This window comes from Pseudorasbora parva, chromosome 11 (genome assembly GCF_024679245.1).
Source record: "Pseudorasbora parva isolate DD20220531a chromosome 11, ASM2467924v1, whole genome shotgun sequence".
Lineage (NCBI taxonomy): Eukaryota > Metazoa > Chordata > Actinopteri > Cypriniformes > Gobionidae > Pseudorasbora > Pseudorasbora parva.
The window spans coordinates 24,110,190-24,254,368 of NC_090182.1; the positions used below are offsets into that span (position 1 = coordinate 24,110,190).

The 144,179-nt window shown below is 37.9% G+C and overlaps 2 protein-coding genes and 1 long non-coding RNA gene across 4 annotated transcripts; 2 read left to right on the forward strand and 1 right to left on the reverse strand.

Moving 5' to 3' along the window:
- Positions 1-2,855: 2,855 nt before the first annotated feature.
- Positions 2,856-5,699, forward strand: LOC137092288 (uncharacterized). The gene is made up of 3 exons (XR_010908206.1): positions 2,856-2,951; positions 3,407-3,461; positions 4,863-5,699. It is a non-coding gene; the product is annotated as an uncharacterized lncRNA (long non-coding RNA).
- Positions 5,700-10,601: 4,902 nt separating this feature from the next.
- glrbb (glycine receptor, beta b) lies at positions 10,602-39,754 on the reverse strand. The gene is made up of 10 exons (XM_067457463.1): positions 39,395-39,754; positions 37,144-37,286; positions 36,733-36,839; positions 32,755-32,822; positions 25,921-26,147; positions 21,074-21,156; positions 20,272-20,412; positions 19,971-20,123; positions 16,416-16,702; positions 10,602-12,259 (listed from the first exon to the last, which is right to left on the reverse strand). The coding sequence occupies exons 1-10, from the start codon at positions 39,395-39,397 to the stop codon at positions 11,963-11,965; spliced, it is 1,509 nt and encodes a 502-aa protein (XP_067313564.1). The 5' UTR covers positions 39,398-39,754; the 3' UTR covers positions 10,602-11,962.
- Positions 39,755-47,005: 7,251 nt separating this feature from the next.
- pdgfc (platelet derived growth factor c) lies at positions 47,006-116,328 on the forward strand. Of its 2 annotated transcripts, XM_067457466.1 has the most exons (7): positions 47,006-47,533; positions 47,637-47,703; positions 84,719-84,914; positions 99,521-99,701; positions 111,918-112,125; positions 112,218-112,438; positions 113,067-116,328. In XM_067457466.1, exons 1-7 carry the CDS (start codon positions 47,531-47,533, stop codon positions 113,178-113,180), a joined length of 990 nt encoding a protein of 329 aa, XP_067313567.1. In that variant the 5' UTR covers positions 47,006-47,530; the 3' UTR covers positions 113,181-116,328. The 2 variants fall into 2 exon arrangements, with proteins under 2 accessions (XP_067313567.1, XP_067313566.1); XM_067457465.1 differs by having other exon boundaries at positions 47,006-47,703.
- Positions 116,329-144,179: the final 27,851 nt, after the last annotated feature.

Sequence of the window (144,179 nt, forward strand, 5' to 3'; positions counted from 1 at the left end):
AGCCCATGCGGGGCCCATAGCGGCTGTGCCCGTTTGGGCCCCGTTTGGGTTTAGTGTGGACAACCCACCGTGGGCTTGCCCACAGAAAACCCACACGGGCCCCCAGTGGGTTAGCCCATGCGGGGCCCATAGCGGCTGTGCCCGTTTGGGCCCCGTTTGGGTTTAATGTGGGCAACCCACCGTGGGTTTGCCCACAGAAAACCCACACGGGCCCCCAGTGGGTTAGCCCATGCGGGGCCCATAGCGGCTGTGCCCGTTTGGGCCCCGTTTGGGTTTAGTGTGGACAACCCACCGTGGGCTTGCCCACAGAAAACCCACACGGGCCCCCAGTGGGTTAGCCCATGCGGGGCCCATAGCGGATTTGCCCATTTGGGCCCCAACGAGGAATTAGTGTGGGCAACCCACTGTGGGCCTGCCCACAGAAAACCCAAACAGGCCTTGTGTGGGTTAACCCTTTTGGGCCCCCAAAAACCCTTTTGTGGGCTTGTTTGCAGAAAAAACACCACAGGACACAGCTATTCGGCTGTGTGCATTTATTAAAAAGCTTCCAACAGGATATGCACAGACAATTTGGAGAGAAGGTGCCCAAAATAAAAAAGGGCATCCAAATAAAATTTTAAAATTAATAAACCTTAACTAAAAGACATTTTTGAATATGGAAAGAAGAAGAAAAAAAATGAAAACACAATGTCTTAATGAGTCATTCACTGAATCATTTAATGGTGCCTTAGAATGAGTTGAAACAATATTTTAAATTGTTCTCTGATATCTACATATAGGGTATGTGACTTAATTAATGGTTAAAATTGTCCAGATACGGTCTTACAGGGTTACTTCACCGATTAGCATATGGCTTTGTATTAGTAGAAACCCTGGAGTACATTCGAATGATCGTGCTCCTGCTGCGTTTGTGCAGTGACACTCTCTCAGCGGCTAAATCACATTTACTGAACAGACACGTTCAGTTTTTAATTGTAGTGTCTGTTAACTGAACTGATTTTATGAATATGAACGTGGTGGGAAAGTGATCCAGTGATTCGGTAGCGGTGGCTTTGGGAGTGGCCTCATAGGGCAGCGAAGCATTCTGGGAATTGTTGTCTTTCATCCCGTGAAATAAAATAAATTTTCAGTCTTTTCTCAGTCTAAAAAGCACCAAATTCAAAAATAATTTCACATTTCTACTACATTAATGACCCAGTTTAAATACAGATTCATCTTCCCAGCGCTGAAGTAAACCTTTAAGTCCCTCCTGCGCTCTTTCTTTCTTTCTTTCTTTCTTTCTTTCTTTCTTTCTTTCTTTCTTTCTTTCTTTCTTTCTTTCTTTCTTTCTTTCTTTCTTTCTTTCTTTCTTTATTAAGATCCCCATTAGCTCCTGGCATGCCAGTTGCTATTCTTCCTGGGGTCTCCTCAAATTCATCACATACAGTATATATTTTGTACACACATATCTATACATGACATACACACACACGCTCACACACACACACACTGACTTGAAAGCTCTATGCACCCTGATATACATAATACATATAAGAAAAAAATAAATAAATACACATATACATACATAAACAGCTCATAAAAAACAAAAACAAAACCAACCCAATAAATCAAACACTCTAACCATAACATTATTATTATTAGTAAACATTATCATTCTCACTATTATTACTATTATATCATTGCCATTACCACTATTCTTATTAGTATCACCATCCTTATCATTAACATAGCAACAATAATCATCACAGAAATAAAATCCTAAACCATCACTCATGCTCCTTATTGTGTAAAAAGGAAAATCTTTAACTTTTTTTGAAATAGCTTTTTATTATTTTCAAACAACAAAAATACGGGCAATGCATTCCATGCAACCATGGCTCGATAGACAGCAGTACGCTGCATTTGATTAGTTCTGCAAATAGGCAGCAAACTTCTTGTGTTAATGCTTTGTTGTGTTCCATAATTATGAGTATCTATAAAAAAATTCATTTTGTAATAAATTATTTCAGGAATTTTGGTTGTAATGACATTTCTAACGAATGTTAGTAAATAATACTTAAGTCTTCCTTTAACAGTTAACCAGGCCAATTCATTATGCATTATCATAACATTGGTTTTGTATGGGCAGCCCAGAACTATTCGTGCTGCTTTATTCTGAGCGATCTGTAATCTGTATAAATTAGTTTCGTTTGTGTTTGACCAAACAACAGATGCATAATCCAACTGGGAAAGTACTAATGACTGAGCAAGTTGTTTGGTCAACCATTGTGGAATACATTTCCTACAGTGTCTGATCATACCCATACTCCGACCCATGCTCTGCAACACTTGATTTATGTGACTTCCCCATGTCATCTTTGAATCTACTATAACACCTAATAATTTAATTACCTCAACTTGTGGAACTACAGTCGCTTCCAATGTCAAATGTAATTTAGATGTTGTTTTTAACATATATTGTGATCCTAGTAACGTACATTTTGTTTTTTCAGGATTCATTTTTAATTTATTTTCTTGAATCCAATTTTTTTTACTGCACTTAAGATCTAAAAAAACCCCACTATGATTTGCATTGTTTTAACAACGCGATCCCTTAAAAATAAAAATAAAACAAATCGTACTTTCAAAAGCCTTTTATTTTTTTTATTGAATATCGATGTTTGGCCTTAAATTACCAGTTCCAGTTGGTGGTAAAAATCTGGCTGGCTATATAATAATATAAAACAAACAATCTATCAACCTAGTTAATTTTGAATGCTGCATATAATGAATAAAATCATAGGCTTTTAATTTATTTGTGAAGCTCAGCGGTACAGAGCTCTGCGTCATATTTTGTTTGGAACTATTTTTTGCGGAAGAATCATCACTGCGCCATGCGCACGTGAGAGTGACTCACCGCCAACGGTCAAATTGGATCTGCCTTCTTCTGACGGATTTCTCCTGACTCTGAGGTGAGTTTTAATTGTAAATTGTATTATATTTGGTATTTAACAGTAACGTTACCTATTTTCCACAGTGTGTGTTCGTCTGGGATTGTATTTTAGTATGTTTTTGTTAATCCAGATCATTAGTTATGTTTTGTTTAACGTTGCTTAGCTTAAACTCGATTTAGTTTAAATAAATAGGCTAAATATTGGTTAGTCCTTTTCACCCGTTTTCCCTATTCTGTATGTTATACATCGGTTTGCCACCACAGTAAACTGCTCAAGTCTGATGAAAAAGTTCGTTATAAATAACTTATCATAATGGCTTTGCTCGTAGCACATGCCCTAGCAAGTGCAGAGGAGAAAGACAGTTAGAAATATACGAAGCTGGGACATATCACGATTTTTGTTTGTGGACTATTAAAATGTCTCCACGATTTGCTTTTGAAGAAATATCTAATACAGCATTCTATCAATTTTAGTTCTGGCGCCTCCCTCTCAACATTGTCCAAGGACGTTTTCACCACATATATCTCGGTAAGTTATACTCCGGGACACTGCAATTCACAAATGTTCATTATTTACATGTGCTTTAACCTCTTAACATATGCCACTATTTTTCTATATTCATAAATCTGGTCTTATTTTAAATGTAACACTTTTAAATTTATATAACCCATGAGTCATAATAACTCAAACTATATGGGAACAAAACAAGGTCAAATTTACATGTAAGTGACAAGTAAGTTGAAATTCACTTAGGTAAAATGTATGAGACTTTAATGTTAAAGGCGACTAAAAAAACCTAAGTTGGTCAGGTGTGTGCGTAAACTAGCAGGCACGCGGGAGTCATGGAAACGTGAGCACCAGTAGTATTCACCAAAGCTGCATACTGCGTACATGATGTACATGATACATCTAAGCTGTATGTCGATGTCCTGACACACACACACACGACAAGATGGAAGAGAACGCGCTGTATGTCAGTGTCCTGACACACACACACACACACACACACACACACACACACACGAAAGAAAAGAACGCGCTTTATGTCGATGTCCTGACACACACACACGCTACAAGACAGAGGAGATCGTATGTCGATGTCCTGTCTGCATCAGATCCCTAAGTTAGTTGCGCCAGTCTCGTGCACTCAGAGTTCTCTGTCGCTCTTGAACAAACCACAGAAACACAGGGAATGGAATGCTGTCAAAATGTCAGTTTTGTTGAGTAGGATTCTTAAAATAGTTAAATAACGTCTTAAATGAACGTGAGAAAATGAGATGCGCGTGACTGCGCCTTAGATCCGCATCATGTTCGGCGGTGGCCGATTTTAAAGGGACAGCTACACTGATGAACAAAGAAATAACGGGAAAGTAAAAATATGATTAATCTACATTTTACATTTACGCATTTGGCAGACGCTTTTATCCAAAGCGACTTACATTGCATTCAAGGTACACGTTTTACATTTTTGTCAATTCTTGCTTTCCCTGGGAACCGAACCCATGACCTTGGCATTGTTAGCGCCATGCTCTACTCATTGAGCTACAGGAAAGCCATCTATATTTAATGTATTATTTATGCAGTTAAGAAAGCTGTTTGATAACTATTAAATTTCTGTATATGTCTAACAGGGAAGCCAAGTATTTTTTTAAAAAATTTTTTAAACCTAATAAATGTTGAAATTGGGAAGCTTTCATTTATGCTGTAATGTAATGTCATTAATCTTTCATAGAGACATTGGTGTCAGTTATACTGGCCTTCATTCATAAAAAGATGCCATTACAACACATTTAAAATATGCAATATTAAAAACTCCACAAATATTAAAGTTAAGTTTATTATTTTCTAATCTAAAAAGATACATAGAATTCCTTATTTTGTTCAAATGAGGGATTTTTTTAAAATTTCTTGTACCCCCGCTCCTTTCAGCCAAGTCCACCTGATGCAGAAGTTGAGAGTGAGATCAAGGTGTGGCTGCGGAATTCAAGAGACCGAGCGGGTGGACGAAAGGTGCGCCACCACCGTCTGCTGACTAGCCGAGAGACCTCGGGGGAAGAGTGAGCTTTGCCAATGAATAGTTTAGTTTTCAAACTATGGGTCCGGGGACCCCCAGGGGGCCGCAAAGGCGTGACATGTGATCCGTGGAAAAGTATAGAGAAAAAACATTTGAAAAATAAGATTTAAAGGTCCCGTTCTTCGCGTGTTTTGAAGCTTTGATTATGTTTACAGTGCAGTGTACAATATAACATAAGTTCATGTTTCGCATGTAAAAAAACACAGTATTTTTTCACACAATTTACTTATCTGTACAGCGCTGTTTCCTCTGTCCTAAAAACAGCCTGATGATTTCCTTGTTCTATGAAGTCCCTTCTTCAGAAACACGTAGCGAGTTCTGATTGGGCCAGCGGAGGGTTAGTCAGCAAACGGTTCTAGTGATGTCATTACATCCCTGCACTTCCTGGTGTAGTCCAAACCGCCCATTCGCTGTAGGCTTTGAAAGGGAACTTCTGTTAAATAAAATATCTTGCTTGGCATTGAACTTTGAGCTTTATAAGTTTACAGGTATTATTTATGCTCCAACAGCAACAATACACACTAACTAAAGTTTGAAAGATGGAATCGCGAAGAAAGGGACCTTTAAATAAAAAAATGATTGCAAATAAAGTAAATAAATGAGATTCAAATATATGTGGAAAAGCCTCTATGAATTGTATAATAATAAAATAAATAAATTATAAATAAATGAGAATAAAATATATGTGGAAAAACCTGTGAATATTAAAGTAATAATAAAATAAATTAATGATTGTAAATAAATGAGATTAATATTCACAGAGTTTTTCCACGTATATATTTTAATCTCATTTATTTACAATCATTTATTTAATTATTATTTAATATTCACAGAGGTTTTTCCACATATATTTTAAAGTAATAATAATTAAATAAATAAATGATTGTAAATAAATGAGATTAAAATATATGAAGAAAAACCTCTGTGAATATTAATCTCATTTATTTAAAATCATTAATTTATTTTATTATCACTTTAATATTCACAGGTTTTTCCACATATATTTTAAAGTAATAATAATTAAATAATTAAATGATTGTAAATAAATGAGATTAAAATATATGTGAAAAAAACCTCTGTGAATATTAAAATAATAAAATACATAAATGGCTGACTGTAAATAAAACAAATAAATGAAATTAAATATGTGGAAAACCTAAAGTAAATCTGAATATTAAAATAATAATAATACAATTAATAAATAAATTAGCTTAAAAAACCTGCAAGTTTAATTAAATTTAATTAAAAACATTAAATTGAATAAATAAATTTGATAAAAATACATGATTACTTTTATTATTATTCTATTAAATTAATGATGAATGTAAATGAATAAAAATTGGACTTAAATATACAAATAAATTATGCAATTAACAGTATATTCTTATAATGAGTTGAATCATAATAATAAAGTAACTTGATATAAACTAATGTTAGATATATAATAGTAATAGTAAATTTTTAGTGTATTAATGGGGTGTTACGTTGTAAAAGAAAGATGTCTTAACACTCAGGATGGGGGTCCCTCGCACGAGTATGTTCATATTTGGGGGTCCATGGCAAGTTTGAAAAGCACATTTTCAGCTGAGATCAAAGACACAATACATAAACAACACATAATTTTGTTGTTGTTTATTTGTATTATTTTTATATTTGTATATAACGTTCCCTGTCAGAGTGTTACATTTGCTGTATTGACATGAATTGAACTTTTTCTAATGATTTTATGAGCTATTTTTGTATTTAATAAATCCATTGATTTGAAATCCCTTTGACTACTGTACATTTTTGACAATACAGACATTAGTAATATGGTTTATGCATCCATTTCAGGTGTATAATATAAGTATATATAGTGAAACAGTTTTATTGTTATAGCTAATATAGTGCCAGCCCTGTGTGGGCCTAGTGAGGGCTTCCTGTGGGGCTAAGTGAGGGCTGCCCGCGCAGGACCAGCGCTTAATAGTGCGGGCCTAGTGAGGGCTTTCTGGGGGCTAAGTGAGGGCTGCCCGCGCAGGGCCAGTGCTAAGGGGCCAACGTTTTGCCAATAAGCAAATTCTCTGGGGCCCTGCACGGGCAGCCTCCTGGGGGCCCTTAGGCTAGCCCTAAGTGGGCCCTTAAAGGACCAGTGCAGGCTTGTTTGCAGGGTAGCCCACAGTCAGCTCACTGTGGGCCCACATAGGCCAGCCCACACTTTGTGCTGTCCCACTGGGGCCAACATGGGCCCCACAAGTGCCTCGCATTTCGCGCCCATGTGGGGCCCACAGTGGGCTGCCCGTGATGGCTCCATATGGGCCAGCCCACAGTCAACCCACACTTTGGGCTGCCCCACTGGGGCCCCACAATGTGGGCCCCACACGTGCCCCGCATTTCATGCCCATGTGGGGCCCAAAGTGGGCTGCCCGTAATGGCCCCATATGGGCCAGCCCACAGTCAACCCACACTTTGGGCTGCCCCACTGGGGCCCCACAATGTGGGCCCCACACGTGCCCCGCATTTCACGCCGGTATCTGGGCCCACAGTGGGCTGCCCGCAGTGGCCCCATGTGGGCCCCAAAGGAGCATGTTTGCTGGGTAGTTGCACAGAGAGCGGTTGCAACCACAGTAATTATTCAAATGACTGTGGAGGAGGATGCTCAGAGGAAAGAAATAGGTTACATATCAAGTAATTTGCCAGATAACTGAGAACTTCAGAAGTAAGATCTGTGAACAGTTTTTCAACACTCTCAATCACACATTCACTTGGTATTGCATATAGTTTTCTGAGCTTTACTTCACGACTGAAGTCTCTTTAGTGAGTTACTTCATAAGTTGAACCCCTAGGGGGCTCTATAGTGCATCTTAACATTTGGAAGTCTAAGGCTTTAATAAACACTAAGTTGGACTAAAGTAGGCTACATAAAACACACAATGGCTAATCAAAAACAGGTTCATATGAAGGAGAGAACTGGGTGAGATGACTTCCTCCAGCAGTCTGAATCTAATGTGACTGCTTTAAAGGTTTCAAAAGCAGACCTGGCTCCTGACACAGTCGACCCTGTGAGACAAGGAAATATATCAGCGAAATCACGCAGTAGCTGTCTCGGTGTCTGTTGCCATAGCAACTAACTAACCATTCGACACATGCTCTGCAACTCTTTGTATACCACAAAGATAACATGTGGGGGAAATTTGGGTTTAAAACAATTTCTTCCTACCCTTCCCTTTTTATATGCTCCAGGTTTCTTAGATTTATTGGCATTTCCTATTTGTTGTGTGAATGTGGCAGGGAGGGGTGGGGGGTATTCTCCATTTACCACGCTTCATTACATTCAAAACAGATTTCATGTTCCAACTAGTGCAAAGACACCCGTAGGTCAGTCTGCCAGCATATTTCACAGCATAATGAATACTGGTTCTTGGATGATGGAACAGGTCAACCCATGACACCTAGAAAACTGTGTATTGTGTGTATTCAGTCTAAAGTACATGCTAGGTCAGTAACACACATTACAAGAGATCACTTCCAAACAGCCCATATATAGAACAAATAAGAAAAATATATATATATATATCCTCAAGCAATCCTAGGTGTATATGAATGATTTTCTTCTTTCAGACTAATACAATTGGAGTTATATTAAAAAATGGCTCCTCCAAGTCCAAAAAAGGGCATCCATCAATCATAAAAGTAATCCATATGGCTCTGGGGGGACAGAATAATCTCTGACCTGATGCATGATGTATAGATGGACGTATAAGTGCAGAAGATCACAAAACACCGGTCACAAATGAAAAGTATTTAACAAGAATTTTTAAATAAAAATTTCAACAGGTTACCCAGCCATATTTGTTTGAATCGCAAGAGCTGTCAAAGTTTATGGCATCCTATACGTCATATATTGCATCATCTCTTTTGGAGCAAGTTGACTTGCGTAGGCTGTCTGCCAGAAGCTAGTTATTTTAGTTTATAAAGTTTTACATATGAAGTCTTCCAATGCAAAAGCTCGTAAAGTCACCTATAGGTAAAAAAATAGAAAACAATACTGAGTGAACACTCTCCGCACACTGTGTACATTCATCAGATACTTCAAACCCACTAAATCCCAGCCTCAGCCCGTTTAGAAGTACCGGTACTTTGGTAGAAACCTATACAACAGAGTCTGACAAAAAAAAACATATTTTAAAGAAAACAGTCAGATGGACTTATAAGCTTTTGCATCTGAAGTCTATAGATATTTTTCTTACAAAAACCCATTGCTTTGCTTCAAAGGGCCTTTATTAATTGTCTATGAGTTCTTGTATGGGTTTCTTTTATGATGGATAGATGCATTTTTTTGGACTATGCATCAGGACTGACATTCACTGCCATTATAAATCTTGTAATAGCAATTACATATTTTAATTGTATTTTTTTTTTTTTTACTGATTGTGTTTGTCTGAAAGATAGTCATTTTGATTTGAGGAGGACTAAATTATCATTTTTGGGTGAACTAACTCTAATATTATCTACTATTCATTTTTTTTTAATCAGACACACATAATGTTGATTGAACTATCTAATGTAGTAGTAAATGTATAATTTATAATCAATAATTTGGGCGATCATTTGTGTTTGGCCAAAACATGGAGAATTATGACGATGTGTACATTCAATTGCCCTTCATATTTAAATGATAATACATTCATGCATTTGATTTTATGTTTGCTGAGGCACCATTAGTTGTTTTGTTCAATTGAACATGTTCAAACTTCTCAGAAATTTTTGTGAGCAGAGCAGAAAAGCCTCTACGATTGTTTAGGACAGTACTCGACTATTCCGTGATCTGTTTGCACTACTGCCATCTGGAAGATGCTACAGAGCTCTAAAGACTCGCACTTCCAGATTCAGAAACTGTTTCTATCCAACAGCCTTCTTTGAACTGAATTCCCTCTCCCCTGCCTCTATTTTTCCACAGCTACTTTGACAGTTTTGAAAGGATGTGTAATACCATTGCAATAACATGAACAAGACACTTTAATTTCTATAATAAGGATCTCATTGTTTTCTTACATAATATTGATATTTTTTGTGTATTTATGTGTGTGTGTGTGTGTGTGTGTGTGTGTGTGTGTGTGTGTGTGTGTGTGTGTGTGTGTGTGTGTGTGTGTGTGTGTGTGTGTGTGTGTGTGTGTAATGTGGATTGTACAGGTTTTTAATTTAATTTAATTTAATTAATTTTTTTATGAGAGATATCAAATTTCATTGTGTCTCATGCAAGGACAATAAAGGTCCTAAACCTAAAAAACAGTGAACTTCAGAACCACCAGTTTTGAAAACATGTTCAAGTTTTGTTTTACAGTTGCTTATTAAACCCTTTGTAACGGTGGATGGCAATAACCTTCAACAAATACTTCATGTACTTGCTGAGGACAGTGACTTGTAAGCATTTACATGCTCTAACAAAACAACCTATAGGAAATTTAGGATTTTTTTTTAGGGTTTTATTATGTATATTCTTAAAAATCAGTATAGATATAGTTTTTTTTTTTTTTAATTCTATAATTTGACTTTTGAAGATATAATGAGCTTGAGAGAAGAATTAGCAGGAAAAAGAGGTCATGAGTCATAGGTCATGAGGTCAGCTGAGCCATTTGGCCATTTATTGATGGATGATTCACAAGCACAGGAGATGTTTTTTTGTTGTTGTTTTTTTTAATACAGTCATGGTCAAAATTATTGGCACCCCTGGTAAATATGATCAAAGATGGCAGTAAAAATAAATCTGCATTGTTTATCCTTTTGAGCTATCATTCAAAAAGTTCACAAAAACCTAACCTTTCACTGAAGTAAAAGAAAATCGGGGGGAAATGACATTATGAAATACATGTTTTTCTCTATAAAACACATTGGCCACAATTACTGGAACCTCTAGAATATTTTATGAGTAAAATATCTCTGAAGTATATTACCATTAATATTTAATTTTTTTTAGCACACCAAGGTGACTATGAGCATTAAATTGTCCAACCATGATATCTTGTTTCACAAGAGTATAAATATGAGGAAACACAAAGGCCAAAATCCTCTTAAACATTAATCTCAATGAGTAAAGGTCTGATGTGCAGAAAACGATTGTTGAACTTCACAAAATGGAAAGTGGCTGAAGGAAAATAGCTAAAGCATTAACAATTCCCATTTCCACCATCAGCGAAAAAAATAAGAAAGACTTGTGTCTATATTGCATGTGAGGAGGAGAGTTTGAGTGGACAAAGACTCTTCAAGGATCGTAGGTGGAGAATTCTAACAATCCCTATAAATCACCACAAGTTGTTTGGTAGGGTTTCAAGAAAAATCTTCCTTGCACATCCAGAAACACACTCCAGCATATTCAGTTGTCAGACATGACTTGGACCTGATCTGTGGTCAGATTTGGCATGGATAAAAAGTACCTGATGTCCATGGTTAAAAATACCACTGGATCTTTAATGTTGTGGGCCTATTTGTTTTGCTGGAGGTCCTGGATATCTTGTTCAGATACAGTCATTTTGGCCATGACTGTATATATACACTTGTTTGTCATTTCTGGAATGCTTATAATAGGAACATCATCAAAGACAGTTCTTATGGCAGTGTTATTCAGTACAAATGTCTCAGCATCATTTAACAGCTGATCTAGGTCAAAAATTATATTAAATATTTGAAATATAATATATTAATATCCATTTATTCCATTTCCACATGCAGGATAACAATTTCTATCTTTTTTGCATAAATTAAATATAGTCTGAAAATCAAACGTTTCAAGCAATGCCTTCGCTCTTTCTATTAGAAAATGTTGCTTTTATTTAACAATACTGTTTTATCCCATCATTTCGCTCTTTACTACACAACAGTGGCATGACAGCCCCGTTTGCTCTCTGAGGTAAAAATTTATATTGATCAAGACGATACGAAGAAGAGAAAAGTTCACTGAAAAGGTTAAACTTTACACAAATCACAAATACACGGACCAGTAAATGACATTAAAGAAAAGGAAGGAGAAGGGGAAGAGGGCACGGGCATATAGATCTACGCGTTTCGCTGCCGAGGGGATGACAGGTTTAGGAGGTGGCGGCTTCTTGTTGTTTTTGGCTTGCGATTTACCCAAAGCAGCGCTGACTTCAATGGGTTTACCATAGCAGTCAAAGTTTGAGAGTTCAAAGTCCCGTGGCAGAGAGCCTACGATGCTGAAGTCATTGGAGCGCAAATCTGACTTGGAGGTGCATACCTTTTTGCACCTTGTCTCTGTCACCTGAGAGAGATAAAGAGGGAGAGAGTGAAAAAAAAAAGATGAATAAAGAAACAACATGTCAGATCTCGGCAACATCTGGTATGGTTTTTCCTGAAACGTTAAAGGGATAGTTCACCCCTAAATGAAATTCTGTCCCCATTTCCATTCATTTCATCCCTCTTATGTTGTTCCAAACCTGTATGACTTACTTTCTTCAATGAAAAACAAAAGGAGCTATCTATAATAATGTTCAAGCTGCTCTCTTCTCTCTTCTATACAATGAAAGCAACTGGTGACCAACAACACAACTTCCCATCCACTTTCATTGTGAAACAGCTTGGACTTTCTGTTAAATATATCTAGTTTTGTGTTTCACTGACAAAAGAAGATCATACTGGTTTGCAATTACATTTGCCCAAAATAATATTTGTAAAATATGTTGTAATTATTTAGATAATGTAAGTTTAATTGATTTTGCAAAAATGTATTATTTTGTATATATTTTGCAAGAATACCTGTTACATGACAAAAACAAAAAAACAATTATATTTATTTATTTGTTGGCTTGTTATTGATCAGCAATTCTGAAATGTGAAGCATAGTCTAGAAAAGTAAATCGCAGAACATTAAAGTGCCCCTATCATGCTATTTTAAAGGTTCCTAATTTTGTTCTGAGGGTCTCCTGTAATAGATTGAAATGCAAACAAGAACAAAGTATATTGTTAAATGTATTTGCATGCATCCAAGGGGCAGCCATGGCCTAATGTTAGAGTCACACTGTTAACACAAATGTTGCGAGTTCGATTATCAATACCAGCGGGAAATAATTCCCTTGAGCAAGGTACCTAACTAGTGGCTATCACGTCACTTACACACTTTAATTTTCTCATAATATGCATTGCAAATCACCTCATTTCTCAAAGAGTCTGAACACGGTCGAAGATTCAGTCCCTCTAAACCCCTCCTTTCCACAAGACTACTCTGCTCTGATTGGTCAGACCTGTAGGTCAAACAGTCTGTTGTGATTGGTCTTCCACGTGGAGCATGTGTCACAAATGAAACTGCAATTACCATATCGGAATAAGGTAATTTGGCTGAATATGGCTTTTATACACACAGTGATACGAACAGTAACAATGATGTATCAATTCCAGTGAATCCACTATAGCATAGCTACGGGTGGACCTGGGCTCATCCAGGCTCACAGCTTGCCAATCCTGTCAGATTCATGGAAATGCATTTTTCTTAATAATACTATTTTCAAACTTTTAACAATTCTTCAATAATTATTTTAAATGTGATTTATTTTGTCATGCCATAGAACTCTATTCTAATATAAATGCAAAACATATGCTAATTTGTCTCTTCAGTACGTTACGCCAGTAGTAATGTTATGTTCTTCTTCGCTCAAGTATCTGGATTCGATTCCAACAAGCAGCAGTTTTTTTTTTTTGTTATAAAAACAAAACTACCATTTATGACACATTTAAGAAAGAAACACGTCTCTACAAAGATGACAGGACGCCATTACACTTTTGTCATTGAAAGTGAAACCCACCCATCATCCACTTTCTGCCTACGACACTGACAAGAGCTGATATTGGAATTGCTAATGAGTCGTTTCAACAGTTCAGAGCCTATTCTTTCTTTTAGGAAGCAATAACTTTATCTGTCGTGCACTTTGATCTTTACAACTTTGCAGACCTTTTACATTCACAAACGGCTATATTACACACTGCATGAAAGGTAATATTTGAAAAAGCATAATGGGGTGCTAATCTTGATAACAGGACATTTTGACTGAACTATCCCTTTAATTTCACACTCAGGTATTTTCATTTGTATAATTAGGAAATGAACAAATGATAGCTGGCAGGCGGATCATTTATGCATTATGATATTCATTCAGGCATCAGGCATGGACAAATCAAACCAAATCTGATTAAATGTTTCCCTCAGAATTGTGTCCTTCATGTAGAGGCACATATACTCTCTGTCTCTTTCTTTTAGCGTTTTCCTTTCTCTTGACACTCTGGGGTGCTGGGAGAGGGAGAGTTCGAGGACAGGCAATTATTTTGGGCTCTTCCTAAAGCCCTAACTGGGCAGAGGCAGTGCAGCATGGCCCTTCCATGCAGGAACAACAGGGGAAGAAAAGAAGTGGTGAGAAGAAACACCTACCTTGCATGGAAATAGAACAAGACAAGCATTAAGAACTGATGTGACATTGCACTGTCTCTCTCTCTCTCTCTCTCTCTCTCTCTCTCTCTCTCTCTCTCTCTCTCTCTCTCTCTCTCTCTCTCTCTCTCTCTCTCTCTCTCTCTCTCTCTCTCTCTCTCTGACTAACAAAGCAGAGGGATGTCTGGATAAGTGATGTCTGATGGTCTAATGCCAACTTGTCTGTTGTATTAGTTCTGGGTGTGTGGAAAGGGGCAGAAGCCATGCAGTGCTGGACCGCACTACTTCCCACTGGGCACACAGCACTAAAACCCTCAAACAGCTTGATATATTTTCTAGTGCACAGATTTAGGAAACTGTCTGTCATATACAGTATTGGATCTTTCATATCCTTCTAATAAATATTGTCTGCTCAAAAGCTTTCAGCATGTCTGAACAGCCATTAGATGGCTGGAGAATCAGTGGCAGAAAACAAGCCTTGGGACGCTTCCAAACAGCTCTAATTCAGAGCAATGAATGGGGTTTTCTTGGAGGTCAGTTACTTACAGGGGTTGTGCAAAGAGCATGTGGGTTAATTTTGGGTCAGATGTTCTTTTTGTAGCTGTCGAGGTCCAGTCTAGGAGTAAATGTGTGACAGTGGTTGCAAACACACTGCATCCTTAAGCCTCCCTCTGGGGCCAATTTAAAGCTTATAATAGACTTCAGCAGACCACATTATTCAGCCTATTTCTCCTGTCTGTCAGGCAACCCTTGCCTTCAAGCTTCTCTTCCAACTGTTGCTATAAAATGTCTGTTTTCTGAAGAACATGAAGTACTGTGATTATCCCACCTACACTTTTGCATGCAGACCTGACATTTTAGATTATATAACTACAGGGACAGCAATGCAGCGGAAGACAATAAAAGCAGAATTTAAACAATGAATCTCTTTAAACGGGTAAAATTACCCATTTAAACACAATGTGTGCTGCTTGACCTGTCTCTATTGTATACTGCCATGGAATAAAACATACTTAGAATGAATACAGATTTGTCAAGTTTGTACTTCAGAATCTAAAATATAGTAAATTAAATAAATAATGAATTAACAGAATATTATATTGTGTATAATTATTAGTTTATATATTAATGTTAATTACTACTACACTACTGTTGAAAAGTTCCAGGTCGTTTTTACTGTTTTATGTTTTTGAATTTTAAATAATTTTTTTATTTGTTTTCTATTTGAATATATTTTAAAATGTAGCATTCCTATAATGGCAAAACATTAAAGTATTCAGTGTCACATGAGCCTTCAGAAATCATTCTAATATGCTGTTTTGGTGCTCAATCATCATTTCTTAATATGATCAAAGTTCAAAATGGTTATGCTGCTTATTAAAAAAAAAAAAAAAAAAAAAAAATCATGTCTCCAATTGAAAATATTCTCGTGACTAATCACATCTAAATGTTTCAGTTGGCGAAATTGAATTTCTGTGAATTGATGCAATTTAACTTTACAGAAATTCAAATTGGCAAACTGAAAATTTTGATGTGATTAGTCACTAGAAAATGTTCAATTGGGGCCTGCATTTTTTTTTTACATTTTTACATTGTAATGCTAGATTATTTCATGAACAGAAAGTTCACAAGAACAGCATTGATTTAAAATAGTAACATTATACTGTCACTTTTGTTTGATTTAAGGCGAAATATAAGTGCTGGTATAAGTAACTCTTGGACAGTAGTGTATATTAAATATATAATTATATACACGCTTTAAGTATTTTTAAATGTATATATAAAAAATGCAATACATTTAAAAGAAGGTAACACAAAATGCAACATCACCATGTCCATGACACAATTATGGTATTAGATGGTAAATCAATGGCACGTTAAGATTATGGATGTACAAAAAAGGGATTTTGCCGTGTCCAAATACTATAGTGGTGCTTTATAGTAGTATTATGAATTGTGACATCATACAGTATAATCATTTTGGTTAAATAGTGTTTCTGACCTGTAGCGTACTGACGTGTATAGGGGTGCTTCCCATGCCATTGACAGTGTTCTTGGCAGGGGTCTTTCCCTCTGCTTTCTCTTTGGTGGCAATCTTTGCTCTCTCCGCCTCCAGTCGTTTAGGGCTGTTAAGCATCACCTGAACCACAGCATATTCGACCAGAGAGGCAAAGCCAAAGAGCAGGCAGGCAATCAGCCAGATGTCAATCGCCTTTACATAGGAGACTTTGGGCAGTTCAGAAGCCAGAGATGTGCACTCAGAAGAGAGCGAGAGCACTGACAGTATCCCTGCAGACAAAGACAGTGGTCATTAGATCAAATTAGGGGAGAGATGAGCTTACACATTGATCTGAAGTTGTTACCAAAGATAACATATAGCAGACTGCATAACATAATATTAATGCATCTGTAGCATTAGAATAGTGGTTAATATATGCCATCCATATATTATAAATTCTTTGTAACTTATGTTCATCCAGATATTACATTAGAGTTTAAAATATAAGATGCTTTAATGTTTTTGAAAGCCTCTTATGCTTACTTAGGCTGCATTATTTGAATAAAAAAATACAGTAAAACAGTGTAATATTTTTGTGGAGACCATTATGCATTTTGTTAGCCATGGTTCATATTCCTAAAGGGTTAGTTCACCAAAAAATTTAAATTCTGTCAATAATTACTTACCCTAATGTCGTTCGACACCTGTAAGACCTCCGTTCATCTTCGGAACACAAATGAAGATATTTGTGTTGAAATTCGATGGCTCAGAAAGGCTTTCATTGACACCAATGTCATTTCCTCTCTCAAGACCCATAAAGGCACTAAAGACGTCGTTACAAAGTCCATCTCACTACAGCGGCTCTACAATCATTTTATAAAGTGACGAGAGTAGTTTTTGTGCGCAAAAAAACAACAACTAAATATCGACTTATATAGTGATGGACCGATTTCAAAACAAAGATTCAAACAGTTATGAATCAGCATATCGATTCATGATTCGGATCACCAATGTCAAGTGATTTCAACGTGATTTCAACCTTCACGTGAGGTTTGAAACTTTGTTTTGAAATCTGCCCATCACTATATAAGTTGTTATTTCGTTTTTTTGCGCACAAAAACTATTCTCGTCACTTTATAAAATGATTGTAGAGTCACTGTAGTGAGATAGGCTTTGTAACGACGTCTTTAGTGTCTTTTATGGGTCTTGAGAAAGGGAAATGACATTGGTGTCAATGGAGGCCTTTCTGTGCTATCGAATTTCAACTAAAATATCTTAATTTTTGTTCTGCAGATAAATGGAGGTCTAACGGGTTTCAAACGACATTAGGTTAAGTAATTAATGACATAATTTTCATTTTTGGGTGAACTAACCCTTTAAATGAATAGAAAGTTAATAAAGTACAGCATTTATTTGAAACATAAATCATTTGTAACATTAAATGTCTTTATTGTTAATGTAATTTGATCAACTTAACACATCTTTGATGAAAATATTACTGAAAATAAATTGTCAATTATATACCTATACATATACAATGATGCTTAGAGAATTTTATCCATTTTATTAAAGATGCATTTATATATTTCAAAATATTTTCTTTTATGAACAAGCTCATATGGCTCACATTCTTCTCCCTTATGTGTTTGTTTCTTATTAAACATTTTATTTGTATGAATATTAATAATTTATAAATATTTAAATCTCATTGGTGATTATCATTTTTTATTCAAATGTAAACTCTTTCCCCGCCAGTTTTTATTTTAAGTTGCCAGTTAGCATTTTTGATCATTTTCACAAATATTTCATGGCCCCCAGAATATTTTGTTGTAAGAATATCTGAACATACCAAAGCATCTGCTTTTAATTAAAACAAAACAAATATTCTAGATTCATGCATTCATTTTTAATCAACACTTTAAAGTTTTTAACTTTAAATTTAAAGGGGTCATGAATTGAGAAATCAACTTTTCATTCAGCCTTTGATACATAAAAGTTCATTGAGATATAAGAATATCCTGTAAGTTTCGGAGCTGAAAATTTCATTGTTAGTCAAAGAAAAGATTTAGTGATACCAGGCCCAGCAAACGCTCAATCTTAGAATGTGCTAACCTGCAACATCAGAGTGTGGTGAAACAGCCTCAACAGAACAAGAAGAATGCCTGATTCTGTAGCCCCGCCCACCAACTCGTGAAAGAAATTTAACATAAAGGCTACAACATACTCCGCAAGAACAGAGAAAAGTTCTCGCAGCTTGTTCTCGACACATCGTCTATGCAAAACTTTTTTCTTGCGGGTGTCCGAGAACTATTGTGTGATTGGTCATACATTTAAAGTGGAGCGTGGTTAATGCGAAGAAACGCAGATGATCGGCAGCTGATTTTCTTGTGATTATGGAACTAGGGAATGTACTGGCCAGAAAAAAACTTTGTTCTTGTTTTTGCCACCTTGAGAAGTGATGCAAGGTGATGCACAGTTTGCGTCTATCCACCAATCGGACGGGTCAAGTAATAAAAAATAACATTCCAATCAATCGCGACTAGATGAGAGTTTGGATGAGAGTTTGCTTGATAAAGTCATTTTGCAAGCCCTGTGGGTAAATCATTCCGGTTGCCATTTTCCCACGCGCCTTCAAAACAGTTCCTCATGTGTACTCATGGGGGACTCGGAACTCATTATAATATGCAAAGCTTATCCAATCATAGCCGTGGGCGTTTACTTCCAAGACTATAGATTGCCAGAAAATGCCATCAATGGCGGGGAAAAAGTTAAATCGTTCAGTTTATTCTGCAGATTTCCCCACAAAGTTTGTATAAGAAGATTCCATATAACCCTGTGTATAACCGAAATAACACACACACATTCAGACCAAACACTCACAAACAGCATTAAATGACTGACCTGAAATGGTATCAGACCACGGACAGTGGCATTTTTAGATGATCACGTAATCACGTTGATGAAATACTGCGACAAGGACAACAGTGTGGACAGAATGATGGTGGTAATGGTATCACCAATGAAATCGCAAAAAAAAAATCTAACTGTAACCAAATCACAGCATAAGATTTGCAGACATTTTGTAGTGTCCATCCATGAAACAGAACAGGATAAGCATGTTCCATGAAAACAGTATGCATTTATATTGGAAAACACACGAAACTGTCACATTTCACGGCACCTCATGTAATCTTCATCGCATCTCAGATAATCTTCTTTCACTGACCTGTGCGGTTCCAAAAGCGAAAAATGCCTGTATGCTACAGCTGATGTGGATGGAAATATCCTGGACATGCATTACATTTCCTTGGAGGTGCCTTTAGGTAAGCAATTGATGAAAATAACCTAGTGCTGTAGGGGATAAAAACGATCACCCTAAACATCCTGTACTGATGTGACATGAGCAGCAATGAAAAGATTCATTGGTGGATTTATATTGCTGAAAACGGGGAATGAAAAATGCAAAGGATGGGGTTTTTTATGGGGGGTACAGGACTCGACAGAGACATGAGATGAGGTGGTGATGTATGTGGCTGGACTGATGATTGGAAAAAGTACCCAGAGGCACACGGGCAGCGCTAGCGTCAGGGTTGATCCAAAAGGAGAGCCAGGAGAGGACGACGATGAGCAGTGTGGGTGCGTACACACCCATCATGTAGAAGCCCACCTGCCTCCTCAGAGTAAAAATAACCTCCACACACGTGTAGTAGCCTATAATACAACAGTTCAAAAGGTTGCTTTAAATGGAGAAACATGTACATTTACTGTGGAATCACTACTAATGGCTCCTTCTTCAACTAGACCAGAGAGAGCTTATGCACACATTTAGTGCCATTCATGAAAAATGAAAAGCTTTTACCTGTCCCTGCGTAGAACTTGGTGCAGTTGCCATATTCAATGTCCTCTTGTTTAATATCGAATTGAGGCAGAGCAATCTCTTCCATCTGTACGGGGTCACCAGACTGCCACATGAACTGCAGGTCATCTGTAGTATAGCCAACTACACACACACACACACACACACACACACACACACACACACACACACACACACACACACACACACAAACACACACACACACACACACACACACACACACACACACACACACACACACACACACACACACACACACACACACACACACACACACACACACACACACACACACACACACACACACATTGAAATAAAAAATAACACTACAAATCACAATAATATCTTATAGCTTAAAGAGACTTAAATATACTTTTCTATGACTTTTGTGTCCTCAAGATTACGAGATAAGGATTTTTTTTAACATTATATAGGCACACTTTCTAGCCAATTAAATATTATTAATGAAACATATAATGATTTTTTTAATGAAATATAAGATAGACAGTTGTTCCTTATGGCTGAATTGTTTAACACCTACGTAAATGTTTTTTTTTCCATTGCTACATTAAATGCAATATACACTATAGATAATTTACATTTCCCATGTCTTTCTAATACATAACTGATTTTCTTGACTTTTTTAAGTTGTCCAAAAATATATATTCCTTCATATTTTTTCATGTTTTCAAGTTGTTTCATGACTGTGGGAACCCAGAACTTTTGTTATTTTTTACTATTATTTTCTTCTAAATACTTAATTATGTTATTTATGTTCACATACAGCTCTCAAGTTGCATTTTGCATCGCTGGGTGTCCATGGGGAAGAGAGTCAAGTCCAGTGGACAAGAGAGGGTCACGGACAACCTGAAAAGAGAGACAATACATTTTAGACAATGAATCATACAGCAGCTTGGTCAGTTTGAATCAGGGTAGTCATTTGGAATGAGGCATTTTATTCATCATTTTTTTTTTTTTTTATGATCAACTGTATGGGGACACCTAAACATCATACCCATTTGAGGTTTTTAAATGTTTAATTTCATAACCATGACAGTAAAATAAAAAAATACCCGAGTCCGCACTAAAAAATGACTGCATCTAAAATGCTGAAACATTCACTTATAGCAACCTTGCAAAGATTTTTTGTGAAGACTATTTTATCACCAGATTGCATAATTTGAAAGTCAATCCAAATTTAACCAATTTCATAGATGTCACAAACATTAAATGTCTTTCCCAACAGTAGAATGAATTCTTCATGCAGTTCCCTTTTTGTGCAAAGCATTCACACCAAGGCATATTTATTTAAAACACCATTAACACATGAAAGCTTTTTGGTTTTCTCTCATAATCTGACAAGCACAGTCTCAGATGCAGCAAAGAGCTACTTTTTTCACCAGAAGGGCCACACAGCACTTGAGTGCAAGGCAAGCAACTGAAGCACTGTGCCAAGATATTTTTTGTAAAGGCCTGGGAGAGGTTACAGAGAATGAACGCTTCCTTCTAAGATCTGTTTTTGTTTAAGATGTATCTTTATGGTGTGTTATACAAATTATCTGAGAGGAAGAGGGAAAAAGAGGGACAAGGGTTAAGATGTAAGATGGGGTCAGACGGGAAAAGACAGAGGCACAAACAAAGATGCGAAATAAAGATTCCCCTTGAAAATAAACATTGTATCAATCATATTATCCTGTTCCAAACAATATTTAGTTGCAAAAAAAAAAAATGTAATTGCTATGAATTAAGTAGGAAAAAGCAGTTTTGTAGGAAGGTGACTTTATCCAATATTCAACAAAGTGAACATGTTGAGTAAATCATATCAAATATATTATTCTGACATAAAGAAATATATATGTGAATTGGCATATGTTTGGTATTTAATTATTCTATATGTACTTGTTTTATATAATTTGGGGTTTATATACACTTTAGTGCCAAACGTAATAGGACGCCCCCTTTAAATCACTGAATTCAGGTGTTCCAATCACTTCCATGGTCACAGGTGTATACAATCAAGTACCCGGCATGCAGACTGCTTCTACAAACATTTGTGAAAGAATGGATTGCTCTCAGGAGCTCAGTGTATTCAAGTGTGGTACTGTGATAGGTTGACACCTGTCCATTTGTGAAATTTCCTCACTACTAAATACTCCACTGTCAACTGGAAGTGGTATTATATTATGATAATTGGGAACAACAGCAATTCATCCACGAAGTGGTAGGCCATGCAAAATCACAGAGCTTCCTGTTCAAATTTGACTACACACCATGTCAGAAACCAAGGTCCATAAAGACACTGGTGAGCAAGTTTGGAGTGGAGGAACTTGACTGGCCCGCACAGAGTCCTGAACTCAACCCCATTGAACACCTTTTGATGAATTAGAGGGGAGATTGTGAGCCAGGCCTTCTCATCCAACATCAGTGCCATGTAAGTATGCTAAAAAAAAAAAACACATAAACACACTCCTAAACATTGTGGAAAGCCTTCCCAGAAGAGTTGAAGCTGTTATAGCTGCAAAGGGTGAGCCAACTCCATATTAAACCGTGCGGATTAAGAATGAGAGGTCATTAAACTTCATGTGCATGTAAAGACAGGCGTCCCAAAACTTGTGGCAATATAGTGTATATTGTTGGTGTCACATATTTGCTTTATATATTTTTAATATGACATGTATAGTCAATGGTATAAATAAATAAATAAATAAATAAATAAATGTAAATAAACAAATAAATCTTTGCACAAATGACATGTAAGTTAGCCTGACAAGCCAGACCCACATCAAGATGAAGTTGGGTCTGGGAACATGGGCTTAATCCGGGGGGGCGGGATTGTGTGCCTCTGCACACAATAGGATAGTGCTACAAGCAACCAGAGCAATGAAGAAGGTGAAGCGAAGCTAGTTGACAGATATCCTTTTTTCAAAAATTAAAATTCGGTCATTAATTACTCACCCTCATGTCGTTTGATACCTGTAAGCCCTCCTTTTTTATCTTCGGAACACAAATGAAGATATTTTTGTAGTATTCCGATGGCTCAAGAAGGCCTCCATTGACACCAATGTCATTGTCAGAACCATGTCAGAATAGCTTTTGTCCACAAAAAAAAACTAAACAAATAACGATTTATATAGTGATGGGCCGATTTCAAAACAAAGCTTCCTAAAGCATCGGAGCTTAATGAATAAGCACATCCGTGTCACACCGTCAAACTGCTGAAATCACGTGACATTGGCGATCAGAATTATGAATCAATACACTGATTCATAATGGTTCGAAGCTTTGTTTTGAAATCGGCCCGTCACTATATAAGTCATTATTTAGGTTTTTTTTGCACACAAAAACTATTCTCGTCGTTTCATAAAATGATTGTAGAGCCACTGTCGTGAGATGGGCTTTGTAATTACGTCTTTTGTGCCTTTTATGGGTCTTGAGAGAGGAAATGACATTGATGTCAATGAAAGCCTTTCTGAACCATCGGATTTCAACACAAATATCTTCATTTGTGTTCCGAAGATGAACTGAGGTGAAGAATGACTTCAGTGCAATTATTTGTTCTTTTCTCAAAGAAAAGCTTAATTTATCGGCCAAAGCCGTTTCGAAAGACCACTGTTCGCCAGCTTCTTTGTTTTCAAATAGTACGCGGAACTGTCACAACTCTGCCATCATTATGTTAAGCTCGCCCACTGACTCTACAGTATACACAATGTGATTGGCCTGACCAGAGTTTGTTTTTTCCAGCTCGCACGCCAACGGAAAGTTGCTAGACGAATCTGGCTGCAAATTAGATTTGCTGCCACTAGGGTGCGTCTAGATTCCTAGGCTACATGTAAGCTTGTTTCGAAACCAAAAAAACATTATCCAGTATATTGGAGGTTTGGAACAAAGAGGTTATGGGAGCAAAGGGATAAGAAGGGCTATAAGGTGTGTCAGTTTCATTGAGAAAAAGAGATAAAAAAGACATTAAAAAGTCATGTAAATATAGGGAGGAAGTTGAAGGTCGATGGACGAATAAAGGCAGAATTAGTTTCAGGGAGGTATAATATGAAATAAACACTCTTGTTTCTTTTTGAAAGACTCTCATTAAAACAGTAATCCCTTGCCACACACATACCCAGAGACAGGGCAAGGCATCCTGGGCCAATGCCAAAAGTGAGAAAGGGCTCACTGAAGACCACCCAGCTCAAGCTGTGATATGGGTGGCATGGAAAAACACTATGGAAATACATTCGCCTCAGACATAACAGGACAAAAAGTGATGCTCTTAGAAACACTTCACGTCCAGACTGAAATGGCTCTATGCCAGTGTTTAGATTTTATCTTTACCCTAAACTGGACCATGTCCAATGCGAAACAACCTGTGTAATTGTTTACCTTTATAAATAACTGTTTGTTTAATTCTGTTTTCTATAAAATCTGTTTTTAATAAGCTTTACTAAAACTTATAATAATAACACTTTTTGAATAACACACGGTGGGCAGATCTACAGCAGGTGTGGTCACTGACTAGAAGATACTGAGAGCTTCATTCACTCAGCAAGATCTGCAGATAAAGCCATGGAAAGATAATGACAAGAGGTGTCCACCACTACTAAAGGACTGAACTTTCACAAGGGATCAAATAGCAGGAGCTGTAATTTAGTTGTCAGTGCTGAGGTAAAATTCTAGGGTCAACAGATGTATCGAATCTCCAATTTCCAGATCACTTTAAGTCCCCTGTGGTTTATTAAAGGCATTAAGAAGAGCTCATAGGAGGGTTCAGTCACTATGCTCCCTGTTATTCAAGCATGTACTTTATGATACTTTGAGTTTTGTTGTATCGATACTCAAATTTGTATGGAAGCCTGACAGAAATAGGTGTGTGTATAGGTGTAAGGTACAGTATATATAGGTGATTTTTACTTATCATTGATTTCTCATAATTGTTCATTCATTACAATATGTATCCCACAATGTGACTTTACGTACAATAACATTCTAAAGTTTTTTATTAAAATATTTTGAATAATCATTAAATTGATCAAATATATATATATATATATATATATATATATATATATATATATATATATATATATATATATATGCTGTTCTTTTTCTAGTAATACAAAAAATGAAAAGGAAAATGTATCAAGGGTTCCACATAAATATTAGGCAACATATTAGCATGGATTCCATAGGATCATGTGACTGAAGACTTTATTCATTATCATTTATTTATCATATAAGTATTTTTTTATCAAATAAATGCAGCCTTTGTGAGCATAAGATACTTCTTTCCAAAACATTGCTAAATCCAACCTCAAACTTTTGTGACTTATTTCTCAGTGAGACATTGCATCTTATTTTAAACTGTATCTCACAATTTTATATATTATGGCTCGGAAACAGGCTTCCATGAATTTATGGACCTGGCTGACGCATTAATTTCAACACCTTCCGATTAAACTCCTGTCTGGTAATTTGTTCCACTTTAAAAGGCCTTGACATCTGATAAACTCCCGTGTTTGCTTTGTTTTGATTGCTGTGGTAAATAATGCGAGTAGGTGTTACCAGCATTTAGACCTCATTTGTCAACATCCACAAAGACAGAGGTTGGGTGATTTGCAGGAAGAGACCATGAAAGTTCACCTCATGCTGATGAGTACGTCTCCGTTTCGGAAGATAAAGAGCAGGATGTTCTCCTGAGTGACGTCGTGAAAGTTAGCACTCTTTTCGTTGGCAAAGAAAAGATCGGGTTTCCAGAGGCATTTGAACATCTTCGGGTCAACGGTCAGCGAGTCCGACTTGAAGTCCTGAGGAAGTCGGAGCCTGGGGTCGTTCCAGCGCTGTCTCAAGAAGATGTTGACACGATAGTCCTGTAAAATACAGGCCCAAATATCCATTAAAGGGTTAGTTCACCCCAAAATTAAATTTATGTCATTAATGATTCACCCTAATGTCGTTCCACACCTGTAAGACCTCCGTTCATTTTCGGAACACAGTTTAAGATATTTTGTGTTTAGACCAAGAGATGTCTGTTCCCCCATTGAATTTATGCACTAGGTATCACAATACTCAATATAATATTGAACCGTTCAGTACAGCATTCACGGTTCAATACACGCTGGTGAATAATTTCCGGTTAATTATTTCCATTTCTCTCTGTTTGAAATATTTCTCTCAGTTTATTGCGTGCGTCTGTGAGATGCGAGCAGGTCTTTAACTGACAGCAGCGCAGCCTAGTGAACAGTCAACACGCTGTCCTTAAAGGCACAGTTCACCTCTAAAATGATTTTAATAATAAAAAAAACAAAACAAAAAACACCTTTAATACAGTATTATTATTCATTCAATGTCATACTTAAATGCTACTTTACAGCTCTGAGCTGCCACTGTAAATCTTTATATATATATTTATTTTATATTATACAATACACTGGGAATATGTTTTTTAAGTAAAGTTTTAAGTTTAAGTAAGGTTTTTCAAGGCTTTTAAGTGAAATAAAGAAAGACTATTGCAATAAAATCATTTTCTCCTTAACCCTTTTCTGTTCCTGTCGCCTAAGAATAAAATAGCAAAAAAAACGAACCGAACCGAAAAACCGTGGTTAAAAACCGAGGTATGTATTGAACCGTGGACTAACTGTATTGTTGCATCCCTAGTAGGGTTGTGCCGATAGACGATAGTATCGTGTATCGACGATAGGCAGAGAGATCGCCGAAAGCTGAAGCTGTTGGCGATTTCAAGGCGATATTTGGCTCGTTCCCCATGAATATAATAAATAAATAAAAATTATTATTAAATTAAAATATTATGATCATAGTTATTATTATTATTATTATCATCATCATTACATTAATTGTACTTATTCTGCTTAGCCTTACTATTCACATCAACATCAAAGCGCGTGGTGTTGCACTCACAGGCTACGTGCCGCATATATACTGCAAGTGCAACACCACACGCTTTTAAAATGTAAAAATGAGTTACTCTTCAGTGAAAAAAATGTTTTTTTAAAGACGAAAAAACTACATAGTTTCAGAATTTAATTGCAAGGTGATCAACCTAGCCCTATATTCACAAATTCACATAAGCCACGGCGAAAACGGCATCATCATCATCAGGCTAAAGCATTTTTTTTTTCATAAATGTACATTTATTTTATACTTATAATAACACAATAACAAATTGCTATATTATAATTATAGGCTATAGCCTATACATTTGAACAGAGCAATCAGTCAAAAAGTAAAAGCAGCTTTATTTCAAACGACTTAACGACGGAACAACAATGAACAAAAAATATTGCACTGGCCGTTAAGCTAAGATTTCTTGTTAAAGTGCAGTGAAATACTTAAATGTCAGCAGACAATGTATTTTCTAATAATGTGTTTTAGCCCTTGCCCGCTGTATGGGCTACAGAAATAAATAGTTTATTAAAATAGACAGGCTGTGACACCAGGTTGACGGTAGCCTAAAAATAATAAATAACGAAATAGGCTTTAATAAATAAAAAAACACAATGAAAGAACTCAAATAAAACGGCAAAACAATTAAATCACCTCAAATGTATCGAATGAACTTATTGCTAAAACAAACACAAGGCCAGAAACAATTAAGACAACAATTATTGTTATGCAATTCAGGTATCTATTCCCAAAAATGTTTTGTATAAAGAAAACCAGCTGGTTTGAGAAGGTTGCGGTGGGGAGTGTTGCCCGCTGCACTGAACACGCGTTCCGATGGAGCCCGTTTCACACATACTCCGTCTGCAGTGCGTGTGCGGTGCGTATTTTTTTCCGTATCCATGTTAACGGATGACAGCTGTCACACTGCACGCGGGTGCTGTCCGTCAGTTTGTTCCAGGAGCGGTGCGTCTGCAGCAGTGCACGGATCGTTTTCGTACCGAGGCTATTTTTTGCTGCGCTGCGTTGCTGCATTAAAACGACAGAACATTGTTCGCATTAAAATAAACAGGTAGGCTATTGACGCGAAAATCTAGTAATTTAACCACAGATGCGTATAACTTAAAATATAGGCCTACTCTTGTTTCAAAGTCAACACATGGCTTTTTTTCTCAAGTTAAGCAAGGAAACGAGACTGCAGGATTTCCTTTAAAAGGTTTAAAAACGAAAGAAAAGACGAGAGTCGGCTGTTTTTGAATAGCCTATTGTAAGTTTCTAATTTAAAATGTTTGTGATTTAGGCTATAACCTATGTTTAAATGTTTTGCCACTTGTGTGAGCTAAATCTAAATATGAATAAATTAATTGAATAAAATGCTGTTTATGTAGGCTAGTGACGAGCCATGTTCAGTAAAAACTTTTGGATTTTAAATAAAAAATAATGAATAAATGCTGTGTTTGTGGTATGCAACAGCGGACCAGTTGCACACGGATTGCTTCACGGATGAACCTAAATAATACAAACACAACACATCTGGTTAACTAGAAGAGCATCATTTCGATTGTTAAATAAGAGGCGATCTGGCGCTCGTTGCCGCTGTTTTCAGTGCTGCAGATTTCTCTCGTGGCTCGTGCATGTGCAGAGCACTTTAATCTAACTTTTGTATTCGTTCCGGTAAAATCACGAAACAAAATGCACAAAAACTGTCCCTGCTCTTCATGTACAATCAATGATGATATTCGGTTTTAATGAGAAAAAAATTCGAGGATTTAAAGTGTGCAAATCTATGCCTTTATTCACGTGAAAAATCTGGACACTAACGCTATATTGTGTTTAGATGCATCCCCTTATAATACGCCATAAAGTGTGTATCATATGCACACAAAAAACTGCGTAGCCTACCATTTGTAAGCCAAAGCTCATTTTGACGTATACATTCCACGAGATTGCACACTCGTACTATACGCATTTTCGTGAGACTGTCCCACCCACTTTTTAAAACAAAGTTATGCCACTGAATGCTCCGCCCCGACGCGATAAGATCGCGTATCGGCGATCTCACAGGCTGACGAGATGACGATTGGAAAATTAGGCATATCGCCCAACACTAATCCCTAGTATGCACACTATACTGTCTTTTTCCAGAAAGGTAATAAAAGCATCATCAAAGTAGTTCATATGTGACATCAGTTAGTTAGTATCTTGAAGCATCGAAAATACATTTTGGTCCAAAAATATAAAAAACTACGACTTTATTCAGCATTGTCTTCTCTTCCGTATTTGTTTTCAATCTGCAAACAAAGATTCTAATGATTATGAATCAGTGAATCGATTCAGAATTCGAATAACCAATGTCACGTATTTTCGGCAGTTTGGCAGTTTGACACATGTCGATCCGAATCATGAATCAATACGTTGATTCATAACCATTCACATTTTTGTTGGTGGATTGAAAGCAAAAACACGGAAGAGAAGACAATGCTGAATAAAGTCGTAGTTTTTGTTATTTTCGGACCAAAATGTATTTTTGTAGATTCTAACTTACCAACTGATGTCACGGAGTACTTTGATGTTTTTATTCCCTTTCTGGACATGGGCAGTATAGTGTGCACACATTCAATGGAGGGACAGAAATCTCTCAGTCTAACTATCGTAAACTGTGTTCCGAAGAACGGAGGTCTTATGGGTGTCGAACGACATTAGGGTAAGCAATTATTGAAAGAATTTTAATTTTTGGGTGAACTAACCCTTTAAACGTTTCACAAATCTGCTGAACTGAATCAAACCTAAAAAAATCAACTATTTTGTAACACCAAAAACTTGATTCTGAGTGGGTGGGCGGTAGTTAGGAAGGCTGACACCTGTCTTTGTGTTAGGTGACAGGAACAGTGAGAAGCCTTGATTTGGACACAAAAACAGCACATTAGTCCTTAGGGTGACAGAAGAGCCCAGGTGTCTTAGGCATCGTCATGACAACCAGCGTTTCTCACGACCTCTGAGTGATGTTTTAAAAAACGCTTGTCTCTGAAGTATCTAGGCTCCAATAATGGCTGGCATTGAAGTCGCACAGCTGCGACGCTCAGAGCTGCTCCTATTTACATTTCCAACTATCGCAAACATCAGAGGCGTGCGGCGGGTGCTGCAATGAGGGCTCGCGCTGTATGTGAACACCTACACTGGGGAAAACACAGGGTTCGTTAAGTCAGATTGGCCCCAGCTTCCCTGCCGGCTTGCATGAGCAAAAGTCTTTGAAGTGGCATTTTCTAGCGAAGCTTGTTTTGCTAGCACTGATACTGTAAAGACAGATGACATGCCAAATAAAATGGCCACACTCCAGCTGCACTACTGAGTCAAGTGAATTTGGTTCCTAAGTGTTTTTGTGTGTTGTCTCTGCCTGTATGATTCACATTTTGGTATGTCCTGTTTTTAGTTCAGTGCTCTGACCAGGAACATTCAGGATGTATTACACACACCATGGATGGCATTGTGTCATATTTACAAGCAGGGGCGTGGGACTGGGGGGATAAAGGGTACTGAGTAACCAGGGCCCAAGGCAGGGAAGTCCGTTTTCTATACATACACATACATGGTACGGGGGCCCAGCAAGATGGTTTGTACCCAGGGCCCAAAATTTGGTGCTACGCCCCTGTTTACAAGTGTTGTTTTGTTGGGCTTGTCCAAATGTTAATAAAGTGCTAAATAAGCTGTGGTGGGCAAAGTGGCCTGCTTCTTACTAGTTAGGTCTCTGGAGAGGTTCTGAATAGCCTTTTTGTATTTCCGTCTCATGCCACCTGTGCATATTAAGGTTAACCACAGCAGAATGATGCAACAACAAAGTGGGACCTCATTTCCAATGCCTGGTGTCACGCAATGCTCCTGTAGAACTGACTGCAAACTATATTCAACCTATGACACCATGCAGTGCTGGGCAGAAAACACAGCCCTCTGATGTCTTTCCAGGGGAAATATTTTCAGCAGAGGTGATCTGAGACACTCATGGCATGATGGGTTGTTCATGGGTGTCACTGCTCATAAAGAGCCAGACGTAAGATTGTTGGGTCTGGAGCTGATTTTTTCCCCCTGGTGTAGTGTTAACTAAACATAGTAAGCCCAAAATAAAGCACACAGTTATGAATCCAATCATCTGTCTGGTAGGAGTTTTCCCTGAAAATCAGACTTTTTTTAAACTACACTTTGTTTTTGTTGCTGTTTTACAGACGTATATGTGTTCTTTTGATCTAATTCTTGATTTCAGCATCAATGACATTGAAATTAAAAACTGAAGATGAAAATAAATAGTGGAAGTAAGAAAAGAAAACAGCAGAATACAACTGAGGAAATTATATGTCTTAATGTGGTCAAAAGTTGGACCAAAACATTTCAAAAGTCAGGCAGCATTCAAAATCTATAGGAGGAACTATATAGGAGGCAAAAAACAGTATGTGACAAAAGAAGTACAGTTCACAGTACTTGTAAAGAGTATGACCTAAAAAGTGAGCATATGATGGACACTTTACTATCCCATGAGGCAACAGGAGAGGATTTGTGAATGGCGGTGAAGCCTCACAACTGACGCTGGTATCGCATGATAATGGCAACGTTACGAATGCAGTACGTCCAGATTGCATTCATACTACACACATTCATACTATATAGAACATATGTTTTATAAGTTGAGTTGTAAATTAATTACTTATTCAAAATAAGTTTCTGTACTTAAGAGAGTATGCGTGTTCATTGTAATCATTGTGTTGTCACAAACTGTGAATAATTTATATGACAAATGCCACTTTTTAACAGATTTTTTTGTCCAACTTCTTTTGATGAACATTTCAATATTCTCAGCACTTTACAAAGAAAATGAATGATTGGAAAGAACTTGCCCTGACTGGATTTTGTCATTACATTACAGTGTAAATATGTCTGTTTTAAAACAGCAAATGTTGAGAAAATATGTAAATAATTATATACCTTTCAGAAGATGAGGTCAGTGAGATTTAAAAATAAAAAAAATGAATATATTTATTTAGCATTAAATTGTTTAATTGACAGTAAAGACTTTTATTCAAATGTATCACAGTTAACCAAAGTACGACCCACTTTATATTAGGCGGCCTTAACTACTATGTATTAACATTTAAATTAATCGTTTGATACAATGCACTTATTGTGTACATACATGTTTTTACATTGTACTTACATTTTTTAAATTAGCTGCGTGTAATTACATCTGTAATTAATGTCTGCAATTACATTTATAATTACACTGTTGACACAACCCTGCACTTAAACTTACCCATCCCACCATACCTGTCCCTAACCTTACCCATATCCACAATAACAGCAAAAGGGTGTGCAATACAATATGAGCATAGTAAGTAAAATGCAATTCTTTTTTGATTAAAAAGTACATAGTAAGGCCACCTAATATAAAGTGGGACCCAAAATGATTAAGCAACATAACTGTTTTCAACATTGATAATAATAAGAAATGTTTCTTCTATTGGCATATTTCTAAAGGATCATCTGACACTGAAGACTGGGGTAGTGATGTGTGGATGTGCATGATAGTTATACCATAGTTGTCTCTTGGATGGACCCAAAGCTGTTGATGAAAATGTTCACACGATCCTCAACAGGAATACCTGAAAACAAAACAAAAACAGTGCAGATGTCAGCACATCAATCACATCTATCAAACAAGACGCCACAAAAGTCATTCTAACATTTTTAGCAGTGCACTTTCTCACAGACTATTATGGGTAACATTAACTGTTTGGTTTATACCATGAAGCATATGTTTGCACTTTATATATACTACATGGAAAGCATGGCATTATAGGAAAATGCTCCGACTGCTTCTATTTCTATTCCCAAGATGATTATGTTGACTTTAATGACTGCCAGGACCTTTCATCTCGCTCAGATATGAAGAGCAGCTGGCTGGCCATAGAGACTAATAACACTGAATCATACAGTGAGCTCTTAACACTCAGACCACATCAAGGCCCACGTTTACACTGAATGCCAAAGAGCAGGAGGCTACAGAGGTTCTCAATCTTTACAACTTGCTTCATTATATCTGGAACGGCTGCCAACAGTAGCATAACCTAGAATTATCCATCTGCCACAATGTATATACATGCAATAAAACATGATTTGTTATTTAATAATTGTACATAAATATATTTATTTACAGGAGGGCATGCCTAGTGCAAAAATAGCAAGTGAACAAGAAAAAGCCAAATATAAGTAAACAGTACAAACAGAAGAATATATTAATACTATTTGAAGTTTGATGGTTGTGAACCTTGTGGTGTTTCAATACAGCTTGAAGATTTTTAAGTCTGAAAGTTACATGGATGCAAAAGTGTTCTGTGTGGTTGCTAGGCAGTTGCATTGTGGTTGCTATGGGGATTCTGGGTTGTTTCTAGGCTGTTGCTGAGGTAGGTGGTTTTGAGTGTTAGCTAGGCAGTTGTTAGGGGGTTCTCGATGGTTGGTAGGGCATTGGTAGGTGGTTGCTAGGCCATTCTGAGTGGTTGCTGGGCAGTATGGTGGCTTCTGGAGCATAGCTAAATAAACAGATAAAGACCATGTGACAGATAGACATGACAACCTCTTTTTAATAATAATTGTTAGGCTGTTGCTAGGTACTTAATGGCTTTTTTCTAGGTGATTGCTAGGAGATTCTGGGTTGTTGCTAGACTGATCTGAGATGTTCTGTGTTAGTGGTAAGCAGTTGCTATGGTGTTCAAGTGGTTTCTAGGTCACTGGTAAGTGGTCTCTAGTTGGTTGCTAGAGTTCTGGGTGGTAACTAGGCAGTTGTTTGGGAGTGCTAGGTGGTTGCTATAGCAAGCTGCTATATGGGGTTCGTTCTGAGTGGTGGCTAGGGTGTTTTGGGTGGCTTCTGCTAGATAGACAGATAGCTGAGATAGATGAGAGAGTGTCTTGATAATAATTATATATATTTATTAGGAGCAATTGGCTAGTACCGGACTGGAACTCATGGCATAGATTCAACATGGTGCTGGAATCATTCCTCAGAGATGTTGGTCCAAATTGACAAAATAGCAGATTGCAGATACACAGTTGCTGCATATTTTTGGCTGCACATCCATGATGTGAATCTCCCATTCCACCACATGCCAAAGGTGCTCTATTGGATTGAGACTGGTAACTGTAGAGGTCATTTGAGTTTAGTGAACTGTCATGTTCAAGAAACCTGTTTGAGATTATTTGAGTTGTGTGACATGGTGTGTTATCCTGCTTAAAGTAGCAATCAGAAGATGGGTACACTGTGGTCATAAAGAGATGGGTCAGCAACAATACTCAGGTTGGCTGTGGTGTTTAAAAGATGCTCAATTTGTACTAAGGGGCTCAATGTGTGCCAGGAAAATATCCCCCACACCATTACACCACCATCCCCAGCCTGAAAGTTGATACAAGGCAGGGTGGATATGTGCTTTCATTTTGTTTATCCCATATTCTGACCCTACCATCTGAATGTCACAGCAAATATCAAGACTTATCAGACCAGACAACATTTTTCCAATCTTCTATTGTCCAATTTTTGGTGAACATACAGGGTTTTATTGTGCGAATATTGTAGCCTCAGACAGGAGTGGAACCTGATATGGTTATCTGTTGCTGTTGACCATTTTTAAGGTTTGACTTGTTTCAAGGTCAGACTTCTTTGTTCAGCACATACCAAAGATGCTCAATTTGATTGAGATCTGTGGAAATTGGAGGCCAAGTCAACACCTCAAACTCATTGTTGTGCTTCTCGAACAATTTCTGAACTAGTTTGGTTTGTGGCAATTTGCATTATCCTGTTGGAAGAGCCATAGCCACCAGGGAATACAGTGTCCATGAAAGGGTGTACAGTACATGGTGGTGCGTGTAGGTGGTACGTGTCAAAGTAACATCTACATGGATGGCAGGACCCAAGGTTTCCCAGCAAAACATTGCCCAAAGCATCACACTGCCAGCTTGCCTTCTTCACATAGTGCATCCTGGTGCCATGGAAAAAAAAAACATGATTCAGACCAGGCCACCTTTTTCCATTGCTCCGTGGTCCAGTTCTGATGCTCACATGCCCACTGTTAGCGTTTTCTTACACCTGTATATTCTGACACCTTCATTTTAGAACCAGTATTAACTTCATGAGCAATTTGAGCTACAGTAGCTCATCTGTTTGATCACACAGGCCAGCCTTTGCTCCCCACATGCATCAATGAGACTTGGCCAACCATGACCCTGTCACCAGTTCTCCACTGTTCCTTACTTTGACTACTTTTGATAGATACTGACCACTGCAGACTGGGAACACCCCACAAGAGCTGCAGTTTTGGAGATGCTCTGACTCAGTCATCTAGCCCACAATTTGGCCCTTGTCAAAAACTCCTTACACTTGCCCATTTTTCCTCCTCCTAACACATCAACTTTGAGGATAAAAAGTTTACTTGCTGCCTAATATTGGGGATAGTGGGTATAGTTGTAACACGGGGAGAGTTGAAACACTACCAATTCCACAAATCACGGATAAGATAGGAGTCAAATGACAGTTTCAGTTTCCGCAGGATTCCTTTATGATCTCACTTGGAGGTTTTCCAGTCTGTGTTGCTACCTCTCCTGAAGATACAGAAGAAAATCTAATTCTGAGGTAAGAAAGATGATAAAATAACAAGATAATATATTTTTTAGTACTTGTTTATTACTTGTTTAGTACTGCCGTTATAGATAATAAGTTATTTTAGGTCAAGGTGTAGTTTCTCTAGTAAAGATTGGTTTTATCAACCTCCTGCTAGATCTAAAGCACCATGCTAATACAGCTAGCTAAACAATGGGTGGAAGTGGCAGGGTAGTTAGCAATGTGTTTTAAAACAACCACCCATTTACATACAAGTAAGCTTTTTTTGTGATTTTAACACACACACAAACACACACACACACACACACACACACACACACACACACACACACACACACACACACACATGCACAAACAAATGCACACGTGCATGAACAAACACAAACACACACACACACACACACACACACACACACACACACACACACACACACACACACACACACACACACACACACACACACACACACACAAACAAATGCACACGTGCATGAACAAGCACACACAATATGTACATACACTCCCCATACTCACACATATTTTATTGTTGCAGCCATTCATATAATAATAAAACTGTTGTTGTGGCATCACTTGGAGTACCCATAGTTTTTGTGCATTTTGTCTTCCCATTACAAATTACCCCAGAATGTGTAGTAGGGTAAAAAAAGACCAATTTGTATTTGTCATTGTCTCACAAAGTCTTTGATATAGTTGGAGAAATTTAAATGGCTGCCATTTTTAATAGAAAAATGTGGGTACTTTTGTAGCTAAAAAAGGGTAGTTTTAGGTGCTGAAGAAAAAAGTGTTAGAACCATACCCAGTCTCTCCTATCCCACCCATAAACAGGTGCCAAGAGGAAGGGATATATACAGTATATACAAGGGTAGTTGAAGTAGCCTATTGACCTTTGAAGTTGGGTCGAATTCTTGGGTCATAGGTGACCAAAAGTCTATTAAGGATGTTGCTGGTGGTGTTTGCTGGAACCCGTGCCAGGTCCTCTGATGACAACTGCCTAAAGGGACCAAAGACAAAGAGTGTTAGGGTGCAGTCATTAACAGCAACAAAACAATATCATGTTTAAAAATTCCGTCATCTGTTTATTAAAATGTAATTTCATTTTTGTGAAGGACAGCATTTTCAAATCAAAGTCATCATACATAGTTACATACAACCAAGTTACTTAATTTGCAACAGTAAGTACACAGACATTAGAGCAAATTAGCTTATTAGTTTCTATGGTTCCATGTAGACTACTCAGAAAGTAAACATAAAGTATACCATAATACAGAAAACATAAAAATAAAATATACACTTACGACGGACAGTAAACCTGTTTTCCTTTCTTCTTTCCTTTCTTAGCTGATTTTTCTTTGGTAAATCCTCCTTCCATCCAGAGACAGATGATAAGCAACAAGAAAATCACCTTTAGAGCCTTCATGTTACAGCAACTTAACTTAGCCTGGAAGAAAAAACAACACATACAGTAAGAACGAATAATGCAGTAAAAACATTTTAAATTGCATATCATGACACTAGTCACTGTCGAGAAAATTGCATTTGAACATTGTCACAATTGTACAGTTAGAAAACTCTATTCTGATATTATTGTCTTTGTTCAAAGACATTTTATAAGCAGAGCACTAATATTCCCAGGCTTTTAATGGATAACAACGTCCTCTCTCAGAGGACACACATGCTGTCTTAGAGACTGATGGCCTGTTGGCTCAGGAAGTGTGGTTCTGTTGTATCCGTGACCGCTTTAAAAATGGTTATGGGTGTCTGTCACTGTGGGTGGTCTGACAATGGGTTCCTACAGTAAAGCACATTGTTTCCACAAATTATATAGCACAATTAATGAATTTACTATCAAAACTTAGCAATATTGCCCCATGTAAACAGTGCTTTACAGATACATAACCATAATTGGTATCCTTGCATGTACATCAAAAAAAAAAAAAAAGTCCAAGATTGATGAATTACAAATAACTAAATATAAAATACCATTGCGAGGACACAGTTAGTATGCCTAGTTTGAATGTCAAACACTGACCTATTCAACAATACACACACATGTACAGTCCTGTTGTAAAACACAACCATCGATGAGTGCCCAAAATGTAGAGGAGAGGAAGCAACTGGAAAAAACAGCAAGAGGAATTCCCCCTCTGAGGAACGCTGCAAGAAAACTCCCCTGTCTAGACTCTTCCACCCTCCACCTCTGGAGGCCTGATTCTACGCCAGTGCATTGATCATCATCTTAAATGAAACAGGCCAGTGTTCACGCACACTCCTCCAATCTCTCACTCATTCCATCACTATTATTATCACCAGATGCTTGTGTGTCTCCTTCACATCTCTCCAGATCTCTCAATCTCTTTCTTGCTTTCATTCCCTTTCTTTTTCCTGATTCAGCGGTCATGGCAATTTGAGTTTAATGGTCCTCCTTGGAAAGACACACACAAACTCTGACTGCAGGGCTACATATGAAGTACAGAAATTCAAGTAGTGGGATATAATGTTTTACTATGGAAGGCAATTTAAGGGAAGGAGAGACATGGTTTTGCTTTATTTCCACAATAGACTAAATCTATGTAAACTTGACCCTTATTCAATTGAAACAACCCTCCTTTTTTTGGCTGTGTGCCCTTCGTAAGTCTGACTGCTTCATTCACAGCTTAAAAAAATCATTCTGTCCCACTTGTTCACATGATGCTCATTTTTCATATCATGATCTCTGACCTACAACAAAGATCTAGTATCCTGAGGAAAAGCAGATAAATTATGTATAAGGTGGAAAATATATTTTATGTTCAGTAGGCCTATATTAATTTAGGCCTACTGTACTTCACAAAATATGCTACAAAATCAGAACGTTTAAACCAACTATTAATCATTATTATGAAGGTTCCATATAGTAATAGCATAAAAACGTTTGTAAAAATACAAATTTAATTAAAATATAAAATTATTGTATAATAATATGTACAATACGATAGTAATATAATGGTAAGTAATAAAAAATATAATAGTGAAAAAATAAAACTGCAACTATATTCCTATTAAATAAAATTACAAAACATACAGATATAGAAATACAATTGCCCACTTAAATAATTAACACACACACACACACACACACACACACACTACATTAAGGTTATAATTTTTCAGTAATAAAATACAATCAGGCCCGCATTACATAATTTTAGCCTAAGAGATAATAACCATATTGGCAAATATCATCAAAATCTCACATTGTGCCTATATTTTATGTTGATGCAAATGCTTAAAGGTATAACAACGACCTGTGGATGCTTTGAGCATCAAGTTGAAGAAGTTGCATTCGGGCGTGATGGAAAATAAAGCAGGTTACAGCAGCATATGGGGAACAGGGAAAACATAGCAACAGCATCCTCCATGACGACGAGGGGGTTGGGATGATGATGATGAGGGAAATACAACACAGAATGACAGCAAATACGCGCGTCGCACCTCCCCCCATTCATCATACACATTTAAAACGCCAGATCGCGCTTTCTTTATAATATTATTTGTGGTTTCACTCACCATTTCAATATAGTAACGGTTGTTGTTCCACAGATTCGATCCAGTGGGGCTGACAGTGCAATCGGTCGTTAAAGAGCCTTTAAGACCAGTCGCCGTCAAAATCGTTCCATCGGTCAGCGCGAATCATCGTTCATTACGACGGCGTTTCCCGGCTGTTTTTCTTATCTTTTTTTCAGTTCTAATATCCTGAACAGAAGCTATATTCCCGCTGTCCTATTGCATTGGTAAAGGGTTGCCAAGATGGAGCCTTGTGTGTGCACCTGTCATGCAACATGCGCAGTAGCAGGCTGTACAAGGACAGACTTAATCACACAGCTTCTTCAGCATCACTGGAATGCAAGGCCATCACACTTGCTCTGCCATTTCAGCACAAGTCGACCCCCGAAAATGATTATCACACATTCTGTACTGTGTCTATAGTGCTTGAAATTGTGCTTCTGTAACCAAAAAAAAGGAGAAAACAACAGAAAGAATGCATGCAAAAAATTTATTGAACACAGGGATGTTTGTAAAAAGGAATAAATGCAAAAATGCAATAAATAAAAATAATTTAAACAAAAAAAAATGTAAATAATTTAAAGCTTAATACTGCATGCTATACATGTTCCTAGCAGAATGAATGGTGCCTTTTTACGCTTAAACCAGAGTATTAAAGTAACAAGCAAAGTAAAACACAAGTGTGCCAGCCAACAGACACAAGGTGTGGATGTCTGTATTTTTAAGCTCATCGAGACGTACGTAGAGGTCGAAGGAAACGGCTGCCCCGGGTGGAATGTAGCCATCAGGTACAGTCCCAAACTGAGGCTAAATACATTCATTCTCTCTGAGCGAAGTCAAACGCTACTTCCTCAAAAGACAGCACAAACATTAAGATGTGTACCAAAAGCAAAGCTCAGACACATTTCTCTCCCATGCAGATACTCTAAGGGTCTTGTGTGAATGGTGTTTGGATTAAGTGAGAATGAAAACATAGACATTCACAAATTTCCACAGGGCACTCGGGTGTTTAACAGAGGTCCAAAGACCTCAGGCTATGTTCATATGAATTATACGCAATACTATACCTCCTTCATCAGCTTTGTCAGGACAATGGACGTCTTAGTCTCTGCTTTTTATTGTAGCTGAGTAGAACGTATTAATAATGTGTGCGCATAAACTAAATTACTGATTAATACCGGTTGAATTAAAACCCCAACAATAAATGACCAAGAACAAAGGGAGTCTTGTTTTCAGAAAACGTTCAATGTTTGGCCAAGAGCCACCTTGCTGATGGACAATGCAGCACCGGTCCAAAAATATGTCAGTGCATTCTAGCAAATCGAATGTGGTATTATATCTGGCATGCAGACTCCACTTCGCTATCAGTCTCCACACACCCCTGTGCAGACACATTCTTCGTTTAAAATGAAAATAAAAGCAGTCATGGGTTGAAGGTATCACTTGGCTTTCTCAAAGAAACTTATTTTTGCTGTATGATGGTGTGTAGCTCTCAAGAGGTGACTGACAAGCATTCCAGGAAGACCCTGATGGAGAATAACTGGGACTCAGGATTATTCATCACATCCAGTATGGCCACATGACATCTAAGAAACTGAATGACAAAAGAAACTAGTTTGTACTGTCACATTGCAGGCAGAAAGGAGGTTGTATAGAGAAGTGAAACAGTCTTCCAATTGTTTTACCTATAAAGTAAATTGTGACTTTAAAAAAGTTAGTGTTGACTTGACTGAGAAATGTAAGAAACGACAGGAAGTTTATTAATAAATCTGTATATCACAGATATATGTCTCACTTTTCCCTGACAATGTCTATTTCAAGGATTTACACTGATTCTCTTGCCAAAAAGCTGTGCTAGGAGCATGACTCATCCTATATAGGCTCTCACTCATTTACTTTACAACATCTTTATCTGATAAAATCTATCAAGTTTATCTGTCAAGTGAAGTATGGAGTGTGATAATTCCCTAGGTCATAATTGCAGCTTAACAAGAGATTGTTTTAACTTTTACATTGTCTTTTTATGTCTCTTGGAACAGACCCAAGTGAATCAAAGTGAGCAGGTCAATACCCTTTTTTTCTCATTGGAACAGGACCAAATCACTGACTGAAGCGATTTACAAGGAGAGAATTTACTCACCTGACAAATTACATGGAACTTTAACAGCTACAAATGTTCAGTACAGTACAAATAGAGATCAGATGTAAGAACTAAATATATATGGTTTTACTGTGACGGCTATGTCTGTACACTGAAAACATTTTTTTGTTGGATTTACATGATCTAATTGTGTACATCAGTCCCACATGATTCAATTAAGTTAAATAAACATAATTTGTTAATAAAACTTGAAAATCTTGGAAAGAATACCAAATTAGGTAGTTTCAAAGTTAATTTTATATGGCTCCCTGACATGATTCAGATATTCAGTTTCATATATTCATTCATCCAATTCAATATCATATATTTGAATGTTAAACAACTGAATTATAATACTGCACTAGCTAGTTGACAAACTTTTAGCTGGCAATAGTTCACATTCATCTTAAATGCTAAGCAATGCAAAACCATTATAACAGTTGTTTAGTCCACAGCCTAAATGCTCTCTTCTCCACAAAGGTAACCTGTAATTTAAATTATTCTAATAATTCCAACATAATTGAATATTACACTGTTAAACACAATGAAGTCTCCCCCTTTCTCATCTTGCTCAAAAATACATAAAATAAAACTTTTACATATAAAATAACATTTATTCTCCGTCGATTTAGCCCTATGCAAAGCATGCTGGGAAGTAAGCCTCACCCAGTTTCAGTTAATGCAACACAAATCATTCGTGTAACACAACACAAACGGATTAAGTAAACTTCAATTTGACTTATATTTAAGTGGATTGAACACAATCAAATTAAGTTAGGACAAAATGTATAGCAAATATGTTGCTTTTAGCTCATTTTATTTAAGCAATTTGAACAGGCTGTAAAACTCATTTCTTTTAAGCCAAAATACCTTAAATATTTTTCAAAAACTATAACTTGAAAATGCAAAGCAAATGCAAAAGCTCATAACAAAATGACTCAAATTGAAACCAAAATATAAAAGATCATTCAAAACATTATAAATACTATAATAGTATGAACAATACTGAATTTGACAGCAAATCATCAGCGTGTGATTGTAATGTCCTTTACTGATGATGCAAATCAATCTGTTTATCATTATTCGTGATAAAAAAACTTCTCCCATACATTAGTTTCCATACCCATTAGTCTATTTGGCAGAGAAAATAAAACACACTCTTTTGTTTGGTATCACTTAAAGGGTTAGTTCACCCAAAAATGAAATTGATGTCATTAATGACTCACCCTAACCCAGAGCATATGCAGTCTATGCACACTGCACTGTCCATGTCCAGAAAGGGACTAAAAACATTATCAAATTAGTCCATATGTGACATCAGTTGGTTGATTAGAATCTTTTGAAGCATCAAAAATACATTTTGGTCCAAAAATAACAAAAACTACAACTTTATTCAGCATCAGTCTTCTCTTCCGCGTTTGTTTTCAAACCTCAAATAAAGATTCAAACGGCCATGAATCATGCTCTGGGACTAAAACATAAAATATCTTAAACTGTGTTCTGCAGATGAACAGAGGTCTTACGGGTGTGGAACTGTCTCATAAATTGTGTGGACAAAGCCAATGCTCATCCACAAACCTAAACTCGCATCTAAGGGTGCTTTCACACCTGCCTCATTTAGTTCGGTTGAATCGTACTAGAGTTTGTTTTCCCGTTTGATGCGGTTCGTTTGGTCAGGTGTGAAAGCAGCAGTCGCGCTTGGGTGCGCACCAAAAGCGGACCAAAGAGGCGTACTTAGACCTCCTTGATGAGGTGGTCTCGGTACACTTTCAAACGAACTCTGGAGCGGTTCATTTGTGGTGAGAACGTGATTCGACCTTGAACAGAACCAACTGCAAAAGTACTCATCATTTTTGGACTAAACGTGCTGCCGTAGTCAGCTGCGTTGACATTATGCGCATGACATTACCTGATAGATCGTTGGCAATATTTTCGGAAGATGAGCATGTCAGAGTTAAGAATAATTTGCCTAATGCACGCCTCCGCTTGAAGTAACGAGTGATGCATGCTCGCATTCGCTGTGCATTAGAACGTTTTTCAACGTCTCAACGTCTCAGTACCCGCTCCATTATAGAAATGTTTTGTTTGCGTACTGTGTTAAATACACACAATGTAGTAGATTACAGGAACAAAAACCAGCCCACGCAATCATCTCTCCACAGGTGTGTAATCTAGTTTGCTGACTTTTTTCATAGACTGTAAAAAAAATACACAGAAAATACACCCACACGTAAATTCTGACGAATCGAAAAGCAGTTTAGGAAATACGCCAGGGCCAATGAGTGATGTGGATGTTGTCATGTGCCTGCATTTTGGTTTGTTTCAACTGGTTTAGACCAAAACAATCAGTGTGGTGTGAAAAGGAAACAAAAAAGCTGAAAAATGCAATAATGTATGATTGTTTGCCCTTGGTTCGGACCAAATGAACTGAACTAGAGATGTGAAAGCACCCTAAGCACACTACATGTTTCTATAGTAACCGGAGCCACAGTGACGAATCAACAATTGGTTCTTTCATTTAGAAGGCGGGACTTATTCGCCATATTGGGTGTTGCACTTTCTCCCATTCATAAGTAATCGAAGTGCACCGTCTTCCTATACAGTCTTTGTATTAATGAATATTAACTCAATATTAATGAAATAAACTCAGCAAAAACAATGGTATGACTGCTGTGTATTTATTTACTAGTCTGCAATTCACTGTGTTTATCTGCTGAGAGATTAACCCATCAGAAAAAGATGAAATGTTGTTGGAATAAAGTGTTAAGCAACACTTTACTCAGCAAACAACTGCAGCTGAGATCTTTGGCTGACCAATCAGATGAAAGGGGTGTTTCATTACATCCTTAGTGTGGAGATCGAATATTCAAGCTGTTTATGAATTTATTTCTACCCCAAAACAAAAAATGAAAAATCGAGCTTAATTCATGTTTTTTCATTGCTGTTTTTTTTTTTTTTTTTTTTTTAATAATATTGAGAATATGTTCTCAATTTTTTTTACTTTCACTATTAAATAAAAAAAGGACTGAACGAATGATACACAGATTCAATTCACTCCCCAATCTTACGTGCCACATCCTGCATGATGAATACTGCACTGGACTGAAGGTGACACAACGTTTGTTTCATGTAGTTTCCTCTATGACCTCATTGCAAATAAACAAAGATTATGTTTTTGCTAATGCTACTGCCAGATGCTAACTCAGTGTTTGCTGGCCAGACAGGCATTGGCCGCAGTGACCTCTTCATCCAATCCACAAATATCAGCCTATTTTTGTAATTTCACTGTTTATCTACTGTAGATTCAATATCAAAGTGACTCACAGGACCACCATGAAAGCATAAAACACTATAGTGTCTCGAACAAGGCAAAATAGCAATCTACTGAAACCCCTCCCCCATATACAGACAGAGGGAGAGATTCTTTCTGGCAGAGGTGCTGACATCTGCTGTAGGTTTTGGGATGGAATATGATACTCTCCCATAGTCTGCACATGACCTCCAGTCTGGCAGCACCACATACTGCACCTTTCCATTTTCTGTTGCTGGGGATCCATACACAATATTTCCTGCATGCCTAGAGGTAAATACTTCTACAGAAAAAGCTAGAATAAAGGGCTATACTGTACCCTATTACTGTACCATGTAGGCCTCTTCCTGTGCTTTTGCTGCCCTTACTCTGTCAAAATGAATGTTTCAAAATGAATTTTCTTTGTCCAAAAGACCATAAACAAACAACAATATTGCAACAATAAAATAGCAAACATAGAAATATGATCAGGTCAGCTAGATTGAGATCTTCAGCTTCCACATGCTCCTGGTTTCAGTTTTTTTTCCCCTTTCCCTCTGTAGTGGTCTGGGCCTGAAAGTGAATTGCTCTGCCATTGCATCATTTGTCTGGGAGAATCATTTCAATGTGTGCCCTTCTCTGATTGTTTAGTCTGCCATATAAATCTACACCTAACAGGCACGTAAGGAACACGTTGACAACAGGGAGATGAGATTAACCACATGAAAAGACCGCCATGGGTTGATGCTTTGAGAAGAGAGAAGGAAATAACTTACACAAGGGGAGTAAGTGCACTGTGTGCAACTTTGATTTGACAAATTAAGAGGTCTTTAGCATTTCCCTTAGGATGCTTTAGGCATTGTTCTGACTTCACAATGATGAAATGCCAAACAAAATGATGAAAAGATTTAGACATGAGGACCGACGCAGGCCACAACTTGTGATAATAATAGTGTTAGGCCTTGTTCCAAATGGTCACACCCGTTCAGGAAGCCTTTCCATAAACATATGAAGCAGTCATGAACTGATGATTAATGCATCTTCAAGACCATTTGCAGTGCAACCTTAAGTCGGCCAACCAACAGTACAAATGAGAAAATATATATATTTTTTTATAAAATATAAAATTTATTATATATATATATATATATATATATATATATATATATATATATATATATATATATATATATATATATATATATATATATATATATATATATATATATAATTATTATTATTATTTTATTTTTTTATGTTTTAGTATCGGTATCCTATTTCCTGTACTTCCAGGGTGTGTACTGATGACTTCCCGTCCGCTTGATGAAGTATAAGCATACAGGTGTGTAGGATGTTGCCATTGTAATAACTGAAGATAATTGATATAATTTAACCACAATTACGAACAACTTTCTTGTGATATTTAACACAGATCTCCCTAGTTCCTGCATCATCTTTTTTTATTATAATTTTTTTCCATAAATCTGACAGCTCGAGCCGTCTCTCATGTATTCCCAGAAAATATGCATATTTGTACATGGGCTCTTGTTTTGCCAATATTCAAAACCAGCTCAGTAGTAATCACTGTAAGTTAGGTCTTTAACGCTGTAGGCTATATTCCGTTTCATCCTAGCGCATATTTATTTATGACCTAATGGTTTTTTATTTATTTTAAATTTATTTTTTGTAAATCAGTAATCGACACATATTTTGTATTTTCTTATATTTATGTATTTATGTAACACATTTATTTATTTATTTATTTATTTATTTATTTCCTTATGAACAGTTAGGCTAAGAGCACCACCTAAATAATTTTGACATAGCCCAATAAAATGTATACACAATTTTTAATTAAGAAATCTAAAACATGTTAATCATATATGATAGGCTATAGGCTAAGTACTTTTAATGTACTCTTGAACAGTTTATCGATCCATAATAAACATGCTCTCTCTCTCTCTCTCTCTCTCTCTCTCTCTCTCTCTCTCTCTCTCTCTCTCTCTCTCTCTCTCTCTCTCTCTCTCTCTCTCTCTCTCTCTCTCTCTCTCTCTCTCTCTCTCTCTCACACACACACACACACACACACACACACACACACACACACACACACACACACACATATACTTGTGTAGCGCTGGAAATGTGAGAAATATATTTCACTCCAAAGCGACTGCAGCGGCAGCACCAGCACCAGCCTGTGAATGGTCCCCGCCTCTCCGGGGAGTTTCCTCCACGGGGAACTTTTACTTTATGTGCAGCACCTGTTGTGTCGCCAGTCGGCCGCTCGCTAAACACTAGGAACCACCTCAGGACTTCATTTCCTTCTGAAAGTTGGACGCGCAAATCTACAAGTGGCGTTTTACCCAGTGTCGGTCGCGTTACTCGAAAGGACTAATAGTGTTTGCAAGGAACAGGTCTAACATTTTGCAAACCGACAAAAGTAGGCTATGTTCCGCGTGTAAGTAGATCTTAAATTTACAGCAGTGCACGTCTCCAACTATCCTCTCGAACACTCGTGTTCAGGCGAACAGGTGTGCGCTCACCAAGTTAACAGCAATTAATACTCTTTGCTCAGATGCGTCTCGGGAAACTTTCCACAAAGAAGTAAGAAACTCTGCCCGGTCAGGATTATGTGGACTTTACTTTACGCGTGCCTCTTACAGATGTGTCCAAAGTTGGATACGCGTCCCACGAACATTATTTCTGCATGGTGATTGAAACAACACATACTAAGTGCCTATAAGCACCGACAGCCACCATTAATCCAAATGATTCCATTGCTTCTCTTGATTCTTGTATCGTCTCTTCATCAGCATGAGTCGGTGGCGGAATCAAGTCACATCAGTAAGATTCACCACGCCAGCACTAAAGAGCAAAATGGTAAGTTCTGAGAGTCATCGCATGATCTTTTTCTCTAGTTGGGGTGCGTGAGATTTCTGATAATGCTTTACAACTAAACGCAGTTTTTACCATTATGAATGGCCATGGCAGGCTTTTTTGACATGTATTCCTTAGAACTTTTTTTTTTTTAACCAAAAAAATATAGCTTGTAAAATAAGAAATGTTATTCATATGTAGTACCAGTGCCTAATATGTATGTACTAGTAAAGGTGGAATACATCCTAATAACTATTGGTGTAGTACTAGTAAAACTATGTAAAACAGTAACAATTAGAGAAAACAATGATAGTTGATATCTAACCCATATCCTCAGAAAAAAGTTAAAACGGAGACTGTTAACAAAGTAACATATTGATGTCTGATGAATAATTAGCCTACCAATCAATCAAGCCTATATTTAGTTGAGTAGAATAGATTCAGGTTGATTGGGACACACACACACACACACACACACACACACACACACACACACACACACACACAAACATCTCCATGGCAAAAAGTGTCCAGATCACCCTGAATTTACTCTACTTGTCAACAATGTAATAAGTAACAGCACTACTATCCAATAAATAGTTGGTGAAATTTAAAAAGTTATACAAGTCACTATTGGATTACCTATTAATGTAACAAAATAGCAAACATAGATTAAAGTTAGTTAAAATGATTACATGTTAATACAGCTTGCCATAATGTCTACAATTTATGGGGTTCACACAGCATTATGCTTAGTAGGAAGTGAAGTTACCTTTGGCTTTCATGTGCATGAAACACACATCTGTATGTGTATTTAAGAGGGGAAAAAAATCTCTGGGTAACCGGGTCCCCTGGGAGGGATTTCTCTCTGATCGCAGAAAGACTCCATTCATGAAGCTTGGGGTGCCCTGGGGCCATGCAATTTGCTTTACTCTTAATCCCACCAAAACTCACAGGTGAACTAAAAAAAAAAAAAAAAATCTGAATGATTGAAAAAAATGAAATAAAGCAAAAGTTTCCATTTAACTTTGCTCTGAAACTATAAGCTTAGTGTTATAAAACAGGCGTTGGTGGGGACAGGCAAACTGTCGCTCATTTCGGACCATTAACAAAATGTAAACTACTACCTTTGTTGACTTAGGCGAAGGGAGCGCCCCTTACTGTGTCAGGGGTGAAGTAGAGTGGAAACATCTTGCACTCAAACAGCTTCCCTGGGCCTAGTATCAGAGCTTTCATTGTGTTATCATTATTTCTCTAAACTGTGGAACATGCAGAACATGTCTACTGGGAAGCCATGTTTATATGGAAAATATACTTTTTTTTGTTTGCAATTGTTTGGAAGTCTTTAAAAGTACAAAAACCTTCTCAGAATACTGTAAAATCTTAACGTCTTTGTCTATTAAAAAGCCAGGCTTAATTGGTGAACTGGCACCTCTGATGCAGTACTAGTCCTTTTAGGTCAGAGTTGTGTGCCAGGGAAGACCTTTGTGATTGCCATTTGATCGGGATCTTTGGCTGTAACGCCACCTTTATTCCCCAGTGACTTAAGAATGGAGGTGAATTGGTAGTGTGCTCTGCCAAGGTTTTCTGAACGGAGAGTCTTGTTCTCTGGCTCTCTTTAATTGCCAAAACAGTAGATGCTCTGTTGCAGCCATCTCTGGTTGGTGTTGATTGAGGCAGTTATTCGCCACTGATCTAAGGCTGGTTTTATTTCGCAGCTGCAGTGTGAGGTTAAGGTCAGGTTAAAAAGCTACTTGACCAACTTTTTCAGGTTAACCTCAATAGAGAGCTTGCCAGCCCACAGTTCACCGAGCTGTTCATCCATTTCATGAAGGCTTTTCTGAACACGTTTGAGTTCTTTTGGTTCAATGGTTTTCATACAAAATTGATGGGAGTAGGAGGATGTAGAAAGGTGAAAGATGCTTCCAGTGCTCCATCCACCTCAAATAGCAACATCCACACTGACCTGACCTTTAAAACTGATTCATGAAATCGTTATAACTGACCGTTGCTGAAGGTTAGTTCATTTACAGTAGAGGCATGTCCAGGATGTACATCAATGTCCAGGGTGTAATCTTGCATGCCAATGTTCTACATAAGCCATGTTCAAAGTCATTATTGTGTTAAATTAGTAAATCAAATGATGAAAAGTAGCTTTATAAATGAGTATAGATAGTTGTTCAGTTAGGTGGAAATAAGTTTAATCCTTAAAATTGTAAGGACCTAAGGATCTTTCAAATTGTAAGTTACAAAGTGTCAACTCTTTGTTACTGAGCTAATTTAACATCTTAAATTGCCAGTCGTTCAATGACTTTGAATCTGAACAGAACACGAATGGCTGTTGTTAACTTTGCTTAAAATCTCCATTAATTTTATATTCTAACATCTAAAATAGCAAGATTTCTGCCATCTTAATTTATTTTAGAATTTAAATGAACAGAGGTTTTATTATTGATGTCTAAGATTATTATATGAATGCTATTAGCTTTAACTTTTTAGCTTTTAACTTCTCTAAAAAATTGAGAGAATGCTGAACTAGTGAGTAGTTGCTCATTAACCCTTGTTGCAACAGTGTCCTACCCTAATAATGACAGAACTACAAATACTTGCACCATAGTCAGTTAGCAGTTTTGCCGTGTCCATAAGTCAGATCTGTGGCAATGGAGTGGGTTCAGAAAGCAGCTGCAGTTTTCTAATGGTGCCAGATTATACGCCATTAATCTGCTGTAACCCCATTGACATCCCAGGCAGAGACGTGTGAGAGTCAGCCTCAGTAACAAGCGAATGCCTCGCAAGGCTCTGCATTACTGGATTACTTAGTTAGGAATGGGGTTAATGTGGTCCATCAGCTAAACGGGAAATGCAGCCTGCCTCACAATCCGACAAGTGGTGGGTGTGTAATGATTAAAGCCTAGAATTGCTTTACGCTGCGGTTTAAATCTAATTCTTAACTATATTTTTCTTCCTATCAGTTATGCTAAGTTTATTATGGAATTTGCTCCTTGTGCAGCTTGAAGATATAGGTCACATTAAATTGAAAATTCTGCTGTTATTTAGCCACCCTCATATACAGTGTTATTTTAGCATCATTGAGAGATTACTTTTCATATTTTTTTTGTCATTTTTATTAGTTTATATATATATATGTTAGGGCCGGGACTCAATTTAAAAAAAATAATCTAATTAATTAGAGGCTTTGTAATTAATTATTCGAAATTAATCACATTTTAATTGCATATAAATATTTGACCTGAGAACAATGAGAAGTAATTTTTCACATGGATTTTTGTATACATTGAATAATGACTGAATACATAAGCTTAATAAACAAAATATTGTTTATTTATTTCAGTCCAGCAGACCAGTGCAATGTTTGCCATTAAGTGTAGCAAAGGCATATTTGTGATATTTGAGGCTTGATGTGCTGCGGTGATATGCAAATTCCTTGTTGTATAGCTTGCACACAACCATGCTCTTGTCAACGCTTCCATCCTTTCCCATCCACGGGGCCAAGCAAAGCGGTCTCATCAGCTTCTTCGCTCATGTTCACTATGGTTTGTTGTTGTCGTGACTCGTGAGCGATATAATCGCTCCGTCGAAAATCATTAATTGAAAAATGTTCCGCGGTGCAAAAATAAGTGTGGTTAAAATTATTATTATTTTTTGCGTAATTAATTAACGCGTTAAAGTCCCGTAATTAATTAATCTTAATTAACGCGTTAAAGTCCCGGCCCTAATATGTATGTATGTGTATATATATTTGAGTACTATTAATAAATATTCGGCCCCCTTGAACTGTGCAACCTTTTGCCACATTTCAGGCTTCAAACATAAAGATATAAAACTGTAATTTTTTTGTGAAGAATCAACAAGTGGGACACGATCATGAAGTGGAATGAAATTTATTGGATATTTCAAACTTTTTTAACAAACCAAAAACTGAATGATCCAATGTTGACCTAAATGACTAATAATGATAAATAGAACCCACCTGTGTGTAATCAAGTCTCCGTATAAATGCACCTGCACTGTGATAGTCTCAGAGGTCAGTTTAAAGTGCAGAGAGCATCATGAAGAACAAGGAACACACCAGGCAGGTCCGAGATACTGTTGTGGAGAAGTTTAAAGCCGGATTTGGATACAAAAAGATTTCCCAAGCTTTAAACATCCCAAGGGGCACTGTACAGGCGATAATATTGAAATGAAAGGAGTATCAGACCACTGCAAATCTACCAAGACCTGGCCGTCCCTCTAAACTTTCAGCTCAAACAAGGAGAAGACTGATCAGAGATGCAGCCAAGAGGCCCATGATCACTCTGGATGAACTGCAGAGATCTACAGCTGAGGTGGGAGAGACTGTCTATAGGACAACAATCAGTCGTATGCTGCACAAATCGGGCTTTTCTGGAAGAGTGGCAAGAAGAAAGCCATTTGAAAAAGTGTTGTTTAAAGTTTGCCACAAGCCACCTGGGAGACACACCAAACGTGGAAGAAGGTGCTCTGGTCAGATGAAACCAGAAAATTGGTTTGGCATAAATGCAACACAGCTCATCACCCTGAACACACCATCCCCACTGTCAAACATGGTGGTGGCAGTATCATGGTTTGAGCCTGCTTTTCTTCAGCAGGGACAGGGAAGATGGTTAAAATTGATGGGAAGATGGATGGAGCCAAATACAAAATATACAAAAAAGACCTGGGACTGGGACGGAGATTTGTCTTCCAACAAGAAATAATCCAAAACATAAAGCAAAATCTACAATGGAATGGTTCAAAAATAAACATATCCAGGTGTTAGAATGGCCAAGTCAAAGTCCAGACCTGAATCCAATCGAGAATCTGTGGAAAGAACTGAAAACTGCTGTTCACAAACGCTCTTCATCCAACCTCACTGAGCTTGAGCTGTTCTGCAAGGAGGAATGGGCAAAAAATTTCAGTCTCTCGATGTGCAAAACTGATCGAGACATACCCCAAGCAACTTACAGCTGTAATCGCAGCAAAAGCTGGTGCTACAAAGGATTAACTTAAGGGGGCCAAATAATTTTGCACGCCCAATTTTTCAGTTTTTGATTTGTTAAAAAAGTTTGAAATATCCAATCGTTTCACTTCATGATTGTGTCCCACTTGTTGTTGATTCTTCACAAAAAATTACAGTTTTATGTCTTTGTTTGAAGCCTGAAATGTGGCAAAAGGTCGCAATGTTCTAGGGGGCCGAATACTTTCGCAAGGCACTTATATAATATATTTATTTTATATGTCCATATAGTTAGTTTAGTAAAATGAAAATTTGTCCTTGGAAATTAGCTAAAAAAAATCATTTAAGTTGTTATATTTAATTTCGCAATTTTGCATGTCATTCCAAACCAAAATGCATATTTTGAAAAAAATCTCGGTTTTGTGTTTTTGGCCTTTTGGGCTTGCAACGAAAGCTCTAATGTTGTTTTGAACCCCATTCATTTGCATAGTTTGGGTAAGAGAGAAATTCGATTTTTTTTTTTTTTTTTTTTTTTTTCTTTTTTTTTTTTTAAAGAGCAAAATTGATAATGTAGGACTCGTGGAGACAATAATAAAAATTGAATTTTAAAACTACATACTTAATCCATTCCTCAAAGGAGAACAACATATTGCAGGTAATACCTTTGTTGTAAAGGCTTCAGAAGGAGGAAGTGTTTCCCAGAACTCAGAGACTGTGTGGCAGCTGGCAGTATTCTTGCTTGGCAAACCTCTACATTACTAGCTTGTTGTGTTAAGCAGTTTCCATGGCATTTCAAGTTTATATACTGCGATTGTGAATTGTGTATACACTAGCGACTGGCAAACTTAAACCAAAAGGATTTCCAATGCCCAGTAGTCCAATGAAAAAGAAAACTAGCCACACACACACACACACACACACAAGACAAATGCTTCCCTGTTAAAGTAAGAGTTTACCCCAGTTTTTTTTTTTTTTACCCCTTTTTCACTAAGCACTTCTGGCTGTAATACTGTATGCACTGAAGTTTGCTGTCATTCGGCGGGCTGTACCCTGCCAATGCCAAAGTTTCAAAAGCTCAATGGGGGCCGTGCTTTTTCATTGAAACCTTTCAGACTTGAGGAGGGAAAAAAAAGGTTAGTTGAAGAAATGTATGCAATGCTGCACAGTTTGTTTAAAGGGTAAGTCTCTTCTGTAACCTGTCTAAGATTGCATGGTTGGGATGTCCGTGTTTTTGCTTTCGGCACGCTTGAAAGTCAGTGCGACAGATTTGGTAAGTAAGCAAGTCAATGCTTGTCTGATGTTTGTCATGACGGACAGTGAGTGAACATTCCTAACCCAAACAGAGCTCCGATTTAAAGGGATCAGCAGCAGGGCAATGGAGTTCCTCTGTGGAGCTGGGTCATAGCTCCTTGGATTTTTTTTTTTTCCTCCTGTAATTTCATGGCCTTTCTGTCCTCTGGGCTGGCACCTATCCAATCATCAATTTAAAACCCATAATCCTGTGAATATGCCCTTCTGTTTCAGTTAAATATGAGATCAAGAAATCCATGGCTTGTGCACTGAAAAGGTCACTGTCTGCAAGACCTCCGTAGTGGTGTCCATCTACCTTGAGGAGATTTGGGTCTGCTAACCCTGCTTTGCCCATAGAATTCGGTTTAATTTGGCAGATGGTTTTATTTAAAACGGTTTACAGGGCTTTTGATTAAGCTTTCCATGAGAAACAAACCCATGACCTCTGTGTTGCTTGTGCTGGTAGTGAGATTAGAGCAGATAGTCAAATTAATTTAGGCCCAGTCCACACGGAGACGCGTTTAGGTGTATAAGTATACATTTTGTACCGTATCAGCGTTTCGTCCACACGGAGCCGGCGTTTTAGAAGCATGAATCCAATATTTTTTGAAACCGGGTCCCAAAGTGGATAAATCTGAAAAAGACAATCTTCTGTTTTCGTGTGTACAGCAAATCCGTTTATTTTCTGAAACGGTGATGTCATCACACTACGTCCAGCATGGTGAAAGAGTCAAGGGATACAACTACGGGCACTGGGCATGCGCACATCAATATCGCGTCATTTAATTAACGGATCTGCATTATTGTAAGGGTAGGTTTTGGGGAGGTGTGGACATTAATAAAACACATCTGTTAAATAGCAAATGTATTTATTGTTATTTTATTGAGAGATTTTGCCTCACCTCCGACCACTGCTATAACCCTTCTAGCCACAACTCTTCTGCTCCGTTTTTAGTGTATTTCTGTGGCAGAATTACAGCGCCACACACTGGCCTGGCATGCAAACTGCATCGTTTTTAGTCGGTTTCGGTAATCTCGTGTGGACACAGATATTTCATGAAACAAGGGGAAAAAAAGATCGGATTGGGAAAGGTCTGGCTTTGTGTGGACGGGGCCTTAGGTTAAAGGGGTCATGAACAGCATTTTCTTTTCTATTTTATAATGTTCTCTGATGTCCACTTGTAGGCCTGGTTTCACAGACAGGGCTTTGATTAGGCCTTAGTTTAATTAGGACATTTAAGTAGCTTTTATAAACGTTACTTCCGATAAAACAACAGCACTGTTTTCTTAAAATATTTTAAGATATGTCAGTGCAAGTTCCTTTGTTAAAACATTTTATGCGTATGCCTTGTCCGTGAAACAGGGGGATAATGTTATCCAGATTTTTACATCAAAAAACATCAAAGTAATAAGCTATCTTGTTTTTGACCCTCTCTTTCTCTTTTTGTTGGGTGTGCCAATTAAAGATTTGGAAATAAATGCCCACCGCTATGATAAGTGTTGCGTTTTAAAGGTCCCGTTCTTTGCGATTCCATCTTTCAAACTTTAGTTAGTGTGTAATGTTGCTGTTAGAGCAAAAATAATACCTGTAAAATTATAAAGCTCAAAGTTCAATGCCAAGCGAGATATTTTATTTAACAGAAGTTCCCTTTCAAAGCCTACAGCGAACGGCCGGTTTGGACTACAGCAGGAAGTGCAGGGATGTGATGACGTCACTAGAACAGTTTGCTGACTAACCCTCCGCCCACAAGAACACGCAAAATAGGGGGCGTGGTCTTGTTGCTCTCCCACGTGGAGAAGAGCGCGCATTCAGCGCTTGCATCTCCCCGTTATGGTAAGAGACGGACCTTTCCGGGCAAAGTGCGCTAAGCTGCTGTCCAATCACAACACGGGAAGCGCTGGCCTAATCAGAACTTGTTACGTATTTCTGAAGGAGGGACTTCATAGAACAAGGAAATCATCAGGCTGTTTTTTAGGACAGAGGAAACAGCGCTGTACAGATAAGTCAATTGTGTGAAAAATACTGTGTTTTTTTACACGCGAAACATGAACTCATGTTATATTGCACTGTAAACATAATCAAAGCTTCGAAAACATGCGAAGAACGGGACCTTTAAAATAATTTTCAATGTCAACCATTACACATGTGGAACTGTTTTGAAAACGGCTGATGTTGAAAAATATCTTATTTTATTATGAAAATTTTATTATGAATGAAAAAGTGACTAAGATAAAAAGCTGTGTTTTCATCTAAGTTCTTCCTTTTTATATGCAGTTTCGTGTTTTTTAATAAAATGAAAAGTGTTGTAATGTAATTACTGATGACAAAACAGAAGATGCATTCTGGATTACAGCGAATGGCTTGGATCAAAACAATAACAAAAGCAGCGTTCTCTACGTGCTTGGTTCTGTATCCGATAATCCAACACATTAAACCAGATAGCATTCATTTGCAATAGCAAATAACAGAATTACATTCTACATTATATTGCACTACAGTATAAATATGTTATCAAACAATCTGTATCAGACAAAATTCTGTTTATTAACAGCTAGAGCGCAAAAAGTTACGGACTGCAGTTTTAATGATAGGATTAGAAGGATGGCAATGCAAAGACCTTTGCTGCGTCCCAATTCGGCTACTTATACTACGTCCTAAAATATGTACTTTTTTTGTGAAGAAAAAGTACATACTTTTGAGTGTGTAGCAGAAAAGTATGCAACCTTCGGGACATACTACTTCAGCGTCTTTAATGGACTCTGTCGCGAGCATCCCATAACCGAAACTGCTCTGTCAACCATCCTCAGTTCAAATCCTCCACAATCAGTTTAATCTCCTACTGTATCGGAGAGAAAAATAGCCTCACGTTTATCTGCTAATTCTATTTCAAGTACTATTTAGTATGTGAATTGGGACACAGGGATTGACTTTTTTTTTGGTCACACTACGACATATGACAATCAAAACGAGTCATTTTCGTGATTAGTTTGAATAAAAGCGTTTTTTTTTTGACTAACAAGAAGCCTGAATTCTAAAACTTATTTTTGTTTTTGTGTAGGTCAAAAAGTAGATCAAGGAATATTCTCAATTCAAACCCCTTTAAATAGTTATCTATCCACTGCTTCTACTGTAAGACCAAAAAAAAAAAAGGCATCAGATTTAAAATACTGTAACTGTGCTATAGCTGCTTCCTCCTGTCTGCTTATCTCTCATTTTTGATGATTTACGCAGTGATAAGATAATGTCTAAGAGTTTGTAATGCTTTCTTGGCCCCAGGCAAATCAAGTTGTAATGCTGAGCCCAGAGATCACTTTAAAAGCCGTAAATCTCAAATTGCATTGACAACCAATATGATACCATACAGTTTTGGCTACAGTCAAATGTACAAAACCACAAATGGGTTTTTTTTCTTTGATTATTTTTTTTTCTTTTCTCCATACATAGTGTTCTCTTTAACTCCGTTTTATTGCATGTGTTCAAGTTTGGAGACAGTAAGATTTTCAACAAATTTGAATGTCAGATGTGACCGTATAAAGTTATATTAAAAATATACTGTTTCAAATGCTGTTTTTTTAACTTTCTATTCATCAAAGTAACATTAAAAATTCTTTGTTTTTTCACAAAAATATATATAAAGTTTAGAGCACCAAAACGGCTTCGAATGATTTCTTATGGATCATGTGATACCAAAGACTGAAGTATTGATGCAGAAAATTCAGCTTTTGCCATCACAGGAGTTAATTTATTAAAATAGAGGTTATATTGTAATATTTCATGAAACTTTGTTTTTACTATTTAGATTTAATGCAGCCTTGGTGAGCATACAACGCTACTTCTTTCAAACCCCAAGTTTTTAAACAATATGTATGAAAACAATGCTTTAAAAAGCCAAGTTCCAGCACTGACCATGACTTTATTGACTATCTGCACTTGTCTAGACTGGAGGAGCTGAGCATTGCAGCCTCAGGTCCAGCTTAACTTGTGCCATTAATGCCTGTCAATCACTCCGTGACAACAACACTTCCTGAAGCATTTACTCATCCCTCGCTTTGTCTCTTTGCTCCTTTTTTTTATTCATCCTACCTGTCACCCCCAGACAGTTTGAAGACCGATGTATCTGCACTTTTTAATAAATAAAGTAATTCACTCAGGCAGCCCATAACAGCTGCTAGTGACTTCATGCAGTGACTACAGTGTAACAAAAAACCTTAAATGTTGTACAGTATAGTGAAAGTGAAGTAATTTGTGTGGAATGCTGGTTAAGTTAGACTGGGTTTAGTCACCCCCACCAAAAACGTGCCCCCCAGAGTTGAATCCTTTGTGCTGAAGCAAGCAGGTAACCTGTAACTGTTTCTGAAGGCTGCTCTGCCAGAACAGATAATTCTATGCTCTTAGGCGTAAACTGTCTGTGGATATTGCCTGTTTTCAGAGCAAACCGAATTCCAAAGGCCTTAGACTTTTGGCAGCAGGTAAATGTGATGACTTGACCTTGGTTCCTAACTCTTCAAGGCATGTCTACATACCTTGGCAGATGTCAGCACTTGCTGTCAGAGAGGTATTTTGGAAGTGCCCCCCTCCCTTTTAAGTTCTTTCTTATCTTTCTTTGTCTCTACTACCTGTGTGACAAAATGTATCTTTATATAAATGTATGTATAAATATATTTTTTTGTAGCCCACTGCTGCGCACATTCTTAGATACTGTGCATTTTGCTTTAGAGGTAGAGTTGTATACCTTGAGCATATTGTGTGCTATGTATCCATGCTTTTTTTTTCTAACCCCATTTTTCTTTTTGGTAGATTGACAAAAATATACTTTATGTGAGTGTGTACCATATGGACTAGTTCAGTAAATGTCCCTCTTTTGGTTTTTGGGTGTAGCCAGAAATCATACAAAATCCGTTTCAAAATACCTTCCTCTGAAACGTTTAATGATGATTAATGGAGTGAGTCTGTTTTGGACATTGTTAATAGAAAAAACACACCAGCCTCTAGATTGTTAATATCCAGGCATTGTTTTATAAGGCATACAGTAGCTTACATCTGGAAGGATAATTATCCTGTGTGTTTTCTAGGCTTTAACATGGTAATTATTAACGAAGTGACAAGTCAATAGACCTTTGTAAAGTTTTACCAATATTCTGTCTTGTTACCTTGACTAACCTGCCTATTTGAGACACGACTCTGAAATTCACTCATTACTGCTTGTCTCTTCGGCATGTTTATGATCGGGGAAGGAAATCACTGGATGATCATCAGCCCACACACCAAGACACAAACTATTAGCCAAATGGTGTGCCATTATGACTGGTGTTTTTGTGCTGTGGCTTTGAAATAAGGAAATATTTTGCTGTCACCACCACACCACTGTGGTGACATGACCTCCGTCAGCCTTTCTCAAAAGGTCTCTGCAGACCCTGGGCTGCTGTTTTGCTCGAAATGTTGAGAATTCTCGGTCCTCCACTTTGACTGGTGTGAAAAATGTCCTGTGGCCACTGAGGATTCACTAAAGACAGACTATAAATTTCCATTTCTATGTTGCCATATAATATGTTTTAGAGAAATGTCATGACTAAGAGAAACATTTGAATTATGCTGTACTATCAGCGATGTGACATGGTGGGTAGGGCACGAGGTCCAGTGTGTTGACCGTTGGAGCTTATGGGCAGAAGACCAAAGTCCAGGTCTAGGTTCCAAATGCGGCACCTAATTGTTTTTTTTCTCAGTTGAAAACAAAACAAAAGTGGCAGACATGTTACTTACTTGTTCAGATTACATTTTCCGGTAAAAAAATCTTGTTTCAGTCATATTTCAAGATGTAGAATCTGTGATTCCTGTGGTGACTGAAGGCCAAACTTACCACTTTTCCACCAGAATGAACCGGGTGCTTGTTCAGAGCCAGTGCTAGTACCATTTCGGAGTTGGTTCGACTGACGAGCCTTCTAATGCTATGTTCACACCGAACGCGAACAGCGTGTCAAAACTTCATGTCTAGTTTGACACATGAACATTTTGAATCCAGAAGTCAGAATGAAGTTCACACAGCAGGAGTTTGAATCGCCGACAGGTACAGATATTTAGCATGCCAAATATCTCACCGGCGTCGGCGACTCAAAATCGGGGCAAAAATCGAACAGTGTGAACTAGGCTTTAGACGCATGTAGAAATCGAACATTTGAATGGAAATAGACACGCACGTTCAAGTCGCTCCATTAAAAATGTCATAACACCAATCTGCCTCTTTTCAATTTCATAAAAAAAAAATATAAGGAAGCATTAAAAGCCAAACAAATGGGGGTCAGCCAATGCATTAACGTTACCTAGATTACCTGGATATTCACTGCATGTGTATTTTATATCCTTAAAAAAATATCAAGTTATGAAACTTCACTCTGCCCTCAGTTAGAATGATTTGGTAGGCAACAATAGATTCATTAGACCACAGATCGCCCATTAGATGTACACAAAACAAATTATATCTCCTGTTTAACTACTACAAAGACATCCGAGCCAGAAGGACAGACAGAGGAAAGGCTGCTCTCACCGGTGTTAATGATCGCTGAGCGCCCGGTGATCGCCTGGATCTCAAAACTCCAAAAACGCAAGATACAATTTTTTTTTAAATAGGCACTGTCTTTATAAAAAAACCACATATTTTAGCTTTAAACAACTACATTATGAACTGAAAAGCATTAAAAATAAATTTAGTAGCAAAAAAAGTGTTGTTGTTTTTTTAATTATGCAGGGTTTCTCATCACGTCACTTTACCACATGACAGAAGCAAGCAGACTCCTCATTGGTTAACGTGGCGTGAATTGACGGCAAAGTAAAAAAAAATAACTCTTGCGTAGATGCAAATTCACTTTAAACGCGTGAATGCACAAAAAGCACCACTCACGCAAGACGCTCAGTTCTCTTTAAATTCGCGTTATTTGTGCAAACGAGGGGAAATCGCGTCCAGACCAGGACCTCCAGACGCGCATCAACGCGCCTTTCCATTGACTTAACGTGGAAATCATTCCCTCCAGACGTTCTATTCAGGTTCGGTGTGAACGTACCTTTAGAACCAGTTTGCTCCACAGGCTAGAGCCAGCACAGAGCCAGGTCTTGCGTCACTGTATACGTCTCATCTTTCTCAGCAATACCATAGCGAGGCAGCAGGAAACAAACACACCAGGCTTGTTCGAGATGCATCGGCACTGCTCAGACCAATCCGCGTATGATATCAAAATACCACATAGTCGTTTCAAAAGCATAAGGAGTCGTATGATCCAGCTGTGCTTTGATTCCATACGGCGAATGCTCTGCATAGCACCGATGCATCTCAAACAAGTTTTCCATCATTAATGGTGAAAATTGCGTTACTACAGATGCACATGGCTTTACGATCCTACATCACCATCAAAACACAGCGAAACCGATGCATTTGTGCAGCTTGCCTTATTTTGCATAGACGGAGATTACTATCGAGCAGCTTTTAGCTCGATTACTATTTAAAAAATGGCAGATCTCAAGTTTGTGTTCGTCTTGTTGGTCACACTAACCCCCCGCCCCCAGCAGCTGTTCTTACTTCTAGACCAGCAATGTTTTGGTGCTCCTTAAGAACCACTTCTCATGGCTTGGAGCTGGTGCTTTTAAAGTGTGGAAAGACAAAGAACTGATTTGAAACGGCTCTGGCTCCACACCAGCACTGCCTTGGTGGAAAAGGAGTAACATAGGCCTACTCAGCTTTAACAAGCATTCGAATATTTCAACTCATTTTGAGGCCCTCTTGGAAGTTTGCTGAGGCCTATTAGATCCGAAAGAACCACTGAGACCACCACCTTTTGTTGTTGTTTTTTTACTTTCATTGTATAGATTGAAATGTGTCTCATGGAAAAGAATATAATTTGAGGGTGAGTAAAAGATAACCTTTTAATGTTTGGTTAGCTCTCTCTTTTCTATTTTAAGAAACATAATGTATGATAAATAGTGTGTTTGATTAGCAATTGCTCATGCAGAACTTCTGATTTCTCTGAAACTGTAATCAGATGTGTTGGAATGTGGCATCCAACAGCTTCATCGTTATTCTGTCAGCGGTACCCAGCTCGCTGGTGAAATATGGACGTTATGTTATTTGAAATTGGGGGGAAAAAGTGGCAGCACACCTGTCGTGGTACTCGCTGGCTGAGCACCAGTGCCCCCATGCCGAACAGATTGCATTATGTTTCCTTGCACATGCTGCGATTTGATATACGACAGTGTGCCAGTCGCACACCCTAGTGTGTGTAACTCAATCACACATAGTATTCAGAGAATGTCTGGCTTTTTGCCGGAGCACAAATAGGTTCTCCGCACACACACTTACACAGATGCTGGTGTCAGGCGTGGCACTTTGGTTCTCCCTGGAGACTGGAGATCTATTTCCCAGCCTACAGATGGAGGAGCAGCAGCAGCCTGGCTGTCAGCTAAGATGGACTCCATTTGTGATTTATAGCTATAGGAATGCAAGGCCAGATTCAGGAAAATTTGCTTGGACTGCCACTGAATCTTTTAACGAATTGGCTTTGTAGTGCCGTAAGTCTAATTCCTTCATGCAAGCTGGAGCCTCTACTCTGACTTTTTAGTGGGTTTATATGACTCGTGCTGTCTTTTCTCATCTGATAGTGCTACATAATCAGTCCAGTGCATGAAGGATGCTGAATATGCATTTAGGAACCCATTCATTTAATGGCCAATCCCTAATGGGCTGTTAAATTCTCATTGACTTGTGACATATTAGGACCATGGCATTGATAAGTGAAATGCTGTTACTGACAAAAAGGCGGCTTCCACAAGGCCTGAGGTTTAGTCAGTGTGTATTCATAATGGACCATGTTTTTCTTTGTCTTTTTTCTCCCTCGATCTCTGTGTCTACCTGTCATATACATGGCTAAGTGGGAGGTGGGTGAACAGAAAGGTGTGTCAGAACAACTGAGGTGAGAAAAGGTGGGATAAATCAGGCTTAAAGAACCTTAATGTGAAATTGTCTCACACACACACACACACACACACCCCACCCACTCACCCCCTGCATCGGACATCTGTTTAAAAGCCTATTAGCTCCTCGGAATGACAGCACTAATTCAGGCCGGAAGCCCCACCGGCTAATGAGATGCCAGGCACAGCTCTCATTCATCTCTGTGCCACCGCTGAGTGCGTGTGCATGTTTCACATTGCATCAGTCACCAGTTCAAGAGACCATCTCTGTCCCCACACCTGTGGAAGTAATGATAGAAATTAACTGTTAAAGTGACCCTTTCAGATAATTTGCCACTGTTGCTATTTCCGTTCTCCTGCAATGCACCTGTGCTCACTTCATAACTAAACACCTGGTTTATATGCCCATACTTGCACAAAAAAGGGTGCTGATGACTCCATGCCATGCTGCATTGCTGCAGTAATTCAGGCTAAAGGAGCCCCAACTAAGTATTGAGTGCTTTAAATTCTCATAATTTGCATGTTTGTACTTTTAAGTTGGTCAAGATTTCTAAAAGTCCTTTCTTTGTATTGGTCTTAAGTAATAATCAAATTTTTTGAGATACTGAATTTGGGATTTCTCTTAGTTGTCAGTTAAATTTCATCAAAATGAAAAGAAATAAACATTTGAAATATATCAGTCTGTGTGTAATGAATGAATAGTGAATTTGCTTTATCATAAATATATACCATATATCATATCATATACAAGTTTCACTTTGTGTATGAAATTAGGGAAATAAATCTTTTTGATGATACATCTAATTATATGACCAGCACCTGTATACATGTCACATAACCTGCTTGCTGGAATACTCCCCTGGACTTGCAAGTTTGTATTAAATGTACATGCATGCATGTATTAAAATATTGAAAAAGAGCCAGTCTTAAACTAAGCAAGTTTTAAATAAAGAAGCTACAAGTATTTTAAAGGTATGTGAGGTTTACATGAAAATCATGTACTTAATTTTTAGGGGATTTATAAATAACATCACTGCATGGTTCATACAACTGTTCTGCTGTCATTATAAATCCTTATCTTAATACACAGAAGTGTTAAATCAAACATTTTGAAAATGCGTTGTTTTCACATTGTGTAAATGTTTATTTGGAAACCAGTTGGAAATCAAATTGTTGGGTTAGTTGGAAACCAAATTGGTGAGTTAGCCTTTTTCCTCATGTCCTTTTTCCTGTTATCCTGTTTATTTATTAATTTATTTTTTACTGTTTAATTGGGTGGTTTGGGAATCTATCAGTGACACATGATTGAGAATTAGTTGTATCATCTGTCAACACTAACGGCAAGCGTCTGACAGATCAAGGCACTCGGATGCCTAATGGTGTGTAAAGGCTGTTAAAATGCAATCAGACACAAAGTGTTTAGGTTATTTATTTAATTAAACCCTTTTATCTGTTATTCTGAAGCAGCAGATTCACAAAAACATTACAATAAAAGACGCAATCCAGGCTTTTATTATTCTGTCCATAGGTTTTTAATTGGTCTTAAATCATTTTCTATTGGTCCGCTGTGCACATTAGGGAACCTTTTAATGTGCATTGCATTATGTGATTTACTTACATTTGCTGTATAACTGCAGTGCAGATTTATTTCACGGGTAACGTTGCAGTTTGGATGTGTGGAAGGAAAAAAAACTACTTCGGGTTCATGGAAGTAGGAAATCAACCCTCACATTTTACACACTTCACACTTTTTAGCCTACATCATCCATCAAGAAGTTCACTTGGTTCATTGTAAAAGTTTGGACCATCTTCCAGTGGTATGCATGCATGCTTGAGCAAGCAGGAGTCAGTGAATGTAAATGGAATATGTGTGCGTATGTTTCTGTGTATGTTTAGCCATTAGCTGGGTTGGATTGCTATATGCTTTTAGCAGTGTCTCATCCTCCCTCATGAAACGGGATGCTTATATTGAAGGCTGTATTTAGTACAGACCTTTAGTATTTAAGTGCTATTATTTATTTGCACCACTAGGGATTTAATGGTTTATTTGTTTATCTGCCTAGAAATGCATATATTTTCTTTGGCTCTGCATCTTAAACAAGTAGCTAGCATACACCAACAGCTGGGCATTGCATGTCTCAACATGTGATGTAATGAACAGTAAATACAGTTTTTAAACCCCTTATCTGTATCTTGGCTGTTTACCTTATGAATACTAAAGATAACAAACAAAAATCATTTTACAAGATGTGAGTCATTATACCATCTTTATTTTTCTTTTATAAATCTTGTCAAGCATGTAGTTTGCTTCTAATACACACAAAAAAAAAACGGTGCTATATAGTACTAAAAGTGGTTCTTTGGCTTGTAATCATAGGGAACCACTTTAAGTGCTGTATAGCACAAAACCTTGTTGATTCAGTGGTTCTTCAGCGGTTCTTCACCAGTTCGTTGGGGTGACTGAGGTGCTATATAAGCACCGTTACCATATACAGAACCTGTTAAGCCCTGGTTCTTCAGCGGTTCTTTGGGGTGGTAAAGGTGCTATATAGCACCACTGCCGTACAAAGAACCTTTCAATCCCTGTTAAAGGTTCTTCACACGCCAAATAACTACTGTTGGTGCCGTTTAGCACCCTTATTGTATAAATATATATAAATAAAATGCGATATGGCACCTCATATCGGTTCTACATAGCACCATTTGACAAAGCTGCTGTAAAGCACCTTTAAAGATATGGTGCTATTTGGCACCAAAAGTGGTTCCCCTATGATTACAAGTTAAGAACCATTTTTAGTGCCAAATAGAACTAATTTTTTTAGAGTGTATGCGCTGACAAAGAACTCAAAAGGTTTGTGAGTGATCACATTTTTTTGGAGAATGCAAACAGTTTGTGAGCGACTCCAAAGGTTCTCGGGGAAATGCAAAATATTCAAAAGCATTGAAATGTTATAAGCTTGTAATAATCTTATAATGAGTGGTACTGGTAGGATGGGAAATTGATGGGAAATTTGAGCATGTCTTTGCGTCATAACATCACATCTGTATAAAGGAGTCCAGCTAGTATAGGCTATATCGCATGTGAGGATGCTGCAGGTGGCAGATCATTTATAGATTTTACTCCAAAGGTTCTCTGGGAATTGCAAAATATTCAAAATAAATAAAAATGTTATTTTTCCTTCCATCTAAATGTTTCCCATGACTGTGTCCCTTTAGGGTCTCTGTATGTTAGATAATAAACACGAGCTAAAAAAATAACTCAATTTGTTACAAAATGACAGCTTTGTTCTGTTTTTTTTGTTCTAGTTTCCTAGCCATAATCCTGTTATTCCTATCTATATGAACACAAAAGCAAGCAGGATGCCTTAGGTCTTATGACCATATCAGCGATGTGCAAAATGAAAGTGATAAGCCCCGTTTCCACCAGAATTACCTGGAACAATTTGTACCAGGAACTTTTTTACAGGAACTTTTCTCCCCCCAGACCTGCAACTGTCTGCGTTTCCACCACTAAATAAAGTTCCGTGAAGATTAGGCAAATTAGTCAGGTGATACAGGACTGCGTGCGACTGCTCCTCCAAGTCAGTGACGGACTTTGATTTTTGTGTGTACCGATTGAAAGATTTAGTGGACTGTTTACATGAGACGTTATCTAAACCGATCTGGTGTTTACATGTGATGACTTTCAATCACAATCATTTTGTCACATGCAGTTTGTCTGCCGCATCAAAAATGTCAACACTGTTTTCTCCACCAGCTGGAATGTGTTAACTGTAGCCATAGCAACTCTTAACGGCCACCAGGACTAATACAGTATAATAAGCTATTTATTTGTTGTAAAGTGTAATAATCATCTCAGAAAATTCTTCTGTCAGGCGCAGTTAAAGTAAAAACTGCCTGGGGCAATATACGCTGTGTCATTACTCCAACATTATCTTCATAACTTACGAAATAAAAAGTTTACCCCTCAGAAAAATTAACTTTCCTCTCTTGTCAACATACGCGGCGCGCGCTGTCACATCATGTAAGGACGCACACTTAAACGTAATCGGTCAGGTCGTTTACATGGTGAAAAAAAATGAATAACGAGTATGGAAGAGATTCAAGCTGTGCTGCTTTTGCTGGTTATGTATAGGTTTACTAAAGAGGTAATTAACAACGACAGAAAAGAGCACTAACATGGAGATTCAACAGAATGCAGCATATTCAAAAAGCTTGTAAAGCTAGATTTAAAATGACAATGTATATTATTATCAGCTATTACAGACATTGCACGTGAGATGGCTGAGACGAACGCGCGCCATCAGACAGAGAGCAAGACTGATATTTACTGAACGCAGACCGAACCTCGCAAAAGACTTTTAAAAATGCCGGTTGAAATAAAATGCTAAACCAATCAGCATGTTCAGCAAGTCCCGCCCTCGAAAGTTCCTGAACTTTGAAAAAGTACTACCTCGCGAGCAGGGCCGTTTGGAGGGGGAAATATTTACCCGGAACTTCATTTAGACCCTGGGTCCTGCGGTCTAAACACACCGAGTACCACCCCAAAGTTCCTGGTTCCTGGGTAAAGTTCCTGTGGTGGAAACGGGGCTATAGTTCACCCAAAAAATAAAAATATTAATTTACTTTCAACCTTATGTTTTATCCAAACCCATGACTCTTCTGAGAAACACAAAATAAGATATTTGAATGCTGGTAATTAATTTTTTTTGTTTAACACTGACTTCCATTGTATCGACAACAAAACAGACATTTCTCAAAATCTTGTTTCACAGAAAAAAAAATCATACAGGTTTATAATGCCATTAATAAATTAATATTCTTTAACTATTCCTTTAAGAAATTCCTGTTTAATTATGGCCCATCAGACATCAATTTAGGGCTGTTTGCACGGAATGTTCTTGGTTTCAAAGACCGCTAGATGGAGTACAACATGGTCATAGAGCAGACTGTAGGGTCTTATTCAGCAGTTTATTTGTAATTCATCCAGACTTAAGTGAATTTAAAATGTGTTTTGAGATTAACAGTGTTATCGGGGATAGTTGCATCACTGAGAGTTACGAATGAGAGCTCAGATGCGCGGGCACGCACGCACACAGCACCCAAAATCACAGATGGGATTACAAAAAGCCCCACAGCCATTCCACAAGAGAACCAGCACAGCTGTGGTAGGAAGAAGGACAAAAAACCTCAAAGAGAAGATGTATTGTGTCTGAGTTTTGTGTTGGGCCAAATTCAGATGTCTGTTTGTTTGTGTGTTTAAGATAGGTTGCAATAAAGATTCAGTGGAAAGGTGAGCATTTGCTGTTAGCAATAGACATGGAATTCATCTCTTGTGGCAGCTGGTGTGTCGTCTCTAGCCAGGGATTTCTGCTATTATATGAAAGTTTATCCTCAGAAGATTTTCACTCTGGCAGGTCAATATGAGATTAGAGGGGTTTCAAGACATAAATGTGGCCACCCACCCTGATGAGACTGGATTCCTGACTAAGCATGAGCTGTTTTGTGTTGTGAAAACTCAGAAGCTGACACATGGCCCTTAATTAGCTCAGTAGTTAATGGACTAGCTCTATACTTGGTAGTAAAGGCGCTTCCAGACATGTAGTACATTTTTGTTGTTTCAGAACTAGAACAAAATTGCACTCTGGTCCAACAGCCAGGGTTTTTTGGCCCACCGAATAACTTGTGGGCCAACTGGGTTTGAGGTAGCCTGATGTGGTCATACTCAATTCTAGTCAGAATATGAGTCTGAAACTGCTCCATCGGGCTGTGATTAAGGGGCGTGTTTCAACCGAACCAGGAAAGACATCAATAAGATAGACCTACAACCAATCAGAGCAACGAAGCAATGCATTGTCAAATATCAACAGAGCTCAACTGCACTGTTGCCAAGTCCACGTTTTTTGCACTGCCTGACCTAAAAATTTTGTGGACGGGGCTAAGTTCGGCTGGCATCCAGGCAAGGTTTGAGGAGTGGTCATGAACAAAGGCAGAGTTTATCTGGGTCAGGAGAGGGTCAACACCCCTTCACAAAGGCTAACAGTACAGTGAGACTGAAGAGATGATAGAAATCTTCATTCATTATAAAGAAATGTGATATAAATGTATGATATTTTTTTGTGTAAGCCTTTAAACTTAAGCCTTAATATGCGTGTGTGTACAGATGTAAGTGTTTAATGTAAAAGACCTTGATGTGTTATTAAAATATCCACCGCCAGTTTATAAAGTTGATTTTATCAAAAATGTTATTAGTCAGTAAATCAAAAATGTTTAAAACCACCAATAACAAGAACGCTTCCCTTTATAAGGAAGGATGCGGTTAAAATGAGCCTACGTTTTATGAGAGAACCCAAAAGCTACCTGTCATGGATACACTATTATTCTGATTGCTGACTCTTTTGTGCTATTTCACAGATGATGTAATGTCTAATTCAAAGCCCTTCTGGTTAAAGCTAAGTAACCAAAGCCATGTCTAACTATGTTAACAGTGCTCTGTGGGGAAAGTTAGCATGAGGCAAGCAGTATACCAGAAATTCATTAGAGAATAATACGCACACATGTTTTGGCTTAATTGATGATCTCACCAAATTGTTAAAGGATGTGGTCTGCATGCAATATGAGCAAGGTGTGTGTGTGTGGCCAGAACCACAAACACAAGTATGCAAGCAGCTAATGTGTCGGAAGAGTTTAATTTCAGTTTGTTTCACACACACACAACTGGGCACACTTTGTTTGAGAAAAGCCACAAAGATATTTTAGCAGTGTTGGTACTACTATTGTTGGCTAGATTTAACAGGGACGTTTGCTCTTTAAACTTTGTCTGAAATGGAGAGTTAGGCTAGAAGTGTTTAGGAAAACTTTATGTAAGAAAAATAGTTTAGCAAATCCCTTTTGTTGGCACTACAGGCGGCAAAATTTAACCTTTTTATAAAGGGATGGTTGATCCAAAAACTAAAATCATTTACTTGTCCTCATGTCATTCCAAACCTGTATGACTGATTTTCCAGATAGTGAAAGTTAATGGGAGCCAATGTTGTGTGGACTCCATTGTTTTTCTTAATATCTTTAGTTTTCTTAATATCTTTTTTTCTTAATATCTTCGGTTCCACAACCGAAAGTCATAAAGGATGGGATGACATTATGGTGAGTACATTTATTTTTGGTTGAACAATCTCTCTCAAATTTCAGTGTTTTTTTTATTTATTTTTTAATACTCAACAAACTAATAACAGTGCTTTTTACAACACATTTATAAAAACTTTGTGTTAACTTTATCCTACCAGACATACTTTTACTTTGCCTACAAAAACAAGTCTTCATAGAACAGAGGTGAACGGTAATGGTTGTGGGAATCAGCATGACTTACCGTGTCTCACAGCTCCGCATGCTTTTATTTTCCCAGTTGTTGCTGTTAATTTTAGAACTGGCATAAAGCGTGAGTAAAGTGCTCTTGAAGAAAAATAGTCACACCATGATGATACTTGATCTGATAATCATTTTAACAGTGATGAGCTCAAGCTCACAGTCAGTATAAACCACATGAAGTGAGACATTTTAAAAAGCTTACGGAGGGAGACAGAGGGAACAGTCATGCTAACTTCAGAATCAAATTTCCTGTCGGGCAAGTGCTTCCCATACACATTCGTACACATAGTCAATTCACCCCCCCACCAAGTGGGTTAGTTCCGTGTCGATGTTTGGCCATATGATAGCATGTGCGGATGTTACAGAGCTCTCAGAGAGGACGTGTTAATAGATGAGCCTCATTCTGTGAGCTGGGGAGAGGGAAGGTTTTGGTGGCCTGTTTGGATCTTAATCAGGTCTTGGTGAAGAGCCTGTGGGATTCTGTTACTCTGCATGTGATGACACAACAGCAACCTTATGCTTGCACAACATTTAAAAGGATTTAGTTTAGCCAGGCTTAACTTGAACTTGCTCTTTTCTACAATGTGTTTGTAAAAACACAGACCATTTGTACAATTTGTCATATTGTATGTGCAACCACTGAATGTTACTTTTAAAAGATTTTATTTTTAAGAACACGAGGAGTTCAGCTTAAAGTTCACTCTGCTCTTTTCCTTACACTTAAAGTAAACGGTGACCAAGAACTTGGAGATTACCGACAGCAACATAGAAATAGGCAATATAAAAAGGCTTTTGGAGCAATATAATAGCTTTGTGAAAGGAACAGACTGAATTGTGATCTGTTTATGCTAAACTGTTGAATGAAACACCTGGGGTGCTTCTCAATATCCCTCCTCGTTTCCTAACTCCTCTGTCCTCCATCCTATGACCTGAATACCGATGGAGCTCAGCCATCTTGTAGTACGTCTCAATCCTCTAATTGGACCGCGAGGAGTAAGGAGGCTTGCTAAAGAGTCGTGAGCGATGATACAGAGGTGTATCCTTTGCGGAAGTTTTTTATCGACTAAATGCACACATTAATTCTCGTCCCCCTTCACATCACGCCACAGTTTATTCATTATTATTATTAATATTTACATGTACCAAGACACAAATGTTTTTCAAATAACACCTGACAGTTGCAGAATTAAACACAAGGAAGTGAAAGAAACAACCTGTTATACTATACAACAAATAAAGAAAAGCTGTTAATAACTGGGAATAATTTGTGGTTAGTAATATTAAATAAAATATGGACAAATTTGGTATTTTGTGGAGGTTGAAGCTTACAATATAAATAGTTAACGCTAATGTTCAAGAATCCCAACTAAATCCAGTAGTGCAGATTCATCATTTATTGACGACGCTTTGAAGTGACTCTAAAGGGAGCAAGGATATATATGAAGGGATGGAGCTAAGGTGCAAGGAAAGGAAACGAGAATGCACAAATAAGATTTGGGAAGCACCCCTGGAATGTAGTGCACTAGTTGTATGAACTTCTTATAAATAATGTAATGTTGTGTGAGAAAACAAACAGTATTTATATCGTTTTTACCTCTTGTACATCACTACGTCTGACTGATCCGAGGGCGCGTGTTTCCTGTGGTGTACAAGAGGTAAAAAACCATATAAATACTGTTCGTATTCAAATACTCCTACATCTCGTATGCCCATGAGGTAAGCTAAAACATATCAAAATTTAATTTCAAAGTGAACTATCCCTTTAAGAGGCCAATAGCGCTATGAAATGAAATGCAACATCTTTATTGTTAGATCCTTTTTGGGGAGGTGTCTGTTAGTGTCAAAGAGGTTGAAGTGTGATTTGCGACCTGTGTTGAAAATGACTTGTGTGTGACTGCAAATGTCATGGGGATCAGTTGTGCTGCCAATCACTTGCCTATTGATTTTGACCTTGACTGAAACAATTGTTCTGCTCATTGCAGGAGGTCTGGAAGACAGACAGAAGTTGCTGTAATTACAGAATGGATGCGCAATGTTTAAAATAAAATGTCTGAAGCATTTGCATGACCTTGTATACAATGTCTGGTTGGCAAGCATAGGCCTAATCGGTGTAAGCTTTTGAACGCAAACACTCGTTTGTGAAAGTAATTACATTTATTGGGAAAAAGGTTTGCTACTTAACTGATGCTAAATGTCCGACAGGAACGGAGCGATTCATTGAGTCAAAGCATCAAACTCCTGTGGTGAGTCTCCATACGGAGCATCTGCACGGCAGATTGAAACATTCCAAATAAGTCACTGCTTTTGAAGCCAAATTATTTTTTAATGGTATGATAAATTCCTATGCTGCGATCCCCTCACTTGTCTCTCCCCCCTCACTCTCCTTCTCTATCCTTTTCTGTGCTTCCCAACTGTAAACCTTAAAGCAATAAATATGAAAAAGCCAGAACTGGAATTTACAGCACCTGTAGTTACCGCCGCAAACCCTTAATCATGAGCAGATGTAGGAGCAACTTTAAAGCAGGGGGGTAAAATCAGCATGCACGGGGGGAGAATGGTAAGCATGGGGTACAGTTTCACCAGCCGCTGCAGTCAGCTCCCGACATATGGGGGATTAAAACACAGACAGCGCCTGAACAAGTCCCTTGGAATCAGAAACATTAGCACTTTATGTTGTTAAATGCTGTTACGGGCACTAGCGTAGCTCTCCAGCATGAACTTTCTAGAGTGAAATGAATACGGACTTCAAGGCCTTCTGCCAGACAACTGGGAAATATGAATTGAGTGAAATGTAGAGCTATTATGCCAAATTTCCAACGAGATGTTTGAAAGAGCTTTTAGGTGCTCTATTGTAATGCTCCTTCTTGTGTGCAGTTTCTGAGCCCCAAACATTTTATTTTAACCTGATCGGAGTGGACTGCAAAAAGCAGTAGGCTGGAGCTTTGATTAAAGTGGGCTTACTGCAACATTCATTTTGTTTCAAAAGTACCTTTTTCCTCACTGCCTTTATCTTTTATTTAAGTCTAAATATTTAGTGTGCTTTTCTAAATGTGAATTGTCAAATTTAAATTTAAAGTCAGTGGGGTCCAGTTTTGTTCGGACATCAGTTTCATCAAAATTACAATCCCAAGTCTCCTTTATGGTCAATTTTTTGGAATGATTAAAATGTTGCATATGTATGAAATAATGCATCATAAAGAGTTTTAGACTGTCCCTGTGTCAAAGAGGAATATTTCTCTGTTTTTGTTTTTATTTATGCACTTGCCCACATCCAGAAGCAATCGCACATGTCTGTACGTCTTTGTTTCTACTGCTGCCAGGTTAATATTTAAACCCCAGGCTCAGTCAGAGGTCTAACATGTGAACAAGGCACAATGGTAGCACTGTGAGCCCTTATTTATTCATGCTCAGCTTCCTACCTTAATCAGTGTAGCGTTCTCCTCAGGAGAGGGGTAAGAAGGAAAAAAAAGTGAAGTGGGTCAAGGAAAAGTCATGTTTGAGGTAATGCACCCAAGGGGCCAGCCTCTGATCATTATATGACATTATTTAACCCAGTGATGAGGTCATCTCAAAGCACAGACACAGAACCTCTCTCAATCCCTACTAAGCCTAAATTTCAAAAATCAAATGAGGCAAGTTTTAGTGACTAGGCTGAGGTTCAGTATCTAATGACATTAATCATTACTGTACAGTATTTGTGGACTTTAAGTTTGGGGTGTTTGAAGCAAGTATTACAAAACTTTTTTTTTTTTCTGTCCCTTACATTTTGCATTTAAAAGGTTACTTCACCAATTAGCATTAAGCATTGTATCAGTAGAAACCCAGTAGTATATTCAAATGACCTTGATTCCCTCTCTCATATCCCTGTGAGAAGAGCGATTTCTGTATTTTGTCAAAAAAAAAAAACATCAGATAACGCTAAAATCGGCCGCTCAGGCATTCATAATGAAGCGGTGCGGAGCAAAAAATTCCTTTGAAAGTTAAGTTTCCATATGAATGATCTGAAAACGCATCAGACAGGACACGTACCATGAATGACTGTGCGGCCGTCAATGAATGACGGCAAGCCATGATTGAATGACACTGCAGCCATGAATGAATGTGCGGCCTGTGCGGCCGTGCTCATTTTAGTTTCAGTTTAGAATCAAGCCCCAGGTATACTTCGGCCGTCCACACGAATTACATCATCCGGAGGGCTTGTGACTGGCTGTACAACTTGTCCGCGTGCAGCCCAAATTTCGAGACCGCGTGGACAGTCCGCGTGCAACAGCGCATGCGCCAGCAGTACAGAAGTGTCCACTAGGTGGCAATACGCACCGTATTGAGCACAGTGTTCAGCCATCAAAGAAGAGTGTGAAAAGACTGGTTTAAAAACAATTAGCTTGGGTGAAAAAAAGAGAAAAAACATGACAATGGACGGCGAAGCATATCTTTCTCGATCGTTTTTGATTCTTCAGTTTTTCTTCTAAACTATGTTGCAATGATGGATGTACTGCAGTTCTTCTCTGATCATGCCCAGCAAATGTCCCAATGATGTCAGGACTCAGTGCTGCCCTCCGATGTCTGGTAGATCATAGAAAAAAAAATTGCTGCGCATGTGTTGAACGCGATCATCCGCGCACATCCATAGTGTAGTATACTTTGAAAGACATGCGGACAGGGCTGTGTGCGGACGCGGAAAGTGAAGTGTACTGGGGGCTTTAGTGCCAATTCTGAGGCGGGTTGTTTGAATTGTAGGTTCATTAGCCTATTCTTAATGAAAAACACAACAAAAACAGTACAATGACAAACTCACTTAAGTGTTTTTACATTTCGCTTTTGAAACCAAATATTCTGTGATCATCTTGTTTGTCAGCTCTTCGCTCTCGTAATGAAAGAAATCTGACTGCTGCTGGTGTGCGGCGACTCCCTTTTAGCTTATGCTGTATTGAGCAGATACATTCAGCTTTTAATTGTAGTGTCTGTTCTCTAACTGAACTAAACTTTATTACTATAAAATGAAAACAACAGTGTGGGTGTTGGGCAAGTGATGTGACCAGTAGGTGTGGCTTGGCAATTACACAAGTGCATTCTGGGAATTGTTGTCTTTCATCCACATGAGCCAAAAATACATTTTCTGGCTTTTCTCACTGTAGAAGGCACCAACTTCCAAAATAATTGTACATGTCTACTACATAAATGACCCAATTTAAATACACATTCATCTTTCCAACTGTGAAATATCTCTAAGCTCTTTACCTACAGAAATCGTTCATACATTGTTGAACTTTTTTTTTTCCCTTCCTCCAATAAATTATGTCCGGATTGTTTCTCAGAGGCATGCAGCGGTTTATAATCACCCTGTTTTGTTTTAAGAGCTCATTCGTTAAACTGATTGTAAAATTCTGTTCCTTGTCCTTCACTGTTCCTTGTTTAAGTATCATTCATAATGTATGCTGCAAGTAATGCTGTGGTCTTTATTTTTTTCACGGAAAATCTTAATGCATAACATACTTTTGACTCTTTGGTCAGTAGTCTTATTGGGATTTACTAAAACAGCACCATTTAAAGTTCATACAGAATTCAGTCAAATTGACTTTACAAATCCAGGGTTGTGCAAATTCGTTGGTTCTTTTTTAAAAATTAGTGTAATTGAATTGATCATGCACCTCATTTTATTTTAATTGTAATTAAATACATTCACAATAGAGACAAAACACAATTAATTTGACAAATGCACATATACCACTGATTCTTGAGTTCTTGAGATAAGGGACAAAATGTGTCCCAAACACAAAAGCCCTTTTTATGTTCAAAAGAAAGAATAGCAACTCACTAAATTTGCATACTCAGGACATTTATTGCTTATATATACATACATACATGCATACATACATACATACATACATGCATGCATACACATAAACACATACATACATACATACATACATATACATACACAAACATACACATATACATACATGTACGTAATGTACAGTACAAGCCACAAGTTTGAACACATTACTATTTGTAATTTTTTTTTGAAAGAAGTTCTGCTCATCAAGCCTGCATTTATTTGATCAAAAATACTGGAAAAAAATATTATTGTGATTATATTACAATTTAAAATAATTGTTTTTCAATGTATTATACTTTAAATGATCATTTATTTCTGTGATGCAAAGCTGAATTTTCAGTATCATTCCTCCAGTCTTCAGTGATCATGATCCTTCAGAAATCATTCTATGATGATTCATTTTCAAAGTTGAAAACAGTCCTGCTGCTTAATATTTGTTCAAACCCGTGAAACTTTGTTATAATACTTTGATGAATAAAAAGTAAAAAAAAAAAAAAAGAAAAAAAAGCAAATGTTTTAAGAATAGAAATCTTTTGTAACAACAATATATACTACTGGTCAGCAATTTGGGGTCAGTCTTTTTTTTTTCTTTTTTTTTTAAATAAATCAATAATTTTATTCAGCAAGGATGTTAAATTGATTAAAATTTACACAAGTACAAAATTACCTAGTTTTAATAATGTAGTGTTTGTTTTTCTTTTTTAACATGAAAAACATATTTTGTCCCTTATCTAAATCAGTGATGCATTATATGATTCCATATGTACTCTCACATTCTCCACAAGGTTGCTTGCAGACAACTAAAATATTTTTGACAGGGATATTTTAGTCTAGAAAATTGCTTACATATGGATAATAGTCCATAAATCAAAGGTAATGTACATTTAATAAATATTACATCCTGTTTGCAACCTTGAGATTCCTAGTTCCAGTCCTTGATTCGGATTGGTCAATACGACGGATTGGTCAATATGGCTTTTAGATATAGTATTTTCCTTCAGGTCAGTCCTACATTTATGATAAAATATCAGTGTGAATGTCCCCTGTGATATTTTTAACTTTTTCCATGGGTTTCCGCATGCCCTGACACTGACAGCACTAGTCAAAGCATTTGTCAGTTGTGTCTTGCTCCGTGTTTACAAGTTTCAGTTCTTTTAATATAAAAGTCGTCGCTACTAACTGACTCACTCATTTACCGCCAACTAATGGTGTGATTATGTAACTTCTGTTGCCATTTTATAGAGGTATAAGGTACTCAAATTGAATTGGTAGTCTGTATTTAATTCTAAATGATGCCAACCCCCCAGATTAAAGCCCATGAGGCTGATGATCCATACCTCTTCCAGTAAGAGACCAGCTACATCTGCTTCGGTGACATTAGCATTTTAAGATCAGGAATGCACCTTATCCCTCCTTCCAAGAACTTGTATCAACTTACAGTCCTAGGCGTCAAAAAGAATAGGGCTTGCCTTCACACCAGAAATCTAAGAGAATTATAAACATTAATACAGAGCTTGACAAGAAGCTGTCAGTCAGCTGGGCAATTGCTGTAACATGCTGAGGAAAGGCCCTTTCTTTCTCATTTCAAGGGACTTCAAAGACCTTGGCAGCTGCAGCCAACTCATGATCTGTTTATATAACGGAGTCCATAAAGGGTTTAGGCTTGTGCTGCAAACAGATCTGAGGTGTTCAACACTGTTCCTTGGGCCTCAGGCTCATTTGTTTGGATAAGTTTCACACAAAATGCTCCTCAACTCCAGAAAACATGAGCGATCTTGCTTTGCCTCCCTAACATTGACAAAGGTGTCTTTTCTTCAAGTGGGCAATAGTTTGCGGGGAATGCCATGTTTCTGCGTGTCAAGCGCAAATGTTAGGTTTTTTTTTGGGGATGTGCACAAAGTTTGTCTTGTGTATTGTCTTTTACATCTCCTCCCTGGAGTGCATTTAATCACAACATGAGAAAGAGACATCAAAGCAGCCCGTGTCATGTTTACAGAGAGAAATTATATCACTCGTCTTCTCTTTTTTTTCACTGTAATTTTTTCTCCTGCCTATTATAAACAAGTCACAGAGAGTCTTAGTCAAACATATTGAATTTTGATGATCTAAACAGATTATTTTGTATCTCTTTCTCTGTTCCCCTCCTTCCTTCAGTTATGGATGTCAGAGTGATCAGATTTCTATCTCTTGTGGTTGCAGACACGCCTCAGGGGATAAAGCTGTTCCCCAGAACTTTCCAAAACCCCATTGGTTCAGTCATTACTCTTTCAATGAAACATCATTCAGCATTAACTGCGGCTTGTGATGGGACCTGTCATCTAGACTGTGGAGGGATAAATAAGTCATTTGCCAATCCTAATATATAGAAGAGCAGAAGATGGGGAAATATCACATTCATTGAAAGTGAATAGTTCTGGTGTTTTAGACAGGGAAGAACATTAGATATGTTGTACCATCACTAACAGTTCAGGATACCTATTGACACTGTGGCTTTGCCACACAACTTGGAGCCGTGTGTGTGTGCGCATGTGTGTGTTCTGGGACTGGAGTGTGAAAGAAAATCGGTGTGCATTTCCCCTGGGTGGGCTCTGAATGTGACAGGCCTGTAAAACCAGCACTGGTGTTGCATTTCAACAGCTGTCTGTTTGAATCAAACATCTTTTCTGAATCCAGTACAACAGGATAAGATAGATTTCAATCCACTTTCAGAATTCAATAACATTTTATTGGACGGGAAACAAGCATCCCTTTCTAAGAATACTTTCTACCTATTTTGGAACAAGTATTTTCAGGCTTGTTCTTTATTAGTTATTTTTGCTGTGATGTAACCATTGTGAAATGTTGGCTAAAGTGCATCAGCACATGTAAAAATACTTGTAGGCTTTTCTTTCCCCACTTAACCCTGGCTTAACATCCTTTTAAAACCCAGGTAAAGTCTGGCTTTTACTCTAGGTTAGCCACTGAGTCACACTTCCTTTGACCATGGAATGTAAGATCTTATTGTTAAAATTGAATCGGAATCGGTTAAGACCAATCAGGCATAACATTATGACCACTAACACTAATATTGTGTTGGTCCCGCTTTTGCTGCCAAAACAGCCCTGGCCTGTTAATGCATGGACTCCACGCGACCCATGAAGATGTTAGCAGCAGATCTCTAAAGTCCTGTAAATTGCTAGGTGGGGCATCGATGGATCAGTCTTGTTTGTTCAGCACATCCCATATATGCTCGATTTCACCCTGACTGGTCTGCGCCTATGCAGCCCCATACGCAACAAACTGTGATGCACTGTGTATTCTGACACCTTTCTATCAGAACCAGCATTAACTTAACTTCTTGAGCATTTTGAGTTACAGTAGCTTGTCTGTTTGATCGGATCACACGGGCCAGCACTGCTCCTTCCTTGGACCACTTTTGATAGATACTGAACACTGCAGTACGGGAATATCCTAGCCTGACGTGGTCATACTCAATTCTAGTCAGAATATGAGTCTGAAACTGCTCCATTGGGCTGTGATTAAGGGGCGTGGTTCAACCGGACCAGGAAAGACCACAATTGGATAGACCTACAACCAATCAGAGCAATGAAGCAATGCATTGTCAAATGTCAACATAGTTCAACTGCACTGTGTTGCCAAGTCCGCATTTTTTTTCCCGCGGTTTGTTTTCTATGTCCGCGGGTTGAAGCGACTATTATGTGTTATATATAGACCCATGAGTGTGAATTTTAGCAGGCAACCTTGTCAAAATAACACACATTTTACCCCCCAAATGCCATTTCCCCCCCGAGAAGCTATTGTTTAGGGCTAGTAGTTGGCGGGTTTTGTTGTAAAAACTTGGCAACCCTGTCTGCACGCGTGCTGGAATACATGATCTTTGCCGGTGTTGTAAAACAATAAAAGAATTTAATGATACAGAGTACTTACCCAACATGATCATCATTTCTGAGAGAAATTGTGAAGGTGAATGCATATCCAAACAAGCTCTTCGTTTATGATTCGAACAAATATAATCCAAGCCCCTTTGATGACGTGATGATTACGTTACTGTTGATCATCTGTCCGTCATCGTCTAAAGCCTGCCCTGATGATTTCATTGGTCCGAACAGTTTCTGTTCGGGGATAATTACTCCTCTATGGATCAAGGCCAGACCGAACTGCCCGACCTAAAAAAATTGTGGGCGGGGCTAAGTTCGGCTGGCATCCAGGCTAGGAATACCCCACAAGGAATGCAATTTTTGGTCCATTTTCTGCTTCTAACACCAACTTTTGAGGACAAGATGTTCACTTGCCTAATATATCCCACCCACTAACAGGTGCCGTGATGAAGAGAGGGTCAGTGTTCACTTTATCTTATAATTGTGACGTTAAATTTAATGGGCAATCATAAATGTAGTAATTTAATGGCATCATAAACAGGGGTTCCCTTATTAAATATTCATTAACTTTTGTACATTCACACAACTTTTTTGTTAGTTTGTGTGTTTGAAGGAAACCATTATTGTTGAACAATGGTAGCAAACGACCAGACTTAAGTCCAGATATGCGTGGTGGCATTTCCACTGATGGACAAGTGGTTTTTAGAACCAATTGTGTGCTTGTATTTGTCCAATCAATGTTGTTAATGTCACATTAATGTGTGAATAAGCATATTAACTCTAGAATGACATTGTGAAATGTGGATTAAGAAGAGGTAAAGGAGCAATAGGTGATCCAGGAAATGCAAATTTGAGCCTGCTAGCATTGAAAGCACACAATCCCACCTTCCTCCAAAACACATAAATTCACTAGAAGTGAGACGACCAGAGACAACGTTGATGATTTACGTCATGGCATTAACCGGTGAGAACTGTCATACAGCACAGTGAGTAACATTATTGCAATAAAGAAATAAACAACTTTTAAAAACTAAAAAAAAAAAAAAAAAACGGAATTAGATGCATCATGCAACAAGTTTCTAGTTGTGTTGCCAGCTAAACTTGTCAGTGTGTAATATTTATTGCGTGACCGGTTTTTCACAATGATAGTCTGCTTGGCTTGTAGATCCTTTGCCAGTGTAGGTTAAGAAGGAAAGTTAGGATGTTGCAGTTTGCCTGCCATTCTCGCTCTGTTGGCACAACGTACGTGAACATGCTGATTATGTATGACGTCTGCGTGAACAGGCTGCGCAGTGGTCTCCAAACACACGTTGACTGACAAGGAACACATGCCATCATTTCATTCAGACCAAATGCAAGGTTTGAACGCACATTTTATGTTCATATTCTTCCACAGACTATATACACTCACCTAAAGGATTATTAGGAACACCACACTAATACTGTGTTTGACCCACTTTCGCCTTCTCAACTGCCTTAATTCTACGTGGCATTGATTAAACAAGGTGCTGAAAGCATTCTTTAGAAATGTTGGCCCATATTGATAGGATAGCATCTTGCAGTTGATGGAGATTTGTGGGATACACATCCAGGGCATGAAGCTCCCGTTCCACCACATCCCAAAGATGCGCTATTGGGTTGAGATCTGGTGACTGTGGGGGACATTTTAGTACAGTGAACTCATTGTCATGTTCAAGAAACAAATTTGAAATGACTCAAGCTTTGTGGCATGGTGCATTATCCTGCTGGAAGTAGCCATCACAGGGTGGGTACATGGTAGGGGTGTAACAATACACTCATGTCACGATTCGATATGTATCTTGATACTGAACTTACGATACGATATGACGATTTTATACGATTTTTTCCCTCACACATTATTCATGCTTTCAATGCAGACAGCATCTCTCCCCATGCCTGCTATGCCCTGCCTCTCCCGCTATTAATGCAGTATGTAAGAATGAACCATCTGAAATTCTTTGAATAATCACACTACTAAAACTAAATGTGATCTGGTGATTTAAATGATGTTTGCATTTTCACTAATGAGGGTCGCTTTAAATGAAAAAAATTGTCGCTTTAAATGACCGTCTTCAACTGTCCAATTTTGGTGAGCTTGTGCAAATTGTAGCCTCTTTTTCTTATTTGTAGTGGAGATGAGTGGTACCCGGTGGGGTCTTCTTGCTGTTGCAGCCCATCCACCTCAAGGCTGTGCGTGTTGTTGCTTCACAAATGCTTTGCTGCATACCTCGGTTGTAACGAGTGGTTATTTCAGTCAAAGTTGCTCTTTTATCAGCTTGAATCAGTCGGCCCATTCTCCTCTGACCTCTAGCATCAACAAGGCATTTTCGCCCACAGGACTGCCGCATACGGGATGTTTTTCCCTTTTCACACCATTCTTTGTAAACCCTAGAAATGGTTGTGCGTGAAAATCCCATTAACTGAGCAGATTGTGAAATACTCTGACCGGCCCATCTGGCACCAACAACCATGCAATGATCAAAATTGCTTAAATCCCCTTTCCCATTGGCACTGATGAACTGCAGAATGCAGCAGTTACCCCAGAAACCCAGCAAACAAAAGCATCCACTAGTTCTTAAATCAGACATTCGTTTTTTGTAATCTCAATGTTGTTCATCACTAGCCTGACAAACCAGACCCACATCAAGATGTTTGGTCTGGAAACTCACCATAGACAGGGCTCAATCCGAGGGGCGGGATAAACGGTTGTCTTTACAACTCCCTCTGCACGCGATAGGATAGCGCTACAACCAACCAGAACAACGAAGGTGAAACCGAGCTTGTTGATAGATTAAACATTCGCCGTATCCGGTCGGCAAAACTCAGAACACATCTTCCCTTTTTAAGAATGACTTCAGTGCCGTTCTTTGTTCTTTTCTCAGAGAAAAGCTTAACTCCAAGTCTTCCAGAGTCGCGGTCAAAGCTGATTCGAAAGACCACTGTTCGCCAGTTTCTGTGTTTACTAGTAGCACGCAAACGCAACTCGGCCGTCGTCATTATGGCCCCGCCCACCAACTCTATACATGATGTGATTGGCCCAGCAAAAGTTTAGCGATTACAGCTCAGAAAGGTATTGAGAGTTGCTAGACGACACTCGCGGGCAGATAGGATTTGCTGCCGCTAGGGTGTGTCTAAATTTTTAGGCTAGTTCATCACAGCACCAAATACTTGATACTTAAAGACTTAATAGGCTATTTATTTTCAAACTTAAACATTGTTTTAATCTGTACTACAACATGCCCTAATGATTAGATTTTGTTGTATTATTTGTTATTCTTAGTTACTGTTTAATAACATTAAAATCAAAAGAACGTTTTTAATTGAAGATAAAACTAACAATGATCAGTATCAAAAAACATAATACTTTCTGTAACAAATGTAGCTATTGCTCAAGCTTAGTTATTGCATTAAATAATGAGACCTTATTGTAATGTGTTACCTGTTGTTCTTTATAGCCTAATTGTTTTGCACTTTAATCTGTTTGAAAATTGTACTTTTACAGATCTGGAAAAATTAAGAGACCACTTAACATTGATTTCTCAATGAGTGGTCTCTTAATTTTGTCCAGAGCTGTATATATTTTTGGTGCATTGTATTATTGTATTTAAAAATGTAGTTTAGTATTTTTATTACAAAAATAGTTCTTGAAGCTGTAATGCTATGATAACACTTTTTTTGCAACTTATTTCAATATCGTGAGACCGCCTAACATAGGGATTGCTATCAGGATATAAGAAGACTTTCAATCAGCATAACAAAAATGTTCTGTAGAGAGTCACCATATTGCACTTTTAAGCATGTCAGTATTGTGTTCTAGGAGCTCATTTTATTTTCCTGGCAAACTGCTTTTTATTTGTGCTGTAATTAAGGAAGCATTATAGTTTTCGACCTCTAGGGAGGAACAACTCTGTAAATCCTGTTATAACAGTAGTAAGTGAATTAGTATGTAATCATTTCTGAACTTTAAACACAACTTAAAGTCATGGCAAACCTATCTTGCCCTACTAGACCAGAATCACTGAGCTCATAATTACTTGGTTTTCTTTTTCGCCTTGCATTTCTCTGAACTGTTAAACTATCAGAGCTCTTAGAAGTACAATTGATTGTAGCAGAACCATCTGTCTTGGTAGCCTTTACAAGTTTCCACCACCCAGATTTTTAACCTAGCTTTAATTCTTATCTTACTGTTACAACCAGGAATGTCATTTCCAGCTGTCGTGTCACTATAAATAACACTTTATAGCTACTGATTCATCTTTCTTATCTGGACCTGTAATGGAAAACTATTATGGTGAAGCTTTGCTTTTGTACACAGAGGTTCATTAAGCATATGCTGTATTAGCAAATAGTAGAACATCATTCTGCTGGTTTTATGGTATTATCATTTCCAAAGTTTCATTTTATCACTCCCTTAATGTGATTATCAGGTTTGCAGTCAATCAGTGATCAATAAAAAAACAACAGAAGTCTTGAGTTTGGTTCATCTTTGCTTTGTATGAGCAATTGTTTAGTATTCACACAGTACACTGCATAATCAATATGATTTGCGATGCAATAGAAGCCAAATCCAGTTTGGTGTTAATTTGCATTTAGAAAAAAAAACTTCACAAATGACCATGACCTGTTCTTTCTCTGCTGTGGTGAGTTATGCAGGTTCAAAAATTTACTAATAAACCTTTTTTTTTTCTCTTGTGAAGGAGTGCATGAGTCTCAACATGAGAAGTTCATTGGTGTCACTGGGGATGGAATTATTCAAAGTCCTGACTTCCCCAACACATATCCCCGGAATACAGTTATAGTGTGGCGGCTGGTGGCAGTCACGGAAAGTTCAAGGATCCAGCTGACCTTTGATCCGCGCTTTGGCCTGGAGGACGCAGAGGACGGCATTTGCAAGTAAGAAACCCTGACCCTTTGGTCACTTGCTAAACCTTGCATGCACAATTAGAGGAACAGACAATATTTTAACATGGAGAAAGCATAGAAGAAAGAGAATGGAGACAGCGACACGTGTTATAATCTGAAAGCCACACCCACCGGGGTGGAAAACAAACCAACCGTCTCCATTGACTTTCTATTGCGGGAAGCGGCCTCCTTGTCATTTCTGAATTATTACTAAAAAACTAACAATGTCTAAAAGCTGATATGTGACATGGTGTACAGAAAACAAACTAAAAAACCCAGAAGTTTTTATAAGCTATTGACCCAAAAAACGAATGTTTAAGGACACAAAAATGGATACAGGCACTTGAATCGGAGCGCGACTTGTTATATTACACTGAGAACTACGCCCACTGGAGGGGAAAGTAATCAGCGACAAGGAAATATAATATATAAAACTGACATTTGGATATTTGACAACGTGTTTACTGCACACGTAGGCATACTGAGACATACTGAGTGTCAGGATCCTAAAACTGACCCATTCTCCCTGCTGAAGCTTAACGTCTTATTGCCTGTATGCACTTTTGTCTCCTTAAATGCTCATTTTTGGGATCGACTGCTTATAAAAATTAGTTATGTGTTTTTTAGCTTGTTTGCTGTACACATTTTCACATATCAGCTTTTAAACATTGTTCTGTTTCTTGTTATAAATAAGAAAAGACGAGGCGACCGCTTCACGCAATTCAAAGTCAAAGGAGAGCATTGGATTGTTTCCCCCCTGGTGTAGGCGTGGCCTAAATACGCTCTGTCTCTATAAGATGCATCAAAATAACTAAAATCATTACTGTGGCAGATGAGTAAATCAATGAGTTTACACTTAAATGTGCATATGTCAATCAAAAGGCCATCGTTCTGTGGTACCTGCCTTTTTTAAATGGTTCTTCAGGGATCTGACCATCTACAAGCCAAAGCTGACAGTTGATTTAAACAGGCTTGGTTTCAATATAACATCAAGGCTGGAACAAAACTGTGGAGAGGAGGTGATTTAGAAGATTTGAGAGCTTAAAAAATTCCCAAGTGTTTCCTTTGAGGCGCTCGAATGTTTGCTTAGTGTTATGCGACAAATAAGCACTACTAAACAAGCAGCATCAGGCATCCATTGCACTCTCTTGACAGGGTCAGATGCAAGATAAAGCACCCATATACAATGAAGCAGTATAAGTGTATGTGGGAAGGGAGGGGGGTGGGGGGAGATTACAGTGGAGATGTATGTGCTTGTTGTGACCACGTCCATTTTTTAAGATTTAGAGTCGAAAGGAGGCCATTTGGGAGATTGGCTGTGCTGCAAGAAGGCTGATGAATAATGAAAAGCCCACCCCTAGAGTGATTATGTTCTGTTATATATTTATTTTCTCCATGACTGATACAGTGACATAAGGAACAGCCCTTTCTGCTTTGTGCATATTTAGTTCCAAGTCTCCTATGTAACTCCACAGCATCTGTTTGAGATTCTGGAGGCGCATACAAACCCAGACGTACACATACACACAGTGTAGGTCACACACAGCTCATCCAGCCAATCCACATTTAAGACCCTTTCAATTATAGGCTAGCTTTCCTTCCTTTCTTCCTTCCAGGCCTCTGTCCATGCCTCTGTTTTGCTGCATGGTGCTTTCGATTGCAGGCGTGCACATCTGTGCATTTTTACTTCCCAGAATCTAGATGATGACCTTCCCATAGCTGGTGGTTTCATGTGGAAAAAATGCTTGTAGACCTCTGCCAGTTATTGATGATAAAAAGAAAGTCTTTCTAGCATATTCTGTCCTCTTGACTTGTGGAGATAAACTGTGAAAGGTTCCTCATGCCTGCAAGCTTCATGTGAAATGATTTGTCATAGTGCTCTTGTACTTGAGTTAAATCAGTTTTATTTGTTGTCAATAATCAATTAGATGAATGGGAACTCGCACTGTGTCCTAGGACACTAATGGGGAACAAATGCCCAATCTGGCATGCTGAAGGAGTGCTAAAAAAAGTCAATGACTTTAATTTAACTGATCCAGAGTAATCATTCCCCTTCCTAGGGGTATGCACTGGTGGTCGTCGAGACTTTTCCCTAGGCTACGTTGGGCAGCTTAGCTCAAAGAATACCCTAAAGGGAATACAGCCACAGATAAAAATATATATCCTGCCAGTCGCAGGTGAGTGAAGGTGCCCTTTATGCTCCAGTAGTGATGTTGTAGGGTGTTGCCGGCAATGTTATAGTCGTGTTTCGACACATGCTTCAGACCCCGGTCATGCTGGAGCTATTCTCCATTAGAGTCCTGTCATCTGAACCCTGTTGTGCACCAAACAAGTGTACTGGGACTGCTAAAAAGATGGGTCTGAGTCTGCTTCCAAATTAACTCTGAGCGGTTCGATTGATATGTGAACGTAACACGGACCAAAGACATCTAAATTAACCAAAAACAGGACGTGATATTACAAGATGTAATTTAATATTTGATTTGAAAGGACATAATGTAAGCATACCTGGTTCTTCTCATCAAAGGACCCGTGTTGCCCATTAGTCAGTACTGACGACGAAACTGTTGTCTCTTTGCAGCAGATCTTCGTTTACAAAAGAGGAAATCCTGGTGCTGTTTTGAACATTTTATGAGCTCTGAGTTCTCAGCTGGTAAAAATAAAACCATAATATACCCACACAAAATGATTGTGTTTAATCCAGCTTTGGGAACTCTGGAGTCTTGTCACCTCCTGTTGGCTTCATGTTAACGGTACATTAACACCATTTTGGTTAATGGACCTCTTAGTCCTCTTTTTAAAAGTCTCATTGATCTTAGTCTTATGTAAATTCAACAAAATACCATTCCAAACCCATTTTTCTTCCCTAATGAGACATTTTTTTTTAATACACTTGTATCTCTATTGTTTTTCGCTTATTGGTTAAAATTGTCCAATTTCATGTCTGGCCTAAGTGATGTTAGCAGAAAAGCAAAATAGTGATCAGCATCCAATGGTATGGTTTTTTTTTTTCCTCCATATTGACTTAATCTATAATTATGCTTTATTCCCTGCTCATAGCATATCATGCTGATAGGTTAACATAACAGTACCCTTTGCCCACATTGATGCTATGAATCTGTGCATGCTTGTCCACTTTATTTAAATCAGTAGCGCTGACCTTGAGGAATGTATAGGGTTGGAGTTCCATTTTTGCCGTAAGTCAGTGTGTATTTGACCTGGAAAGAGTTTGTGTACGTGTTAGTGTCATGTATATGTTTTATATACCCCCTTAGCAGGCATGCAGTGACTTGGTTTGTATGATTGCAACAGTAATGCATTATTAAAGGCATTATTGAGGGATGATACATGCACTCTCATTACTTTAATATAAAGTCACCAACGGCACTTTTTCCCTCTCGCATTCACACACAACATGCAACTTACCCCTTAGCACAACATCCATGCTGTCCTCCTTTATTGCGTTTCAATATATGGTTGCTATAAATATTTTAAAGGCATTAATACACATTGGTATGATGTTCTTATGCCAGTTAATGAAGAAAAAATTCCCTTCTGTTTGGATCGAATCAAAGCACTGGGCTGGAATAAACTGTAATAAAGCTGCATGCTGAATCCTATCATGCTGCCTCCAGCAAAGCCCAGCCCAGAGCCGACAGGCCACTACAGACAGCTCTCATCATCCTGTGTGTTTGTTCAGACCGATAAGAAAACTGGGCCAGATTTTCTGTACTACTTTACGTATATTTTACAATGTTAGTTTTGTCTTTGATGAAAAGCTGAAAAGTGTTGAAAGGACATTTAAGAGGTTAGTGTCAGTCATCGCAACAATTAGGAATTTGAATTGTGATCATCAGATATATGGCGTTTTTAAAATTTATTTTCTGAAATTACTAATTATATTTATATACAGGTTTATCTAAAATAGCTAAAAAATAAAATAAGGCACACTTAATATAAAAATTTCTTAAGTTTAATTCATAGTGAAAACATGAGCATGCATAGTTTAGTGGAGGATATACATACATACACACATTTTTGTATATGTATGTGTGTGTGTGTCCTTGTTTATATTACATTGTGGGGACCAAATGTCCCCATAAGGATAGAAAAACCTGAGATCACCTACATTGTGGGAATCAGCCAGTGGTCCCCACTTTTCAAAAGGCTTATAAATCATACAGGATGAGTTTTTTTCTTCTTTGGCTGTCCGGTTCCACATTCTGTGTGTTAACTGTATTATCTACTTGTTCAAATTGTATTATGTAGTAGGCTAACTTGCAATATTTTTCTTTGCGTGAGACTGTGATATGTCACTCAGCATGGCATCGCACGTCAGGCCCGTAGAGACTAGAGAGAGCTTTATTCAGAATTTGAATTCACTTTCAAATTCTGATTTTGGCTGCCTTTGAAACGATAGATATTAGACTACCTAAGAAGACCAAGTAAATGCTAGAAATCCGTGCTAATTGAAAAACTAAATGAAAGTCACTTTAAATAAAGACTTTTATTCAAAACAATACTCAATGCCTGACCCCACTCCATGTTTCCAGACATATGTGCATCCATATGTATAACCTATCTTATACTGCTTTTTTAAATAATCAACATATGCAAGAAAAAATATATAATAGGCTTATATTTACACAAAGCCTATTAAATAGCCTATATGTTTTTTGTTTAACCCATGGCCGACGAAGTCGTTGGCATTCTGGTGGACATTGTCCTTTGTCAGTGGATATAACTTACTCTTAGCCATGCAGATATGTGCAAGACATAATTATGAACTATAAACTGTCTACTTGTATTTTAGACGTATAACAGCGGTTAATGGAAACGCAGTCATTTCGCAATAGATTTTTTTAATCGATATTTAGTAGCCTAAATATCACAAAGGTTTTGTTGAAAATTTGTAATGGAAACGCGGCTACTGAGAGAGCAGTCCTAACCAATTTAAGTGGATTCAGGCCAATAATGTCCAACGTTTCGCATGTCTTTCCACTCTTTTTCCGCGCTAAAGATGTATGTTCTGTTTGTTCTGCAGAATGTCTGGAGAAAGTTTCTGGCTACAGGACTGTCTCCCATGCAGAGAGTTCTCTTTTCTCCTCGGGTAGTGAAAGTTACAGATTTTCCCCATTTTTCTGTCTTTGTCCCCATCAAATGTTACTATCGATATAGCCTCTGATATCTTACGGTCCAACTCGTCTGACGCCAGTCCGATATATTGTTTAGGGATGCACCGAATTTTCGACCGAAATACTTTTATCCCCGAAACAAAAAGGCCGAAATGTTGTGATGACGTAAACATAAACCGCGACCCGCACGTGCTTGTCTAAAGCAACATCTGCGGTGTGGACGTATGTGGCTCATCTCACATCTGATGACACATCTTTAATATGGGTTGAAACTTGAAAATAATGCTTTGTTTATGTTTCTGTCCATGTGCTGGCTCCTCAGTGTTACACTACAACAACAGCGATAATAAAAGAAAAACGGGCAAAAAGGTCTTTCTTTGTAAACTTTGATCAATGCATGCGAGTGCTGCCGTATGTCCGAATATGACCAGTTCTTTTCACCGTCATCACACGCGTGTAGAGCCATGAGATGCGAATGAGGACTTGCACGTGCTTAGAAGATTTATCTCTGTGCAATCATCCGAGAGTGCGGACGCGTCTCGCAACGCAAAAATATTGAGTTCTCTTTCAAGTCTTGCGCTTAAACGGACAAACTCACACAAGAAGTATGTCAACATGTCCATCTTGATGAGTATCCTAGCAGACATAGTCTGAATATGGCTTAAGTGAACTGTATACAGTCGAGATGACTCATATCCCTGCATTAGGTCTTAAAGGGGCAGTAGCCTTTACTGCTCTGTTTAATGTCTAACAAAAGATAAGGACATCACTCACTGCTCTTGATTGATTAGCTTTTGGAAGTTTAAAAAGGATTCATCTTTAATTTAAATGGTTAAATATGCTGTTATTTTACATTTGTTTACTTGTTTATAGGCCTGTACATTATTATTTAATGTACACGAGTGAGGTCAAGTTAAACATTTTAGTTTGAATTTTATTTTATTCTGTGCATTGTTGCAATGTGCTGAATAAATGTATGCATAATTTGTAATTTATTATTTTGAAACCTTAATATTAATTTATGCAATTGCAATGCCTTGATATTTAGTAAAGTTACACAGTCAGAGCCATAAATGCAATGGTTACTATTGGTTAAAATTACTAATAATTGGCATAATTTCTTTCAGTGTTTCGGTTTTCGGCCTTGGTTTCTCTTTTTTGGTTTTAGGTTTCGGCCAAGAATTTTTATTTCAGTGCATCCCTAATATTCTTCCTCTTCTTCATCTTCACTCAGTTGTAGATTAGGGATATTATTCAGTCTTATTATGCCGCTTTCATCTTCGCATAAGTAAGCCACGCTTGCCTTGGAGGGTGGGGCAATAACAAGCCGGCTTATCCAGTATGCAAATACACACAGACAATGACATGCCCCTACTGCAAGCTAGAATCTCTGAAAAACAAGCCAATTTCAACCTATGATGAACGCTTTTAAATATACCAATACTGCCATCTCAAACATGGAGAGGCTTCGTGATTTCAACAGATTCTGCAAAAAAGCGAAAATCACCCATTTTGACAAAAAATGCTTCTTTCTCATTTTGCTTGAAAGTAGAGCTGCCGACTTGTGTCTCTGGTTTCCGTGACAGGTCACAAATGTTTCTTGAGGATCAAATCGGATGTGATAGGATCATGTGATACTGAAAATTTAGCTTTGCCATCACTGTAATATATTAGCATTATTTTTTTGTAATTTAGTCCTGTAAAATTACTTTCCATTTTTATTTTATTTTTCGATTAATTTGAGTACAACTCTTTCTACGACTAAAATTCTTCACTATGAACACAAATTCAAGTTTGTGGGTGTGAGTAAAAAAAAACAGTTGAAATGATGTCACTGCAGATGGTCTCCAGTAACTGACTGCCTGGCTAATAAAGTGTATGAATAATGTCATTGAATGACAAAATGTAGCATTACTTATCAATAAGTTAATGAAACGCTATTTTAATAATTATGCTCATTAGCATTACAATGACTTGCTGGTTGACGTTAACTCATATATCTGGCTCAGTTGTTAAAGGGATACTTCACCACTTTTTTATATTAAACTGTTATTCCCTTAACTAAGCCGAGTGCGTGCACTTAATTGCTTTGGCGCACTGTAATGATCTGATAGCATTTAGCTTAGCCCACTAAGCCCAGTTCATTCACTATGGTACCAAACAGAGATCAAGTTAGAAGCGACAAAACACCTCAACGTTTTCCCTATTTAAATAGTTACACGAATAGTTGAACGATCACCACGTTTTATTTTAAGCGGATTAAAAAGGAGAACTATATGGCGGAATAGCACTTCTGAAAGTATTTCGGCTCAGCGCAGTAAAAAGTCCCGGCTGAAACATCCTCCCTCACATCTCCCCCTCCCTCTCTCATTTCTGTCAATTGGGGGGAGGGGGGAGATGTGAGGGAGCATGTTTCAGCCAGGACTTTTTACTGCGCCGAGCCGAAGTACTTTCAGAGTTGTACTCGAAAAGGTTTATAGTCATCGCTTCTAGAGCCACACTCGCATGAAACACAAATGTAATTCTATCAACTCGCGTGTATGAAAACGTCATTTTGCCTGAGTTAATTTACGCACAAATGTTTAAAAATACGATTACGAATGCTTACAGTTGTGCATACATCTTTTTGAAAGTGATCTTATACCATATCAAAACACCCAGTGCTTGTTTTCTGATGCTGTGCCATATTTTCTAAAATATATCTGCTGTTCTTTCATGCTTCTGTCCTACTTGAGCTTCTTTGGAGGGAATGTATGCATGTAAACCTGGTAATAGTCAACTCGCATTACATTATTGATGAGCCATCTGCCTATAAAGTGTTACTGGGAATAAGGCAAACCCCTCCGCTTAATGGTCTTCTGAGGTAGAAACGAAATGTAGAGAGGATTAACATCGATAGTATGTCATATTCTGTTTCTAATGTGTGATGTATTGACACCTGTTTATGTGATGTTGTTTTTTTTTAACATTATTATACACACCAATCAGGGATAACATTATGACCATCCTCCAGCCCACCTTCTTCCATTTCTCCATGGTCCAGTTCTGATTGCTCACATGCCCACTGTTGCCACTTTCGACGGTGGACAGGGGTCAGCATGGGCACCTTGACTGGTCTGCGGCTATGCAGCCCCATACAAGACAAACTGCAATGCACTGTGTACTCTGACACCTTCCCATAAGAACCAGTATTAAATTCTTGAGCAATTTGAGCTACCGTAGCTTGTCTGTTTGATCTCACCACACAGGCCAGTCTTCACTCCACATGTGCATCAGTGAGCCTTGTCCGCCCATGACCCTGTTGTCGGTTCACCACTGTTCCTTCCTTGGTTGCTTCAGTTTGACCCTTGTTAAACTCACTCAAATCCTTACGCTTGCCCATTTTTCCTGCTTCTAACACACCAACTTTGAGGACAAAATGTTCACTTGCTGCCTAATATATCACACCAGCTAACAGGTGCCCTGATAAAGAGATAATCTGTGTTATTCACTTCACCTGCTATCAGATTCCGCACTCAGATATTTTGCTCTGTGTTGTGGCTTAGTGAAAATCATACCTGAATGTGTCCAGAAATTCAGGTGTCCAATGCCCGTTTAACCAGCATGTGCCTTTTATTTTCTTTGTTTTCTTTTTTAGTGCAATGCGTGACAACCTGTGTTGTTTTTATTCAATGTGGTTTAAAGCCTTAGTGTCAGAGAGTAAACAATGACTTCAGAAAGCCAAACGGTTGTGCTGGCACAGGGAGAATAGTGAAAGTATTCCTGTCCAATCAAATTATTACTACCAGGCTTTGGCTGCGGCGACTGAAACCAGCCTTTATTGAACACTGCAGGAGCGTTGAGGCCATGCAGGCAGGAATAACACAATCTTAATGCTGCTGTTTTTCTGTTCTTTATTTTTTTTTTAAATGCTCAAGCTACTATTCAGGCCAAGTTGTATCAAAAGACTGTAATTTAGAGGCCAAAAGAGGGCCATGAAAGACATAAGGTGAATTCATAATATGAATTCACTTAAGTTACACCACTTTAGGATTGTGTTACTTTAGTGCAAAAACACGTAATCTAGTAGTAAGCCAGGTGTGCGAGTATAGATTAATTGATGGCATTCAGGTTTTCTTTGTATTTAAAGAGGATTATTGTGACAGAGGGACCTGTCCCTATGCCCGTTAGTCTGTCTGTGCAACAAACACACACACAGTCATCCCCTGCTTACCTCATCCTCCGTTCCTGCTGACAATACACGCATACATATATATCCCCAACCGTATTCACACTGCACCTAACATGCATACACATTAGCTTTGTCTTTTCATGTTGATGTTTTGTCCGGTTGTTGTGTTTATACCTACCTGCCATGGTGCTTGTCCATGTCTGTGTTGTTGGTATTCAAGTTGCGTCTCCTCCATCGGCCGGTCGAACACGAGCGCCAACAAGCGGTCTGGATAATTGGTGCCAGGTCCAATGTGGGTGGGCGTGTCGGTGTGACGTGGGCGGAAGTCCATTTGTCTGGTTTACTACAGGGGGAAAATGAAATTTGGTATTATTTTGATGTTTACTTTGTGTTGGTTATTTTGCCTGCATTTTGGTTTCTATTTATATTTTATTGATATATGTTTATATATCAATGTACATTACCTGCTTACTTACCTCTTGTGTTGTTAATGGTTTTAACCAGAAAGGAGAGGGGCTCGGCCTATGAAAATGAGCCCCACAGAGAAAGATCTGTGTCAATTAACCTGCCTAGCGAGCGTGCAAATGTGGTGCCATGAGCAAACTCTAGAGTCTGTAATTGAGGAAGTTGGCGTGTGTACATTTAGGACCCGAGCACCGATGGTGTGAGGACCCTATTGTAATTGCTCAGCCAATTATTATTATTCTCTCAAATTAATCACAATTGAGGGCCTAAACATGCTCAAACTCATGAAACTTTGCACCTGCGTCATAAGTGATGATAAATTGTTTGATATGGCTTTCAGAACTGGGTGTGGGGAAATAAATCGATAGCGCCACCTACAAAATGTAAATTAAGTGCAGTTTAAGGTACGTTTCACATACAAGTATGAAATTATTTGGTACACACATGTAACAGCCCAATACAAAAAAGACCCTGGGTGCAAAACCGGGTTTAAATTGTGAAGATCTTGAGTTTTCCCTAAAGGGTGTGTCCGTGGTGGCCTTACAAAGACATTTGAGTTTCAGAATTAAACATGCCGAAATGGCTCGATAGAGTCACCTACATTTCAACCAAGTGTTTATCCCGCTACATTTCACATACAGGTATGTAATTTAGTAGACACATGTAACAGCCCAGTACCTACAAAAAAAGTCTCCTTGTACGAAATCTGAAAAGCCAACAGATATTTAGAATTTAGAATTTTTTTGCAAATGTTGCCATTTCCAGACGATATAGTTTTACAAACTCCTTGAGATTTAATCAGATGATCAACATATTTGCACAGTCTAATCTAAAGGCCTTTGCAATGTTAAATTTCGAAGAGTTTTCCCTGGAGGGTGTTGGATGTTTTGCCATGAAACAGGAAGTTGTTGTAACTCGGACATATTATATCCGATCTGCCCCAAACGTCATCCGTTTGATAATAGTTCTAACCTGAAGACATCTATACAGCAATATTCAGTTAGTCAAAGTGCCACCTGCTGGAAGCAGGAAGTGTCACACATTGAAGTGAGTTTGCCATGTTTCTTCTATATTTACCTGTTTAAATGCATGTCGCCCACTATTTGTAACTGTAGACATACAAACGTAAATAGACACAAGACACATTGTGAATTTTAATTTAAAATGCAGCTGTTATTTTAGTCTAGTCAGCATTTGAAACTGAAGTATTTTGTAATGTTATAAATATCTTTTACACACTCAAGAGCTAGAGCTTGTACCCGATGCAGATTTTTTAGAACTATACACTCACTTGCATGTGCCTGTCTGTGAATATGTAGCCTTGTCCAATTTGTAATTTTGCCCTCTGTGAATTGCAGTCATTTTGGGAAAACAATGCTTTTGTGAACATCATTACCATAATTCCTTTAGTGAACCAAGTGCTAAAACAGTTTATACACAGTTTAAATAAATGATGCTATTACTTCAGCAGGTGCTGTTCATTCTTATACAGGTTTCCCCCTGTGTGTCTGTATGTTAATTTGATGTATGGTTACTTTTGTATAGTGGTAAAGTACTTGCATATAATAAAAAGTTACTGTATAATCAGTTAAATCTGTGTCGGTTAAGGAGTAAATTTAATTTTATCATTTGATTAGGTGTTTTTTTGTTTTGTTTTGTTTTTTGTTTTTTTTCTGAAGTACATGCAAAACAAACCTTCAGTTGCGTTTTTTGCAATTTTTTGGATGGCTGAGTAATCCCAGAATCCAATATGTAGAAAATCATAAAAACAGATAGATTTAGCTCTCATGTTCTCTGTGGACTGAAATTCCATCAGGGTGATTGAGATAATACACTTAGCCATGCTTTATTTTATAGCTTATTCAGTTCATTGAATGCTTGTGAGAATGGATTTCTAGGTCACAGCTATTGTAGCTTATGTAAAGCCTAATGCGTTAGCATATTAGCTTGAGATCGAATACAGATAAATATAATTTATAAGCTTACATGTCCTTAGCCCTCCTTTAATCTTATTCACTCTTCACTTTCTCTCAAGCGTTTAGCTAAAATGTTCACTCCATATCCTCCTCTGTTTTTCAGTTTTTCCCCCCTCTCTACTTTTCCCATCTTTCTTCGCTGCCTTTGTTTGAATGTCTGTGTAATGGCTTCATTGCCATAGTTCCCAGTGTAGGCCTTCAAAGAATTAGACTAACACGTAAATGCATCATAGCCGTTAGCCTTCCCTCATCTCTCACTAGCTGTTCCCCCTCATTCAGGCATGTGACAGAAGCTGTCTGATGGCCAACAGGAAGGACATGATGCTGGATTTATGACCGTGGCGATGAGGCACAATTAGCATCAGGTGCACATCATCACATGCTACTGGCAAGAGTGGTGTTACACTAGGAGTGTTTCTCAATACCAACTACTCAAACTTTAGACTTGCATCCTTGCCAAGTTTGACTCGGGAGAACAAACTCCTGAGGAAGGGAGGACGCAAGTCTGATAATTTTCAAATGGAAAAGCAGCATTCATGATGACTCCACTCAGTTCGTTTTGTATGTATTTTAGGCAATAATAAAACAAAATTTTATTATTAAAAAAATAATAAAACAGGCAATCGAATACACTGATTATCTTCATTGCACGTGTACTTATAACAAAATGTGGTTTAGGCAATATGTGCATGTGTACTATGATTACCTTCACTATAATAGCATTACATAACACAAGTCTCTTTTTGTTAAAAATGTTAAATGTTACATTTGTTAAATTGTTTTAATAATCGATAATAGCCATTTTATAAGTATAAATCAAAGATATAAAAAGCTGTATAATAAGAAATGAAGGAAACATACAAAGTCAGTGCTCTAGTAGGCTACATAAATATAATAACCTTTAATATATAAAGTTATGAAAATATAAATGTTTAAGTTATAGCCTAAATATATAAAGTTATGAAATTTCACTTTGCCCTCAGCCAAAATGATTTGCCTAGGGAACAAATTATAGATTCATAAGACCAAAGTTTGCCTGTTAGATCTTCACAAGATGAGTTTGATCTCGTGTTTAACCCTCAGGAGTCTGAGCTGCTTTGGGGCCCTTTAGAAGTTTTGACATGCTCTGACATTTGTGCTTTTTCAGTTGCTTATAAACACATTAATGGCAAAAGTGTAATTACACTGTATTCAGCATGACCTGTGCTACTATAATATGTCAGCAACATGTTTGTATTTTTGCTAGAATAATGTTTATGCGTAGGTTTTGAAGAAAAATAAAAATAAAATAAGTTTTCAAATTAAGGCATGAAAACCACAATAGATATGCAGCCACAAGACAAGCCTAGAGGTTTTGCTTCAAACTGATGGGAGATTAATTTAGCCAGATAATTCACATAATAAAATACATTGATTTAAATTTTCTAAGACACTCTTTACAAAAGCTGTATATGCAAAGAGGTGTGATCGATCCTGAATATACTTTTTGGGACACAATAACAGTAGTATTTTTTATTAATTATGTGGGTTTTCTTATTACACTTGCTGGTTGGTGCAAGATGTATTTTGGGATACCTGTCTGTCTCAAGTCTGCATAAGCCACACCTCGATAAAAGGGGTGAAGCAAGAACACCTCCAGGGATTTAAATTGTATTTGGCTTGAATTTTGAATTGGAACTGTACTTGGGCAGCGACTCATGACGTTTCACAGCCCCACAAGAACACAAGTACAGACAAAAAAGCATATTGAGAAACAGCCCAGGGCTGCGTCTGAAAATTTAGTCAGCTGATTTGTTGCCTTGCTGCCTTATCAGGCAATTTGTAGGCACCATTTGTGCATTAATATACCTCACAAGAACAGTCTGGTTTATTTATCCACAGCAAAAGAAAGCAAGTTTAGTGGTAACTAAGCAAATATTTGATTACTACAAAAGTAATTTTGCAATAGAAATGATAGAAGTCAACAACGTTGATCAAAAATGCATTTACCCATAAACTGACCACCAACTGCACTTTCAGACGCCATCTTTATTTTTAGCTCAATTTTCACAGAATTGAAAACACAGGACTGTGGGATATCAAAAGTAGCGAAGAATGCTTCTCTGCTGTCTTTAAAATTGTTCAAATGAGGTATCTCAGAAGACAGGAAGTGAGGCTTACATTGAATTTGCACGTCTTTGTGCCTTCCTATTAACATCCGACATCCACATTTATCAACATCCAATGACATGTACCCAAAGGACACACAATTCATGTTTTATTGTTGTTAATTGTCACAAAATCAGAGACCCTTCTCTTGAAGTTTGATCATAATTTGCCACAAGTGCTGATTTCTCCTACCCAGCCACCCAGATTCGCGTTGCCCCCGTCCCGTGAAATACGTAATCGTCCCGTATTTACGGGCAAAGTTATGAGTCCCGTATAAAAATCAATACGGGACACAATTTGTAGCTAATTTTTCTTGGGTACACCCATAGTTCAATAAACACAAGGATTTTAGTGGCTTTGTTGCTTTGTTGCAGATACTGAGAAGCACTTTAAATTTGCTTTTTCTTTTTTTTACTGGATGTCGAACTTGCATCGAAAGTTTAAGCACAAGATGAACTCCAGATATAGGGCTGAATAGAAATGAGGTATCAATAGGTCTGTCCAGTAACTCATGATTAGCCTAAGACAAACTGCAAAGTTTGCAGAGAAGCATTCTGGGTGTTGTGAATGGGTGTCCCTTATTTTGACAGACTGAAGCTGGCAACCCTAACCCAGATGGATGTTAATACCAGGTGCAAACAGGGCCTGAGTGCTAGTGATTAATTGAATCTCTGTACTAAAACAGTGTGTTTGCTGTTGTAGGTATGATTATGTGGAGGTGGAGGAGCCTGTTGGAGGGATAGTGTTGGGTCGTTGGTGTGGCTCACAGATGGTTCCAGGCCCACAGGTATCCAAGGGGAACCAGATCCTGATCCGCTTCGTCTCTGATGAATACTTTCCCTCAGACCCAGGATTCTGCATACGTTACAGTTTGCTTCAGCAGGTAAGAAATGACTCACACACCATGTTTTTCCTTGTGTAATGCTTATGCAACATTTATTGAGAGGGCCGGCTGCGTTTTTGTTGAAAACCTTTTGTTAATCCCTAATGGCCCTGTGCTAAATTATCTTGAATATGCAGTGTGCGAAAGATAATTAGCTGTTTAAGAGAAATACAGTGAGCTTTGTTGAATATAAAAACATTCAAGAGAGATGTACTTGAAAAAACTGTGGCCAAAAAAGAAAAGGATCTTAAAAGCTAAAACCATACTTCCATTTCATATTTTATGATGCATCTGTTGCTCTAATCACCATCCCCTTCCTCTGAAATGACCTGGCAACCTTAAATGGCACTTACTAAGTTGGAAATTTCAAGTTCTAATCATATTCCTACCTCAGAGACCTTCTCCTCAATGTTTCACTTTATGTGGTGGTGAAAACCACAGCGGGGCGTGCTACGGTGTTTTCCACCTTGGCCATGGTTCAGATTTCTCTCTTTAATTTACACTCTGACAGGCGTCACACGGCACATTTGAAAAGGATTATTCCCCTGAAATGATTTAATAGACATGCTTGCCTTTGATGTGTGATGCCTGTCAAAGTTTTATGACTCCACTTTCCCTTGCATTTGTTTACTGAGCCTTCAGAGCGTGTCTGAACGCTTTGCTACATTGCGTGAAATTTGCTCTCATTGTATTCCAATGAACAAAGGTGTGCTTTATCTCCTTCTGGTAGATAACAGCTGCATCTATTCTGCTTAAACATAATCATTGTAGTGTTGATTGTGGTAAGATAGGCCACCAAAATTAGACGGGACAAATGCGGCTGTGGATGATTTAAAAGGCAAAGAAAATGGCATATGGCACTTCCATATGGCATATCCTTCTGAACGCCTGGTGCTTTTTCATTGAAATTGCTGATGCCGATCTGAAAGTGTTTTTCAGAACTGACCTGCTTTTCTGTTGAACTGAGAGCCGAACGATGATGGAACCGGCTGTGCTCTTACCAAACCTGCCGACAAACAAAAACTGCACATCTTTCTTTACTTGCGATAACATATTTTAATATCCAGTCACAAATATATACACTACTGTTCAAAAGTTTTGGGGTCTGTAAGAATGTTTTCAGCAAGGACACATTTCGTTTTTAGTATTGATAATAATAAGAAATGTTTCTTAAGCAGCAAATCATCATATTCTTTTTTAAGGATCATGTTACACTGAAGACTGGAGTGTCTGAAAATATATTAAAACAGAAACTATTGTTATCTTCTAAATTCAAAATATTACTATTTTACTGTATTTTCTAATCAAATAAATACACCCTTGGTTGGGCACAAGATACTGATAAGAGACCCCATTTGAATGGCAGTGTAAATGAAATTCATCAATCAATTCACGCGTTATTAGTACCCAATTTTATTTATGCAATATGACGTGAAGAAACAAGATTTCTGTCAGCTCAGTATGTCCTCACCAAATTGATTTATAAATAGAATTGTTTAGTTTTGTGCTACATTTGTTTTATTTCCTCCTCGCATGACGGAGTTGTTGTGGTTTTGAAAACTCTATGCATCATCTATACCCTCTCAGACGCTGAGCAACTAGGTGGTGTGTTTTTCTTTGAGCAGTGCTCTATTATTTCAGAGGAGGTGGTGTGTTATGGCTGCTTTCTGGACACAGAGCTCGCATCAGAGGTGCGGCTGAATCGAGCTCTATTTATAGTGTTTGTGGAGGAGGATGTCAGGCTGGAACCTACAATTCCAACACTGACTCCTCCAGCCCTGACTCACAGTGCACATTTTTGTTTTCTTGCTCACCAAACATTTGTATTCAGGAGGCTTGTGGATGGTAGTTGCGTTTTGAGCATTGTGTGCCCGTGTGCATCAAAGTGTTCGAAATATTGTTTTCTCATAATTTCAGAAAGTGTGTGGCAGAACGTCTTCCAAAAACCGAAAACATGTAATTTTTACTTTAATGAAACTTTGTTTGACAGGCCTAACTGTTGCTATTTGACATGACAATTTATATTAGCATATACAGCTCTGGAAAAATTGCCCCTGAAGAAAAAGCTCTGGCTGTAGTCAAGTCATCTTTACACTCAAAAAAAAAAAAAAAGTGGTTGCACATAACTATATTGAGCAATTTTAAAAAAATAACAATTGAGTTATATGAACAAACAAAATCAAGTTAAGCTGACAAAATGTCTTTGAGTAAATACAAACCATTTGAATTTGTCACTGTTACATAATATTTATATATGTAGTTTAATTAATGTTATGTTAAATTTATAAAAGCTTATTATGTAAGGTGAACACATTTATCAATTTATAACTTAAAACTTTTAAATAACAAGCATATTTTTAGAAATAAAAAGCAAAAATAACTCATTGGAAGAACTCAAATTTAATTGAGAGCAGAAATTCCATCCACTATATTTGTGTATCAGTGCCCACAGCTTACACACTCTTCTGCATAATGGTAACCACAAAATTACAGAAACTCCTCAATGTCCAACATAACTAAACATTAAACACGAACATAAACTACAACATCTTTCCCTTTACTGAAAAACACTAAAATAACACTTTAATCCCTAAATTTACTCTCCTAACGCAGTCCCTTGCAAAGCATGCTGGGAACTACCCAGTTAACTATGTCAGCACAAATATTTAATGTAGTTTTAACACTAGTTAATTAAGTAAACTTCAGTTTTAAATATATATGGTTGATTGAACACATTTAAATTAAGTTGAGCCAAAACTAGAAATGTGTAAGTAAAGTAGACAGAATTTAAATGCGTCATATCTATGAAGGGCCTGAATCATTTTTTTGAGTGTATTTATATAGCTCTTTTTACAATGCCAATTGTTTCAAAGCAGCTTCACAGTGTTAATAGGAAAATAATGCAACAGAATTTGATTCGGCTGTACAGCAGATCTGGAGAAAACAGTGATGTTATCCAGCTAATTTCAAATACCATAGTGTCAATGCGGGCAGATCAGTAATATACTGTAACAGATTCAACCCGGCGCTCTGGTGGAGTTTAAATAGTCTGTAATCGGTGCTCTTGGGAAAGGGAAAAGACGAATGGCAAAAAAGGCAGGTCCAAGGCACTCAGTTAAGTGAAGGATGAGGAAATAATTAAAAAGCCTTTATTTGGTATGGCTTAAATCATTTTAAAATACAAGAGCCAACATGTTTCGACCCAAATTGGTCTTCATCAGGGCAGAGCAACACAATGAATGAGAATGTTAACAATTTATATGTTACACCCCACCCATAACCTAACAAACATCAAATTAGCCTAACAAGGACTAATACAATCAATTAATCCAATGAGGCAATCAGGTGTACAGGATTGGGGATACCAACGTAATAGAAAAAAAAAAAAAAAAAAAAAAAGACAAACTCCCCTTTAGCGTAGGCTACCTGGATTCGCTACCGCGCTTCGTTATCCAGGTAGCCTACGCTAAAGGGGAGTTTGTCTTTTTTTTTTTTTTTTTTTTTTTCTATTACGTTGGTATCCCCAATCCTGTACACCTGATTGCCTCATTGGATTAATTGATTGTATTAGTCCTTGTTAGGCTAATTGGATGTTTGTTAGGTTATGGGTGGGGTGTAACATATAAATTGGTAACATTCTCATTCATTGTGTTGCTCTGCCCTGATGAAGACCAATTTGGGTCGAAACATGTTGGCTCTTGTATTTTAAAATGATTTAAGCCATACCAAATAAAGGCTTTTTAATTATTTCCTCATCCTTCACTTAACTGAGTGCCTTGGACCTGCCTTTTTTGCCATAGATCAGTAATATACTTGAAATGTAAGTGTCCCCAACTGAACAAGCCAAAAGCCAAAGGCAATGGTGGCAAGGAACCAAAACTCATTCAGGGCCAGAATGGAGGAAAAAAAAACTTGGGAGAAACCAGGCTCAGCCAGGGTGCCAGTTACACTGGCCGACGAACAAACTGTGTATGATGGTGATTCTGGCAACATTCAGAAGTCATATTAGATCAAAAGATATTCGTAAGATTATTCGAAAGATTGGAGTCGTCACGCCGGAGACTGGTTTAATGAGGATGTCTTGTTGATGCGGCATTTACAGTGGGAGTTTATTTGACACGCTCTCTGCAGACACTTCAGGGATCCGTTGGTCTTGTCCAGGCGCAGGTCCACCGTCTGATCTGAATACGGCCTGGATCCGGCTGACTGCAGTAAACCTTGGGATAAACAGCGAGACTAGCATTAGCGCAGATGTCATTCTTCTTATGATATAACAAGTACATCAGGTGTTGTGGGAAGTGTTCCCGGTTCCGTCTGACCTAGATAATGCAGCCTACTGTATGGCAAATTTGAGCCCGATCTCATGAAAATGCGTATAAGTAATACGAGTGTGCAATGCTGTAGAATGTATACACCAAAATTAGTTTTGCCATGCATGTGGTACGCAGTTTTTCGCATGCATATGATATGCACTTAATGGCGTGTATAATAAAATGTGAACAGTGATTTAATCTATGACACAAAGTATAAGTGGGTATGTACACAATTATAGATGCTTTTATATTTTAGAAAGGGAATCATTTGACATGTAAAAGTAAAAAAAATTCTGGCATAGGCTATTGCTTTTATATACCATATTTTATCCATCTGGCTTGTGCAAATGTATTATAGGTTTGCTATGGGATTGATGTATAATCAGCCTCCTTTTGTGTGTGTGTGTGTGTGTGTGTGTGTGTGTGTGTGTGTGTGTGTGTGTGTGTGTGTGTGTGTGTGTGTGTGTGTGTGTGTGTGTGTGTGTGTGTGTGTGTGTGTGTGTGTGTGTGTGTGTGTGTGTGTGTGTGTGTGTGTGTGTGTGTGTGTGTGTGTGTGTGTGTGTAATGAAAAGAGCTGGAGATTTCTCTAAGAAACTATAAACCTGAATGAAATATCTATCAATAAAACCTAACTACACAGACAGATAAAGTGGAGATGCTGATCTCTGCAGTTTTCTGACCGTATCCAGTTTATGTGGCATACAGTTATCATTTGAGCAACACCATACATTGTTGAAGTGTTAATTTGCCTGACTACACAAATCCAGTGCACTTCTCATAAAACACTTAATGGTGTAATTATAGTGTGTACCGAATGTGTTTATCGCTGATTTTTTATTTATTTTTTATTTCCTTTGCTGTCAATTGATGCAAAGCGAAGTCATATGTGCTTCAGATCTTCTGTGTTAAGGTTATGCATTTAGTCCCACTTATGACCAAATTTAGGGAAATGAGTGGCATTAGCGGCTGGCTGTTGGCTTTGTACACCGTGGCAACGGGCTGCCATGTTGGAACAGCCGAATTCTGTTTCTCTGTGGTCAACCTCAGCTACTGGAAACCCAGGATCACTGGGGCAGCTCTGCACTTTGTTTAAACAAGCAATCACTCCCCTTCACCACTTCCACGAGAGAAGGGGGGAAATAAGCCCCAGCTGCAATTCTCGTGGAAAACAGAGTTTGGGAACTGGTAAGGGTTTTGGGGGAAGAGGTCATTAAGATGGCACCTAGCTGAAAAGAAGAAAAGTTTGTGATTATCATGGGAGTCAGCAACTGGACTGTTGCTTTTAGCTCCCAGCTGGATTTAATATGTTTTCCCCCTTGAACCTGAAAGATGCCTTTTGCACGTGCCTTCTGATTTCTACTGACTAAATATCTAGTTCAGTCATGAAACCCTAGAGGGCGCAGGCTGAGGTCTTAAACAAAGGTGAGATATGTTTCTTGCCAAGCAAAGTAACAGGTTTGATAGGTACCGAAAGTGAGACATGGTTGCTGAGGCTAAACTAAATTCAGGCCTGTTTTTTATTTTATTTTATCCATTTTAAATTGGCAACAGCTTCTCTTCAAAAGAGAGAGGTTAACATGCAGTGTGAACAGTATGCACTTGTTTATAAGAACCTTTGTAGTTGCCACTTGTTTTTAAAGTAATTGTAGATGGTGGTTTTGTTGGCTTCTCAGCAGCATTTGTTCAGGAAAACCACATGGATTATTAAATTACAAAAGGCATATCATTTCAAACACAATACCTATTCAAAATTCAGAGTTAGATGTGTGGAATGACTCCAGTCACTTCATTTCTCTTCTCCTCTTCTTACAACCACTGTGTATGATTGGCATGCCACCAAGCATGGCCTTCATCAAAATATATCCACAGTGAATCACGTGCATTTTTGAGTGAGACCACTGCACTGTTATTTGGTTTTCTACAGAAATGACCGCTCTCATGTGTGTTCTGATGGGCTACTGGCAGACATGAGTCTGTGCGCTCATGTCCATCTGGTAAGCTATTTTCCTTCCAGCCTAATAGTACCCCACAACCTGCAAGCCATTTAAAACATCGTGTTATCATACTGCACAACATAAATGAGGCCATTATTTTTCAGATATTTTACCAGGGCACCCATTATTCCCCTTTTACAAGATGTAATATAAGTGTCTGAAGTTTCATAAACAAATTCCTGACAGATAACTTAATATACCATTTTGAAACTGCCAATTTTGGGGTTTGAGAAAAATGAGCTGTTTTCAGTGTGTCTCCTTTAAATGCAAATGAGTTGCTTCTTCCAGCCCCAGAGGTCAGAGCCTTCACAGCTCGTGAACACCAAGGGGGTAATCTAGCTCTCTGAAAGCATTCCACCCATAGGGGCGGCCATTGCTAACCAAGCCATCACCTGCTGTTAGCATCCCGTTCATTTTTGAGTTACTTTGACAGTGAATAACTTTACATCTGAGGCGTTTAAAGACTCCATTTGTCCATTGTTTATTTATAAAGAAACATGACAATGCATAAAAGGCTCCATTACCTTGTATCTTACACTATCACCCCGTAGAAGCTGTTTTTGTAAAAATAGGCTAACGATTGCTTCATAACCAACGCGACTGTTGCACAGTAGAGAAATTACTGTATAGACAGGAGGAGATGCTCGCAGGCAATCTTTTACTGTCTATGAGGCAGTCGGGGGGATGTCACAGGACTGAAAAAACTCACTTGCTTCTTCCGGTTCACTGGGACCTTATCACTTTCAGCTTGAACACACACACACACACACAAACACACACACACTGTGCATGCACACACACAGCTGAATGTCGGCATGTCCGTGAGTAGGCTATGAAACTAAACTTGTTTACTTTCATGTGTTATTGCGATTAAACAGTCACATGCATGCAAGGTTATGTCAGAAACGCACACAGTTCACATGAAAACAGTTGGTTATGTCTCTTTACTTATGCAGCAAATACAGAAATTCTGTGTATATTAGATCTGTGTAAAGTTAGTGAAAGCTGTGTAATATACACTACCTATTGCTATATCTCCTGTTATGATTCAAGCAACAAAAGATAAGTCACTCACTGCTCTTTATTAAGAACACATTTCTTTCATGAATGCTGTGGTTAAATGCTCTGGCTAAGAGTTAAAGGTGCACTATGTAGTATTTTTGCAGTAAAATATATCCAAAAACCACTGGGCCAGTGTTATAGATTTTGTTCAGTTGAGTACTTACAATATCCCAGATGTTTCCAACTATTTGTAAATTGTGAGAAAATTGCTATTTTAACTAAGGACCAGGATGTTTCAGCATAGCGTTTGAGCGAGTCGCCTGTCAATCGCGTCAAATCTGCGTTGCCCTCGGTTTTATTCTGCAGAAGCACTTTTCTCTTAGCAGTGTGAACATGTCACAGCAGCGCCGAGCGAACGCACAGAGTAATGTCATAACATAATTTTAAACACACTTAAATGTATCTAATATGATAAAACAGAGCTGCTTTACCGGTTTTACCTAATCATGACCGGAAAAAGCAGAAGTGCAGGCACCCGGGGACTGTGTCCCGTCATAATGAAAGTCCTCGCGAGCCGTGTGTTTGTATAACAATCGCTCCAGTGGCCGTGCTCCGCTCCACATCACTCTGTCCTGCTCTGCTTTACACTACAGTAACGTTAATAACCGCATCCATGAACGCGATTTCTGCCCAAGTCCTATTTTCTACCGGCTGTGAGGTGAAGACCACATATCCCAAGATACTGTGCTCAAACTTTGCATCATCAAACTACACCTTTGTTTAGAATAGGCGCCCTCCAGTGGACGGAAAGTTGCATAGTGCACCTTTAGGCAAGGCCAACTGTGTACAGAGCACTCTTAGGGAGGGGTCTATGCTAATACAGCAGTGTCCATCAACACTTGTGGGTGGGGCCTTTGAAATGTGATGTCACATTCCATGGAATCTAGACTGGGTAAACCCAGCCTGATCTGCCAGCGATTTGATTTCGCCCTGCAACTTGGTCTGGAAACCCGTACATTTCTACTGCTTCTGTTACAGTTTTGCAGGAATGAATCGCAGACTGGCTTATCCAACTGAAGTGCTATGGGCGGGTTCAACATGATGACAGATAGTGAAATGATGGGTCGTTGCCTGTTGATCACGCCTCTTGTGGTCTGATTGGTTGAAGGACTATCCAATTGTGTACAGAGTTATTCAAATAATGCTCATTTATCATGCCTCTTGTGCAGTAGAAAATACAGAGCAGACTCCCCAGACCAATGTTCAATCTTAAATTGAGCTGGGTCTGATGATAGCCAGACAACCAGGAATCTGCAAACAGCTTGTTCCGAGACACTGCTCATGATTAAAGGAGATTAAAAAAGGAGTGGGTGGATTTTTACCATTTATAGAGTGGTTATGTGAACACACTGCCAACACATTTATGTTCAAACACCATGTAAAAGTGAATTTTGCATTATAGGTGACATTTAAAATCAATGCATCAGTTATTAAAGTTCCTGGATATGTTATCCTTATTCATCAATTTAAAAGTTACTCTGAAGTCCTTTTAGAGGACAAAAATGTCAGTGTCAAAAAGCACGCTGAAGTGAGAATTTGCTTTACAGGCCAAATCTGAGAAAATGGCATCTGGTAAAAGTTTTTAAAATAAATAAATAGTAACATTTTTAACAAAGACTGCATCACTTTGTAGTCAAATGGTCCTGGAATTAAATATTGCAGTTCTAATTGGTTTCAATGGGGACATTTTTCAATGGGGACATGTCTTTAATGTCCTAAGTGTAACTATAACTCTTGTGCCAAAATTAATGCAGTTGGCATTAACATATATATATATATATATATATATATATATATATATATATATATATATTTATATATATATATATATATATATATATATATATATATATATATATATATATATATATATATATATATATATATATATATATATATATATTTAAAACTTTAAAAAACAAAATAAATGAGTTCGTAGTTTTAAAGACTCTGTGTTTCCTCACTTAAAAAGGTGAACCAAAGTAAATAAATATCTATGTGAAAAGTCAATTTCTGCAATGGCATCGGTTAGTAAGTATACCCTTTTATAATTTTGAAAGTCAGTCTATACCTTCATAATAGAATTCTAAATGGGGAAATAAATGTTTTTTGCTTTTTTTAAATTTCAATAAATGATTGTGTTTTATGTCTGCTAAAGTCTCCTAAATGACTTGTCTGGTAAGCAAAGTTGCACAAGCACTTTTTTATCTACCGAAGGGACCTTTGGCTATGGCTTTAAAGACCAGGGCTCAGAGGATCTTTAATTGACGGATTGAAAGAGTGCCTCGCATTCGCAAGCTGTTAATGGTTTCCATTCCCCACCACTGACCAGTGCCAAAACTGGAAGCCAGTTTTCTGCATAAGAGGATATGTGAATGTACAGGTTTTAGGAGGTAATTGTAACTGCTCTTGAGAGCTTACAACAACAACAAAAAGATTAAAAACATTTTGATGTGTGCAGTTGATTTACATTTTCAGTGAATTATGACTAAAATTGTGTTGCGCACATTAATATATCTTTAGTTCACGTCAGACACGAGTGAAAGTAATGGTTACTTGGTGTTCAGGGAGTCCGATGTTAATTCACTAAAGCATTCATTAGAATGATTCAAACAGGTCACTTGGGAGTTCCTGAGTCCTTTTGAACTATTCAATGAACAATAAAAGAACTGGCTCATTAGAGTCATACATTTGTGAATCTGACTAAGCTGGCATGTTTCCAGTGCTTGACTCCAATGCTCTCAATCAGTCTGTCTTGGTGACCTCATTTACCACTTTGTCAGTTTTTATCACTGTAGAAATCACAGGCCCTCCATTGACACCTTGTCCTTTACACAGTGGTAATTATGCCAACTCACTCCTCACTTGTTACCTGGTTTTAGAGTGTGGCATTGGATGTGTCATTCATAGGGGGATTATGTTAGTATGCCTGAATTAAGCTTGTGGAAAAAGGACATGTTGACAGATCCCACAGCACCCGAGGCAGTGAAGCAGAGTTGAACTGAGTGCAGAAATGTGGCTTCCTGCAGGTTGCCCAACCCCATAGGTATCAGTGTTGTTTCCCTGGCATACAGTACATCATTAACCCTTAAACGCATAAATGTTTCACCAATCATTATTACATATTTGGGGCTTTAGTGACCCGGATATTTATCTAACATGGATGGATCTGTACCTGTTGCAATAATATAAAACTCTCTTGATATTAGAGTAATGATTACTGAAGAATAAAATGAAGCATATTTTGTTACCCTTTGGAGCTTCGTTCCATTTAAGGCAGATGTCTCCTTACATTTCCCAGTACATTTAAGCATCTGGCTCATATTTGCCATTTCAAACATTATTCTCAAAACTATTATTTTCAGCATCTTCTGAATCAATATTTTAATTGCTGACAGCTTCTTTACCAGATCCACCATCAAGTGACAGTGACACTAATATTTGATTGCATTCAGTACTTCCTCTGCAGTAAATCGCTGAGCCGTTTTAAGTGTTGCTGATGATACTTTCTTTTATTTTGCACTTAATCAGTCATCAAATATTCAATTGTTGTGCAGAAAAAAATATATACCTTGTTAGCGACCCTATACGTTTTTTGCACAAAAAAAGTATTCATTGCACAGTAAAAAAAAAAAAAAATATCTAAGAATTTACATCACCCTTCATTCAAATAGCTTTAAATGATTTTGTAAGAATATGCATAATTGTTTTATTTGCAATAATGCATTCATGATTTATCACAATTTCTTTTATTTATGTGGTTTAGATAATCATTTTTTGAGTTTCTATTTATTAAACCAATTTCCTTCATTGTATCAACTCAATTTTTTTAATTCCATGAACTCAACATTTTAAGGCAACCAGGTTACTTACTTTTTTAAGTTAAATCAACAATATTTTTTTAGTGTGGGTAATTGTTTTATTTGTGATGGTGCAGTTATGCCAAATTGTGCTATTTTCATGATTTATAAAAAATGTATGTGGTTCAGATACAATATTTTATATTTATATTAATAGTTTATATTTATTAAACCAATTTCCTTCATTGTATCAACTCAAATCTTTTAGGCAACCAGGTTACTTACTTTTTTAAGTTAAACCAACAACAAAAAAATGACGGTGTAAGAAAACTGGGAATCTTTTTTTATATTTTTTCCCTTGTTATATGGTTTATAATTAATTTATTGAGTAATAATGAATAAGAAGGTTGAAGACTAACTTTTAATAGTGTCCAGGTCCACAAAAGATCCAAGGTATGCGTTTAAGGGTTAATTGTTTGTTGGACTTCAAACTAAGTGGATTGGTTAATTGAGCCTGTGTATAAGCCAGTCAGACATAAACGTATCTAGAGAAACCATGTCATTCTTTATTAATTGGTAATTTGGTAATACAAAAGCTCAAATTGTGTGTGTTATAGAAATGTAAATAAATGTTGATGTTATTTCTGTCAAGAGACGCATCAAGGTTGGAAATGAATTTCTTTCTGCTGCTAAACATAAAAGTAGTTATTTTGAAGAATGTCATTAACCAAATAGTTGACGGGACCCATACTTTTTCCATACAATGAAACTAGGGCCCATCAACAGTTTGGTTAACCAGTCTTCAAAATATCTTTTTTAAAGTCAATACAGGTTTGGAACAACTTGAGGGTGAGTAAATGACAGAAATGTTATTTTTGGATGAACTATCCCTTTAAGTGATATTCACACATCACAGCTAATAATGCAAAACATTAAAAGATTCTAAAAATAAACCAGGTGGCTGCAGAAAACTTTTAAACATGCTAAAAATGAAATTTTCCCTATGGAGTGACTGCCGTACCACTGATTTCTTGTTTGTGTGTTCAGAAACAGTCGGAGCCCGAGGCCCCAGCAGTGATGTCTGCATGGATGCAGAGTGTGGATGTTCTGAGGGAAGCTGTAGCTGGTTTCAGCACAATGGAGGAAGTGATGAAATACCTGGAGCCGGATCGCTGGCAGGTGGATATGGAGGACCTCCTCAAGCCAACCTGGCAGGTGGTGGGCAAATCGTTCTTCCATCAAAAGAAATCCAGAGGTAAACATACTGTATTTGAAAGTACTTAACATCAATTGAAATATTGGAACGGTTTTATTTTAACCCGCTGTCTTTTTTTTTTGTTTGCGTAGGAGTGGTTGACCTGAACCTGCTTCGTGAGGAAGTTCGGCTTTACAGTTGCACTCCACGGAACTTTTCTGTCTCATTGCGTGAGGAGCTGAAAAGGACGGACGCCATCTTCTGGCCCAGCTGCCTGCTGGTGAAGCGCTGTGGAGGGAACTGCGCATGCTGCTCTTACAACTGCTATGATTGCCAGTGCTCGCCTACCAAGGTGGTCAAAAAATATCACGAGGTAAGCAAAGATCAGAAGGCCTTCCATTGCACTGTACATTTTGGATTTTTGTTTTCTAGTAACGTCTTATGTTAATTTAACGTCTTTTTGATGTTGATAATTGCAGATTATGACGTTGTGGCACGTCCAACAAATTAAATTATTTAAACAATATTAAATATTGGCATTATATATCCCAAATACTCTTAATTTTTTTTTTTAGTTTATTTGTATACATTATAAATGACTTGACAGCATGTCATCTGCAAATCTAAACAAAATGAGGTATAACACTAAAATTAAAACCTATTTTCTATAAAGGAACATATTTAATTAACACTCCACCGTTTTTAGAAATAGGGCTTATAGAACTTCTCATTTATTCGGGACATGCTAGCTGGCAACATAGGATTCCATCCATTATGCTAAGCTAAGCTAGCGGCAAACCTGCCAAACTAAAAAAATGCATGCACTGAGACGATAATGCATTTGCCAACACATCAAATGTAGGAAAGAAGTTGAATAAGCCCTATTTCTAAAAACGGTTTCTTTCGAGTGTTCTTTATTTAATTTATTATTTCTAACAATTAATAATAAATGTGTCTGTGTGTCTGTGTGTGTGTGTGTGTCTGTCTATGTTGTTGTGCAGGTCCTGATGCTAAAACACAGGGCAGGGGGTCGGGGACTGCAAAAGACTCTAACGGATGTCCCCCTGGAGCACCATGAGGAATGTAGCTGTGTGTGTAAAAATGACTCAGACTAAAGCAGTCCCAATGAAAGAGAGCTACACTGGCCCCCCCACAGACTCACCCAGGGAAATATTTCTTGCTTTGTGCATACATGAGCGAAAGAGTTTTTACCCTGACGTTGCAAACTAATGAAACCCAGTGCTGGATATCTTTTTTTTATCTTGACCTATCTAAGCCTGCAGTTCCATTCGGTTTGGGCTCGCAAATCCATAAAGAATTTAACTATGAAGAAGTTTCCATCGGGCCTATGATAGCGTGGAGTATGTGGAGGAATATTGAACACAGTCTTGCAATCTGTTTTGTAGGTTTGTGAACAATGTGCATATGTACATTTCTCTGTGTTCGTGCAGGTTCAGGAAATTAGGTATTCCAGAATAACTAGTGAGCGCGAAGTGAGGTTACTATACTTATGGATCTGACAGTCTGATCTAAGTGGATCTGCCGTGTTCTTGTAAAAAAAATATATAATAATTTTTTACTTCTTTTTTACAACTTAAATATCAAAGGACCTCGACTCTGCATCCACTTTCAGCAATCCAAGGACATTTTTGAGGTGGCATGGACATTCTCCTCAATAGCATCCCAAAGAAACTGTGTCATAAACCAGCACGGCGTCGCCTACTCATCAGTGAATAGAAATTAGACATTTTCATTAATAAATCATAAACAATATTCCAGGAAAGATAAGTATGTCCATTTTTTTTCTTTTAAACCAGAGCTGCGTGGTCATGCCAGCAAATGTTTTTGTTTTTTTGCTCATTTACTATGAACTAGACTCTAATGAGACTCATTATATTCTTAAGAGAGAACACTTAAACACAAAAGTGAATCTTGTGTAAATACATTTCAAATTGTGGTTTGTTGACTTTTCCTATGTCATTACTGTTTTTGGTACGAAGATTTTGGCATGTAAGAATAATGTTCCCCTTTCATAATCACTGTAGTATTATCAGTATTAGTCACAATTTTCTAGAAACATTCATTGTGGGGTTTTTAATAGTTGTTTTATTGAGTAAGATCATTATTTTGACTGGAGACAAAATATTCAGAAAACTTTTAGATGTTCATGTAAATAGACCTTTTAGAAGTTAAAGGGACATAGAACTGCCAGTAACATATTCCTCTACCATTAAACAATAAAATAAATTGTTGTGGTTTTTCCAAATGGCACGTAAAGCATCGGTTTGTTCAAGTAATCTGCAGTTGTCACAAAAGTGCAAAGAGCTGCCAGGGAACCCTATAACCACGAACTATTAACTGCAATCTGTCTTTAGCCCTTGAGAGCTTAATTATATGTAAAAGATGTATCTGCATTAATACAGTGATCTTGCTCACATGTTTGCTTTTCAAGAGTAAAATCACTGACAGTATTACTCTCAACATTCCTTGAATAGTGACTATGCATGGGGATGATCATATCTGCATGGAGATGATGTGAATGCTGAAACATTATAGCAAAACATGACATTAGTGTAAAATGAATACAATGTGATTTACTGGGGAAAGGGGCTGAGTAAACAAGACATGCAGCATTATTCACATATTTTTATTCTACCTTAAATGACCTTTTCTGCTGTCATTTTGTCAGACTATTATTCTTTGACGTGATATTTTTGTGACTTGTTTTCATACTTTGATCACAGATTCCTCACACTTGGCAAACCAATTTAACAAGCCACCTACTGTAAGCAAGCTTTGAGATCATCTTTGTCAGAATGCACAAAAATGAGCCTTTCTTCTTTTAGAGGGGATGAGAATCTGAATGTGTCATGTTGGAAGTGAGAGAAGTCCCTTGATGTTGTTAAACTGCACACAGAAAAGAAAATCATTAAGTTTTTCTTCAGGAGACTCATTTACGGTTCTGAGAGATGCTAGAGAATGCTTGGTAACGGGTGTGCCTTGTCATCTCTTGATGCTTTACATTGAATTGTGTGTCAGATCAAATCATTGTCATATGCAACAGGGAAGTGATGCTTGTATTATTACTTTTTCCCCTGTGTTGAAATACTTTCTTCTAACCCATCTTGGAGAGACTTAGCCATTCATGGGTTGATTTCCCTGAAAAATGTAAAGGCGTTGGTTCTGTTATGTTATCAAAGCTATTGCTTTGTTTATTTGAGCATCCCGACCAGCCTGACACAGTCAACTTTTGCAGGGTTATTTGTTTGTCTGAACCATGCCAGATGCAGGAGTGTTTCAGAAAATTAGAAAATAGGCATTAGTAGAATGGAAATTATACACTTTACTATTAATATGTTGTAAGGTCTATTAGTAGAGGAGTTATTACTTCATGAGCATAACATAAAGAGTCTTAAAATACATTAGCACAGGTCCATTTACTTTCTACAGGCTAGGGAATTTTAGTGTCACAGTTAATAATAAAAATGGTGGCTGAAAATGTATGAGATTGTCTGGGAACAAAGCATTAATGTATTTAACCAGATGTGCGTATATGAGTATTGCACTGTGCTGTGGGCTTGGTCTTATTTAGATAATTACAGGGTGGTTGCTCTGTGGTTTTCCAGGAACTGGCTGTGGTCTCTGGATAAAGTAATGACTTGACATCTGAGTGGCAGTTTGTCTTTCCACTGCTTGTCATTATGTGACACAGTCACGTTTCAGATAAACAAAAATCTTACACTACTGTTCAAAAGTTTTTAGTTTTTTTTTTTTACGGAATTTTATCAATGCTGCATTTATTTGATCAAATGCAAAAATGGAAAAGTGAAATATTGCAATTAAAATAAACTTTTTTTTCTATTTTAATATTTTAAAATTTTAATTTATTCCTGATGAAGCAGAGTTTCCGGCATCATTACTGCAGTCTTCAGTGTCACGTGATCCTTCAGAAATCATTATAATATGCTGATTTTGTTGCTCAATAAATATTTACTATTATCAATGTTGAAAACAGTTGCTTACGGTTTTATTTTTTGGGTGAAAAACATGTTACTTTTTTATTAGTATTCTTTGATGAATAAAGTTGAAATCGCATGTATTTGAATTGCAATCATATGTAACATGTCTCTGTCACTTTTGATGAATTTCATGGATACTTTCTGAATAAAAGTATTTGTTGTTGTTTTTTAAACTAAAATCTTATTGATCTAAACTTTTGAACATCAACTTTTTACATCCAGACTAATACATTTAATTTAAATCCCCTAGATTGCATACATGGCAAAAAAAAAAAAAAAAAAAAGTAACTGTCTAACAAAGAAAAACAATTCTACTATTATGGCTGATCTTGCCTGTTTTATACATGTGTATTTATATAAATCTAAACAAAGTTCAGTTTCCCACAAGAAACAGCATGCTCACTGAAAAACATTTATTCCACTAGTCCAAGCTGTAATTGCACTAAAAGTAACAGTCATGTGTGGTTTGATTCCCTTTAGCACTGAATATTCATAACTCTTAAAAGCAGGGTCCTTAATCTCTTTCTAGAACATCCAGTGCTTTTACCACAAAACATTACAATCACATTGTGAGTGTGTGTGTGTGTATGTGTTAGGGTTGATAACAAGCTTATTCCGAAGGGGCAGGGAAAAGGCCATTTGTCTTGGAAAACCTTAATCTGTCATGTCCAATTAGAACAGATAGAGGGCAAAGTGTAGACTGTACTGCATTTGTCTCTAGTCTTTGAATAATGCATGCACTTCATAGGCACATATATACGTATTTAAGGTCTTGCAAGGGTAATGTGTCTAATGCTGTTTTCATAATCTAAACTAAGTTAATATAAGGGAGCATTGACTTTATGAAGTGATGTTGTAGACAAGATGGCAGAGCGGTCAAGGCCACACTGTAATCCACCGTGTGTTGCACATGTGAGTGAAAATCACATTTTCCTCAGGTGGTGGGTTATGGTTTTGGATAAATCTCAAGGAGCTGGCGTGACGCAGCAATTTAAATCTTGAAAGTGTGGTTGCAGTCCTGCTACATTTATCATTTAAATTTGCATTTCCTAAAATACCTTAATAGAAATTGGGATTTCGTCAATAAACAAGTTTTTAGGTACACCTAGTATTTAAATTCTGCATAAAACAACTAAAGTTATGGTATTTTTTTCTTTAAGCAGCACAACTGTTTCAGACATTGGTGATCATGATTAAAAAGAAACGTTCTTGAGCACCATATCAGAATATTCCAATGATTTCTTAAGGATTATGTGACACTGAAGACTGGAGTAATGATGCTTATAGTAATTAGCCTAGATTGCTGATGGTAATGATAATACATAAAAACTAATTTAACTATTTTGTATTAATACTTGTTTTAAAGTCATCTTTATTTATATAGCACTTTTTACAATGCCAATTCAAAGCAGCTTCACAGAGTTAACAGGAAAATAAACACAATTTGATTTGGCTGTACAACCGCTCTGGAGAAAACGGTGATATCATATAGTGTCAATGTGGGCAGATCAGTAATATACATTTGAATATTTATTGTCCCCAACTTAGAAAGCCAAAGACAACAGAGGTGACGGTGTGCAAGCAACCAAAACTTAATCAAGTGACAGAATGGAGAGAAAAAAAAACTTTGGGGTGCTAGTTTTCCTCTGGGCAATGAACAGTGTATGATTATGATTCAGGCAACATTAAAAGTCAGTAGCCATATAAGATCGGAATATGTGTCCAGTTCCATCTGGTTGAAGATCAGTGCCTCTGGATGTCGGGTCTGTGAGGCCATCACAGAGGAGAGAGTCTAGTTGACACGGTGTCTGCAGACACTTCAGGGCTGCATCCGTCTAGGTGCAGGTCCACGCACTGATCTGGATACAGCCTGGTTCCAGCTGACTACAGTAAAACTTGGGATAAACAGAGAGACTAACATTAGCGTAGATGCCATTCTATTTATAATGCAATAGTATATCAGGTGTTATGGGAAGTGTTCCCAGTTCTCTAGTTAATGTAGCCTAAAACAATCATTTAACTGTTCCAGAGTTTAGGTGCTAAATAGGAAAAGGAATTGACCGCCTCCACAGTGGATTTTGATATTCTAGCTTTTATCAACTGGTCAGAATTTTGAGATTGCAATAGAAGTGATGGAGTATAATGTGTTAAGAGCTTGCTCATGTACCAGGGAGCTAAACCATTTAGTGCTTTGTAAGTAATTAGCAATATTTTAAAATTTATACAATGTTTAATAGGGAACCAGTGCAGTGTTGAGTGCAGTGCAGTAGCATACTTCCAGGTTCTAGTAAGAACTTGAGCTGCTGCATTTTGGAACAGCTGGAGTTTATTTATTTAGCAAGCAGGCCAACCACCCAGAGCATTACAATAATCTAGCCTTGAGGTCATGATCACATGAACTAACTGTTCAGAATTTTGCATTAAAAGCATGTGCTGTAATTTAGATATATGTTTAAGTTGGGAGAAGGCAGTTTTACAGATGCTAGAAACATGGCTCAGAGCACACTTAGGTTCCTAACTGATGACGAGGACTTGACAGAGCAGCCACTGAATGTTAGAGAGTATTCTAGGTTACTAAGTGTGGATGTTTTTTGTCCAATAATTTCAGATTTAACTTGTAGGAAATTACTAGTCATCCATTTTTGTTTTTATTTTTAGCTGTGCATTCTGTTTTTGTCAGGGTGCAGAGCTGAGTATTATCAGCATAACTATAAAAACTAAAGCCATGCTTCCTAATAATATCTCCCAATGGTTGCGTGTACATGGTGAAAACTGAGCCTAGCACTGAGCCTTGTGGTACTCCATACTGAACTTGTGATCAGTGTGACATCTCTTCAGTTACTGCTACCAACTGATGACAGTCAGATACTGTAAGTATGATTTACACCTTGCCAATTGAGTAACACTAATAGCGAAATACAACCACGATCGGATGATGGGTATGCATGTTAGTTAGTAAGCTACTAGTTAATAGCACAATTTGGATCCCAAACTAAAGTGTGATTTTTGTTTTTTTGTTTGTTTGTTTCTCCATAGGCTACCCTTAATGGGGGCTAAGCCTCCCTGAAATGAAAATCCTAAAAACGCCCCTGATAAGAGCAAATCATTTGTAACTCTAATGAGAGCAGTACTATGATAAGGTCTAAACCCTGACTGGAAATCCTCACAGATTCCATTTTTTCTAAAAAGGAGTATAGCTATGAGCAGTACCGCCGCTGGCTGTCTTGATGCCCTACACATCATTACTTTATGATGCCCTACGCATCGTTACTTTATGATGCCCACGGGTGTCGCGTTCACGTATTTGTTGAAAGTGGGTGCAGAGAGAAAATACTCATGGTGCCCCCCTCAGCACTTTGAGCCCTACGCGCAGCGCGTGATGCACGTGGTGGGAGCGACGGCACTGGTTATAAGGATACTGCCTTTCTGGTATTTTTGACAGAAAGGGTAGATTTGAGATTGGCCTGTAATTGACTAATTCTGTAGGATAAAGTTGCATTTTTAATAAGAGGTTTAATAATAGCCAGCTTAAAGATTATTGGTGCATATCCTAATGACAAGAATGAATTAATGCTATTAAGGAGATGATCTATGACTTCAAGAATCATCTCTTTTACTAGCTTAGTCAGTATAGGATCGAGGATACATTGTTGTGGATTTAGATTATTTGACGAGTCTAGCCAATTCTTCCTCTCCTATAGCAGTGAATGAGTGGAATTTTTCTTTTCACCCAAAAAATAAGTGGAATCTGATGCGATACTGTAGTAGATGGTTGCATGGTTATAATTGTTTCCCTAATATTACCAATCTTGTACGTAAAAAAGTTTATAAAGTCATTACTGCTGTGCTGTTTGCAAACATCAGATGTCAAAGCTTAATTTCTTGTTAATTTAGCCATTGTATCAAATAAATCCATAGAGTTGTGTTTGTTTTATTCTAAGAGAGTCAAGAAATAAGCAGATATAGCAGTTTTTATGGCCTTTCTGTATGCAATCATGCTCTCTTTCCATGAAATGAAAAAAAAACTCAGATTTTGTTTTCGTCCAGCTACACCATTTTTTTCTGGCTGCTGTTTTAAAGGTCTGAGTGTGCTCGTTTTACCACGGCGTTGGAATATTTCCTTTCATCTTATTTAAGCGCAAAGGAGCAACTGTATCTTAAGTGCTGGAAAAGAGAGTGTCAATAGTTTCTGTTGCAACACTGAGTTCCTCTAGGCTATCCGGATGCTTAGGAGATGGAACTGATGAGGAAGATTATTTAGAATACAATCTTTGGTGGTAGTGGTGTTTGTCCTACCATATTAGTAATGGGGGACGGCTTTGCAGCCTTGGTTATATTAAGTATACACAATACTAGATAATGATCTGAGATGTCATCGCTCTGCTGCAGAATTTCAATGGTATCAACATTTATTCCATGTGACAATATTAGGTCTAAAGCATGGTTCTGACAATGAGTGGGTCCAGACATGTGTTGTTTAATTCAAACAGAGTTTAGAATGTCTCTAAATGCCAATCCAAATGTGTGTCTTTTTCTTTATCTACATGGATATAAAATCACCAACAATTAATACTTTTTCTACTGCCATTACTAACTCTGATAGGAAATCAGCCAATTATTTGATAAAGTCTTTATGGTGCCCTGGAGGTATACACATTAGCCACCACAAATGTCAAACGGGATTTATCATTTAAATTAATTACAGCAACCCCTCCCCTCTTTCCTTTCAGACACGGCTCATGTTTATAACAATAATCTTGAGAGGTGGAATCATTTAAAGCAATGTAATCATCAGGTTTTAACCAGGTTTCTTTCAAACACAGCACATCTAGTTTATGATCTGTAATCATATCATTAACAATAAGCGCTTTCGAGGGAAGGGATCGAATATTAAGTAACCCAAGCTATATCATTTGTTCATCTGTATTATATCTGTTGTTTATTTGTTGAACATCAATTAAAAGTTTTTTTTTCCCTTAAATGGGTTTGAGAGATTTTTGTATTTACTAATTCGGGAAACAGACACATTCTCTAATATCTAGGTGAAAGTGTCTCTATGTGTTGGTATTTTTCTGACTTCTGTGATGTGAGACAGGTAGCAGACAGTCGGTTAAGCCAGTCCATCTGCTTCTTTACATGGGCCCCATTTAATCAAGATTCAACTCTAAGACTATGTGCCAAATTACTAGAGAGAAAAGTGGCACCAAACCAGGAGGGGTGAATACCATGTCTTTTAAATAGGTCAGGTCTGCCTCAAAAGCTTTTCCAATTGTCTATGAACCCTATGTTATTTTGCGGACACCACTTAGACAACCAGCCATTGACTGATGACAGTCTGCTAAGTATCTCATCACTCTGCCGAACGGGGAGGGGGCCAGAACAAAAAACTTTAACTGACATTGTACTTTCACATTCAGTGTAATAGAATTGCCAATAACTAGGCCACTTTCAACAGGATTCTCGGTGGGTAAGTCACTGAGTGGGCAGAACCTGTTTGTTGTTCTAATCGGAACAGAAGAGCAGTGTTTTGATTTACGACTAGGCTATGCCGTCTCACAGTCACCCAACAGTCCCCTAACGCAGGGTTAGTTGTAACTCGCATGGTTTAAAACTTTCCACAGATGTCAGGATGACAAACCCTGTGTAATTACTAGTTGCCATATCAACATTATTTAGAGAATAAATTGCACTAAAATTAAAAAATCTTTGGAAGATATCACTCAACATTTATTTAACCGTATAGCAAAAGTAAATTTCTTAAGTTTATTTTTTATCTGTTTTTTTTTTTTTCAAAATCATACAATTAAATAACTGATATTATTTTAATCTGTTATTTAACGGTTTAACTTTTTGAAGCCTTAAGGTGGTAGTTATATTTGACAATGAAGGGTACAGAACTGGCTCAGATCTTATTAAAAAGCTATTTATTTATGTTCCGAAGGTGAACAAAAGTCTTACAGGTTTGGAACAACACTAGGGTGAGTAAATGATGACACAATTTTCATTTTTGGGTAAACGAACCCTTAACTAGGGAGTCATATTACTAGAATATTGGCTGTTTATGAGTATGTATAAAGAACATATTAATGCCGTATTCTGCATGACCATATTCTACATCCCTTAATTCTACCAATACCTAAATGTAACCACTACAACATCAACCTTAATACCTATTAATAAGAAGCAAATTAGTTTATGGTGACAAAAGTAATAGTTAATAGTGCATATGTTTTCCCCTAAACAAGTGTGACAAACTAATTGCACACCAAAGGCTTAAAATGTCTACATGAAAACTAAATAAAACATTACGATTTAAAACAATTTGAGCTGGATTAATTGCGGAGCTCAGTGTTTAATGCTTAAGGTATGTCAACAAACTCCTAACCATGTTTGAGGAATATCAATGCAGTGTTGCCTTTAAGCACTAAAATAAAGATTCCACATACTTAGTTTTGCTTTGTGTTAACAGGTGTAGAGATCAATCAAGTGCGCTTGGGATGATTATAGCCTAGGGTTTAAGGATCTCTGTTAATGAGGTCTTAAATCTGATAAAAAGATGACCCCCCCCCCCCCCCCCCCCCACACACACACACACACACATTAAAATGATAGTTCATAGTCATAATTTACTCACCCTTAAGTTGTTCCAAACCTGTATGAATTTATTTCTTCTGCTGAACATAAAGGAAGAATGTTTTATAACCAAGCAGCTCTCACCCCTCATTGACTGACATAGTGGGGAAATTTTTTATTTTTTTTATTTTGATCTTCTTGGTTACAAACATTCTTCAATATCAATAGCTTCCTTTGTAGTCAGCAACACAAATAAATGTATACAGGTTTGGAACGAACTGACCATGACTAAATGATGACAGAATTTTCAGGTGCAATTAACAGAAATAATTATTTATAAAAATAACGTTTTTTAAGGGTTTTATTGTGAGGAATAAGTAAACTACATGATCATACTGATATTTATGAATTCAAAGTCAAATTATAAGCAATCACTTTTCAAATGTAATCATCCTGACAAACTTCACATTTTGTATTTTTTCCAAAAAATATTTTTGATCTCGAAAAATACCATAACACTTCCCTTATCAGTAAAAAAAAAAAAAAAAACGTATTAGCCCTTATGTCTGAAAAGGTGATGCACGAAAAAGCGGATGTGAATGAGGTGCCTGATGCCTGATCTCACACATTCACACATTTTCTTCCCCATATGGCCCCAAGGCTCAGAAAGTTCAGCCTCACTCACTCCACAAGATTCATGGGTAATCAGTCTAGAGGAAGTCCCTGTTGAGCTGACCATACTGGACACTTTCAGTCCTCTGACACTGACAGATGCTGTTTCACTCTTACACACAATATGCATAGTGCTGACCAGACAGTACATACTCTGCTTACCCTGCTGCTATTTAATAAAAGTAACTTTCAGAAATAAAGTGAATGACTGAGGGCACAAAGTTCTCTAAATGTATTCACTACACTTTAGATCATGATTTTTTTAAGGGTAAAAATGTAGACATAAACAACTGCTATGCCTTTCATCTAATGCTCTGAATAAGTGGCTTTCAAATAATATCACAAAAACACACACATAAATGAAAAGAGACCCTATGCGAATGAATGTAGCCTGAGATCTAATCATATTTATTATTTTTTCCAAAGAGGAACCGGCACTTAACCACAACGTCCTTGATGGTATTTTCCCTCCAGGCTATCATTTATCCCCCTTTTCCTAGTCCACTGACATGACTGGTAAGGATTTTATATACACGTGGTTCCACTGCGTGTAAAAACAAAAGACAGAAAAAATGGCTTTTAATTGGAAAAGGACCAGGTCAAATCTGTCTCCACCTAACAAAGGATATAAACACATTTACTATAAACACTATATAATCACCAATCATTATATACAACGTTGTTTATACTGTACATCCTGAATACATGCGTAAAGCATCATGTTCCTGTTTAGCTGATTTGAAACAATCTGTGTTGTATAAAGGACTATATAAAGGTAACTTGACTTAACTTTAGTAAATCTTGGCTTTGTGATTGTTTTTATTGTCACAAAACATAAACGATCATCATAAATAAATGTGTATGTATATATATATATATATATATATATACACTCACCTAAAGGATTATTAGGAACACTAATACTGTGTTTGACTCCCTTTTGCCTTCAGAACTGCCTTAATTTTACGTGCATTCAACAAGGTGCTGAAATCATTCTTTAGGAATGTTGGCCCATATTAATAGGATAGCATCTTTGAGTTGATGGAGATTTGTGGGATGCACATCCAGGGCACGAAGCTCCCGTTCCACCACATCCCAAAGATGCTCTATTGGGTTGAGATCTGGTGACTGTGGGGGCCATTTTAGTACAATGAACTCATTGTCATGTTCAAGAAACCAATTTGAAATGATTCAAGCTTTGTGACATGGTGCATTATCCTGCTGGAAGTAGCCATCAGAGGATGGGTACATGGTGGTCATAAAGGGATGGATATGGTCAGAAACAATGCTCAGGTAGGGCATGGCATTTAAAACGATGCCCAATTGGCACTAAGGGGCCTAAAGTGTGCCAAGAAAACATCCCCCACACCATGACCAGCAGCCTGCACAGTGGTAACAAGGCATGATGGATCCATGCTCTCATTCTGTTTACGCTAAATTCTGACTCTACTATCTGAATGTCTCAACAGAAATCGACACTCATTAGACCAGGCAACATTTTTCCAGTCTTCAACTGTCCAATTTTGGTGAGCTTGTACAAATTGTAGCCTCTTTTTTCTATTTTTAGTGAAGTTGAGTGGTACCTAGTGGGGTCTTCTGCTGTTGTAGCCCATCCACCTCAAGGTTGTAGGTGTTGTGACTTCACAAATGCTTTTCTGCATACCTCGGTTATAATGAGTGGTTATTTCAGTTAAAGTTGCTCTTCTATCAGCTTGAATCAGTCGGCCCATTCTCCTCTGACCTCTAGCATCAACAAGGCATTTTCGCCCACAGGACTGCTGTATACTGAATTTTTTCCCTTTTCACACCATTCTTTGTAAACCCTAGAAATGCGTGAAAATCCCAGTAACTGGGATATATATATATATATATATATATATATACAACATCATCCGCACACACTACAGTACATACATAAAGGAATATGTGAAATCTCAACTGCTTAACTTTTTTTTTCAAAGCATAAAGTTGGATATATATAAAATACAGTTACAAAAACTATGTCTATCTATGCCAACAAATACTGTTAATTATTATTAACTATCATTATTAATGTTAATAAATATTTGTTTACACCATAAAGGCTGAGCTTTTGCTTGCTTTATTGTTGATGTGCATTATGATGTTAATACTTATTTTGCGCTATGATACAAAGAAACCTACACCGGACATTTTATTGAGAGCTTTTTATTGACCTTGGACTGTGCCTTGAATCAGGTCTTTGTAACAATAGAGAAACATACAGCACAGTGTAGCTAAAGCAATCATGAGATGGTGGAGTTGAAGGGGCATGTGCCTGGAAAATGTTCACTTCCTCTAGAAAAAAAACTTTCATTATTGTGTTCGACTTTTGGACATCGCTGTCAAATGAGTCAGTTTTGCAATTACTCATGCTTGCATAAGAACAATGTTTTATTCAGACCACCCAAATCCACGGAGGTCCTTTTAGAAGCAGCCCAAATGATGAGAACATAGTCCCAACCCTTCAGTTCTCCTTCCCTTGAATTGTGAGGGGGAGACTAATCAGACTCAGAGAACACCTGAGAGAGAGACAGAATGCTAGAAAGCCATTGACCCTGTGTCTTAACATTGTGTAGTTTGACCCTAGCCGCCTTGCCTTCGTGTTTTAGCCTACACAGTACCCGGCATTACAAACAGACCATCTCTTTGTTAGTCATACAGACCTAATGGCGCTGGAGAATGGTGCAGGCTTCCTCCATTTTCCCCTCATTCCTCTTTGACCTTACTGAAAATAGGGTCACAAACCACATGTAAAGACTTCCATATTACAAGTCAGCAGTCCACAAAATGTGCCATTCACATCTAAACACCACTTTCCAGGCTCTCTAATCCACATCAGTGATGTGGTTGTTCAGAGAAGCGAGAAAAAGGGGGAAGAGAGGAGAAGAAAAAACAACAGCTGGGGTCAGTTTACTCTTTAATGGTCGAAGGTTTACAAATTTAGGAAACCACTGATGCCTAACACAGTGGAAGGATCTCATTTTGAAAAGGAGAAGTTTCCGCCCTTTTCCAAGCCAGCTCCTGGAAAGTTTTAACTCGACGTCCCTCTTCATTAGGAGACTTCCCTGTGAATACACCAAGTGCATTCAGCACCCATTGCCCCAGCTGGAGTCTAATGTGAGGAAAATGTCTGTTTGTCTTGGCATGGGGAAGACGCAGCGCATGGCATACATAGGGTGTTAGTCTGCTTTTATAGCTCCTGTGCTCTTTGTAAACTGCCGAAACGGAAGGAAGGCTCTTAGTAAATCCCTTCAATCCTCCGGTGTTAAATAATCTAAAATATTTCCTCCTTTCATTTTAAAAAAGGTATTAGGGGAATACGACAGCCAAACTATTGGAATTAGTTTGGGGGACAATGCATATAGCAGGATCAATAAATCAGTAATAAAGGATGCTCAGGTCATGGTCAGGCTCTAACAGAGAGTTTTTTCACATCATTTTGGTTATATATAGCTGAGGCCTGAGGGTATAATCATTTTTATTCAGATTTTAAAAAAATATATATTTAATAAGCAACACATGAGGGAGGTGGATGTGAACATCAACTTTCATTATTGTAATAATGTTAAAGTGTTTTTCTCATAGCTACATTGTAATTGACTATTTTGTCTTAGTAGAAGCTTTCAAATATAAAGATTAAAATAATTTCTCAAATCATTGAGCAGACGTAATAAACAGCATGATAAGACTGTTAATATTGAATGAAACTCACAGTGCGGAGTGGTTTTATGCATTATCCTTTACTTATTATATCTTTATTTCTGATCAAAATGGCAGCATCATCCATTTTTTTGTGATCCCAGTCATGTTTTAGGTCAACGTACACCCATCTCTTTCTCTGTGGGAGTCTGAACAGGGTGGAACTTGCTTGACTTCACTCAGATGGCCTCTGTCCAAGGCAAACGGTCTAGATTCTCCAAGGCAGGGTGCTGCTCTGGGATGCCATTGACCTAAATCACTGGTCCGCTCCATGGTAAGAGGTTACAAAGCCTCACAATGCCTCTTTGAATTAGTTTGAACACTAGCGGAGTCTTTAGCTGATGTATACCTCCAAGCATTTGACAACCTCGCCTTCTTATACTGTATATCAGGGTTGTGTCCAATTTCACCAAGAACAAAAAGCATCTACATATAAACACAGTATCTCAGAATTTCAAAGCATCTGTTAACAGTATTTCTGAGCTCTTTGATGATAAATTGTAAGGCTTTGTAGTGAAAACTTTGATGGTTTCTACAGATTGGATATTTGGAATAGTTTTTAAAAGTTCTTTGTAATATCAGATGCCTCTTTTCTCTGTGCTGTCTCACATAATACCTCTCAGCACACTTGATTCCACGGTCTTTTATTGCAAATCAAACTTCTTAGTCTACTCTCAGCAGGCCTTTGAAGTCTGTCTTCCATTTGTAAGATCAAACAGCTCAATATAAAAGAATTACCATGTGGTCATGTTAGAAAAGTTATCTATGCGCATTACCTAACTTCCAGCAATATACTCTGGAGTTCGGTATGATGGTCACAGACATTCAAACTGTTTCTGCTGTAGGTTTGGTCAATGTTCAGCATTTCTGGCTAGCATTAAAGCTGTCGGTTCAGTGGGGGGTTTGTAATCGATCCTAATAGGGTCTCTTTTGCCTGTCTGGAGCTTCTCTTTCCTTAACTCTTTCACTTTATTTTAAAAAGAAGTCTCATGTCGGCAGTACACAGCTTATAACAGTGAGAAAGCCCACAACAGTCAAGTATAAATTGTCCCTTTGTTGGCTTTGAAACTCTTTGTCCAGCAGTATCTGGAGATCTGATAAAGGACTTTTAGAAAAAAGATTGCAAATTGTTCTCCAACATATAGGCCGACCCTCCACACTGGCCTTAAGACACAGAGAATCATGTGGAAGTTAACAATGTCCCCCAAGTCATGAAAAAAGGTAATGTCTCGTGTCTGCAGCAGCCAGTTAGACAGCCTAATGGCAGACATTTATTCTGGGTGGGAAAATAGTGTCATTTCTGTTGGATTTATGTTGACCGCTAGGAGCAAGTCAAACTGAGCTGTTTTAATGCATATTGCATCAAGAATAAATAAGACAAATGGACTTGGGTGCATAGTACACAATTGCTAGTCATTATGCTCCAAATTACATCATTTCATATGACAGAGTCATAATGCAAATGAAAAATATGGTTGTAGCAGTGCTACCCAAGTAGCATGAGAAAAATGACCTTGCAGGATTGTGTTTTCCTTTTATCATTTTACGTTTGGGGACCATGGGGGAAACAAAACATTTCCTCCTTTCAAAACAAGTAAGATTTTGATATGAACAGAGCCCTGACAAGCAAATGGCAGAAAATGGATGGTTTCTTTTTATCCTAGAATAATCAGGCACCCTAATTGTTCTTTGACTCCCCACCTCCCACCCTAAGATTCCCCCTAAGTAGAAGATGGAAAGCAGGATGTGCCAGGGATTGTGTGAGATCAGACTGTTTCTGACTGTCAGTGAGAGACAAATGAGTCATTCCGATTCTTATTCATGTTGAGGTTTGATGATAGAGCTGATGGAGGATCTCTCAGAGGAGGGATAGTTGTGTGCTGTGAAGACGCTGGTTTCTACTTAAAATACAAGCTAAAAGCCAGATCAGATCTATGCACGTCACTTTGATTCAGTTCTCATGACAATCAAAGCAGTATATCATGTACAGTTCAGCCTGGAGTTGGTTTGCTCTGAGATTTAGCTGAAGGTAAAGCACTGCTCAGGAAATGTTAAGAGGCTGCCAATTTTCACTGAAAAATAAATAAATAAATAAATAAAAAATTATATTATCTATATATCAGTCTTGTTCAAAATAATAGCAGTACAATGTGACTAACCAGAATAATCAAGGTTTTTCGTATATTTTTTTATTGCTACGTGGCAAACAAGTTACCAGTAGGTTCAGTGGATTCTCAGAAAACAAATGAGACCCAGCATTCATGATATGCACGCTCTTAAGGCTGTGCAATTGGGCAATTAGTTGAATTAGTTGAAAGGGGTGTGTTCAAAAAAATAGCAGTGTGGCATTCAATCACTGAGGTCATCAATTTTGTGAAGAAACAGGTGTGAATCAGGTGGCCCCTATTTAAGGATGAAGCCAACACTTGTTGAACATGCATTTGAAAGCTGAGGAAAATGGGTCGTTCAAGACATTGTTCAGAAGAACAGCGTACTTTGATTAAAAAGTTGATTAGAGAGGGGAAAACCTATAAAGAGGTGCAAAAAATGATAGGCTGTTCAGCTAAAATGATCTCCAATGCCTTAAAATGGAGAGCAAAACCAGAGAGACGTGGAAGAAAATGGAAGACAACCATCAAAATGGATAGAAGAATAACCAGAATGGCAAAGGCTCAGCCAATGATCACCTCCAGGATGATCAAAGACAGTCTGGAGTTACCTGTAAGTACTGTGACAGTTAGAAGACGTCTGTGTGAAGCTAATCTATTTTCAAGAATCCCCCGCAAAGTCCCTCTGTTAAAAAAAAGGCATGTGCAGAAGAGGTTACAATTTGCCAAAGAACACAACAACTGGCCTAAAGAGAAATGGAGGAATATTTTGTGGACTGATGAGAGTAAAATTGTTCTTTTTGGGTCCAAGGGCCACAGGCAGTTTGTGAGACGACCCCCAAACTCTGAATTCAAGCCACAGTACACAGTGAAGACAGTGAAGCATGGAGGTGCAAGCATCATGATATGGGCATGTTTCTCCTATTATGGTGTTGGGCCTATTTATCGCATACCAGGGATCATGGATCAGTTTGCATATGTTAAAATACTTGAAGAGGTCATGTTGCCCTATGCTGAAGAGGACATGCCCTTGAAACGGTTGTTTCAACAAGACAATGACCCAAAACACACTAGTAAACGGGCAAAGTCTTGGTTCCAAACCAACAAAATTAATGTTCTGGAGTGGCCAGCCCAATCTCCAGACCTTAATCCAATTGAGAACTTGTGGGGTGATATCAAAAATGCTGTTTCTGAAGCAAAACCAAGAAATGTGAATGAATTGTGGAATGTTGTTAAAGAACCATGGAGTGGAATAACAGCTGAGAGGTGCCACAAGTTGGTTGACTCCACCATGCCACACAGATGTCAAGCAGTTTTAAAAAAAACTGTGGTCATACAACTAAATATTAGTTTAGTGATTCACAGGATTGCTAAATCCCAGAAGAAAAAAAATGTTTGTACAAAATAGTTTTGAGTTTGTACAGTCAAAGGTAGACACTGCTATTTTTTGGAACACACCCCTTTCAACTAATTCAACTAATTGCCCAATTGCACAGCCTTAAGAGCGTGCATATCATGAATGCTGGGTCTTGTTTGTTTTCTGACAATCTACTGAACCTACTGGTAACTTGTTTGCCACGTAGCAATAAAAAATATACTAAAAACCTTGATTATTCTGGTTAGTCACATTGTACTGCTATTATTTTGAACAAGACTGTATATATACACTGTAAAAAAAACACGTAATTTTACGGTAATAGTCTGTATTTTTTTACAGAATTTTCCTGTTTTTTCATTATACAGTGAAATGCCTGTTGTTTTACAGATATTTGCTGTAATTTATATTCTGACTATTAAATTTACGGGAATTCCTTGTATTTTGGTATTACATCAAATTTCCGTTTTTTAAGAGGAAATTTCTGTATTTTTACATAAGTTTGATTAATATTTTACAGATTTTTTCTGTAAAAATAGAAAAAAGGAAATTAATGTATACTGTAAAAAAACGTAATTTTACAGTAATAGTCTGTTTTTTTTACAGAATTGTCCTGTTTTTTCATACAGTGAAATGCCTGTTGTTTTACAGATATTTGCTGTAATTTATATTTTGACTATTAAATTTACGGAAATTGCTTGTATTTTGGTATTACATCAAATTTCCGTTTTTTAAGAGGAAATTTCTGTATTTTTACATAAGTTTGATTTATATTTTACAGATTTTTTTCTGTAAAAATAGAAAAAAGGAAATGAATGTATATATATATATATATATATATATATATATATATATATATATATATATATATATATATATATATATAATTATATATATATAATTATATATTTAGTTTTTCACATAAACACTGGAATTGGCCTACATATGCAAATGTATCAACACTTCAGAAATAATATTTTTATATTATATAGTTTAATATTTGTATAATATTTTATAATTAATAAAACACATTTTAATACATTCAAAAATAATGTATATTTACATAACATTAATTAATAGATGAGTATATATGTAGCCTACCTTTTATAGAAATGAAAAAAAAAATGTTTATGGAATTTGTCTTTTAGTTTAATTATTTGCTTTTTAAATAATTATAAGATTATTTAATAATATAATAATGTGTGTATGTACGTCATTTCGTGTTTGCGTAAAAGAGCTGGTAAATCGGGTAAATCAGTCTTTGAAGTTAACAGACTTCCATCACTACTGCAACTGATCACATCTTGTTCCGCTTGTCAAAAGTAAGCCTATGTCTGCTGCGTTTGGTGTTTTATTACGCATTTATTTTCATAATATCGTAAAATAAAATAATATAATAACACTTTCTTACTTTAAGTACGATGATATTTAAATGACAGTCATAAAGATTTTAAATATTCGGACCGAAGGAATTCCCGCCTTCGCGCAAGGATACATTCCCTTCTAAGCACACAGTGGGGCAACTGCGCGTACGACAGGATTCACTTGACCTTCAGCTTTGCCGTGGCCCGTCAATCTTGGATGATGTGAGGCGCAAATAAACAGGTAAAGTGCATGTATTTTAATTTAAAAAAAAAAATGTTTTACCGCTTTGAATCGTGTTGACTGTGTTTATATTAAACTTGGGCTCAGCCCGTTAACGTAATGATTTAAATTCTTTATAATGTTTAAACTTTATAATGTTAAGGCTTCAGGTGATGGTACCGTGTAACGTTAGTTTTGTATCTTAACTTACTTTATAGTTTTAGTTTTAGCTTTCTGTTGCATTTTGTTACCAAATGCTATTTTTCCGTCGTCTAAAAGCTCAAAAATGCCGTCGACGAAATAGGGCGATTTTTTATTTTTTTTCCCCGTCGACGGCTGTTTGGCAATAAGTTTACCTCAGGTGAAAAACGGCATTTTTTAAGCTTAGACGACGCATACATCCGACTATATAACTTACAAGTAGTCAGTTTTAGACGTCGTCTAAGCTCAAAAAATGCAGTTTTTCACCTAAGGGAAAAATTATTTGACAAAAAGCCGTCAACGGAAAAAATCTCGCTGTTTCGTCGACATGTCCCATACACTTAACGTTACACGCTTGTTTTTGTCTCTCCCTGCAGATAAGTTGAGAGCTGCCAGAGTCAAGATCAGGAAGAAAGGTGATCGTTGTTGCACCATGTAAATATGTTTGCAGATTACACTTGTAATAGTTGTAGTGTTTCAGTGAAAACTCTAAAAGGTTATGTAACGTTAACATCAAGCACTACACAGAAATGAGCCACATTACCTAACTTATATGCATGTTGCATGTCATGCTTCAGAAATTACAGCGCGTAGGCAGTCATCTTCATCAATAAGTCTCTGAAAAAATACTATGGCTGCATGGATCTGCTTGGTTACAAATATTCTTAAAATATCTTCCTTTGTGTTCAGGAATAATTAATGACTGAATTTTTGTATTAACTAACCCTTAATAAGAAAATAAGCAATCAATTAAGCAATCAATTCTTTGTTTATATGATTTTACCGGATGTGTATTACTCTTGCAAAATATATTACTCAACATGAGTCTTGTATTATGTGCTTTATTAAGGTCAAAGTGATGTCTGATAGCCCTTCAAGCAACTCAAAAGCAGCCTGTGGCATTCTTGATAGAATGTCCCTTTCTGGTGAGTACATGGTGTACTATATAGTGATTTTTGGGAAATTATGATGTCATAATACATTTATTGTATTAATTTACATTTATTGCATTTATATGTAAAGAATTTGTAGGGTCCGCATCCTCACTTACACTCACACGCGCATCCTCACAAACACGCGCATCCTGACAAACACTCACACGCGCATCCTCACAAACACGCGCATCCTGACAAACACTCACACGCGTATCCTCACATACACTCACACGCGCATCCTCATATACACTCACACGCCCATCCTCACTTACACTCACACGCGCATCCTCACAAACACGCGCATCCTGACAAACACTCACACGCGCATCCTCACAAACACGCGCATCCTGACAAATAGTGTTGTCACGATACCAAAATTATAACTTCGATACGATATCAGACTAAAATATCGATATATCGATACTAAATCGATACCACAGTAAAAAAAATAAATAAATAAATAAGATAAGATGCTTAATATGACAACAGAACTTATTATTCATTGTTATTTTTTACTAAAAATTAATGTGGCCAGCATGTTCCTTAGGGTTGGGCATCGTTTTGATTTGAACAATTATTGATCAATTGATCAATTACTATTAAAATTATCTCACAAATTTTTGCTATCTCAATGTATTTTTTACAATGGGGTAATTGTGTTGCAATAGCTTACACACAGCACAAGAAAGCTTGATTTCGAATGGTAAATTGAATTTAAAAAGACGAGTAAACAGTAATAAAATAAGAACAAATAAACAGATTACAAACAATAGCACAAATAAATGCAATAGAATAGAAGATACAAATTAAACAGACTGCTTTATTTTTTCAGGTAAGTCTAACATTCAGATAAGAAACTGAATAAAAAAATGCATAGTAATTACATTTAAAACAACATTGGATAATGTTCTTTGTAAAAAAATTCAATTGCGTACAGATGAAACTGTTAAAGTTACACAAGTTGATCAGTCAAGAGCATAGACCGTAAAAAAATAAGAGAGCAGTTGATCGTGTCTTTTTGTAGTTTGAATAGCAAATGACTGCGGTCCCTTTAAGACTAACAGACGCATGGATCCACACTGTTCCTGTTACTCGTTCTTCCTGAACTGTTTGCGACTGTGTTTACGTTAATACTCTTCCAGATGTGCACTGATAATTCTTTGAGTGTATTTGACCAATAATATGCTGGAAAAGGAAGCAAATGTTTGCACTTGTATCATGTCAGAGGCGGCTTTATTACGGTAGGCTATGTGTGTGTGCGCTTCAGATGTGGAGCACGAAATCTGCGGGGATTAGTAGAATTAATTTATGTGCAATCCCGCGCGAAATTCAGACCACACACTAACACTAACACACTGTCATGAGGAAAAAGTCCAGCAGAACGCGCGTTCGCCGTGCTCAGAGGTTAACCGGGCTGAGTGAGAATATGCCGGTGTGTGTGTCAGCTCGCTGACGGTCAGAGAGGAGAGCGCAGCTGATATCGATACTGTAAAAACTGAGAATCGTATCGTTTCAGATATTCCAGTATCGATATATATCGAAATATCGATATTTTTGACAACACTACTGACAAACACTCACACGCGTATCCTCACATACACTCACACGCGCATCCTCATATACACTCACTCGCCCATCCTCACTTACACTCACACGCGCATCCTCACAAACACGCGCATCCTGACAAACACTCACACGCGCATCCTCACAAACACGCGCATCCTCACAAACACGCGCATCCTGACAAACACTCACACGCGTATCCTCACATACACTCACACGCGCATCCTCATATACACTCACACGCCCATCCTCACATACACTCACACGCGCATCCTCACATACACTCACACGCGCATCCTCACACTCGCATCCTCACATACACTCTCACGCGCATCCTCACATACACTCTCACGCGCATCCTCACACACACTCTCACGCGCATCCTCACACACACTCACGCGCATCCTCACATACACTCTCACGCGCATCCTCACATACACTCACACGCGCATCCTCACATACTCACACGCGCATCCTCACATACACTCTCACGCGCATCCTCACATACACTCTCACGCGCATCCTCACACACACTCTCACGCGCATCCTCACACACACTCTCACGCGCATCCTCACATACACTCTCACGCGCATCCTCACATACACTCTCACGCGCATCCTCACATACACTCTCACGCGCATCCTCACATACACTCTCACGCGCATCCTCACATACACTCTCACGCGCATCCTCACATACACACTCACACGCGCATCCTCACATACACACTCACACGCGCATCCTCACATACACACTCACACGCGCATCCTCACATACACACTCACACGCGCATCCTCACATACACACTCACACGCGCATCCTCACATACACACTCACACGCGCATCCTCACATACACACTCACGCGCATCCTCACATACACACTCACGCGCATCCTCACTTACACTCACACGCGCATCCTCACATACACACTCACGCGCATCCTCACATACACACTCACGCGCATCCTCACTTACACACTCACGCGCATCCTCACATACACTCTCACGCGCATCCTCACATACACTCTCACGCGCATCCTCACATACACACTCACGCGCATCCTCACTTACACTCACACGCGCATCCTCACATACACACTCACGCGCATCCTCACATACACTCTCACGCGCATCCTCACATACACTCACGCGCGCATCCTCACATACACTCACGCGCATCCTCACTTAGACTCGCGCATCCTCACATACACTCACGCGCGCATCCTCACATACACTCACGCGCGCATCCTCACATACACTCACGCGCGCATCCTCACTTAGACTCACGCGCGCATCCACACTTAGACTCTTGCATCCTCGCATACACTCTCACACGCATCCTCACTTAGACTCGCACATCCTCACTTAGACTCGCACATCCTCACTTAGACTCAAGCGCGCATCCACACTTAGACTCTTGCATCCTCGCATACACTCTCACGCGCATCCTCACTTAGACTCGCACATCCTCACTTAGACTCACATGCATCCTCACTTACACTGACGCGCGGATCCTCACTTACACTCACGCGCATCCTCACATACACTCACACGCGGATCCTCACTCTCATACGCATCCTCACATACACTCACACGCGCATCCTCACTTACTCTCATTCGCATCCTCACATACACTCACACGCGCATCCTCACTTACTCTCACACGCATCCTCACTTACTCATGCGCATCCTCACTTACACTCATGCGCATCCTCACTTACACTCACACGCGCATCCTCACTTACACTCATGCGCATCCTCACTTACTCACGCGCATCCTCACTTACACTCACACGCGCATCCTCACTTACTCACGCGCATCCTCACTTACACTCATGCGCATCCTCACTTACACTCACACGCGCATCCTCACTTACACTCATGCGCATCCTCACTTACTCTCACACGCATCCTCACTTACACTCATGCGCATCCTCACTTACACTCACACGCGCATCCTCACTTACACTCATGCGCATCCTCACTTACTCATGCGCATCCTCACTTACTCACGCGCATCCTCACTTACACTCACACGCATCCTCACTTACACTCACACGCGCATCCTCACTTAGACTCGCGCATCCTCACTTACACTTACGCACATCCTCACTTACACTCACACGCGCATCCTCACTTACTCATGCGCATCCTCACTTACACTCACACACGCATCCTCACTTACACTCACACACGCATCCTCACTTACACTCACACGCGCATCCTCACTTACACTCACACGCATCCTCACTTACACTCACACGCGCATCCTCACTTAGACTCGCGCATCCTCACTTACACTTACGCACATCCTCACTTACACTCACGCGCGCATCCTCACTTACTCATGCGCATCCTCACTTACTCACGCGCATCCTCACTTACACTCACACGCATCCTCACTTACACTCACACGCGCATCCTCACTTAGACTCGCGCATCCTCACTTACACTTACGCACATCCTCACTTACATTCACACGCGCATCCTCACTTAGACTCGCGCATCCTCACATACACTTACGCACATCCTCACTTACACTCATACGCATCCTCACTTACACTCACACGCGCATCCTCACTTACACTCACACGCATCCTCACTTACACTTACGCACATCCTCACTTACACTCATACGCATCCTCACTTACACTCATACGCATCCTCACTTACACTCACGCGCATCCTCACTTACACTCACGCGCATCCTCACTTACACTCAAACGCATCCTCACTTACTCAAGCGCATCCTCACTTACTCACGCACATCCTCACTTACGCTCACGCGCATCCTCACTTACACTCATACGCATCCTCACTTACACTCACGCGCATCCTCACTTAGACTCACGCGCATCTTCACTTATGCTGCGTTCACACCGCACGCGAATGACGCAATTATATTGCGGTATTCGCGCGAAGATGGACGCGTGAACAATTTGAATCCATTCGCGCGTGAAATTCGCTTCATTCGCGTGTGACATTCACTACACAACAGACGTGAATTTGCGTCATGGGAGGGGGTTCTGCCAGGCAGCGGCAGTCGGCAGAAGGACTAGCCGAGTTAAGGCTGCTCTCACCGAGGTTGATGAGCGCTGAGCTCCGGTGATCGCCTGGGTCTCACACCTCCGAAAACACCAGATCAAATTTTCAAATAGGAGCTCTCTTAATAAATAAATCACATATTTGAGCTTTAAACAACTACATTCTCACCTGAACAACTATTAAAACTACATTTTGTGACACAATACAGCAGTATTTTTAAATTACTCTGGCCTCAGGGTTTCCCCAATGGGTTTCCCATCCGTCACTTCACCACGTGACAGCAGTAAGCAGGCTCCTCATTGGTTAACGCGGCGCGAATATCCACCAAAGTTCAGATTTTTCAACTTGAGCGATTCGCGCGAATCACGCGTTCAAAACGCTCAATTCGCGTGATCATTGCCGCGTCATTCGCGCCGCAGAATGCCTATTCGCGTTGCTGCATTGACTTAACATGGAAATCACTCGTGCGAATTGCGTCATTCGCGTGCGGTGTGAACTAGGGATGTCAATTTTCACAAATTCCCATGATCGATCGTTGTTTAAATTAACGATCAATTAATCGATTAATCGTTAACCATAATACTGAAATATGCGTCTACAGCATGACAGTAAGCCTATGTGCAATGCTGCTCAAAACGTCTACAATGTTCTTCACCAAATGAATGAGAAGGATTTTTTTTATCTAAACAAAGGGCTATGGGATTGTAAGATTAGTCGATGTTATTTATAATTTAATTTAATTACTTATTTAATAACCGAATATAACATGTAATACAACACGAACGCCGCCTCAGATCTGTTATTCAGAATTTGTGGACGCACTTGCAAGAGCAACGTGCTGAAACGTCACCTAAACCCAGTTAATTCAAAACGATTTATTAAAATATTGTTTTCATTAATGTTATGTAATGTGATAGTCCCAATCAAAGTTATTATTAGTCGTGCGTTGCTGTTTGACCTGCGCGAGCTGAAGCCGATGCGCTGAATCAACACTGGTAAGTTACACTGAAACTTTGCTAGCACGTTAACTCAACAAAAAGCTTCCTATATGAGATTAATCAGATTTATATAAAGTTAACAAAATGTTACAAATTATATATCTTCACAAAATGATGCGAATGGACAAGTGAACTTGAATTGAGTTGCTGATATTCATATGCAGAATGGGAGACGCGTGGCGTTCACGCGCTCTAGGAACAACGCTCTGAACACGGCACCTAAACCCGATGACTTTACAACCATTTATTAAAATTGTGTTCTCATTTGTTATATAATATGACTGTCCCAATCATCGTTATTATGCATTGCTCTGTATGCGCTAAAGCCGAAGCACTGAATGAAAACCAGCCATCACTGACTGAAGCCATTTGTTAGTGCGTTTTATTTCGCTGAAAGAAACGCATCCTATATGATTGATCACATATATAACGTCACAAAATAAATGTAATATTACAAATTACTTCAGCACAATCTGATGCGAATGCACAAGTGAACTTGAACTAAGTTACATGCGTTAGTCAGAATGCGTGACTCATGTTGTGCATGCGCTCTTCCTGGATCAACGTAATGAAACACACGGCAAATAAACCCAAATACTTAACAATCACAATGTTTTATTACAATAGTGTTCTCATTAATGTTGTGTAATATGACAGTCCCAATCAGTCATTATTAGTGCTGTTGGAGCTGCACGCTGAAGCTGATCACCGCCACGCTTTTACTACCACTCGCCTCTAACGTTAATTATTAACCAAATGCATCCTTATGAGATAAATCAGCTAAAGATAGGGCTGAACAAAATAAACACAATATTACAACTTACATTTGCGCAAAACAAAAGGCTGCGAATGCACATGCAAGCTTGCAGTCATGATGAAGGAGTAACTCCAGCTGTAAAATGGTTCCAAATAGAACTTTTTTTCCTCCCGTTTCCTCACGCACGCGCATGACCCTGCTTAATCGATGATCGATAAGTCTTATCGATCAAATGTCTTATCGACAATTAATCGATCATCGATTAATCTTTGACATCCCTAGTGTGAACGCAGCATTAAGGGGGTCGCACACCGGACGCGGAGCTCGGCGGCGCGCCTTGTCTTTGAAATTCGAACACATTGTTTTCAATGAGTGTACGCACACCGGTGGCGTCATTCGGCCTTCTAAATCCTGCCGCGCCACAGAGCGCCATTTCAAGGCTTTATATTAAAAGTATATTATCGTTAAGGTATACTGATTTCAACCTTTGCTACAAGACAAATTTGTTTTACATTCTGAGTTCAACAGCTTGAATAAAGTCTAAACATATTTTGGGGAAATGTATAATAAACGTAGCCTTTTAAAATGTGCGCGTCCAGTGTGCGATACCTGAGACGCTGCGCGGCGCGCCGCCGAGCTCCGCGTCCGGTGTGCGACCCCCTTTAGACTCACGCGCATCCTCACATACACTCACACGCGCATCCTCACTTAGACTCGCGCATCCTCACTTACACTCATACGCATCCTCACTTACTCACGCGCATCCTCACACTCACGCGCATCCTCACACTCGCGCATCCTCACTTACACTCACACGCATCCTCACATACACTCACATGCGCATCCTCACTTAGACTCGCGCATGCTCACATACACTCAATGATTTATTACTGAGGTTTCTTTTCTCTCTCACAGATGCCTTTTCAAGATAAACCCTGAGACGGGATCAAAAGTCGAGATAGAAGAACACGTCAAGAAAGGAACTGGCAGTCAGTCTAAAGGTTCTTTCGTTGATGAGCAGAATTGTGGATTATGGATGGATGGAGTAAAAACTTTCGTAAGCGTGTCAAATCTCTCTTTATTACCATAGAGAAATTCTTGAGTGTTACAGACTTTTTCGTGATTTAATTATTTTATTTTCATGACTCATCTGTTGATGAGACAAATCCACTTTTTCGTCATATATGTGTATAACAAATTGCTATTGTACAATATCTTACATTGTTGCAGTTATTATTAAAAAAAATTGTATTGTTGTAGTTATGAACTAATTGTTATATTGTTAAAGTGTTGAAGTCATGAACTAATTTTATTATTGGTATGCTGCTTTGTTTTTTTTATATTTTTGCAGTTATGATATAACTTTGTATATATAATGTGGTCATTATGAACAAACTATATTGTGATCACATTACTATTTTAAAACAACCTTAAAGTTCAATTTTTTAAATAAAAACTACAAAAACAATCTTTTGCACTCTAGGGTGGTTATTTGAGTTGTAGTAATGTCCAATCTAATTGGTAATTTCATGGTTTTTACATAATTTTCCACAATTTGTAATCCTTATTTTTTTACATAATTTTCTTGTTTAAATATAGAAACTCATATAAATGACAGATAAAACCTGTATTTTGAACTATGGAAAATTACTGTAATTTTACGTGTTGGTTATTTTACAGTTTTTTTCTGGCGTCCCAGCTGCCGGAATATTTCCGTTTTTTTACGTGTTGGTTATTTTCTGTTATTTTACAGTTTTTTTCTGGCGTCCCAGCTGCCGGAATATTTCCGTTTTTTTACGTGTTGGTTATTTTCTGTTATTTTACAGTGTTTTTCTGGCGCCCCAGCTGCCGGAATATTTCCGTTTTTTTACGGGTTGGTTATTTTCTGTTATTTTACAGTTTTTTTCTGGCGCCCCAGCTGCCGGAATATTTCCGTTTTTTTACGGGTTGGTTATTTTCTGTTATTTTACAGTTTTTTTCTGGCGCCCCAGCTGCCGGAATATTTCCGTTTTTTTACGTGTTGGTTATTTTCTGTTATTTTACAGTTTTTTTCTGGCGCCCCAGCTGCCGGAATATTTCCGTTTTTTTACAGGTATTTTTTTTACAGTGTATATATATATATATTATTTTTTATTTTTTTTCAGTGACAATTGGCAGCCTCTTAACATTTCCTGAGCAGTGCTTTACCTATATATATATATATATATATATATATATATATATATATATATATATATATATATATATATATATATATATATATATATATATATATATATATATATATATATATATAAATATTTTGTTTTTTTTAAATTGGGGGTTAGGGGTTTCAACCTGATCACACGGCAATTGGTACATTTTTATGTGGTGGTTAATTCGTACAAATTTGTGCAACCTCACTTTTTTTTTTTTTTTTTACATTTTTGCTAAATCATACGTATTTGATGTGTTGGTCAATTTGTGTGATTTCATATGAATGTCCTAACCTCAAACCCCACCCCTAAACCTACCCATAAATTGTCTGGCTATTACTAGACCAATCAATCTTTTATTATTAAACATTGGTCTGGGGAGTTTGTTCTGTATTTTTACTGCACAAGAGGTGTGATAAATGGGCATAGCTCAAATGACTCTGTACATAATTGGATAATCCTTCAAACAATCAGACCAATGATTTGTGTCTTCCCTATCCATCATCTTGATAAACTCGCAAATAGGTGGATAAGCCGGTTTGTGATTGGTCCCCACAATTGTGTAACAGAAGCAGGATAGAAAAATTCTCAAAGCCAGTTCATGACACCTTTAAAACTGCTGCAGTTTACAAAATGTATTCACAATTCACAGGATGAATGAAACCTTTTTACATAAACAAAATAGTATTGGGAGTTATCATAACATAGAAAGACTGTGCCTTTTAATTGAAGCAATTAAAGAATAGTCATGCTCATTATCACATCTTGATGAAATATGTTAATGTTTCACTTTGTGTTAAAAAATATTCTAGTGGCATTACTCTGGGGGAAAACACTGTGGTTCAATATAACAATTGTTTGTTATTGGTCTGTATTAGAAAAAAAAAATTAATTGCAAGGCTACATGCTTCTGACTTTAAAATTAAAATTGTCAGAAAAATGTAAAACTGAAGGCCAAACCCTATGGAGAAGAGTGAAGTGGAAGGCAAATATAAATTAGAGGATAGCGTGAAAGAGCATGTATGTGCTATAAAATCTACATGTCCCCGCAGCATGCAATGGGTTCAGATGGGTAGCTTCACTTTCACCATCCTTTGTTTGTTGCCCATACTAACAGCTATTTCAAGGGTCTTTAACGTCTTTTCTCTTCTTGGGCTGTTCAAAGGTGCAGAACATGTGCCCAGTTTCTGATTCTCATTCTTTTCTTCTCTCCTCTAACAGAGCTCGAAGACAACCACAGCTGGCATGGATGGCTTATTTCCATTAGAGGTGCCAACCAGTTGTGAAAAATGCCAGGGCCGAGGAAGATCAAAGCGATGGCACTCCTAGGGCATGGGTCACCAGAGGAACAGACTGCTCACACTACAAGGAGATGTCTGGGAATACACTTGTGTGAGTATGTTCATTCTCTTTGGTTTTGATACAACTGATTAACACTTTTCCCTGGTGATTTTCATTTAGATCAAAAGAATCTAGCCCAAACAAAACATCTGCTACAAAATACCAAAACAATTTTCCTTTCCCTCCTCTCAAGCTGGACATCCTAGCAGATCCACATACACCGCACCCAGCCTGTCATAGCAGCACTTTTTGTATTACTGCGGAGGGGAAAGGAATCAGGAAAGAACCACAAACCTAGCCTCAAACTTAGGTTGCTCGAGCTACATAAGTCAGAGTGTTGCCCAAGTGATAGCATATTTTTACTATTTTTACAGTACATAGTGTTACATACTGTTGTTTGTGCAGGAAGAAAAAAAATCACTATATACTTTTGTGGTTGCCGGCCAAAATTGCCAAATTAGTTCACAAATCATTATTATAAAAAAAAACACTCTTAACACCATAGAGAGAGAGAGAGAGAGAGAGAGAGAGAGAGAGAGAGAGAGAGAGAGAGAGAGAGAGAGAGAGAGAGAGAGAGAGAGAGAGAGAGAGAGAGAGAGAGAGAGAGAGAGAGAGAGAGAGCATTACCTGTATTTAGATATAGCATTTTTCTTCAGGTCAGTTTATATTCATACTAAAAAAATATATCTTTTCCTTTTAAAATTTTCAGGAAAAGAGTGCTAGGATTTCAGACAGCACTAGTCAAAGCTGCATATTGTTCCGTGTTTACAGCAATTTTCAGTCCTTTCAATATAAAAGTCTTCGCTACTGACTGGCTCAAGAATGTCTTTGCCGCCATCTAGAGGCTGTGCTGTTCACAGTCAGGGCCTGTCAAATCCAGTGCTTTTGGTGATTTTACTTCATGAAAGTTAGATTGATACATTCTTTGGCTTTAATATTTGTAATTTTGTGGTAATAATTTTATAAAAGCAATAAGGTACTCAAGGCTTTTTCATGATACAACACAGCCTCTCGTACCTTATTGCTT

Coding starts and splice junctions, on each gene's coding strand:
- pdgfc (XM_067457465.1), top strand. CDS start 47,592: ATGATTCCATTGCTTCTCTTGATTCTTGTATCGTCTCTTCATCAGCAT. Junction 47,704..84,718: donor CAGCACTAAAGAGCAAAATG/GTAAGTTCTGAG, acceptor TCTCTTGTGAAG/GAGTGCATGAGTCTCAACAT. Junction 112,439..113,066: donor TGGTCAAAAAATATCACGAG/GTAAGCAAAGAT, acceptor GTTGTTGTGCAG/GTCCTGATGCTAAAACACAG.
- glrbb (XM_067457463.1), bottom strand. Junction 20,413..21,073: donor CAAAATGCAACTTGAGAGCT/GTATGTGAACAT, acceptor GTGTGTGTGTAG/TTGGCTATACTACAGATGAC. Junction 20,124..20,271: donor CAAGTTCTACGCAGGGACAG/GTAAAAGCTTTT, acceptor GTTGTATTATAG/GCTACTACACGTGTGTGGAG.